Below are 123015 nucleotides of genomic sequence, written 5' to 3' on the forward strand. Positions count from 1 at the left end.
GTGTTAATGGTAATTGTAATGATAATGGTAACATGTAGTATTGGAAATGGTAATAGTAATCGTAACGTTAATGATAATGGTAAGAATGACTATGTTTTTAACAAAAACATATATGCAGCCAAAGCTTAATTGCAGAATTTGGTACTAAGTAAATTCAATTAAATTCATTTCATTTATTTAATTCCGATAAAACATACATATATCATACACTTGCATGAACACCTATTTTAAACTTGAGCAATGAAAAAAATAAAATATGATATACAATATAAGATTTTAAAAAGGTCACATCAGTATTGGAATAGGGTGGTCATAAAAACCAAATGGAATTGTCCACAGCAAAAACTGTGGTGTTAACCGGTGTACATAGAGGACCACACCAGTTATTTTACACCGGTGTTAAATTGACAGTATTAGTTTAACACCTACAGGTGTTATTACAACACCTTTCGTTGTCACATCAACACCCTTTGGTATTATGTTCAATCCCTAGGGTGTAATTTTAACACCTCAGGGTGTGGTCCTCTATTAACACCGACTGGTGTCAGTTTTAACACCTCAGTTTTTACAGTGTATAATTTGAATTTGAATGATAAGAACATGGATAAATCCTTAGGTAATACATAAATTTAAACGAGTCATTGGGCAAATATAGTATGGAATGACAATGACGTTTGTAATGCGTTGTATTATAATAATAATAATAGGCATTGTGACTGATGGAAGGAATTATCATCGTTGTCAACAATAGGTTTTTAATCGACTGCAATGACGTCAACTACTAATAGTGCAAATGCGCTAAAAGAGCAAGAGACAATGTAAAAGGGTAAACGATACAAATGGCATTTTTTAACCCATCCCACTGCAGTTCCGTCTTAAAACATCTTTCGTTTCCATGCATTTTCTTCTTACGCTGAATCTCGAGAGCCTTGAGTGCCCATTATAAGAATTAAAGATTCTTAGACAAGTTCCTCTTAAAGGATTCTTTAGTTTCCCAAATTCGGCCTTTTCGCGAAAAGGCAAACACGGGGAGAGTGTTGGTTGTAAAACACTCCACTTTGCATTGATAAAATGAAGGTTGTCTGCTCGGTGAAGACGTGACAATAAAGAAAACTGCACTCATACAAGATACATGTATTTCGCTTGGGGTAGGAAGATTGAAATTATAGTCAATGTGATCTTATCAAATGAAGATTATAGTTATGACACTAATGAGAATGACTTTAGCAACGATAACATTAATTGATTATCAAAATGACAATTATCATTGTAAATATCATCATAATTCATATCGTAATCATTATTTTTGTTGTTGATGTTGTTAATATCGTCATTTTATCATACATTATGTAATTATCATTATTGTTATTATTGATAGTGGTAGTAAAATTAATGATAAAATCAGCAGAGCAGTAACAGTAGTAGTAGTAGAAGAAGAAGTAGTAGTAGTAGTAGTAGTAGTAGTAGTAGTAGTAGTAGTAGTAATATTAGTAGTAGTAGTAGCAGTAGTAGAAGTGATAGTAGTAGAAGTAGTAGTAATAGTAGTAGTAGTAGTAGTATTAGTAGTAGTAGTAGTAGTAGTAGTAGTAGTAGTAGTAGTAGTAGTAGTAGTAGTAGTAGTAGTAGTAGTAGTAGTATGTTGTTGTTGTTGTTTTAGCTTATACGGCGCGTATCATTCAGTAGTGAATATTTGCGCCAAAATCACAATCCATAAAGTAATGTAATTTCGTAGGATTGGTTCAAATATTAATGAACATTTTACAAACCTTCATTCTGAAACCGTGTATTACATAACAACGGAAAGTGGGGATGTGACATCATCAGCCCACCTAATGATTATTCATGACGACTGTTTCACAAAATATTGCTAACTTTAAAATTCAATAACTTTGTTATTTGTTATCCGATTTTGATGAAATTTTCGGCATTTTGCTCAGTGAATTCTACTCTATTTATTAAGCTATTAATACTTTAAGCCCGGAACATCCATTTAACTACTGCGTGGACAAAATGCATGCGCCAGACTCGTCTGTCACCATCCCCCCCCCCCCAAAAAAAAAATTATCCCATGTAACATCCCTACTTCGTGATCTGCACTGGCTTTCAGTACGTCAGCGAATTAAATTCAAAATACTGTTGTTCACATTTCAGATAAAGCATGGCTCCCATCTCACTCCTAGCATTGAAATCACCCACCCACTACTACCAGGGAAGTGGAAGGAGGTTTCTGGTACTTGGGCTGGTACTAGACTTCGAAGTTATCATGACACCATGCTCCTCAGTCACCCACCTTTTAAAGGTCAAGTCCACCCCAGAAAAAAATAGAGAAAAATCAAACAAGCATTATGCTGAAAATTTCATCAAAATCGGATGTAAAATAAGAAAGTTATGACATTTTAAAGTTTCGCTTATTTTTCACAAAACAGTGAGATGCAAAACTCAGTGACATGCAAATGAGACAGTCGATGATGTCCCTCACTCACTATTTCTTTTGTTTTATATTGTTTGAACTATACAATATATCATTTTTTTACAGATTTGACAATAAGGACCAACTTGATTGAACCATATAGTATTAAACAATGCTAATTGCACATGTTCAGGGAGGAATTAATCGTTGTTTCACACGACAACAGGGAGAAAATGGGAATATTTCATATTTCACATAATAAAATACGAAAGAAATAGTGAGTGATGTCATCAGTCTCCTCATTTGCATACCGACAAGGATGTGAATATAACTGTTTTGTGAAACTATAAAATGTCATAACTTTCTTATTTTACATCCGATTTTGATGAACTTTTCAGTGTTATGCTTGTTGGATTTTTCTCTTTTTATTCGAATCAACTTTTTGTTGGGGTGGACTTGTCCTTTAACGAGGTGATCGTGCCTTTGTTAGTGCGGCCCCCAAACTTTATCTTTAGCATTATCTGTTAACTTGTTCAAAACTTAACTAAATACCTACTTTTTCAAGATAGTTTGAATGAATAAGTCACTTTTTGTTATATAATTTGTAGAGACAGTAGGCTTCCCTTTTCACGTAATTATAATTTTTGTTATAATTTTTGTTTACTTATCTTGTTAACTATTTCACCTTTGGTGTGTTGGCTCAGTTGGTAGAGCGTCCGTCTTACAACCTGGAGAGCATTTCATGAAAGGACTTGTCAGACGTTTTATCCGACAGTTGTTATGGTAACAGTGCCTCTCAGCCACTCATTAATAAGGAAAGTTGTCAGACCTGACAACTTGTCGGACGAAAATGTTCATGAAACGTCCCCGGGAGGTTGGGAGTTCAAACCCCGTCAGTCCAAAAGACGTTAAAAGATGGGAGTTGCTACTACACTACAAAAACTCCGGTGTTGTTAAACAACACCAGTTGGGTTTTGGTCTAACACCAGATATGTGTTTATACAACACCAATTAGTATTAAAACAGAATCGGTTTGATTCCAAACTGCTGTTATTTCAATACTTTTCTGGTGTGGACAGATATAGATTCCGGGCTGGTGTCAACGCCGGAGTTTTTGCAGTGTACACTGTTTGGCGGTCGACGATTAAAGGGATAGAGCCTCGTCGATCTGGCGCCGCACAGCGCCTGTCGGGCCCTCGATCAATTGGGCAAAGCAAATTTTCGGAGTTTTTCATTCATGTATGTTTCAAACAATAAAATATGGATTTTCATGGATTTTTCTTGAAGTATTGTAATGCGCAGTTGAGTATATACATATAGAAATTGCGCAATATAGATGTTCAATTATTATCATTAATATTATGAGTGTCCGACAAAGAGGTTACCATTCTATTCTACTATCGTGAATGAAATACAGATCTACTTTTATTTTTATTTTATTTATTTATTTATTCATTTATTTATTTATTTATTTATTCATTCATTCATTTATTTATTTATTCATGTTAAGAATGGGTCGTTGTAATGTAGAGTAAATGTGGAGTTATATAGGTATCCATTGTAACAAAGTCATAAATGCGTGTAGCTGAAGGCATCAAATCTCACATCTCATTTCTTACTTATAATGGGATAAAGGCAAGTGACATCAAGATTCTTGTCCCCGTCTTTGAGATCGATAAACAATTTCCTTTTACCGCTTCTACCGCCCAAAGGGCGACTAGTTTTGCACCTGGTATTCTCTCACCGTCTGAATAAAAACCCTCACTAAAGTAAGCTGATTAAATAATGATACTCTCACCAGGTGATAGTCATAATAACGTCTGAGATTTGTTGGGCTGTTTCATATTTTGAAAAATGAAGAGAAAGGGTATTTTTCCCACTATGATACATAAAGACGTTTAAAATATACCAACGGGAACAGAAAGCAACAATTACTAGTCCTCCTATACATGTACTACTTTTTAAATATGTTCACGTACAATTTTTGTGTATGTCGACTTGGCGAGATATCGTTTCTCACCATGCTGACATACAACTTTTCATATGTCAACTTGCGAGATAACGTATCTCGCCACTATGTCGACTTGGTGAGATAAATTATCTCGTTCTATTCCATTTTCTTATTATATAATACTACTACTACTACTACTACTACTACTACTACTACTACTACTACTACTACTAGTAGTAGTAGTAGTAGTAGTACTACTACTACTTCTACTACTACTACTACTACTACTACTACTACTACTACTACTACTACTACTACTACTAGTACTACTACTACTTCTACTACTACTACTACTACTACTACTACTACTACTACTACTACTACTACTACTACTACTACTTCTACTACTACTACTACTACTACTACTGCTACAACTACCATGTATGTTTTGCTTTGATATTATGAATCATAAGTGTATATGAGTGTAATATTTTAACTTGCTTTTCAGTCGACCGATGAAGAATCAATCCGAAACAGCCAAGGCGCAATATCAGTTTCTAATTTCGATTTACTTTCGAAGTGACATAGCGTGATCAGTTATGTTTGTTTCGGCGCTCTTTTATTTGCTCATAAGAATAGAGGATTTCAAGACACTGTTTTCTCTTATCTGCTCGAAACTTTGGAAGCGTACGTTTACAAAATAATTAAGATATTAGGTTTCACGGGCCTAATTACAACTGGCAGGCAAAAGATATTAATTCGAGCCAACCCATTCTCAATATTTAAATTTGATATTGCTGATTGACAAAAATGAATGAATATGACTGACAATCTAACACTGATTCTATAGGGAGGGTACCTACTGAAGTTCCTTTTTCCAAATTTGAAAGATATATCACCACTTTGGAACTATTTTTTTTTACTAGCGGAAGAATTAGGGCCATTTTACTCTCTCAGGTGATGAATTTGTGTTGTTGTTGTTGTTTTTATTTTGGGTTTTAAGGCGCGTATCATGCAGATATGAATATTTACGATGAATTTGATCTTGCCAGGAGTAGTCTTCATAAATGCCGATTTATTTTTAAAATGAGCCTGTCGAGGTACCCTATTATGATCAGATATGGAATCGCTGATGTGGTTTACGGTACACCATGTGAAGTGTTGTAGAAACAGTGGATAGGAGAAGAGAAGAAATTGATAGGCGAGAAAGTGGAGATTTGAGAGTAGAGTATTCTTTCTTGAAAGTAGTCCTGAAAAGGACTGTAAACCAAGAAAGATTGATGAGTTGAGAACAGCTTGAGTAGTAGAGCTAGTGAGGAGATACTGGCTTGAGTCGGCGAGTAGAGATGATGAGTAGTAGAGAGACTCGACGTTTCGGGCAGGTTGACTGTCCGTCTTCAGGAGACTGTCTTCGGGCAGGTTGACTGTCCGTCTTCAGGAGACTGTCCGTCTCCTGAAGACGGACAGTCAACCTGCCCGAAACGTCGAGTCTCTCTACTACTCATCATCTCTACTCGCCGACTCTACTCTCAAATCTCCACTTTCTCGCCTATCAATTTCTTCTCTTCTCCTATCCACTGTTTCTACAACACTTCACATGGTGTACCGTAAACCACATCAGCGATTGTACATACCACCATGCAAACCTTCAAACAACATCAGATATGGAATGTCAGACATATATCCTATCCACTGGTAGTAAACATTCAACCATCGAATTTCCTCCTTATTTTTTATGAATTTTTTTAAGTGCCACTTTAACACACGAGTCTATTATTTAGGCCTGTGATACCATTATCTCTGTGGCTCGAAATAGCGAGAGCGCCATCTGCCATGTAGTTTTAGAGAATTAGACTCGAATGCTGATTTTTGTTTTCAATGGGAACCCCTGCCTTCTTGCTATATAGGCGCTCAGCATTATAGAATGGAGAATGGTAACACATATTATGATATGCAGGGCCCGCTGGAAGAACAGCTTACAGCTGAAGCGGCTATCCAGGTTAAATGATAGATATCATCATCATTATTATTGTCATAGTTAGTACTTATATAGCTGGATTTTTAGTACGCTTTTGCCCGAGGATACAAAGCATGCTATTATTACACCGACTACAGACGTGCTGTCTACATGCGCTCTGGCAGGAATTTCTTCCTACCGGGTACCCATTCACCTCACCTGGGTTGAGTGCAGCACGATGTGGGGATATTTCTTGCTTGAAGGAAACACGCCATCGAAGACGAGAGTCATAACCATTAGACCACGATGCCCCCACCAAATTATCATTAGTAGTAGTAGTAGAAGTAGTAGTAGTATAGTAGTAGTAGTAGTAGTAGTAGTAGTAGTAGTAGTAGGAGTAGTAGTAGGAGTAGTAGTGGTAGTAGTAGTATAGTAGTCAGTAGTATAGTAGTAGTAGTAGTAGTAGTAGTAGTAGTAGTAGTAGTAGAAGAAGAAGTAGTAGTAGTAGTAGTAGTAGTAGTAGTAGTAGTAGTAGTAGTAGTAGTAGTAGTAGTAGTAGTAGTAGTAGTAGTAGTAGTAGTAGTAGTAGTGTAGTAGTAGTAGTAGTAGTAGTAGTAGTAGTAGTAGTGGTAGTAGTAGTAGTGGTAGTAGTAGTAGTAGTAGTAGTGTAGTAGTAGTAGTAGTAGTAGTATAGTAGTAGTAGTAGTTGTAGTAGTAGTATAGTAGTAGTAGTAGTAGTAGTAGTAGTAGTATATAGTAGTAGAATAACAAGCCCCCCACCCCCCCCCCCCCCCCGGGTCCAGAAATAACATAATCAACATCATAAAGCGTTCGTTTGGATTTGAAATTCACGAAAGAGCATTGCGAGCGAGAAGAATCTCGAATTTTGTATACAAATTTGACGTTTTTATAGTTACTTTTAATGATCTTAAATCCCGACAGATCAAATTCTATTAGGCTTATAGCAAAGATACATAGCATCGTCACTTTTGTCATATTTTATTGGAGGTTCAGACAATTTTCATCAAATGTCCTTGTAAAATATTTTGGCTGATTTTACCAACAAAAATATAATGTCAACGTAAAAATTATCGAGTTTGGATAGCTCGCTTTACTCATTCGTATATTATATACTGTATCCCAAATTAAGCCCATTCATTTGGTTTGCATCATGATGTTACCGAACTGTAAAGGAAAAAATTGTTTTTACCTCATGATTCTTTGCTTCTTTCAATCTAATTAAGTATTCCAATGAACTATTCTATCATACTTATTTATCGCAATATTGTGTGATTTAAAGATTTCAGTATCGATTGATTTTTTTTTCTTCACGCTTTCCTACCAATGGAAAAAAATCGCCCTTGATGACATACATCATTCCAGACCGGTATTCAGTTTAATGCTACAAGTCAGAAAAAATAGTACTTCTTTAAGATATTTTCTTGGATAAAATAGGAATTACATTTTGGAAATTTCTTAGCTAGCAAATTTTGCTTCATTCAAATCTTAAATTACATTACGGCCCTAGATTAAATGAATGTTCCTCTAAAAGAGGAGATACACAAATGCGTGGAATGAATAATACTCATGTAGTAGATTAATTCAGTGCACAGTTGTATTCACGAGTATCAATCTTTGTTCCGTCAGCAGTTTGCAAACGACACAATATGAAAACAAGAAAAGTTCGTTTGTCTGCAAATATCGACATTATCAATGATATTAGCGAAAAGGAATCTTCTTCGATAATGGTTGTTGGCTTAAACTATTGACCCTTGACTCAGAGATCGATTAACAGCATTTGATTCTTATGCAGGTTCACATGTCATGAAGTTCAACATGAAGCGCTCTTGAAATGTATAACAATCATACTAACAACACATTTCCTTCTCTTTTCTTCTTCTTCCTCTTCTTCTTTTTCTTTGTTTTTTTTTCTTCTTCTTCTTCTATTCCTTCTGGATTCGCTTATGTATAGAAAGGATTTTTTAAGAAAAGAAGAGCTATGGAAGAGAAAAGAAGAAAGAATGAAGAAGAAGAGCGAAGAAAATTGAAAGAATAAAAGACACGAAGAGGAGAGGAGATTCAGATTCTCTCCAAACAGTGATATCATACCGATCTACATTATACGTGGAAATATACGGAAATTGCAAAAATATATATGAACCAAAATATCAATTTTGCATTTGTTAGTCTGCAAAGTTGAAATCTCTTTATTATTGGAACTGCCCGTTCAATTTTATTGTAATGATCGGTGTTGCATAGGCGGATTCAGGGGGCGAGGGGCCCGGGCACCCCCCCCCCCCCCCCGGTGGAGCAAAAAATAAGAGGGAAAAAGAAAAAAAAGGAGGGGAAAGAGAAAAGGGAAAATAAGAGGAAGACGAGTGAATAAAATAAGAAGAGGGGAAGACTTGGAAAGTAATTTTTAAAATCTTTCATGTCACTATATACAATTTTCGCTCGCGCTTCACGCTCGCATTGCCTGTCCGATGAGATTCATATTTCGCTCAATATGATGATATGGAGCCTAAAATATCAAGTTTTGAAAATCAATATACATAACATATTTTAGCTCGGACATCGAGCTTTCATTATTTTGTTTGATTTGCAAATTGATTTTTTACGTGCTCTGTAAATGTCCGTTTTACAAAATATCAATATTTTATGAAAAATGGAAGTGGTATAATGGCTGAAACATAATCTCTCTATATACTGTTCGCTATACGGCGTGAATTTGGGCTTTCATTATCCTGCTTCTCACAATCTACCAAAGTCTAGAGCCGTAAAATAAACATGGATTGACCTTCAATCTCCCCATTGTAAGGAAATAATGAAAGAACAAATTAATTATGTAACCCATTCATAGAGCTATGTTATCGTTGTCATTTAAATGATAATCAATGGGAGTTGAGATCAATCAGTGGAAAAGCATCAGTAAGCCATTTTGTATTCGTATAATTTCATTGGAATGGAATTTTTAATTGTAATGAATTATTGATTACTAGTTATTTCTATACTTGTACTCTTTTTTTCAAGTATTGTCATCTTTTGTCAAATCTAGGCTATATGTATATTATTTGTTTGTAGCCTTTATGTAAACGGATATTCACTTTCACTGTATAATTTTATTAATGTAATAATGGCTTTATAATTATGCTTAATATGGTAGTTGGATGTTTATTGACGTGAAGTTGTAAACAAAACTAATTTCCAATATGGATAAATAAAGACGAACTTCAACTTGAAGGAGTACGGTTTACTGTATAGGAGTGGAATCACTTTGTTGCCATTTTGGGTTTGTTTTCTTTGTTTTGTATGAAAATGAAAAATGAAAATCCATATTTTATTGTTCGAAATAGACATGAAATGAAATACTCCGAAAATTTGCTTTGCCCAATTGATTGTGGGCCCGGCAGCCGCTGCGCGGCGCCAGATCGACGAGGCTCTGTCCCTTTAATCGTTGAACGCCAAACAGGGTAGCAGCAACTCCCATCTTTTAACGTCTTTTGGTCTGAACCCCCGACCTCCCGGTTGTGAGACAGACGCTCTACCAACTGAGCCGACACACCGGTTATCAAGGAAAGTGTTGCTGCAACATGTTATTTGTTGTAGGTTTATAGTTGTAAGGTTTATAGTTGTAAACAGAAATTGTAGTATTAGACTGTGATTGTCAACTGGTATTCATGAAGTATCAACTTATAGACTGTTTCCAAATTATATAACCTATTCTCTTATTTTTAAACTAATTTTTATTTTATATTTCAAACACGGCTACTGTAAGGTTCATATAAACAGCATTGTGTAACATTATGAGTAACAATCTTTGCTCTGTCAGCAGTTGGCACACGACACAATGTGAAAACAAGAAATATTCGTTTGTCAGTAAATATTTACATTATTAATAATACATGTACACCCTTATAGCGAAAAGGATATATTTGTTGATAATGGTTGTTAGCGTAAAGTATTGACCCTTGACTAGAGATCGATTAACAGCAATTGATTCGTATGCAGGTTTATATTGATATATATCACATGTCATGAAGTTCAACATGAAGCGCTCTTGATTTACTTCTTTTCTTCTTCTTCCTCTTCTTCTTCTTCTTCTTCTTCTCCTCCTTCTTCTTTTGGGGTCGTCAATGGGAGGGGGGGGGGGATCTATTCCTCGCTGGATTCGCTTATGTATAGACATTATTTTTTTAAGAAAAGAAGAGCTCTGGAAGAGAAAAGAAGAAAGATGGAAGAAAAAGAGCGAAGAAAATTGAAAGAATAAAAGACACGAAGAGAGAGGAGATTCAGATTCTCTCCAAACAGTGATATCATACCGATCTACGTTGCGTTGAAGTATTAAATTACAAAAATATATATGAACCAAAATCATCAATACTGCATTTTGCCCCGGCATTTTGTTAGTCTGCAAAGTTTGAATCTCTTTATTTTTGGAATCGCTCATTCAATTTTATTTTAATGATCGGTGATGCTCTTATTTAATTGTTATCATCTCAATAATCTTAAATTGAACCATCAATTCCAGTGGATTATCATCTAATAATGATAACAATACTCTATCATACCACAATTATTCCAACCAAACCAACTCCGAACAGGTCAAACATTATGAACAAAACAAAGTGAAAATGAAACCTTTTTTTAGGAATTTAAATTGATAAGTGAAGATCTGTAACCTTTCCCAAATTTGTCTCGGTACATTGATTGATTCATTCATTCATTATCATGCCCATCAGCAAAGTAAATACACACTAAGAAAAATAGGTTCCACTTTGCACCTTTAATGATATAGACCAAATGTCACACTGGGAGCACCTTTAAAGTGCAACTTTGTACCTTTTAAGAAAGGTGCAACTTTGCACCTCTCTGAAAGGTGCAAATTAGCACCATTAAGGTGCTTATTTGCACCTCAGGAGAAATGCGAAGTTGTACCTGTCCAAAAAGGTACAAAGTTTCACCTTTAAGGTGGTCCCAATGTGACAACTGGTCTGCACCGTTAAAAGGTGCAAATTAACTGACGGCCACGGATCCATTGCGGTTTTCCTATCGGGATGCCACCGTGCCTGGCCGTCCGCTTGGCCAATTTTTTTAGGTCGTCACGGAATTCTTCTGCTATGTATAATTATAATCAGAGTCGGTGATTTCTAATTCTACCTTTATATCCGCAATAATCAATCGGCACAAGCAGGAAAGAAATGTTGGATCGTGTATAATGGGGTAAAGCCTTAAAACACACATCTATAATTGCAATATTAGGTTCCCCATATATAAGGATTTACAAAAAGTTTATTGAAACAGTTATTAAAATGACTATCTCTTCCCAGAACAATCATGGCAACCGTATCATGTTCATAAAATATACGAATTACGCATTTTTGTTTGATAATTCATAGACCCCTCAACATAATATACGATTTCTACATAGTATATGTTCCCAGACCCTAGAAGCTCTCTACGACATTATTTAGGTGCAATTTCGCAAGCAATTTAAGTAGAGTTTTATTGCCATCACACGGGACGCAACTCATATACGCATACACAAATAAGAAAATGTATTTTCCATTGTCGAGTAGGTTGAACCTTGCGAGCATTTTGATAAGGATGAAGTATACATGACAAGAACCTAGACTATTCGTGAGGATCAAACTTGCACCCCCATCACTTTTTTTATCAACCTGTGCACGAGTCTAAAATATGAAATAAAAATTAGTTTAAAAATAAGTGGATAGGCTATATAATTTGGAAGCCATCTATAAGTTGATACTTCAGGAATACCAGTTGACAATCACCATGTAATACTGCAATTTTTGTTTACATCTATAAACCTACAACAAATAACACGTGGCAGCGACACTTTCCTTGGTACAAAACAAATAAAACAAACCCCAAATGGCAACAAAGTGATTGCACGCCTATACGGTAAACTGTAATTCGTATTCGAATACAAAATGACTTACTGATACTTTACCATTGATTGATCTCAACTCCGATTGATTATCATTTAAATGGCAACGATAACATAGCTCTATGAATGTGTTATATAATTAATTTGTTCTTTCTTTATTGAAGGTCAATCCATGTTTATTTTACGGCCCTATATTCTTTGGTAGATTGTTATAAGAGGGATAATGGAAGAACGGTAGAGAGATTGTGTTTCAGCCTTTATACCACTTCCATTTTTCATAAAATAAGCTTTTCACAGAACTTTTGTGACTTCTTTAACTTTATTGATTGCATTTCATTTTCATCACAAATATTGCATCAAATCTAATAACGTCGAAGATCACTGACGTTTCTAAATCAGACCATTACTCATACACAGTAAAATCACTATTTGCATTTTTATGCAACGCTGTTTACTATATGAACTTTTTTTTTTCTTTCAATCTTTATTGATCAAAAAATAAATCACAGTACAAATCAAACAAATCAACAAGCTATTTACATGATTAAACAGAGCAGCACTTACGTACATAGGTATATACTTGTCAAGACAGATACATAAAACAAATTAGATATCAAATCTCCACTTTTTAAAATGTACAGTTTACTATATGAACTTTACAACTGTCGTTTAAAAGTTTAAACAACCATGCTTATTTCATTGAAGATTATATATCAAACATTAAACTTTGTCGTTTAACATTCGAACACTTGTTTTAAATGTTAGACGACTCTGTAAAGTTCATATATTAACCAGAGTTGTAAAAAAGTTTGAACAGCAGTAATGCAGTATACACTGTAAGACTGAAATTAATGATTCACATGGAACTAAAGGCCTGGTCACACCGCCCGAGCGTTGTTGGAGCGGTCGTGGAGCGGTATAGGAGAGAGGGTCGAATTTCGACAACGCTCGTCACCGCTCACAAAATCGAAAACATGGGCGTTGCCTTAGCGGTGCACCGCTGAAGCCAGCGTAGCTTTAGCGTTGGTTTAACGGTGGCGAGCGGTCGCGAGCGTTGGTTTAGTGGTGACTCGAGCGTTGATAGAGCGGAGTTCTGCGCATGCGGGCGTCGCACAGTGGACCAGAATGAGTTGAAAGTGCGCCAAAATTATTTTCCGTGTTATATTTTTACTTTAACATGTAGAATAAAGGTAATTTTGGGCGTAGAATCGGCTGAACATAATTTAAAGCCCATATGACGTCACGTTGATACCAAATTTTGATTGGCTGCTTAAAACCTATCTGTGAAAAGAAAAATTACGCTAAACAATGTGAAGTATATAAACTTTGTGTTATGTGTTACTTTAAGATTGATCAGAGTGAATGTTGGTTTATGCTTCTCACATGCCTAAAAAGTGTGTATGAGATCCTGAAAATAATTTTATGGCATCAAAATGATCATTAGATTAAAAAAATACTTTAAAATCTGAAAAATATTAACCGTGCTTTATCAAGCTGTGTAGACTTGGTTAAAACGCAGAGTATATAACACAACGAATGTTTTACTATGATGAGGGTTTTTGGCTGAAATTATTCTACGAGTAACTTTTATCTCTGGAAGAGGGCTGGGTAGCCCTTATATGCGTTATCAACCTTCATTTGTTTACATTATGCCCGGAATTTCATGGAATGGAAGGGGAATCTTCCCCGCCGTGCAAAATTGCACGAATGAACGGCAATGTGCACCCCACACAGTGCGCTGCGATGACTGCACGGTATAAAAATGACCGTTTTTGAACAGGTTTTTGGGGGTGATGTCTCAAGTAAAATCGGCTCTGACATAAAAACGGGCAGCTAAATTTGGTATCGACTTAAAGCTTATAGACACTGAGGGAAATGATGATGATAGAATTTAAACGGAAATCCACGGAAATCAAAACGTTTATCATGTAAATGCAAAAAACATGGATTATCAGCCCATTTCGATTCCAAATGAGCTCCTTATTCATTTCTACCCGTATTTATAGCCAAATTCTGGTACCGCTCCGATGGTTCTAGGACAACTACCCCCTGGACAATCACCCCCCGGACAACTACCCCCCGGACAATTACCCCCCGAGGACAATTACCCCCCGGACAATTACCCCCCGGACAATTACCCCCCGAGGACAACTACCCCCCGAGGACAATTACCCCCCGGACAACTACCCCCCGGACAACTACCCCCCGGACAACTACCCCCCGGACAACTACCCCCCGGACAATTACCCCCCGGACAATTACCCCCCGGACAATTACCCCCCGAGGACAACTACCCCCCGGACAACTACCCCCCGGACAATTACCCCCCAGACAATTACCTTCAGAAAATCCCCCCTTCTCTCCAGCATCAATGTTAGAATTAAGCGGGACCCATTGTAAGTTTTGGTCGGTGGCGCAGCTTTCCGAAATATTTTCTACTTCATCTTACGTGTATAACTTTTTCTTTCTCTTTTATCTATTGCTCTTTCTCCTGTTCTCTCACTTTCTTCTTTTTTCCTTTTTTGTTTAGCGGCGCCTTCTGCATCATGAAAAATGGGAGGGGGGGGGGGCTTGCACCCGAAACCTCCCGTTTGGCTATGCATATATACATCAGAAAATTTGTAAACTGGCCCTCATTCTAAGTTTTCATAGAACAATTGAACACGATGAGTCATAATAATCACAAATGCTGAATATTTTTGATTCGAACTGATCTGATCTTTTTGAATATTTATTTTGGGTTTAATTTCAGGTGAGAAATCAGGCAAATAGATAAATCGTTAAAAAAACACCTTTATAGGTAGAAATATTGAAAGTCGATAACGCAACTATGAACACTAACACTGTCAAGTAGACCTATTAATCTGTTTTTTTTAACAGTTCAACTAACAAGAAGCTAAGAATTATGAAACAATTGGACTTTGGTGCACATTCCAGATTAAGATGTGGCTTTATAACTTAATACAGTAAGCTAAAAAACTTAAAGCAAAGATAATACACACAAGAACACCTTGTAAATTACAAGGTGTTTTTGTGTGTAGTATTCTTGGGTGAAAGCAATTAAACATTAAAGAAGGAAATTAAGTACCAAATTTACTAAATTGTAAACAATATGACATATTCAAATACAGTGTTTTTTGTATACAAATTGACAATCATGATGGTAAACAATTCGTTTAAGGTGCATTTTAAGGACGGTTTGTAAGAATTTATAAAGAAGTAGGCCTATGCAAATCAAATAATGCGACCGCGCACCGTGAGCTGAAAATATTAATATTTAGACCATAAAACGGACATTTTACAGAGCACTTGAAAAATCAATTTGCAAATTTTCAAATAATGAAAGCTCGATATCCGAGATGAAATATGTTTTGTATATTGGCTTCGAAACTTGATATTTTAAGCTCCATATCAGCCTATATTGAGCAAGATATTAATCTCATCGAAAAAGCAATGCGAGCGCGAAGCGTGAACGGAAAATACTTGATATGCCGGTATGAAAATGGTGAATTTGAGCACTATCTAAAGCATTGTGTAGGGAAATTGTGAAGTAGATTTGGAAAGCACTTAATAAATGATGCGAGTGTGAAGCGCGAGCTGATATCTTCATTATTATTTTGACCTAGGACCTGGACATTCTATAGGTCTAAGGACATTTTGTCATCATATGAAAATGATGACAACTTTCTTATTCCTCTTCCTGAGTGCGATATGAAACATATGAAACTGTGATATTGTCGATATTCTTTCCTGAAAAGGGACAATTTAGTCATTAAGAATTCATGAAAATTTTATTATCATATTTATTAATGTATAAGCCTAAATGAGTGAGTAAAATGTGTTGATACTGAGGCCTGAAAACTTGATATTTTAAGCACTTTTGTAATCATGAATAGGATTTGTGAGTTGATATATTTTTAACAAAAATGCGAGCGCAAATCGTATGTCGAAATTTTTGGTAAACTGTCATAAAAGGGGGGTTTTAAGTAGTTTGTTATATAATTTGGCAAATCAAATAATGCGAGCGCACAGCGCAATTTGCAAGTTATATTCACACCATAAAACGAACATGAAACAGAGCACTTAAAAATCAGTTTGTAAATCAAACTAAATTATGAATAATGTCCGAGCTGAAATATGCTTTGTAATATCAACTTCAAAACTTGACATTTTAAGCTACATATCAGCCTATTTAGCAAAATGTGTATCTCATCGAACAGGCTATGCGAGCCCGAAGCGCGAGCGAAAAAAATAATAAAGTGACATGAAATATATTTTTAAATCATTTTCCAAGTCATCCCCTGACCTTTTTTTTCACTCGTCTCCCTCTTATTTTAACTCTTATTTTTCCTCCTTTCTTTCCCCTTCTTTTTCTTTTTTTCTTTCCCCCTTTTTTTTCTTCATTTTTTTGCTCTGCCGATAGGGGGGGGGGGCGGGCCCCTCAACCCCTGGATCTGCCTATGGATGGAGCTCAATTTTACAGCTTTCTTACGGCGTACGTTTGATTCCAAGATACTCGAGAATGCCTTGAGTACTTCTTACATCAAACGTATGGCCGACGTATGACTCTGTGCACTCCCTTTGTCTAGGGGTAATTGTCCGGGGGGTAGTTGTCCGGGGAGTAGTTGTCCGGGGGGTAGTTGTCCGGGGGGTAGTTGTCCGGGGGGTAGTTGTCCGGGGGGTAATTGTCCGGGGGGTAATTGTCCGGGGGGTAGTTGTCCGGGGGGTAGTTGTCCGGGGAGTAATTGTCCGGGGGGTAATTGTCCGGGGGGTAGTTGTCCGGGGGGTAGTTGTCCGGGGGGTAATTGTCCGGGGGGTAATTGTCCTCGGGGGGTAGTTGTCCTCAGGGGGTAATTGTCCGGGGGGTAATTGTCCGGGGGGTAATTGTCCTCGGGGGGTAATTGTCCGGGGGGTAGTTGTCCGGGGGGTGATTGTCCAGGGGGTAGTTGTCCTGATACCCGCTCCGATACCTCCATACCAACGCTAAACCAAGGTTCATCACCGCAATGGATCGCTACTTTAACGCCCAGCACCGTTCCAGCAATCCCGTGTCCGCTCGGAAAACGCTTACAACCGCTCCACCAAAGTTTGTGAACCGTTTAATCACCGGCCGGGCAACGCTGGCGAAGCAGCGGTTGTCCAGCGTTCAAGATTTCTGCGTTGGCCTAGCGGACCCAAGCGTTCACGAACTTTCGTCTAGCGGTGCCAAACTTTGACTGGGCGTTGTTAGAGCGGTAGTCGACTTTGCTCCAACAACGCTCGGGCAGTGTGACCAGGCCTTTAGCATCTTTGCCGGTCATCGTCTTGTGTTTCCATATTATTATTTTTTTACTATTCTTCTCTTTAAAAGTTTATTTCTATACCCCTTTTTTTCCATAGTATATGAGTATGAGATCAGTTCGATTCTGGACATGTAGGTCGTAGACAACGTCATCACGAGCATGCCAATGATTGCTCAACTTTAAACTTTAAAATGGGCGGAGTCATTTCGCGAGCATTATCTGTGTGATTGAAATCAAAATTGATTGCAGACATTCTAATTTATTTCGAATATACAAAGAATATGAAGGAAAATTATCATTATTACTGGCATGACTGGATTCTTTTTTTCCTTTTGCGCAATGGCATGATCTCAATGGTACAACTCAATGTTCGTTGTGATAGACCTTTTCAAGAAAAAATAAATAAAATCAGAATTATACCACTATTACAAATCACATTTTCCTTTTTCAAAGTAACATTAAAATTTTTCATGGGTTGATATGGTTGCATTTATCGCATACATTCGTAATTCCGAAGCTTCGTTATTCCGAAGGTTCGGATATTCCGAAGGTTCGTTATTCCGAAGGTTCATATTTCCGAAGGTTCGTAATTCCGAAGGTTCGTAAGTCCGAAAACGAAGTGAGGTTCGTAATTCCGAAGGTTCGTTAATCCGAAAACGAAACGAGGTTCGAAATTCCGAAGGTTCGTTAGTCCGAAAAACGAAATGATTAACGAACCTTTTTTCGTTTTCGGACTAACGAACCTTCGGAATAACGCCACAAATGTTCGGATTAACGAACCCTTTTACGTTTTCGGATTAACGAACATCGAGGTATAGGCAATTTACGTGTTTCGGAATTACGAACCTTCGGAATTACGAAGTGTAACCGCATTTATTACTTTTAGTCCCATTATTGGAAAATGTTTAAATGACTAAACAAGAAACTTGTGTGTTTCGGCTTTATATTGGGTTAGCAAACATACCCCATAAACAAATTGAATTCTCAATATTAATCTAATTAATTTTGGGCTAATTGTTTTATATTCTAAATGTTATAATTTAAAAATATGATTCATGAGACCTGTTATTGAAGAAGTGAGTGAACTTGCATAAGAATGTGCTATATAGAAGACCGATTATCATCTTTTGAGGCGTTATGATTATATTTACTTTATCGTCAATTATCTTTGATATTTGTGTACAAAGTCTAAATAATTCAGAAATCAGTGACTATTATCTACTGGCCATAAACCGGGTAGAACATTGACTTCTGGATTATACTTTTAACCTCCTCCTTGCATAACAAGATTTAAAAAAAAAAGACAATTAAGGGGTAAAAGTGATTCATGTATAGCAAATGGAGAGAAGGGTTAAAATTCCTAATTATTGGCAAAATATACCAAATAAATTGATATTGGGCTCAAAAAGGAAAATGAATTAATACCCCTTCCCGCCCCTATTATATCAGAAAAAAATATGTGTCATGCACAGTAAAAACGTTGTTGAAAATGTATACGAAGCTGTTTACTATCAACATGTACAGTAGTTGTTTTGCAGGTTAAACAACCATGCTGAATTTATTGGGAATGGAATATAAAAAAAATAAACGTAGCTGTTAAAGATTTTAAACACTTGTTTAAACTGTCAAAACAGCTACCGTAAGGTTCATATAAACAGCATTGTATAACATTATGAGTAATAATCTTTGCTCTGTCAGCAGTTTGCACGCGACACAATGTGAAAACAAGAAATATTCGTTTGTCAGCAAATATTGGCATTATTAATGATACATGTACACCCTTATAGCGAAAAAGATATCTTCATTGATAATGGTTGTTAGCGTATGGTACTGACCCTTGACTCAGAGATCGATTAGCAGCAATTGATCCTTATGCAGGTTTATTGATAAATATCTCATGGCATGAAGATGAACATGGAGCGCTCTTGAAATATTGATAATTTTACTAACAACGTGAATTTATATTCACATTTCCTTTTCCTTTCTCTTTTTTTTCTTCTTCTTCTACTCCTTCTTTTTTGGGGTCGTCAATGGCGAAGGCCCTATTCCTCCTCGATTTGGCTATGTATATAGAGGATAAAAAGGAGCTATGGTGAGGGAAAGAAGAAAGATGGAAGAAGAGGAGCGAAGAAAAGTGAAAGAATAAAATACAGGAAGAGGAGAAAAGAGGAGATTCAGATTCTCTCCAAACAGTGATATCATACCGATTTTACGTTGCATTGAAGTATTAAAGGGATGGTCCAGGCTGGAAATATTTATATCTCAATAAAAAAGGGTAAAATTCACAGAGCAAAATGCTGAAAATTTCATCAAAATCGGATAACATAACGAAGTTGTTGAATTTTAAAGACTTGCATTATTCCGGTGGAACAGTTCTAGGCATGTCTTTATGAATATTCATTAGGTGGGCTGATGATGTCATATCCCCACTTGTTCTTTTGTATTTTATCATATGAAATTACGTTTATTCAAAATTGTTATACCAAGAACTAAAACAATTGAATTGATAACTGATTAAGGGCATTAGTTATTAATTGCCGCAACTTATTTCATCATAATGGAGACACATCATTTACACATGTATGAAAAAATGAAACATTTATGATTTCATGTAATAGCATAAGAAAAAGGAAAGTGGGGATGTGATATCATCAGCCCACCTAATGAATATTCATGACGATGTGCATATAACTGTTTTCACAAAATATTGATAAATATTGAAATTCAATATTATTTGTTATCCGATTTTTATGAAATTTTCAGCATTTTACTTTGGTGAATTTTACTCTTATATATTTAGATATAAGTATTTTCAGCCCGGACCATCCCTTTGAATTACAAAAATATATATGAACCAAAATATCATTACTGCATTTTGTTAGTCTACAAAGTTGGAATCTCTTTATTTATGGGATCGCAGATTCAATTTTCTTTTAATGATCGGTGATACTCTTTATTTTATTGTTATCATCTCAATAATCTTAAATTGAACCGTCAATTTCAATGGCTATAGAAATAATAATGATAGCATTCCAACCAAACCAACTCTGAACAGGTAAAACATTATGAAAAAAAAAAGAAAACCTTTTTAGGAATTTAAATTGATGAGTGAATATAATGTAACCTTTCTCAAATTCGTCTCGGTACATTGATTGATAGATTGATTTATTCATGCATTATCATGCCCATCAGCAAAGTAAATACTGTCACGTTTTAAGAGTAAAAAAGAGAGCTGTTTAAGTGATTGGTTAACATTGGTTTGACTTTTAAAAAATCTGAGCGAGAAGGTCACACTTGTCACCTGTGTCTGTGATATGTTACAAAAATGAAGCCCAGAAAAAATTGCGTTCGAAAATAATTTTTTTATTTAGTGCTTCAAAAATTGAAATATAAAGTGACCGTAAACACCATCTTAATTTCATCCCATACACATATGTGTACTATTTTAGGCGTCTATAAGAGCCTATTTACAAAATCGGTGTTTGCCTTGTAGTTTTAGCTTTTCATTCTCAATAATGGTTGTTTTCAGGGTTTATTAGTTCTAATACATGCACTTGTACACATGTTTCATCTTGGTTTGATAATTTTTTTTAATCGGCTGCTCACAAAGTTAAACAATACCTTTAAGCTTTGCCTTGGGTTCGGAAATCTTAATAATGCTGATCCTTTTAAAGTCGTTGTCTTGGTGGCATGGGCAATTAAAACGCGGAAGAAATTGCGTTTTACGAATGTAATTTTTATTTGAATTTCCACGCTTTGCCACTTTGCCCTTAGTCTAATTCTAGACGATTTCAATTTTCTATTATCCGTCGTATCGACTATCCCGCGCAAATCTGAGAACCTGTACATTTTTTTTAGTACAGGTTATCGGATTTGCTCGCTCACTCAGCTTGGGCGTACGCACGGGATAGTAGGCCTACGACCAGCCTACGACCCGGGGGCGGACCCGGGGGGGGGGGCAGTCAAATATATTGCTGTACACACGCGTGACCACAAAACGCGTTTGAAGGGGTGTTTTTTTTTTCAGTTTTGGACGCGGGCCAAAAAAAGGGGTAGTTAAACAAAAAATGGTCAAAGGTCAATCGCAGAGTCAAACGTATTTAGGGTATGTTTTTTTTCAAAGCTTTTTTTTTTAGACTAGCCAAACGTGTTTAGGGTATGTTTTTCCCCCAAGCTTTTATCCCTGGGGTCATAATCTGGCGACAACTTGTTTAGGGGCCAAAATGTGTAAATAATTTAAGGCCGCGAAAAACTTGTTTAGGGGGTTATTTTGCACACAGAGAAAAACTCGTTTAGGGGGTGTTTGGAAATAATTTGGCCACGCGTGTGTACAGCAATACATTTGACTGCCCCCCCCCCCCCCCCGGGCCTACGATACGACGGAGAATATAAAACATGAAATCGTTTAGAACTAGACTACTTTGCCCCATGCCTAATACCCTAATGGAGATAGGTTTGTACAGCTGTCCGGGAAGGGGTGTGATCGATCATCGTTGGTGGACAGCCAATAGATTAAATAAATGTCATGATACCCGACATTTTCTTGTATTAAAACTGCAATCTTGAGGATTCCGCAAGGCCGGAATTCAAAACCTGTGGGAATTTCCCAAAAAAATCTCCCCCCCCCCCCCGCACCAGAGAGGAATAATCATGATAATGGTAGCCCTTATAAAACCATCCACCCCCTTCTGGATGGGGTTTTTCGATTCTGTGCCTTCGTGTGCTGTCGGTTACACCAAAGTCGAGAACGTAAGGTGGTGCTGTAACCCCCCTCCCCTTCGTACTCGACAAGTATGAATGTATATATTTGAACATAATAAAAGAAAAATAAGTGACTGTGTTTTTGATGCGTTGAAAGGGGATCATGCTTCCATGGACGGTATGAATTTGACGGTTACACTTCGTAATTCCGAAGGTTCGTAATTCCGAAGGTTCTTTATTCCGAAGGTTCGTAATTCCGAAACACGTAAATTGCCTATACCTCGATGTTCGTTAATCCGAAAACGTAAAAGGGTTCGTTAATCCGAACATTTGTGGCGTTATTCCGAAGGTTCGTTATTCCGAAGGTTCGATAATCCGAAAACGAATAAGGTACGTTGTTCCGAAGGTTCGTTAATCCGAAAACAAAATAAGGTTAGTTAATCATTTAGTTTTCGGACTAGCGAACCTTCGGAATTACGAACCTCATTTCTATTTCGGATTAACGAACCTTCGGACTTACGAACCTCACTTCGTTTTCGGACTAACGAACCTTCGGAATTACGAACCTCATTTCGTTTTCGGACTAACTAACCTTCGGAATTACGAACCTTCGGAATCATAACGAACCTTCGGAATATCCGAACCTTCGGAATAACGAAGCTTCGGAATTACGAATGTATGCGGAATTTGACATCAGAGCATGCAATCTACCTTTTGGCCACCAAAATTACTTCAAATTGTCTGAAGCGTAGACTACCGATTCCAAGGCTCTGCTCGCACGTTTATATTCACATTGACAAACTATCATATAGGCCTACTATATACGCACCACTTAATTGAATTAATAAAAGTCATTTAGGACTGGTAAAACCACCAACGTTTATCTAGCGGAGCAGTTGATGGTGAAGTCACAGACTACATGCGTTTGCCTTGCATTTTAGTTGTGGGAATATTAGACGGATTTTCCACCGTATTTCTGGCAGCTCTCATGTAACTCATTTTCAACATATACTATGTGCATTCTCTCAGGTAAATATAAAAGTTTATATTGATTTTTTTTAAGCATTACACCGTCATGACTGCTGAATGATCGTGAGAATTGTAGCTCCATGGTTGGATGAACCGTTCAGGTTCATTGTCCCATGACAAAAAGCTCACCGACAGCATATGCTGCAGTGTTGATATTTGTATAGAAAAACACGAATAAAAATCATTTTTGTCCTGTAGGTTGAACTTACTGGCAGATACTACAGCCATGGATATTCTATTAGGACACGAGTCATTATACTCTGGTCCCAAGTTGACGAGATTTCCAAGACGTCGGAGTTGCAGTCACAATTGTCAATGCATTTTTTTTTACTATTGCTGACTCATGTACAAAAAATATATATATAGTCCATATATCGTGGTTGTTCGAGTAATTATTATACTTCACTCCGCATGCTACTACATCTGCAGATTGGAACCAGTTGAATGAAAAAGTTTATGTTCTTTAAAATTGCTTTTAAAGGCATTTTGATAATTTAAACGGAAATAAACGTGCGCTGACGTATATAACATCATAAACTTCAATGCAGCGTGTCCCACAAGCAGGGGCGGAAATCTCTCGCAAAGGGTAGGGGGGACACAGGGGTGGATTCAGCCTTCGCCAATAGGGCGGACGGAAATTTGTTTCAGCCATATTTTCCCCGATCGGCAGCTCGAAGATTATTTTTGTTTGTTTCTTTGAAGGGATAGTCCTCATTAGTCACTTCTGAGCTTCATTCTTATGAATTAATATACAATATCATAATCCTTATTTATATGGTGTGAGCGCGAAGCGCGAGCAAAATTTTTGGAAATTTTATGTATTTTTTCCTAAAATTTGAACTGATTCTGGGAAATGTTTCTTATCCTGAAAAAGATGTGTATCCAACTTAATAATTACCACGAACGCAAAGCGCGAGCAGAAATGAACTGATGGAAAAGATACCTGTTAAAGTAGCATTTAACAATCAAATAATGCGAGCGCGAAGCGCGAGCTGATTTTTTTTTACATTTTCACCTAAAGAATGGAAATTCTAAGCAATTTTTGTAACTCAAGCAGAAAAGGTATATAAATAAGCAATTAATGCGAGCGCGAAGCGCGAGCAGAAAATTTCGAGATTTAGTCCAATAATATTTACTGAACGAGACACTCTATTCATGTTTTGTAAATCCTGAAAAGGATGAGTATCAATAATGCGAGCGCAAAGTGCGAGCAGAAAATGTTTATATACGTTTTGAACTGGTACCTGTTGAAAAGGTACGTGGTAAGTACTGCTTGCACTTAGCCATGAAGGCGTTACATATTTCAACAATCTAAAAATGCGAACGCGAAGCGCGAGCTGAAAAATTTTGAACTTTCTAAAGAAAGAATGGAAAATTTTAATCAGTTTTTGTAATCGTGAACAGGATAGCTATATAATTTAACGATTGATGCGAGCGCGAAGCGCGAGCAGAAAAAAAAATTCGAGATTTAGACCTAAAAGTTCATGTTTTGTAAATCATCAAAAGGATGAGTAATATGGGGTCTTCCTACATTAATAATTCGAGCACAAAGCGCGAGCAGAAATTTTTTGATATTGTGATCGGAAACTGGATAATGATTTAAATTAGAGAACAAGTTGAGTATCTGAATAAACATGCGCGAGCGTGTTTCATATTTAGACCTAGAATCTAGGCATTTTAAATACAACTTTAATGATGAAAATCATGAAACTTTGATATTCCGATCTGAAAAAAAGAGTCAATTTCAGCTTTATATTTCACGCACTTTGTAGAAAAATTATAAGGTGGATATGGATCGCACTTAAAAATTATTATTACTTTGAGTTTTGACATAGGACCGGGACATCCTGACGACATGTCATCACATGAAAATGATGACTATCTTCCTATTCCTCTTGTTAAGCGCGAGATGAAACAAAAGGGACAATTTGATTATTAAATTAATATATTTATTAAAATTGCTTTTAAAGGCATTTTGATAATTTAAACGGAAATAAACGTGCGCTGACGTATATAACATCATAAACTTCAATGCAGCGTGTCCCACAAGCAGGGGCGGAAATCTCTCGCAAAGGGTAGGGGGGACACAGGGGTGGATTCAGCCTTCGCCAATAGGGCGGACGGAAATTTGTTTCAGCCATATTTTCCCCGATCGGCAGCTCGAAGATTATTTTTGTTTGTTTCTTTGAAGGGATAGTCCTCATTAGTCACTTCTGAGCTTCATTCTTATGAATTAATATACAATATCATAATCCTTATTTATATGGTGTGAGCGCGAAGCGCGAGCAAAATTTTTGGAAATTTTATGTATTTTTTCCTAAAATTTGAACTGATTCTGGGAAATGTTTCTTATCCTGAAAAAGATGTGTATCCAACTTAATAATTACCACGAACGCAAAGCGCGAGCAGAAATGAACTGATGGAAAAGATACCTGTTAAAGTAGCATTTAACAATCAAATAATGCGAGCGCGAAGCGCGAGCTGATTTTTTTTTACATTTTCACCTAAAGAATGGAAATTCTAAGCAATTTTTGTAACTCAAGCAGAAAAGGTATATAAATAAGCAATTAATGCGAGCGCGAAGCGCGAGCAGAAAATTTCGAGATTTAGTCCAATAATATTTACTGAACGAGACACTCTATTCATGTTTTGTAAATCCTGAAAAGGATGAGTATCAATAATGCGAGCGCAAAGTGCGAGCAGAAAATGTTTATATACGTTTTGAACTGGTACCTGTTGAAAAGGTACGTGGTAAGTACTGCTTGCACTTAGCCATGAAGGCGTTACATATTTCAACAATCTAAAAATGCGAACGCGAAGCGCGAGCTGAAAAATTTTGAACTTTCTAAAGAAAGAATGGAAAATTTTAATCAGTTTTTGTAATCGTGAACAGGATAGCTATATAATTTAACGATTGATGCGAGCGCGAAGCGCGAGCAGAAAAAAAAAATCGAGATTTAGACCTAAAAGTTCATGTTTTGTAAATCATCAAAAGGATGAGTAATATGGGGTCTTCCTACATTAATAATTCGAGCACAAAGCGCGAGCAGAAATTTTTTGATATTGTGATCGGAAACTGGATAATGATTTAAATTAGAGAACAAGTTGAGTATCTGAATAAACATGCGCGAGCGTGTTTCATATTTAGACCTAGAATCTAGGCATTTTAAATACAACTTTAATGATGAAAATCATGAAACTTTGATATTCCGATCTGAAAAAAGAGTCAATTTCAGCTTTATATTTCACGCACTTTGTAGAAAAATTATAAGGTGGATATGGATCGCACTTAAAAATTATTATTACTTTGAGTTTTGACATAGGACCGGGACATCCTGACGACATGTCATCACATGAAAATGATGACTATCTTCCTATTCCTCTTGTTAAGCGCGAGATGAAACAAAAGGGACAATTTGATTATTAAATTAATATATTTATTAATGCCTAATGAGGGCGCGAAATCTGATGATATCATGGCATAAAAACTGGACATTTCACTTTTGAGATTATGAATAGGATGCATCAGTTAATATATTTTTAACCATTAATGCGAGCGCAAATCGCGAGCTAAAATTTTTGATAAACTGTCATGAAAGGGGATTTTAAGTATTTTGTTGTATAATCAATATTGAAACATTCATATCACTCGCCAATCAGAATGCGGGCGTGCAGCGCGCTAGCTGATACGTCTTGACAATCAGACCTGAAGAGGGATATTTTGACAACTTTATGGAATACACGAAAATAATAGGTACCTGGTAAATCAAAATTTGCGAGCGCGCAGCGCAAGCAGCAAATGTTAACATTCAGACCATAAAACTGACATTTTACAGAGCACTTTTTAAAAACCAATTTGTAAATTGCACAAAATAATGAAAGTTTGATTTCCGAGGTGAAATATGTTTTGTATGTTGACTTCCAAACTTGATATTCGAACTCCATATTGAACAAGATATGTAAATCACCTAACAGGCAATGCGAGCGCGAAGCGCGATCGAAAATTTTATATAGTGGCACGAAAGATTCTTTTTATTTTCCAAGTCTTCCCCTCATCTGATTTTATGCACTCGTCGTCCTTCTCTTCTGTTTCTCCTTTCCCCTCCTTTTTTCCTTCCTTCTTTCTTTCCCTTTTTTCTTTTTTTGCTCCGCCAAGAGGGGGGGGGGGGCGGGCCCCTCGGCCCCCTGGATCCGCCTATGGGGACAAGGGGCGGGAAAAATTGACAAGCAAAAAAAAGGTTATCATCGCCAAAGTAAGGTCATCTCGTCCCAAAATACATGTTTTATTTCGATTTAGAATGATGTATTTCTTACCATCATATAAAAAGACCAAAATAGTAGGGGGGACATTTGATATTGTGTCCCCCCTACTATTTTGAGTAGGGGGGACACGTCCCTCCTGTCCCCCCTGGGATTTCCGCCCATGCCCACAAGATATGCTGATGGAACTCTAAATAAGTATAATGTGAAATTTCCATATCACGTTGTATATAATTTTATTATCGTAAACAAGCATTTATTATACAACAGGCTTCACTTTTTATGCGATATGATCCATTGAATACATAGCTACGATCCTTCTTTTAGTACTCATCACAAAACCTTTTAATCCAAGTGCCGAATAAATAAAGTACGTAGTCCATTTACCATGTTTACGTCTTCCCTTGTTTTTTAATATCTATTTTAGATATTGGGCCGAAAACTTACGGGCTCATACTTAGATTTTGAAAATGGAAGGTTTAAGAGATTGGCATGATATAACATAAAAATTATATCTAACGACATATATACATTTTTTAAAGCCATGATCTCATCTATTTGTCAGAGGGGATGAATGAAAAGGTCATCCCATGTCATGAATGAAAGAAAATCCTCGCAGATTTACGTCCGTGGCTATGAGGCGCCGAATGTACCAATATTATATAGAACAATTATTTGTTATATAATCATTATTTGTTAAATAATAACTATTATTTATATATAATTTACATTTTATTTGTAAATAACTACTATTATATAAAATATCATTTCTAATTATTTATATATAATTCCAAGTAATACTTCATTATTTGTAAATAATAATAGTTCGACATTCCATTATTTATAAATAATGATTATTTGTTTTTCATTATTTATAAATAATGATTATTTGTTTTTCATTATTTATAAATAGTGATTATTTGTTTTTCATTATTTATAAATAATGATTATTTGTTTTTCATTATTTATATATAATGATTATTTGTTTTTCATTATTTACAAATAATGATTATTTGTTTTTCATTATTTATAAATAATGATTATTTGTTTTTCATTATTTATAAATAATGATTATTTGTTTTTCATTATTTATAAATAATGATTATTTGTTTTTCATTATTTACAAATAATGATTATTTGTTTTTCATTATTTATAAATAATGATTATTTGTTTTTCATTATTTATAAATAATTTGTTGAGTTTTCCATTATTTATAAATAATGATTATTTGTTAAATAATGAAAACGTCTACTTCATTATTTATAAATAATTTTTTCGAGTGCACCATTATTCTCATTATTTATAAATAATCATTATTTAATGTTCGAGTTTTCCATTATTTATAAATAAAGATTATTTGTTAAATAATGCCATTATTTATTAAATAATGCCATTATTTATTAAATAATGCCATTATTTATTAAATAATGCCATTATTTATTAAATAATGCCATTATTTATTAAATAATGGAAAACTCGCTATAACATGCAAATGTGGGACCGCCCATGATATGAATATTCATGATGCGATTTCCTTTTTCGTGATTTTTCTTCACAAATTTTTGTCCATTTCCTCTTCATAATGACATTTCTTGGAGCAATTTTCTAGGGATATGGTCTGATTGTAATATTCTTCATTTTCTATATAACTTCGTCTTCGTAGAAATATCAAAAAGTGTAATTTTATACGATTTTTCCTACAGTTCACAATCCCCATAGGCGCGCGTGTACGGTAGGGACAACCGGTGAATCGACGGAGTGCTCTTCATCGAAATACTACGTTGGTTGGTCCCCGGAAGTGGCGGGCGGAATTTAGCCCGAATCCTCGATGGAAGTCGATCAAGTGCATATGAGCTGAGAGAGTGAAATATCAGTGTACTTGTACAGGCCCTTCTACTTTTTATAAATATTTCTTGTTGCTTTTTTGGTTAAGTTAATTTTCCTGGTGTAGAGATAAGTTTCAGTTCTAATAATGCACTTCAAATACATTTTGGAGTGTCTGTTTGAGGCGTTTGGGGCGATTTCACCCTGGCCCCAAAATGCTCGCAACGACAATACGGGGGCATGATGACCCCTAAATTTTTAAAAACTTATTTTTCTATTGAAAATTATCACAAAATTCACCAAAAGTGTGCACGAAAGCCTTCGTATTTCACTTTTAAAACTCCGAAAAGTGCCCAAATGACAAGCTTGGTCGCTTCGCTGTGTCGCTTTCAACTTGAGAACGTTTACGCGTCTGCTCCCCCCCGGCCCCCCTCCTCCGAAAGAAATTCTGTATACGGCCATGCTCTAAAGAGCCTGGCACATTGATTTATGTATACTTTCATTTTCATTATTTTTATCTCATTATCAACATGGCCTTACGCAGAATTTTTTCCAGGGGGGCCGGGGCCGGAGCATGACGCGCGTAAACTTTCTCAAAAAAATCTTGAAAGCGAGACAGCCACGGGAACAAGCCCAAATGACAAGCTTTGTCGCTTCGCTGTCTCGCTTTCAACTTGAGAACGTTTACACGCGTCTGCCCCCACCCCCCGAAAGAAATTATGTGAACGGCCATGCTCAAAAGAGCATATGGCACATTGATTTATATGTACTTTTCATTTTCATTATTTTTATCACATTATCATCATGGCCTTACACAGAATTTTTACCGGGGGGGGGGGGGGCAGCTAGGACGTGCGTAAAGTTTCTCAAATAAATCTTGAAAGCGAGACAGCGACGCGACCAAGCTCAAATGACAAGCTTGGTCGCTTCGCTTTCTCAAGATTTTTATGAGAAAGTTTACGCGCGTCCTGCTCCCCCCACCCCCCCCCCCCCCCCCCCCGAAAAAATTCTGCGTAAGGCCATGATGATAATGAGATAAAAATAATGAAAATGAAGTATACATAAATCAATGTGCCAGGCTCTTTAGAGCATGGCCGTATACAGAATTTCTTTCGGAGGAGGGGGGGGGGGGGAAGCAGACGCGTAAACGTTCTCAAGTTGAAAGCGACACAGCGAAGCGACCAAGCTTGTCATTTGGGCACTTTTTGGAGTTTTAAAAGTGAAATACGAAGGCTTTCGTGCACACTTTTGGTGAATTTTGTGATAATTTTCAATAGAAAAATAAGTTTTTAAAAAATTAGGAGTCATCATGCCCCCGTATTGTCGTTGCGAGCATTTTGGGGCCAGGCCCAGGGTGAAATCGCCCCAAACGCCTCAAACAGACACTCCAAAATGTATTTGAAGTGCATTATTAGAACTGAAACTTATCTCTACACCAGGAAAAATTAACTTAACCAAAAAAGCAACAAGAAATATTTATAAAAAGTAGAAGGGCCTGTACAAGTACACTGATATTTCACTCTCTCAGCTCATATGCACTTGATCGACTTCCATCGAGGATTCGGGCTAAATTCCGCCCGCCACTTCCGGGGACCAACCAACGTAGTATTTCGATGAAGAGCACTCCGTCGATTCACCGGTTGTCCCTACCGTACACGCGCGCCTATGGGGATTGTGAACTGTAGGAAAAATCGTATAAAATTACACTTTTTGATATTTCTACGAAGACGAAGTTATATAGAAAATGAAGAATATTACAATCAGACCATATCCCTAGAAAATTGCTTCAAGAAATGTCATTATGAAGAGGAAATGGACAAAAATTTGTGAAGAAAAATCACGAAAAAGGAAATCGCATCATGAATATTCATATCATGGGCGGTCCCACATTTGCATGTTATAGCGAGTTTTCCATTATTTAATAAATAATGGCATTATTTAATAAATAATGGCATTATTTAATAAATAATGGCATTATTTAACAAATAATCTTTATTTATAAATAATGGAAAACTCGAACATTAAATAATGATTATTTATAAATAATGAGAATAATGGTGCACTCGAAAAAAATTATTTATAAATAATGAAGTAGACGTTTTCATTATTTAACAAATAATCATTATTTATAAATAATGGAAAACTCAACAAATTATTTATAAATAATGAAAAACAAATAATCATTATTTATAAATAATGGAAAACTCAACAAATTATTTATAAATAATGAAAAACAAATAATCATTATTTATAAATAATGAAAAACAAATAATCATTATTTGTAAATAATGAAAAACAAATAATCATTATTTATAAATAATGAAAAACAAATAATCATTATTTATAAATAATGAAAAACAAATAATCATTATTTATAAATAATGAAAAACAAATAATCATTATTTGTAAATAATGAAAAACAAATAATCATTATTTGTAAATAATGAAAAACAAATAATCATTATTTATAAATAATGAAAAACAAATAATCATTATTTATAAATAATGAAAAACAAATAATCATTATTTATAAATAATGGAATGTCGAACTATTATTATTTACAAATAATGAAGTATTACTTGGAATTATATATAAATAATTAGAAATGATATTTTATATAATAGTAGTTATTTACAAATAAAATGTAAATTATATATAAATAATAGTTATTATTTAACAAATAATGATTATATAACAAATAATTGTTCTATATAATATTGGTACATTCGGCGCCTCGTACGTGGCTGAACGTGAAAAGATATAATTTGCACAGAATCAACAAATAACAAGTCGTGTTAGCTGAGCCCGACTACATAATATGTACACATATTACTTAATACAAAACTTGTCGGATGGAGAGGTTTCCTGGTGTGAAATGAAAAAAAAAAAATCATATTCTTGTGATTATTGGACAACATCACATAAAGTTTCAGCAAGTTATTGAAAATTAATTGTAGATCATGTAGATTATACGGGTGTAAGATTTAAACAATATATTATGATTTCAATATTGTACCCATCTATAGATGGTCATTAGCGTTTTTGGACACGCTGTATTTACGTGGTTCTCCTGTATAAGCGGGGGTGGGGGCTACTGTACGTATAGGGAGAGGTGGGATGGGGGAGGAGGCTTCATGACAAATGGTCAGTTGAATATTTAAAATTCCAAGCGGGATGATATAGGCCCTCTACCCGAAGAATGCTATTGATGTAAGGAATTTCATTATTTCATCTTCATATCATTTTCATTTAAGTTATTCTCCCTAAATCAATCAAAATACAAAACATATAACTTATTCTAAATGATTACAATAAATGTAGACAAAAAAGAAATACAATCATGAGCGTTATACCCCGCATTATACATTCAAAGTGGAGAGACCTAAAGTACAGCAAAAGCATGTTTTGAATTGCCCATTGACAGATAAGAATTTAACTGCACAATCATTGACAACTGAAAAAAAATAGAGCAGAGCTCGGAGAAAGCATGGAGGTAGAAAGAAACAGTAATGCACAAGGACGAAAATAAAAAGAGTGGTACAAAACAGAAGGACACACAGGTTTCTAGAGGGAGAGGGTGGGAGGGAGGGAGGGAGGAGGGGAGGGAGGGGTGGTGCAAATTAAAGCTGAAAGTAAAAAGAGGAATACCGCATGATGATGGAATCATCAAGGCCCTGTATCACTCATTATAGTAGTTCGATTAGGCATAGAGTTGTAAGTCTAAAAGCCTAAAAAGTCAATCTTAGATAATTATCAATATAAGCATAGGCTTATGTCACATCATACGGTTAACATTTATGAAGTGAAACATGCTCTTAAAAAAATATATGAATCTTTTAATCCACAGCCCAAATGAATCTTAATCGTATTAATTCTTGGAATGAAGATATATCTTTCAGATCGACTATTAGTATTGGATGTATTCATATGGTATTAAAAAGGATTTCGACATTCTTTTTTCAATACTTTGAATTTTTCTATCCTCATTTTGCCATCCCCATTTACACGATTTACCCCCTCCTTCTCCTTTCTTCCCCCCCCCCCCGCTCTTCCCCTGTCCCTCACTCTCTCTTTAAACATGCACGGTAAAGAAACATAAAAGCAGTCTTCATCAACCCACTTACCATAATCGACCGATCCTGAACGTGTCCGTTCATATAAGTCACTCTTTGCTAACACCTTACAATGTTATGCTATCTTTAGATTACCATGACAACAACCTTCGTCATACTTTTCAACCTGTAAGATGACGACATTCACATTGTGGTCATGTGCAAGGTTCCGAATTGTTTTATTAGCCATCATGTCTCCTCTGTTTATATCTTGCTCAATGTCATTTGCTTGATTGGGACAGTCTTTTTTTATCGAAAGAATACAGGTTTAGGGCCTAAAGCCTGTAAGATGAATATACAATGTACAGGGGGCACTATATATTTTGATAGGGGCAAGACGACCCAAACAAGACACCATTTGTTTTGTTTTTTTGTGTTTTTATTTATTTCATTATCGAATATAAGGGGTAGAATACAGTGCGTATAACTAGTTGATACTTGGGCTTAGGTCTTATCAATCAGATTAAAGTATAAATTGTTGACAGAGTTTCACACTTTATTGGAAAGCTCGCGGAGACCTGTTTCTGTTATTTTCACGTTGCATGTGTAAGGGAAAAGGTGAAAAAAAAACCGAACTTATCTTGCTGTACATTTTTCAATTTATTTCACATTCCTTTTGGCATGTTTAGTTAATGGAAACGAAAAAAGGAAACATTTCAACCTTTATAATAATAATAATTATATTAATAATGTATTTATGAGGCACCGACACTAGCGTACCTACGGGGGGGAGGGGCAGGGGGGAGGGGGCACTCTGCCCCCCCTGACGAGCCACAACCCATACAAAATACATACATATCACTGCCCCCCTGACGAACTTGAAAGGCCTTTTATGCCCCCCCCTGACGAGCTTGAAGACCTTTATTGCCCCCCCTGACGAGCTTGAAGACCTTTTTTTTTTTTTTTTTTTTTTTTTTTGCTTGTCAATTTTTTTTCTGGAACAATAACCTTTATTTTTGATTGAAGACCTTTTTTTTTTTTTTTGCTTGTCGATTTTTTTTCTGGAACAATAACCTTTATTTTTGATTGAAGACCTTTTTTTTTTTTTTTTTTGCTTGTCAATTTCTTTGGCGGCCGATTTTGCCCCCCCTGTGGAAAATCCTAGGTACGCCACCGCACCGATAATCTATAGTTGCCAATTCAATGGCGCACTATACAGTTTATAAGCCAGTTCGTAGTTCCACTCTGCGCATGATCAGACGAAGGTCATTTGCACAAAAATGACATGGTGGTTTAGAATTTAATGAGATAAGCACCAAACACCATCTCGCAAAGTCGTCAAGTCGATGGCACTTTAAAGACTCCGTATATGTCCTCCCTTGTTGAACTCAGTCACACGATAGAGATCGGTCACAAAACCTACAAAAATATATGGCAATCGATGTAAAGAAAGAATGCACGGAGTTTATCGGTATAGTAATGAATTGAATTGAATTGAATTTATTTTCATACTTCACAAAATAGCAAAATAATAACATAATACAAGAAATACATTTGATTACATACAAAATACAAAATATAACATTATAATGGCAGTAAATAAAGTGAAATATGAAGGAACCTGCATAAAAAGCAGTATGGCTGCTGGGTGTGAGTTAATCAGTCTACACCTACGAATGATTTCCTGAGGGATAGGTAATCCCACGTACATCTTGAGACCCCATTCTTACAATTGACAGACACACGGGATCCAGATACTCACCACCTTCTTCTTCATCAAGATTCTTTCATTACCGAGATACCCTCCCCTTTACTGCATTTCTTCATGTTTCTTCGTAGCGGCTCTGCATCTCACAGACATGCATGCTTTAATCTTGCGCTTATTTGTCTCTTCTTCAAAATCGGATGTAAAATAGGAAAGTTATGACATTTCAAAGTTTTGCCTAATTTCACAAAACAGTAATATGCACAACCTGTCGGTATGCAAATGAGGGAACTGATGACTTCACTCACTCACTATTTCTTTTGTATTTTATTATATGAAATGTGTGAAATATTCTAATTTTCTCCTCATTGGAAGGTGAAACACGCTTTCTACCTCCATGAACATCGACAATTGCAATTGTTTTAACCTGTTATGGTTTAGTCAAGCTGGTTCATATTGTAAAACTGTTTAAAAAAAATAGATATCTTAGAATTCAAACAATAAAAATCAAAAGAAATAGTGAGTGATGGACATCATCGACTTTCTCATTTGCATGCTGCCGAGTTTCTTATTTTACATCCGATTTTGATGAAATTTTCAGCGTTCTTCTTGTTTGATTTTTCTCTATTGATTCAAATCAACATTTTTCTGGGGTGGACTTGACCTTTAAGTTTCACTTAATTTCACCAAATAGTTATATGCACATTCCGGTCGGTATGCAAATGAGGGAACTGATGACACTCACTCACTATTTCTTTTGTATTTTATTACATGAAATATTCTTATTTTCTCCTCATTATCCTGTGAAACAAAGTTTAATTTCTCCCTGAACATGTGGAATTACCATTGTTTAACATTAATTATGGTTCAGTACAAGTTGATCCCTATTGTCAAATCTATACAAATTGAAATATTGTATAATTCAAACAATAATAAAAAAAAATAGTGAGTGAAGGACATCATCAATTCTCTCACTTGCATGTGACTAAATTGTGCATATAACTATTTTGTGAAAAATAAGCGAAACTTTAAAATGTCATATCTTTCTTATTTTACATCCGATTTTGATGAAATTTTCAGTATCACGCTTGTCTGTTTTTTCTCTATTGATTTAAATCAACAATTTCCTGAGGTGGACTTGACCTTTAAGTAACTTGAAATCATATCAAGCTACATAATAGCCTAAGGAAATAAAGATTTATTTTCATGCTCGTGTCCGAGGGGATTATCATGAATATTATTTTATTTAAGAGTTCAAAGTATTATTTTTTTGCATTTATGTTTTATTAAAGGACAAATCCACCCCAACAAAAAGTTGATTTGAATCAAAAGAGAAAAATCAAACTAGCATAACACTGAAAACTTCATCAAAATCGGATGTAAAATAAGAAAGTTATGACATTTTAAAGTTTCGCTTAATTTCACAAAACAGTTATATGCACACCCTGGCTGGTATGCAAATGAGGAGACTATGATGTCATCCACTCACTATTTCTTTTGTATTTCATTATATGAAATATGAAATATTCTAATTTTCTCCTCATTGTCAAGTGATACAAAGATTAATTCCTCCCTGAACATGTGGAATTAGCATCGTTTAATACTATATGGTTCAGTCAAGTTGGTCCTTACTGTCAAATCTATAAAACATGAAATATTGTATAATTCAAACAATAAAAAACAAAAGAAATAGTGAGTGATGGACATCATCGACTGACTCACCTAGTTATGCATATCATTGTTTTGTGTAAAATAAGCGAAACTTTAAAATGTCATAACTTTCTTATTTTACATCCGATTTTAATGAAATTTTCAGCACTATGCTAGTTTGATTTTTCTCTATTTATTCAAGTCAGCATTTTCCTGGGGTGGACTTGACCTTTAAGAATCAGATCAAATCACAACATTTAGTTATTCAAGGAGATCAAAGAAAACACAAATGATTTATGGATCACTGGACATAAACTTATAAATAAAAATAATGATTTTTTAAAACTATGTATGTTTGCCGTGTCACTCTCCACCCCCCCCCCCTTCCTCCTCCCTTGTACCTCTGTTCTGAGAGAGCGAGCTCTTGTCAGTGAACCATCGAGATGAACTGTGCTCGAGATACATACGCATGCGCAGTGCACTAAGCGGATGAACACATCGAACATGCAAGTGAACATCTTGCGGCAGCTTCTCCCTATGCGGCGAGCAATATGCGTATAACACTCTTTTCACCTGTTAAAATGTGCATAGTGGGTGACATTGTACTTGAACTGCTTGGCACGTTTTGCATCTAACCCCCTGCAGCCCCCCTTTTTCATCAGTTTCTTGGAGAGCCATTGTACCGACCACCCTAATACTATTTACTTTGTTTTATATTCTGAGTACGACTGTATGACACTCGCGGCGACAGGATGCATGGTGGTATACGGCTAATTAATATATTTATATTTGGATCAAATTGATAGGCACAACTCACAAGGAAGGATTGACTGAATATACACACGGACACATCTTGTGTTTTGCCGAAAACGAGCACAGCTTTCTTCCCCGGCTGGCTGGCATCCTGGCATTCTTTTCGAGAGCAAATGGCACTTTGGCTGTTGCTGTGAGCATTCTTTGTTGCATTGATGAATTGGCTTTGTTCGTGGAATCTGCACGGCTGCACGTTTCTATGTGGAATAGTGAGTAGAGTATTCTCAAATCATTTATATTTCTTTAACTATATAGGATTCAAAGGTTATAAAAGCACAATTATTTTGCAAATGTGTTCAATTCGCTCATTTATTATCAAGAGCTTATGATGGGTGGAAGAAAAGGTCTACTTCGCTCATTTTCAGACTCAATGATGGATAAAGCTATTCAACTATAACTGCTATTTTGATACATAAATCATGATCATCATATAATTCGCACTTCCCTTGTAAGAATACGATCAACTTCAGATTCATCTTCGGTTTGTTTGATCGACCCTGTAATCGGAATGTTAATACGGTATCTCTTATCTTTCCAATAAAGGCGTATCCAGGGAGCGAATTAAGTCCCCCCCCCCCCGCTGCTTCTATGGCGGCGCAAAAACTTGAAAGAAAAGAAAATGAAGAAGAAAAAAAGAAAGAGAGGATGAAGAAGACAGAGGAGAAAAAAGATTAAGAAGAAAGTGAAAAAAGAAGAAAAATGAAAGAAAAGAAAAGGAAGAAGAAGAAGCGAGAAGGAAAGAATTGGCAAATTTATATGATTCTGTGGGTCCGTCGTGGTCTATAGTGATTCTGACTCTCGCCTTTCAAACAGAGGGTCGTGGGTTCGAATCCTAGCCATGGCGTGTTTTCCTTCAGCAAGAAATTTATCCACACTGTGCTGCACTCGACCCAGGTGAGGTAAATGGGTACCGGCAGGAAGTAATTCCTCAAAAAGCTGTGCGCACCAGAGTCGGTAGACTAGCTTAGCCGGGGTAATATAGGAGCGCCTTGAGCCTAGCAAGGTGGATACGTCCCGGGGGGGGGGCACTCAGTATATAATGCATAGTGGGTATGTGCCGCGGAGGGGACCCCCATTTTTTACACTCAAATTTCCGTTCCGAGGCATAGCATTTTTGTCTTATTGAGAAAAAGAACAAAGAAAGCCGCTTCAAAGCATACCATTTTCTTCTTCACGAGAAAACAGAAGAAAAAAAATCCGCTCCAGGGCTTCGCATATTTTCCGTTACGCCGTTCCGGTCGCAATTTTGCGGCTGCAGCTCGCTGTCTGACCATCGCCTCTGCGCTAGCGCGCCCGGCAGTAGTGCCGCAGCCCAGCTGCATGCATGTTCCATAGGGATGCATACGCACTCGCACGCAGGCGACCCGTTCCAAGGGCCCCCGTTTTCACAAACATTTGTAGTTCCGAAGCCCGTTCCGAGGACCCTCCTTTTTCCAATAAGCCCGCTCCAAGGCCCCCGTTTTTTTGTCTCGCCCGCGGCACACCCCCACCACTTTTTTGGTCGAGTGCCCCCCCCCCGGGGGATACGTGCTCGTATTGTGGTGGTAGGCGTTTCTTCGCACATTCTCTTGTTTTTAGCATGTTTAGGGAGTTGCGCCTTCTCCTTTTATATTATTTCATGACTAACCAATGGTTTTGTTTAATCTATGTTGAAAAATGATATTTTGTGAAAATGGAAGATATTATGTTTATTTAATATGAATGTGAATAGGTGAATTAATGAATAAATAATGAGATCTGTATTCTTTTTTTACGGTCAGGCATACGAAATGTGCTTAAAATGTCATTTTTTTCTGGTCAGTCCTTTTATCAACTTAAATTTCATCTCGCGCTTCGCGCTAAAAAAATTAAGTGAGTTACGTATCATATATATGCTAACCATGCTTACAATATAAATATTTTGTTTTAAAGTTCAATACATCAATTTTCTAGGTCAAGTATACAAAAAAGTCACCTCGCGCTCGCATCATATCTTTTGCGAGATATACACTTATTTGTATAATGACATCATTCAAACCCTCAGCTATCACACCGCGTGGATTTGAATAAAAAGATAAAAGAAAATCAAACAAGCGTAATGCTGACATCTTCATCAAATTCTGAGGTAATTAAAGTAAGTTATGAGATTTTAAAGTTTCGTTTATTTTTCACATGACAGTTTTTATTATGCACCGCACTGTGATATGCCCACTCGCTATTTACTTCATGCAGTATACAGGAGATATAGTATATCTCTATTTTTTTCAAATTTTGACAAAAACAGGCATCTTTACGAATCAAAATATAGGTTGCAAAATGGCAATACCACATATTCGAGATGGAATGAAACCTTGCTTAACATGATATTGATGAAAATACAATACGATGTTTCATATATCATGTTATGCAAAAAGAAATAGTTAGTGACGTCATAAATACTCCATTTGCCTGCTCCCCCCCCCCTGGCCTAGATAGGGTTAAAATGATAAACGTATTGTTCCTTGAAAATCGTTCATAATTTGATGATGGCGCTATACACAGATAAACTATGGATGGGACTAAAATAAATTTTTGTCATCTGCCATTAATTGGAGCTCATGTTTCCTTCACTGCTGCAAGCCTGCAACCAGTAGGGGGGGTCCTTGGTTTTCTTGATATGGGCGGGGGAGGTCAAATATTCTTCTAAATTGAATTGCAGTGGTAATATACAGCTACACATTAATTGATCAAGATGAATATGATGCATGAAAAGCTTACATATCATACATCCTTCTCTTGGAACAAGGATTTCCAATAGTAACGCTAAACGCGCTGCTGCCAAGTTGAACATAGGCAAATAAAAAGACAATCGAGCACAATGCGACAAATCAATGAAAATTATGCACGATTAAGTACCAAAAAAGTTCATTGGATTGTAAATTTAACCTAAAAGTGACGGAGGGTTTTTTTTTTCAAGCAAGGGCATGATTTTACATGGTATGGAACGGAAATGTTCCCTTCTTCTTAAATCTAGAACGTGGATCTTTTTTTAATTTTTAATGGTAGAGGAAAGTTTAAAAAGATGTCGAGAATTTTACCATTATGTCATGTAATGTGAAAATGCGCGCAGCTGCATAATCTCCGAAAAGGGGCACTTATTATGAATTGATATGTTCCTCTCCCCCCCCCTCTTATTCCATTTCTTGAAGAATCAAAGGGGATGGTCACCCCCCCCCCCCGTAGCACCGCCCCTGTGATCAGACAATGATGAATGGCGTTTATCCATTGAAAGACTCAAGATGATTCCTTCTCAATTCCATAGCGAGGAGGGAGGGGGAGGCAACTAGTACGGGGAAGGGTTTTGGAGGATATACGACTTCAAATATACAGAGCTAGCGAATCCGTGTTTAGAAGGAACACTCACTATAGTACCGCTCATGATGCTCTATGTATGAGTCTAATATTTTACACCATCCCTATTAAAGTAGTTAAATATTAATGAAGGGGTATATAGAATCAAGAAAAATCAAAATATTGAGCTAAAGCTCGTAGCAGCTGACAAAAGCAAGCATCATATTTAATAAATTTGGGCAAGGTTTTTAAAGGCATGCATACATATTACTTCAAGGAGGGAAAATGATGGGAAAAGACTGAGGTATAGTTGCCTGCGTGTTTTCGTCTCCTTTGACGCAATCATTTCAACATGTTCAAGGGGGCAAAGTTTTTGATTAAGTCCAATGTTACGGGAAATAGGAAAGCGAGCGAAGCAAACCAGCCAATCACATGAATAATTTATTTTGTATTAAGGTCTGCACGTGATACGTTAAAACGATTTTTCTAGTTATGTTTTGTTGTTTTTCATTTTCATTTTTATAGGGGAATGGTGAGCGTGCACTTTTAGAAAGAATGTTATGATTTTTGTTTAGCCAGCTGTAAAGCAGCTGCCGGGACCCACACCAGTTCAATAGCTTGTGTTCGCTTTTTACTACCTATGCCATGATACAATATCTACCTCTTTTTTTTTTTTTTAACTTTTATTCGTACTTTAAGAGAATTGCCCCGTTCCTGCCATGCCCTTAATAAAACCATTTAAACCACAGGGGCAGATCCAGCTTTCGCCAATAGGGGGGCCCTACAAAAAAAATTACCCATATTTTCCCCGAATGGCTGCTCAAAGTTGATTAATGAAGGGGTAAGTCTTAACACTTAACAGTCACTTCTTATCTTTGTTCTTGTAAAACAACAATCTCATAAGCCCTATTTAAATAGTGCGAACGCGAAGCGAGTGCTTTTTTTCATGTATTATATCCTGAAAATAGAACGTTCTGCATGGGTAATGTTTGTGATCCTGAACAAGATGTGTATGTAACTAGATAAATAAGATAATCACTGCGAGCGCGAGTGGAAATTTGTAATATATGATATGGCCTGATCGAAAAGGGATCTGATAAGGACAGTTTGCTTATAGCCATTAAGATAATACATATTTCAACAATTAAACAATGCGAGCGCGAAGCGCGAGCTGAACACTTTTAACATTCCGACTTAGAAAATGGACATTTTAAGCAATTTTGTAATCATGGACGGGAAATAGAACTAAACAATAATGCGAGTAGAAAAAATTGAGATATCAGACCTGAAAATGGGACACTTTATTCATGTTTTGTAAATCATGAAAAGGGTGGGTAATTGGGTATCTTCCTATATTAATTAATGCGAGCACGAAGCGCGAGCAGAATTTTTTTGATATTCTGATCTGAAACTGGATAATTTAAGCACGTTTTAAATAAAGAACAAGCTGCGTATCTCGATAAGCATGCGTGCGCGTGTTTAGAATTAGACAGAATCTGGGCATTCTGAATCCCTTTTCTGAATACAGTTTTTTATCATGAAAATCATTAATGCGAGCGCGAAGCGCGAGCTGAAAATATTTGGTATTCAGATTTTTACCATGATTCACAATTTCCAATCAGGCAATTCAAGACGGAAACATTATTTTTCCATCACCATGACACGGTATCACATATCTTTTAAACCATGTTGTAAGTCCATGTTTACACCGGGCACTTTCTTTAAAAAAATGTTTCACATTGCGGATGGTACTAAAACAGATATCCATTGTAACTTTTTTGGCTATTATTGTGTCATATCTGCTATTCCTGTCAAATGGAAATATGTTTGTAAGAAAAAAATCATTACCAAGAGGAACTTGGCATGAACAAGCTAACGAAAGGATGTGAATTTATTTATAAAATATGTGTTGGGATAACCCCTATTTCACAAAACAAATGGAGGAACATTGTTTCAAAACCGATTGTTACTTGGGACAAAATTCATATGATTCCTTTTAAATGTTCTTTATAAAGCACAGATATTTACAATCAAAACATTTATTATCTTATTAAAAAACACCCCAGATGATAATAATATAATAAAGAAATGAATGATAGTGAAGTTTGTATCTATTATTTTAGGTCATAAGTTATAAGATAACCAGGTAGCGTGCATATAACCTCTCCCACCAAGAAATAACTCCTTGAAATTGTCATGAACCATGGTTGTTGATTAAACATCTTTTCCGCGCATTTTCAATCAGGGAGCAGATTATGCCGATTCAAAGCGTAAGGTTTTCCATTGAGTTGAGTTTGGCGCTAGTTCCTCTGAAATGAATACTCTCTTTCCATCGTCGTCTTCCTCGTCCTCGTCAGTACTGTATAGTCCCCCTCTATGAGTCACTCTACCCACTTAAAAAAGAATAGATTACTGCACAAGAGGCATATCCCTTACTTTCAATTTCAAAGTGTGAAACCAGGTACATGTATGTGGTCGAGTAGGTGCAGAATACCACTCCTCTTTATAATTTGAATATTATGCCTTATGCCTGCGTTTTTTTTGGTGTTTTTTTTTGGGGGGAGGGGGATGTCCCTCCCATGGAGATGAATATGCAAGACTATAGACGTCCGTCGGTTCGTCCGTCCGTTCACCTACCAATGTAGCCTTGAATCATAACTCTGAAAGCAACTGCATCTTTTTCTGCGCTATAGATTAGACACCCCACTTTTCCATTTCTCCAGAAAATAAATAGATAAATGAAAATAAAAATGTTATCAATTCAAATTGTTTTACACCGTTTTCAATTCTCTTTTCCCAAAGGGATATACATCATTTTATTTTGGGGTTGGAGGCCTGGCTCCTGCACAGAAAAACACTTGCACGTGTCGTCATTCTAAGGGACACCATTAAATATCCAAGGGGGGGGGGGCTGGAAGCCCCCCCCCCCCCCAATAAAAAAATCAAACTCGACTTGCTATACGGGCAAAAATACTTCGACTAACCATCAGAGTAAAAAAAAAACTTTGTCCACTGACAAATCATCTGAAAGGGGCCAAAAAAATATGAAACTTGTCTCAATGAAATAAGGAAAACAAAACTTTACTCAAAGAAGAAAGGATTTTTTTTGCATCAACCCAAACTTCCAGCACCCCTGGGTATCTAATGGTGCGTTGTTTAAACTTTTTTTGAAATTGTTTACAATTTTTTTAACAACTTTTTTTAACAAAAGTTGTTTTATAGAATGACGGGCTTAAGCAACGTGCTTCGAATATTAAACAGAGTTTTTACGTTGTGGATCCACCACTGTGTGTGTGAGGGTGTGTGTATGTGTGTGTGAGGGTGGGGGCGTGAGAGAGAGAGAGAGAGAGAGGGGGGGGTGTGTGCGCGCGCGCCTTGCAACGCTTTAGATTTTTCTTTTCCAAATGTTATTCTCATTGCCCCAACCTTTAAATAAGATTTCCGAACTTCAACTTAAATTGTTAAAATAATGAATTATGGACTCCTAATCTTCTACATTTACTTTTTAAACTAATCACGCTAATCTAAACCCACGCTAATCTCAACCCAACACGACAATCCCTCCGTTTCCACTTATTTCTTTTCACTCTCCATCCATCATTTCCGTACTCCATTCATCACAATAACATAAGACGTTTTCTTTTTTAGGAAATTTTTTCTCGTTCTTGCATTTATATTTATACCTACGAATCTGTCTTTTTAACTTATATTTTGAGGAATCTACACTCAACAAGCCCTGCTTTTTAGTGGATTCCTCCATTTCCTCAACTTATATTTAAATAGTAAATATGAATAAAAGAAGTTATATGCAAAATGCTTTATCATAAATATTCTACAGTAATTATTATCATGATTATCTAGTTCATTGTAAATATCATTATTAATATGATTATCATATTGTTTATTGTCTATTGTAAATATCTATTTATCTATGTCATATTGTCGTACTGTATATATTTGTATATTCATTTATATCTTTGTAATGATTTCTTTTATTGTTAAATTGACTTGATTTGAAATTAAAATAAACCAACTGAACTGAACAACTGAACTGAACTAAACAAGTAAAACTCCACGAAAGGTAGCTGCTTTCGCCATTTCTTTGCTGAATAATTGGTTCAGTTTATTTCAACCTGACATTGTAATGATACAACTTTTATAATGTGACTTAATGTCATCTATTTCACGATATAATTTTAAGAGCATTTACAATAGTTTATTTTTGGATATTGCATTCAGATGCATTTGTACATTGATTATCTTCCTATGCAGACTGATGATATATAAAAGTTAACGAGATCAAAAGACGACTGAAAGCAGAAGAGATGACAGTGTTCTCACAGGATTCCGGCTGGTCACCAGTCCCCGTGAGTATTATCCATTTTATTCAATAAAGAAGCAAGAAAATTAAATTAAAAAGTAGAGCATAAACCATACAAGCCTCAACCCTTGCTCACCCTTTCCAATTTTTATGTTAAGTCTAAACTATTTTCTTTCTTTCTTATGCTCTATATGTATTTTGATGTTCATGTTCTATACTCGTGCTACTGTTGCTGTTTTATATATGTAGGTTTTTTTAATGTAAATGTAAACTATGTTTGAAATTGGAAATAAAGATTGAAAATATTGATATTGGAAATAAAGATTGAAAGTTGAAATTGAAACCCCCTTTAAATGGAAAGAACAAACAATCTGGTTAGAAGCGAGATATATAAGCGCCACTTTTCCAGTGGCAATGGTCTTTAAACACAAAAAGTTAATTGCGAAAAACTAGGATTCGATTTGGTTAATGCAGGAACAGTAGATTTTCCGGTGATGCCGGGGCGCGATTTCTTTCATCAGTACTTGTGCACCCGACGCGAGAGGGCAGTGGGAATGACGATATAGGGTTTATTTAGTCAGGCTACGCCTCATGAATATCCATGGAAGACGAAACGTTAGGATATGTCGTAATTTCCGACCCATCGACCAGCTCAATTGATGTTGCCCTATCAGTAAGCCAATCCTGCAGTCGAGTCCATATGGATGCAGGTTCGAGTCTCGCCTTGAACGATATTCCAATGCTTTATATTTATGAAAAAGTGAGGCAAAACTATGAAAAAACACACAAGTCCAGGATTTATAATTGGATTCGAAGCCTCCAAAACAGCCCATTATATCGTCATTCCCACTGCCCCCTCGGGTGCACAAGTTGGCGACTGAAAAAAAAAAAGTTGCTCCCGGGGCACCGTCATCAAATTGCCTGGGTACCGACGCGTCAGGGCGCCGGACCGGACGGGTGATCATTTCATCAACATTGTCCGAAAAGTTGTCAGATCTGACATCTTTCCTGGATTTTGATTGGCTGAGAGGGACTTTTACTATGGTAACTCTCGGATAAAACAGGAATTTTCGAATAAAACGTTTTGAGAAGACCTTTCATGAAACGCTCCCAGGGTGTATCTTTAAATGGTAAACTTTTTGGTTTTGCTGATGAACAAGACACGTTAGGATACCCTACAGGGTTCGCCGGGAGTCCTCACGGGTGACGTTCGGCGAAATCTTAACGTCCACGATTCTCCCAACGGCCACCGGCCTATTTTTTAAGTAATCGCCCGGCGTCTGCCCGTTATCAGCGGGGCATCTGAAGGTCTCCAATATGCCTACGAGCGGCGACCGTCCGGGCTCCGCCACGGATAATTTTTCACGACCTACCTGGGAATACATTGGGTGCTGCCGATCTTGAATTCGCCGCCAGATCATTGACCGATCTCTCAGCGGCCGGCTGGTGACCACTCGACAACCTTTGATCCAACGAGTTCAATGTTTTACCTAAATCGTTCGACGGCGACCGCTCGATTACGTCGGCGCTCGGACGGCGACCACCCGGGCACCGAGCGTATTTAGGTCGGCGAGTGAAAAGTGAGCAGGCGCCGCCAGAATTTAACTCCGCGCTAAGCGACCGAGTGATGCCCCCAATAACCAGTGGTGCCCGACGGCCTCCGCTCGATGCCCGGGCAAAATTGACTAATAACTCGCCGCCCGGGTCGCTGAGCAGGCTAATTTTAGCGGTTGTGACCTTGGCCTTGTAGGACGCCGGGTAGGACGTCGTCGGCAACGGATAGCCCATGTAATGTGATGTCAATATTGATTAGTCACCCATCCACCTATTAGATCCCACAACATTTCATAATATTTTCGCCAAATAACAACAAATAATCCAGCTCTCGTAAATAAGGATGTAGTATTTATAGGTGATTTTAACATTGATTTATTGAAACACAGCAATATATCTCAAGATTTTCTTGAAACTTTTTTTTCGGCCTCCTTGCCACTGATTTCTAAACCTACTCGTGTAGTTAATGAAACTGCTACACATATTGACAATATTTTCTGTAACATTCTCCCTCCTCCCAATTCTTCTATAATACTTTCTGACATAACGGACCATTTCCCGATTCTTACTAATTTTTCATTAAGACGACCAACTAGACCGATACACTCCCAACAACGAAGACGCAGACCTACGCACGAAAATACAGCCAGATTAGGTGCTTTTTTGGATAATGTCGACTGGTCAGTTATATACAATTCTGTAGGTGTTAATGCGTCCTTTAATTTTTTTATGAATATAATTAATGGAAATTAGACCTGCATATACCTTTAAAAAAGGACAAGCGTAGTACATATAAAACGATTTCTAAGTATATGGATATCGCCATCTATATCTTACGTTCGACTTATAGAAAAAATAACTTATTTTCTAAATTCAAAATGAAAGGTACACAACAATCAAAAATAAAATACACATCTTATAAGAATACACTCACTAAAATATTACGCATTGAAAAGAAAAATTACTTTAGGCAGTTGGCTTTATATAAACACGACATGCAAAACACATGGAAGGTTCTAAAACAGACCATGAACTTATCCAATAATAAATCAAATATTTCCAAAATTAGATTTAATAATGCTATTGTTGATGATGGTGACAACCTTTCAAATATTTTTTATAACCATTTCTCTTCTATTGGCGCAAATCTGGCTAAAGATATTCCTCCCGCGACAAAAAGTTTTTCGGACTATCTCGGCCCGCCTAACCCAAATTCAATATATTTGGCTCCAACATATAATCAAGAAGTTATTGATATTGTATCTGGTTTGAAAAATAAAAAAAGCCCTGGCTTTGATGAAATTAATAATTTTATTTTAAAATCCGTAATAAATTATATTTCCCCGTTGGTGCATATATTCAATCTTTCCTTAGAAAATGGTACAGTTCCAAATCAAATGAAGATAGCCAAGGTAATTCCTTTATTTAAAAAAGGTGATAAGTTGGATGACGGTAATTACCGACCTATTTCTCTTTTGTCCACATTTTCTAAGATCCTTGAAAGAATAGTATACGTTAGAACCGAATTTTTTTTGTCAATGCATAATATTTTATCTGATGTTCAGTTTGGGTTTCGCGAAAAGCACAACACCACTCATGCCCTGATGAATTTTGTCAACAAAGTAGTCAATGCTCTCGACAGATCTAGTCACCTTGTGGGTATTTTTCTGGACTACTCTAAGGCCTTTGATACCATCAATCATGAAATCCTACTTAAAAAAATATCTCACTATGGTGTGCGAGGGAAGGCCTTGGAGTGGTTCAGGAGCTACTTATTCAACAGACAACAAAAAGTGTTTGTTAAAGATCACAACTCCAATTTGAAATATGTTAAATGTGGTGTCCCTCAGGGCAGCTTATTGGGCCCGCTTCTTTTCACAATTTATATAGATGATTTCTGTAGATCTTCCAAAATCTTGTCCCTTATCTTGTCTGCAGATGATTCGACCTTATATTTTTCTCATCGGAATCCACAAACTTTAGTTGATGTTATCAATTCTGAACTTATTAATGTTACTGAATGGATAAGAGCCAATCGATTATCTTTGAACCTTAACAAAACAAAATACATGTTATTTAGTAATTCCATAGACAAGTTACCGATGAACATTATGTTTGATAATACCCCATTAGAAATGGTAACGTACACCAAATTTCTAGGAATAACAGTTGACAGTAAACTTTCTTGGAAAAATCATATTGAAAATATATCCAAAATAATTTCACGAAATATAGGTATTATTAATAGGCTAAAATTTTGCATTTCCTCCACATCATTAATCATGCTTTACTCATCCTTAATTTTGCCTTGTTTAAACTAGGGGATTCTTATTTGGGGTAATACCCATCAATATTTATTAGATAAATTGTTACTTTTGCAAAAGAAAGCACTTCGTATTATTTATAGTACAGCTTTCCGTTCTCATACGGACCCACTTTTTCTAGAAAGTAAGCTGTTAAAAGTCAAAGACCTGTATTTACTAAGGTTAGGGCACTTCATGTATATAGTTATAATAATAATGCACTTCCCCATATTTTTGATGCCATGTTCCCTAAAAATCAGCCCTTCCCCATTCTGACTTTTTCCTCCTTTTATTAATTTATTTTTACTTATTATGTTATCATGTCTTGTACTGTCCTGTCTCTTGTTTTGTCTTGTCTTCTATATCTTGTCATTCCCTCTCTCTTTCTGCTTTTTCTTCTGTCTATTGCGCAACATATCCTTCACAGCGAAGACCTCTTTGTGTGAATAACTTTGCACTTGTTCTGTAATTATAAATGCTTACATCAATATGAGTTCGACCTTTTTGTTCCTTCTCTTTCTTCTTTCCTGTATATAAACGCATATATGAATAAGTCGATTATATTTTCTTCATTTCCGTGGGGATCCACACTTTACAAGCTTTGCTTTTTAGTGGACCCCCTCATTTCCATTTATGCTCAATATTATACTGTGTTTTTTTTTACGAAGTAAGAATGCTCGTCTGTAAAATTGTATTTGATTTGTATTACTTTATATTACTTTGTATTATGTTTTGAATGGAAATAGAATAAAGAATTGAATTGAATTGAATGGAAATATAATTATACAAATACATATATTTGACAAAGTAAATAACGCGCGTGATACATGATTGCTCGTATAGGGGCATGGTTGGTGGATGGTTGGTCTTCTATGGCTTGTGGCGGGATACGCCGGTAGACATAAATACAATACAGTAAACAATACAAAGAAAGACGAAGGGCTAGAAAAGGGCAGAGAAAAGAAGAGAAGGAAAGAGAACAAGAGAGGGAGACGTGAGCGGGGAGGCGGACATGAATTACGCGTGGAGCGTTGTGGCCCAGTGGATAAGTCTTCTGACTTTGTAACAGATAAGAGGGTCGTGGGTTGGAATCCCAGCCATGGCGTAATTTCCTTCAGCAAGAAATTTATCCACATTGTGCTGCACTCAACCCAGGTGAGGTGAATGGGTAACCGGCAGGATTAATTCCTTGAATGCATGATCGCTGAAAGGCAGCTCGAGCTAAAGCCGGGGTAATAATAACAACGCGCCTCGGAATAGAATATTTCTAGATAGATGGCGCTATATAATAATTTTCTCTTGATATAAACATTAAAGAAGAAATGAATTATAAAGAAATACTGAGTAAGATAAAACGAATGTTAGGATGGCGAAAGCAACGGGATTTAACCCTATTTGGGAAAATCCAGTTGATTAAAGCCTTTGGAATATCAAAATTGTTACATGTATCTTCCATAATGTCTGTACCACAATGGGTGTTCAAAGAAGTAGAAAAGATCTGTTTTAATTTCCTTTGGAATGGTCATGATAAGATGAAAAGGAACATCCTTTACATCAATTATGATGCAGGAGGTTTGAAAATGTTAAATTTTAAATATATGGTATGTGCTCAGCGTGTTATGTAGATAAAAAGACTTCTTGGTGGAAATAAGGAAACGAAATGGAAACAATATTTCCAACAGGTATTCAGATCTATAGGAGGGAGTTTAATATTTCTTTGTAATTACAATCGCAGAGCTTTCAACATCAATGCACCTAACTTCTACTTGGAAGTTTTGGATATTTAGAATTATTTAAAAGAAAGAAAATTTATTATCAGAGAAATGCATAGTGAAAACCAAATAATTTATAACAATACCTTTATCAAAGGTAGGACCTTTCCTTTTAATGAAAAATTATTTAAGGCTAACATTTTTCAATTTAAACACATAGTTGGCACAGATGTTGGAAGATTATTTTTCTATATATGTTTGGGAATAAATATTTGATTATTTGAGCGGGTATCAAAATGATATATATTTGAAACATGCGTAAACGAATCACCAAATTTTTGTGGAATTTGAGAATTTAAACACCTGGAGAGAAAATTACATTGTTGAAGTTTGTTGATATTGCCTAGTTTCAACAATTTTAGGGAATGAAACAAAAAATTGTATTTGCTTGTATCTTTTCGTCTGGAGAAATAATACGTACAATTTTATTTTGAAGGGAACATATTTTTAAAGATGTGTTTGGTATGTGTTGGCCCAGACCAAATTACAGTAATAAAAATATGGCAAGATTAAAGAGCAATATAATGTATATACGCAATAAAGTTTTAGGCAAGTAAAACTAAGGCGATATATTGTTCCAATGTTTTTTTGCAACTTTGTTCTCAATTTCATTTATGTGATGTATTCATGTTAAATTTCTACCGATGATAACGCCAATAAACCTTAGTTATATGGAAAATAGTAGTGAAGCCATAAAGTTAATATTATATACCATACCTCTAATACTAATATACCTGTTTTTTAGTTGCCATTAATTTTGAAAAAGCTTTCGATTCAGTTTCGCAAATATTTTTACAAAATGTGTTGTATTAATTCGGTTTTGGTCCACCCTTTCGTAAATGGATTGATATTGTACACTAACACCCTTAGTTGTGTTATGAATGGAGGGTATTCAACTGGCAACTGCAATGTCGACATGGGAGTACACTGTAAAAAATGAAGTGCTAATTTAGCACTTACGGTGCTTGTATAGTGACTGCACTACGAGTGTTGTTTTTCTAGTTCAAATTTTATCTAGAAAATCAGCACTCGTAGTGCAGTCACTATACAAGCACCGTAAGTGCTAGCACTTCATTTTTTACAGTGTAAGACAAGGAGATTAATTATCTCCCTTTTTGTTTTTTCTTTGTATTGAAACACTCATGTGATTCGAAATGATAATTTGGTTTTGGGTTTCCAATTTATTTGGAGACACAGAAGTGAAACAAGTTCTTTAAGCAGATGACATTACCCTTTTTGTTAAAAATCTTAGTTCAATGGACAATTTAGAAATAAGTGTATCTGGATCGAAAATGAATAAAGAAAAGACTTATGTACACTGTAAAAAAAATGAAGTGCTAATTCAGCACTCGTAGTGCAGTCACTATACAAGCACTGTAAGTGCTAAATTAGCACTTCATTTTTTTACAGTGTAATGTTACTAGGCAATGCTAATCAAGAAGAACCGGGGACATCCCTTTTCGGAAAAGTAGTACCATTTGTAAAAATATTAGGGATATATTTTAGCTTAGACATTCATGTAAAAGGGAGTATGAACTAAAACAAATTTCGAGCAAAATCAAAAACTCCCTCTCGTGGTGGAAACAAAGAGATTTAACTTTAGTGGGTAAAATACTATTGTTAAAAACTTTCATACAAGGAGAAATTTATAACGTCACTCAATCCAATTCCGCATTCAATGTTTCAGAAACTTGATAAATTGATCTGTGATTTTTTTATGGAGAGTAAAAGACAAAGTAAAGCGAACTACGATGTTTCTTGATTATAATTATGGGGAGACCGTGTGTAAAAGGCAAATGCATTTCACAGAAGAAAATAAAAAGGAAATAGATCTGGAAGAAATTTTATTCATTGTTTCGGACAAAATTGTCCATGTAAGTGAACTCGTCTCAAAAAGATTATATAGGACTATTCTCAATACCAAATTACTCAGAAGTCACTCCTGTAGTTAATCGGTTAAAATAATCATTTAGTTTATCTATTAGAGATATTGAAAACATTTTTCTTAGGCCAAGAGAATGTACTTTGAAGCGTAAGCTGAGGGAATTTCCGTTCAAATTGTTACACGGGATTATTTACACGAATCGGGATTTATATTGTTTTGGCATCATTTTCACGGATCTATGCTCTTTTTGTCAAAAAGAAGTAAAAACATACCGTCACTTATTTTATGATTGTGTACACAATCGTTCGCTAGGGCATGTATTGACGCTCTTAACTTACCATGTTTAAAGGAATAAAATGGGAAGGAATATTGTTCATGTTTTTGGTACACCCTCGGCTGATATAGGGAAGTTTTCGAATTCGGGGTCCGCATGTCAAAGGTCACAGCTCATTAAATATGCGAGTTGGTTTCCACATGACAACTTAAGAAATATTCAACAGATTTTTAAAAAAAATTGGGTGTGTTGGTAGATGACACCAAAATACAGGCTTAAGTTTGAATTCGAGTCCGCAGGTCAAAGGTCACAGCTCATTAAATATGCGAGTTGGTTTCCGCATGAAATATTCAACGGATTTAAAAAAAATTTGGGTGTGTAGGTAGATGACACCAAAATACAGGCTAAGTTTGAATTTGAGTCCGCAGGTCAAAGGTCACAGCTCATTAAATATGCGAGTTGGTTTCAGCAGGATAACTTTGGAAATATTCACCAGATATCAAAAAATCATCAAATGACCTGACTGTCATATCTTCTGTCAGAGATTATTATGGAAAGGGTGAGTCTTTAGGTCAAAAGTCTAAATTTGTTCATTACATAAATGCATTTGGTTTCTGCACGATATTAAGTTCAATCATCCGATCATATTGAATTAATTTCTGATCGCGTTAAGCATGTTAAGCGGAGGCATCTGTGTCTTTTGGACGCATCAAATTTCTAGTCTTATATATTGTTTAATTTTCTCACAAGTATAGGTATGATCTTTTTCACACGAGCAGAGTATACTTGTTGTTTCGTCCAATTTATTAAACAATTAAAAGCATCGTTTCTTTTTTCTATGAAACCAAACAAAACATGAACAAGAGAAAGATTTATTCTAAAGCTTGTTAAATTGTATAACCAGTCTGTAAATCGTTCCCAGATAAGATTTACCACATGACATTGATTAAAAAAAATGTACAGCGTTTTCTTCTTCCCTTCCACAAAAGAGCGTTTTGCATCTACAGTTATTTTCATCGTTACAAGATATCCTTATTCAAATATAATATCATATTTTAATAGTAGTCGATACTGAAAGTACCTCATTGTAGTATACGTTGTACATCGAAACATCATTTTAGAATTATTGTTTATATCTCTGGTGTCCATCGAAATGCCATTAACAAGCCATCTATTACACAATTTAATCAAGTTATCATTTTCTTTTAACGTGATATAATATACATGTCTACATCCTTTTTGTCCTTCAACAAATGTGTGATAAGCAGGGTATAATGATTAGATTTCATATTACACGTATTCAACTGAGCATTATACTTACAATGATCTGACATAGGGCATAATAATGAAGAAACTGAATTTTAATTGAAAATCTTTTTTATTACTCCGTTCTCTTTCCAAAATTTTTCCATTTTCATCTAATAAATCGTTGATAAATCTAATGTTTTGTCCCAAAGAATATACCTTTCCATCAATGTTTACATCAGAATTGAACCATAAAGGAATAGCCGGCCTAAAAAAATAAAAGAAAAGTACACTGAACATTTCGAATAAAGGATGAAACTATAATAAAGATTTCCTTCCAAAAACTGTTTTGGACCATGAGTGATAGTTTAGTAAAATATATATCCCCTTTAACACATTCTAATGTTACTAACGGTTTCAAAAAGGCATACATTAAATGAGAAACTGCTTCACATGAATTTGACAGTATTCTTCATATCCAAGACAGCTTCAAAGCCCTAGAAAAGTGTCCAACATCGATCATTTTAAGTCAACCATTTTCATATCTGTTTCCTGCTTATTTTGTCGGGTTTTCCCTTCCATGTAAATTTGTAGAAAGACACTTTTTTTTTTAAAGGATGTTCAGACGGATTTGGAATAGACATGAATAAATGATTGAATTGTGAAACAAGCAATGATTTGACAACGATACACGACCAAATACAGAAATATTACGCTTTGACCAAGTCTTAAGATATAATTAATTTTGTCTTTAGTTTATCAAATACTCTATCATAATTGAAATCAGGGAGATTTTACAGATCAATACAGAAATCGATTCCTAAATATCTAATTAATCTCATGTTAATCAACGTTATATCGGGCCCAGGCAAATCAATCTGAATATTTTTTTTCAGAGACCCAATACACAATATTTGCGTTCTAGTCATGTTAACCTTAAAACCAGAATATTTCGAGAACATAATTCGTCTAGTGCATTTTGCAAACTTTCCTTACTATCGAGGAACAAAATTGTGTCATCTGCATATTGCAATAATTTGTATTCTTTCTTTTTTTTACACAATATTTGCGTTTTGGTCATGTTAACCTTTAATCCAGAATATTTTGAGAACAGAATTTGTTCAGTGCATTTTGCAAACTTTCCTTACTATCGAGGAACAAAACGGTATCATCTGCATATTGCAATAATTTGTATTCTTTTTTGTCAATAACTATGCCTTTAAATTTATGCATACCTTTAAATTACATAAATTTGAATATAAGTTATGAAAACCGACTGGAGTTTTACAGGATTGCAATCAAAACCGGTTGTAAACATGCTTCAGCAGCTTGTGTGATGCGATGGAACTGCCATAACCCATCCAGTATCAATACATTTGAATGAATGCAGTCTTTGTATATGATTTTCTTTCAAATCTGAGAGCTACCCCACACAATGGAGAATGAATTGTGAATTCGAACACTTCAAGAATGGGTCAGAATATCATGCATTCATTCTGTAATCAGTACAGTAATTCTGATACATTGCCCTGAGCGTAATTTAATTCATGTGTTATATTGGAGGTCACACGGTTTCACTACCAGTGGCGTAACTATGGGGGGGGGGGTGCATGGGGGCACGTGCCTTCCCCCCTCCATTGGCTGGCAAAAGACGGGAGAAAGGGAGAAAATAGAGGAATGAAGAAAAAGAAACATAGTGGGAGAAGAAGAAATTATTGGATATTATATTATGTTTTATATATTATACTATATTATATCAGATTTTTTTTCATAACTTTGTGAAACATTATTGCTTAGGCCTATATGTGTTCATCATTCCTGCATGGTATTCGCATTGTCTGTTCAATGAGATATATAATCCTGTTGTACTACAAAACATCCTGTTTTCTCGTCCATATTCACCAAATATATATATTCTCGCACTTTATTGATTTTTGTCGTGACATATCCTTCTTTTTCATGACTACTAAGAGTGAATGCCCCTCTGAATATAAAACATTTCCTGTCTGCTTAGGTTCGCATCAGTGGATTGGTGAGATATGTCTGCTCTTTATGAATTCCTAAAAACAGTCCTTAAATGCCACCTTCTCTGGTCTGAATAATAAAAAAATTTCAGCTCGCGCTTCGCGCTCGCATCATTTGGTTAATGAAATACGTACGTTCTTAATAAATTCTTAAAAACAAGCCTTAGAATGCCCCTCTTCAGGTCTGACTTTCAAAAATTTCCATTGACGAGTGGATACCATGCGCGACCATGAGATCTCAAAAATCACCCTAAACACGTATTTTCCATATTCTGAAAATGCACCCCTGAACAAGTATTGGCGTGTGAAACCCTACCCTTAAGGGACAAGTGCACCCCAACAAAAAGCTGAATTGAATAATAAGAGAAAAATCCAACAAGCAAAACACTGAAAATGTCATCAAAATCGGATGTAAAATAAGAAAGTTATGGCATTTTAAAGTTTCGCGTTATTTCACAAAACAGTTATATTATGCACATCCTGGTCGGTATGCAAATGAGGAGATTGATGACGTCATCCACTCACTATTTCTTTTGAATTTTATTACATGAAATATGAAATATTCTAATTTTCTCTTAATTCTTAAGTGAAACAACGATTAATTCCTCTCCGAACATGTGGAACTAGTATTGTTTGACAATATATGGTTCAGTCAAGTTGGTCCTAATTGCCGAATCTTTAAAAAATTAAATATTGTATAATAATTCAAACAATACACAACAAAAGATATAGTGAGTGAGGGATTGTGCATATCACTGTTTTATGAAAAATAAGCGAAACTTTAAAAAGTCATTTCTTTCTTATTTTACATCCGATTTTGATGACATTTTCAGCATTATGCTAGAACGATTTTTCTCCATTTATTCACAGAAACATTTTCTGGGGTGGATTTGATCTGTAAAAAGTATTGGAAACAAAACGATACTATCGGCAAGTATTCCCTGAATTGAACCCCTTAACAAGTACAGCGATATTTCAATTGTTATGTCACGGACGTCGGTCGTCGGTTTTACCTTTACCTAGTATACATCATACAGCCCCACTCGCGCAAATCTAAACACGTATAATGTTGACTCTTGGGGCAAAAAGTACATCCTTTATAAAACATTTTAGTCTTGATTTTTTATACCCTCGCAAATTTGACCCTAAACACGTAGCTTTCCTATCGAAAATGGATACACTTTAGTGTTTTAGTGTTTTTGACACCCTTATTACGTTACGTACGTAACGTGCCCTATCTTGAAAAAGACCTCCTTTTTACGTGTTTTTTGGGTCGCGCATGGTATCCACTCGTCAATGTAAGTGCCCCCCCCCCCCGGGATCGAATCAGATCGTAACAAATCAGTCGTGACAATCGTATTTATCGTAGAAAATTTTGTACGATTCATTTTGTTTGCGATCAGCCCGAAGACTAGAGCTAATCGTGGCCGGCGTTCGTAACAAATCGTACGACAGTGGGAACGATGTATAACAAAGTCCCAAAGACCATAACTTTTGTGATAAGTTTTGTAAAGTCCCCTCTGGGAGGTGCATGTGATGAAAGGGAAGGGGGGAGGGGGTGATCCAAAGTCAGAAAGTTTCTGTGCTCTTAAGGTGTTTCTGTATCTAACTCATAGATAAGCAACGAATTGATAGTGCTGCAAACACAAATTAAGGTATTCACGGTTTGTTTAGCTGAAATATATGAGTTTGCAATATACATGGGTTAAGTTCGTAAAAAAAATAAAACAGAAGAAAATGAAAATACATCAGATTCATTAAAGTATATAGGTACAAAGTATGACCTTAGTAAGTTGCCCGGTCAAAATATGAATAAGAAAAGCAAGACGCCAATGGTAAGATTGCTAACATAGGTATATACATTTGAGTGATTTTGAAACTGAATTGGTGGAATTCTTGTTTAATTTGTCACGAGATCAGTTTCGTCAACAAATAACAAGTTAGATTAATTTTAAATTCTATCTTTCTTTTTGTATGTAATGTGGGTGCGTCGTGGTCTAGTGGTTCTGACTCTCGCATTTGAAAATTTATCCACACTGTGCTGCACTCGACCCAGGTGAGGTGAATGGGTACCCGGCAGGAGTAATTCCTTGCATGCACCGAGCGCCGGTGATATAGCTCGAGCTAAAGCCGGGGTAATAGCAGCGCTTTGTATCCTCAGGCAAAAAGCGCTTTACAAATCCAGCTATTATTATTATTATTATTAAACAAAGAAACAAAATTTCCATTAGTGGGTTGAAGAAACGTCAGTTCTGTTATATTAAGATTACACTGTATATCCAAATGGGCTGGTAAAACATAATAGTCTGGGCTCTGAATTCTGAGTTCTGATCCCATCAAAGGATTTCCCGCCCTTTTATATCAATTTCCAATCTTCCAAAAAGTCCCAAATTAATCTTTAAAAAAATCACTAGCCTACATCAGAATATGAAGTGGTGCTTATTATAGATTGACTGATATAAAGGGTCACTGTACTATATAAGAACAAAAAGATATAATAATAAATGACACTTTTCATATTAAATAAGAAAAACAGTTTGGTGGACCTGATAGGGGGGGGGGCAACATGCCCCTTCCCGCCTGTCCGCTGCCCTGATGCACCCATTTTTAAGAAGCTAGTGATAAAAAGATAACAATTCATACGGTGACACAAATATTAGTCTTTTCGGGGATACGCCCCTCAGATTTATCCCTTATAGATAATAGTTTTTCGAAAAGGCAAAGGTTTGGCATGACTGAAGAGTATTGGATATATCTTGAGGCGACCGCCCACCTTGCGATTGGTCTGCGACTCAATTTAGGAATAAAACGTAGTAGAATTTGATGCTAATATTGAGACTTGGAATATCTTACTGTGTAATGTTCGAGATCATCGTACGAATACCTATATGTTCAAATCTGTGACTATGCTATCATCCTTCTTAGAACATGTATAGAATAAAAGCACGTTTAATATCTAGTCGTAATGATCGCAGTCGTACGATTGGCTACGATCTACGATTTGAAACTAATTTGGCCTTTACTCCAAAATAAAGGCTTACAATCTTACAAGATGGTTATATTAGTATTCTTTCAATTTTAACCTCAAATAAAATGACATGTTCCATTCACATTTTTAGGAAATGAGCAAAATGCGATTTGTTCCAAAATCGGATCGCGTCGTAAGGTGTGCGGTGGCCTGTACATATAGGTCCAGGATTTCATAAATGAAGGAAAGGGCAAAAGATATTCAGACAATAATTCTGACGAAATTTTTATTTCAAGCAAAAGGAAACCAATCGAAAAAAAGTAAGCAAAAAAGAGCAAGAATTTAATCAGCGAGATAGAATCTCACTCTTCAGAAGATAATATTCTGCCTAAAAGGACAAGTGCCCCCCGGAAATTTTTTCAAACAAAGCCTGCACAAGTCAGAAAAACACAATGTAACTTTTTGAGCACGAAAGTGTACATTTCATGCCCATCCTAGTTAAAATTAAAAGGGTACTCCTGGCTGAAAATAATATATGATATGAACAGATTAAGAAAAATCAGAAAAACAAAACTCTGAAAATTAGATCAAAATCGGACAAGGAGTAAAAAATGTTATGACATTATTTTTACAGATTTGCATTATTTCGATGAAACAGTTATGTGCATGTCTTCATGAACATTCGATGAGCAAACTGATGGAGTCATATCCCCACTTGTTCTTTTGTATTGTATTGTATATGAAATTATGTTTATTCATTTTTTTTTCCTCCAAGAACTAAAGAAGAAATGGACAAGGTGTATCGTATATTTGTTGAAACTTATATTTTATCATAACTTAGAGCTCATTCACACTTCTAGTAAAGATTAGTTTCATACATGTATAATTATATTATGACAATTTCCTTTTAGTCTTTCATAATCTTCTTTTCGCCCCCGGTTTTATTATCTCGACTAGACACGCCCCATGCATAGCTAGCCCTTATGGTGGGCGTGGCGTACCATGTAAGAAGAGCCCAGAGAACAGCGTGTGATGATCGGTGTGAGCTAGAGCGTGAAAAGTTCACTTTTTTGTCGCGCTAGCTAGCTGGCGCTAGCGATCACATGCACAAGACACAAGTACAAGTAACTGTCGGAAGGGCCGCGAGGGAAGTTAGATTTGGCTCGGAACTTTAACATTCATCGAAGATCTAGTATATGTACCTTGCTGCTGCTGATTACTTCTTACGTTCTCATTCCACATTTCCCCGATCTGATAACCAAATGATCGCAGCAGTTTCTTTTACAAGTATTCAAGATGGATAATACTCGCGATAAAATGGATGAATCTAACGTTGTTTCTCCTCCTCAGAAACAAGACCCGTCAGCCAACGGGGATGCGGTCCAGGCCAAAGTTGGAGAGACCTCGAAGACGAAGAAGTTGAAAAGTCGAGGCACGTGGACTGGGAGACTGGATTTTGTGCTTGCTCTGATTGGTTTCTCTGTCGGATTAGGAAACGTTTGGAGATTCCCCTACCTCTGTTATAAAAATGGAGGAGGTAAGTAGATCCCGCTTTCATTTTTTTCCTTGGGTTGTAACTTTTTTTGTCTATTAGAGGGTCTAATTGTTTGGCGATGTCGGACCTTCCTAAATTAAACTAGGATTTGTTTTTGTTTTCTATCAGGTTTATAATAGGATCCAGCGGCCAGATGTCCTTCATACTGGCTGGTCTTGGGCCTGGTCTATTGTATAATTATTGTAGCCTTAGATCTATTTGGGGTTTTATAACTAGTAATGCCAGAGCAAAGGCTGATCCAATGAACACATAAACAGACCATTCACTCTGCATTGGTTTCAAGTGGAGATACCTTCTTCTGATTGTGAAAATGTAGCACTAATAATAGCAGGTCTAACATTGACTGTTAGCACCTGCCTGGGTATGATGGCAAAAACAAAGTACAGGCAGTCTGTCCCTTATATCCGGGAGAATATATTAATGGTAAAATGTATGGTAAGTAGATCTACCATAAAAAAATACTGACCCAGTTATTAAAAATTGAAAAGTTGTCTTTTCACTTGTGAATAGCTGAACTAAAAGGAAATGACATTTGTTATGACAGGAACATATCTTCAGGGATTTTGGAGTGGAGATAATTCTGACTTCCTTTGGATTAATCAGTTCATCAACTTTGTTGTAAATTGAATGGTAGACCTTCAACGGAAATGTTCCATGTTAACAATAACTTTTACATTTGACTGAGATCAAATCAGTTCAATTAAGTTATCTGTTTTTTTTTAAATTCAGTAATCTGATTGTTCTGATGACTCAAAGAATTACCAGTCATGATTATTGATTAATATCTTTTCACTATACTCAATGCAAGTTGGTATTCCTACCGCCCAAAGTGTTTTAGCTTTGAAATTATATACATGCATTAGTTATTTAATGTTGATGATTTAATGCTAAAAGGAACAATTTCAAGAGAGAAAAAAGGAAACCCACAAAATTGGAGAGATGATTGACAAAAATCAAATTTAAACAAATATACATAAACTTCATGAGGCCCAATAAGCTCAAAACTTCAAATTTTAGCCCAAAGAATATGAGAACAGATATACTCAAATATCGTTTCACAATAAAAGTGAATTATAAGCTTTGATTTAGGTAGCCTACTGTCTGCGATAGAGGTATTTTTTTCAGTTGGGTCTTTGTTAAACATATGAAACCATTTTCAATGCAAGAAGCACACATACCTTTACAAAGCATTTGCTGCTATTTGTTGAAAGACTTCACAATACACAGACTTTTAGACCTATTTGTCAAAGGAGTTGGCAAACTTGCATTTTATATATCATGAGTGCTGAACCACACTTCGGCACAATACACATCAATCCAGTCAGGATATTCTCAGTTATTTTCTCTTAATCCTGAATATATATTTGATTTGGGGTGAATACTTTAAAAGGAGATGAAACAAAGCCTTGAATAGTGTCAAAATAACGAGATGGATATGGTGCCTAATAAGTTGCATTTATTATTATTATTAATTTCACCCTCATAACTGCCCAAATCACCCCCTGAAATTCCACCCAAATGCATGCATTTCAGAGTAGCCCCAAGATCTGTCACAGGCAAGAATATTTAGAGAATCAATATTCTGACTATGGCGGAATTAATCATATTTACATGTACTGCATATTTGCTTTTGCCCCTAAAAAGTAGCCCTAAAAATGAAAGAAGTATCTCCCAAAGTTGTGCAATTATCCCAATGTGGAAAAAAGATAGCCCCTAAAAATCCAACTTAATTCCTACCCTGCATCTGACCCGTTTGACTTTTTATAAGCTAAAATTGGGTGATTTTGGCTCCCTTGCTTCTTTCACTTACAAATAAAAAATTGTTTGTGTTAAATTATCATACCGGTATCCAAAAAAAATCTTTCAAATGAAAACTTTTTTGAACATTTTTTTGTCCTTTAAAAGTATGTTTAATGAGGAAATAATTTCTGAAAGATTAGAAATCTGAGTCCCTTTCACCAAATAAGCATAACACATTGTAAGTTCCCCCTAAAAGAAAAATAATTAATAGCATACATTTTCTTTCTATAGGATTTTAACCAAATAACTTGGCTGTAGTGTTTGTGGAGGGTTACAATGTTCAGTCAAGCCATGCATGAGTGGTCATTTTCAAAATTCATTTTTTTTTTCTTCAAATCCCTCTTAATGTAAATGTTCAAGTTCTGTATTTGTTTATCATTCATTGCTAGACCAAGAACATTACCAATGTTTTGAACAGTTTGATGAATAATTTTGGTTGAAATTTTCAAGTGTCAGTCCTTTTGACTATGGAACAGCAAAATCTGTCCCAAATTATTATTATTATTTTTTATTATTTTTTTTTTTGCCTCCGACGAAGATTCTGCTAGGATCGAAAGCTTAGGCCCCTTTTGACTTTCTAATTTACTCCATTGGCTCTCTTTTTTTAGATAAGCAGTTTTCAGCAGCTTCTTTTTGCCAAATTATTCGGAGAAAAAAATGAAACGATTTTGGTTTCTTTGCTACCCAAGGTATTGTTATATAGTCCTGATATTAACACAAGAAATTATTTAAATATCATAGTTTAGTGAGTATATGTTTGAATAAATAGCAAGAAAATGAAGAGGCACTAAAGTTAGTTCTCAATAGGGTATTTAAAAATAATGAAAAATGATAAGTGATAAGTAGCCTATGCTTTCAATGTGTTCCTACCCATGCATAACTTGACTAATGAAAGTTGCTCAATCAAATTATAATTTTGTTCGGTGCCTTTTTGTTGAATTGTTTCGGGAACCTCCTTTGTGGGGAACATATTTAGATGAAATAAAGAAAATAAAAATTGAATACAGACATAAAATCTTGATTATTAGAATGAACGATTCCAGTCTGATTTCATGATTGTGTGGAAGATCAAACAAAGGAACCAATATTTCAATTGAATTTTTCTCATGCTTTTTTTACCATTGTCTATCATAAATTGTTTTAATATTGTCTTTGGTACAGGTGCTTTCTTGATCCCATATTTCATTTGTCTATTCATTGGAGGGATCCCTCTTCTGATTCTTGAAATTGGTCTTGGTCAGTATACCAACCAAGGTGGTATAACAGCATGGAATATCAGTCCAATATTCAAAGGTAAGAAACGTTTCCATCGTCTGTCCTTTGTGAGGCGCAATCAATCTGAGTTATTGCAATTTTATCAATGTCCCCCTGTTTTTCTCTTCCATTTCTGCAGTGGTGGACCGTGACCCGGAGGAGACAAAGGATTGGAGGGGTACAGCATTGTTCACAAACAATACAGTGCCCCTCCAATGCTTTGTCTTCTCCGGGTCACGGTCCAGCCACTGCATTTCTGTATGTGTGTAGAGAAAGAGAGAGAAAGTTCAATAATGTACAGTACATAATCCCCAGACCCTTTTTTTTCTCCAGTAGTTTGAAAGTCCTGGAATTTGAAAATGCTCTTTTCAAAGTTCCAGGATATTAACATAGGTGTACATCAAGGGCCTGATCTGGGCCCATTCCTTTTTGCTTTTGCATACTTCACAAAAAGGTTAAGATAAATGAGGGAATATTCTTTCACATTCAGAAAATTATGGAATGGTTTTTTTTTTTCAAGATCTATTTAATGGCAAGAAAGTCCAGGCTGGGGTGGCTCTTCATCCAGACAACTTGGAATTTTGAAAAGTTATATTAAGGTAAACAAAGCATGAACAATTTATTTAGAAAAAAATTAAGAAAATTTTCCATCTTTGAATACAAGAGTATAAAAGAAAAAATATATTGACCCAGTTTATTACACTTTGCTATATCCAGACTGCCACATAATTTCAAGTTTCAAGGTTCATGTTTCTGGTTTTAGTAGTATATTTTGTATGAATTTCTGAATTGTTATTGTTACATTTTTTAGGTGACTCATGGTGAATTAGGGTTCTAAAATGAGAAATGAATGTTTATTTATTCTTAGGAGAAAACACTTCTCCAAAAATGGGAAACTTAAAAAAATTTCCTGAGTATTTTGTTCGAGAAAAAACCCCCAGCATATTGCCTTGAAAAATGATAGAAATTGCAAACTGTTTTTATCTTCCGTCGTTCACAGGCATTGGTCTAGCCAGTGTGGTGATACTGCTATTCCTGAACACCTACTATATCATCATCATGGCTTGGTCATTCTACTATATGTTCATGTCATTTACTTCTGTACTGCCATGGTCTCATTGTGACAATGTTTGGAATACACCATGTTGCTATGTTCCTGGAGCCATCAATGAAACCAATGAGATGACCACTCAATTAATGACCACTGTTGATGGAATGACCACACAGAATGTGACACAGTGTGCCAATGAAACTCTTAAGACAACTGCTACTGTGGAGTTTTGGGAGTAAGTAACCACCCATTTTTAGTTGTCTTCATCACTCTACAGTGTGTCCCACAAAAATGGAAATTAATTTCCAGGGATATACATGTTTGCCATCATGCATTAGAAACTGAGACCTGACAGAAACAATTTGTACAGAAATTCATGTTTGAATTTGCAACCTCTCTCATTTACAGTGCCAGTGAAAGAAACATAACAACCAAGACATTGGAAATGCTAATAAGCCCTCTTTATTTTTTTTCCACACAAGATTGAGTATCTTGAATAAATCTTTACCAAATATATCTCTGCAACCTTATTTTGACATTGAAATTAGATTGGATAAACTGAAGACATCATTCATGTATCAGCTATCAAAACTAAGGAGAAGTATCTTTGATTGTGTTATAAGATATTGAAAATCAGTGTCTCTACTGGAACAAATTATCTTTTTTTTCTGGGATTGTAAACAAATTTGTGCATTTTGCATGACAAAATATTTGAATAATAAGAAGGCTTATTGATTAAGAAATCTAATTGTTTCACATGATATTTCTTGATATTAGACATTATTCTACAGAGAGAAGAATGATAGATAGAAAAGTTTTTCTGGTTCTGAATTATTGTACCATTGAAACATCTTGATTTCTGTTTGGTATTTCAATTTTATTTTATTTTTTTATCCAGCTCAACATAATATGTTCAAGTTTGATGAATAGTAATAAGGATTTAGGATATTTACAACAGCAAATAATAAATAGTAGAAGTATGGTATGATTATCATCAAAATGAGCTAAGGGGAACTTTTTTATGAACATAAAAAAGTTAAATGTCTCTTCATCACAAAAACTAGTGATATCTATAGTCATCATACACCTAGTCAATTTAAAGTTTTATAAATGAATATCCTTACTTTGTGTAAAATGCCTATTTATTTTACATGCAGTTTTAATGAAAATAGTATGTTTGGTATGACAATACTGTAAAGGGTGATAGTAAACTTGTGAGTTTGTACAGGGTTGTGAAGAAATAGTATGTTTGGTATGACAATACTGTAAAGGGTGATAGTAAACTTGTAAGTTTGTACAGGGTTGTGAAGCTCCCTGGAATACTTGTGACCTTTGAGCATTTTATTCACAAGTGATCATCAAACAAATTTGAAGAATAATCTCATGATTAGTGTTGGTAGATTTCCATTCAATATGTTTGACCTTCAGACTATTACATTAAAGGGCAAACTTAATTTGGTTTTGATAAATGCTGAAAAATGAGAAAAGTATGTTTAATAGAAGGAAATGAAACCCTTAAAACAAGTCAACAGAACAACTGACAAATCAGAGAACAATTAGATCAATAAAATTTTGAGGAAACATTGGACAAACAAGAAAATTATAAGCATTTGGATATTGAAAACGGATAGCAATCAATGCAATCAAAGTGTGATGTGACACATGAAAATCTTTACCCTTTGGACAAAAAATGTCTTTTTGCTCATTCCATATAGTAAAAACTCTTCATTTATTAAGTATTTTTTGAAACTTGTAAGCCCAATGCATGTGCTCCCATAAATCATACACTGGATCTACCAATGTATGCTTGATAAAGATACAATTTAAGTGAACTATTACCATAGATGTGGGCACATTGCAGATTGAAGGATCTCCATTAGCATTCTGAACATTTCTTATTAACTTTCTTATTATTCTGTTTTATAGAATTAAACAGGTTTCAAGGATTTCATTGACCCTTTAATACAGGGTTGGTGAAAATCCGTCAAAGAATAATAAAGGGAGCAGCTTGCCCGTAAGCTTATCATTAATTCCATATTTCCATTTTTCAATTGATCAAGATTACTTAAAATCTAATTCTCATACAGTCTGTTAGAAAAAAATGTGGCTGATACATTTGATCCGGGGACAGTTGCTCCAATGGAAAATCTGCACGTTAAGCCAGACACTGAATAAACCTAATTGACATTATTCTGAACCAAAAACTAAGACCGAAGCAAATGTGTCAGGAGCAAGTGTCGTGTGACTCATGTCACCTGATAATCACAGGTGAAATCATTCTACAGTGCTACTGTGTATCAATAAAAACGAGAAAGTTGTGAAAAAAGTTATCTATAAAAATTTTGTTAGAAATTAATATGTCTATTTTTTATGTTAATAGATGCTCTTAAGTATTACCTTTCAAATGCCGTTAGAAAAACACATTTTGTTCATGCTTGGGCGAACACAAAAATTTTTTGTCAGGGGTTAAAAAAAAGGCTGGTGCCAAATGGAAGAAAATTAGAATATATTGATGATCAGACTTCTAGCTAATGAGCCTCCTCTTAACATATTCATTATCTTTGCCATGATTTTTTAATTATGCTGTCAAAATTCATTTAAAAAGCTACAAGTATTGATTTACTTGAGCCAGGGAAGGAATAGATCATTATTCTTCGGGGCTATTTTTGCCATATTGGGGCGATGGCTGAATTTTGGGTGTTATTTATTAATTATGCCCTGAAAGCATATCTCATTATTCTGATGTATTTAGAATATTGATTTTCTTCATTTTCTTGAATATTGATGGGGCAGATATTGCGGCAACTTTAGAAAAGATGGTCACCTCAAAACATTCCGTTTTGCACATTTTAGGGCGATTTCGGCTGTCATGAGGGCGAAATTGCCCATCGCCCTCATGTTTTCCCTACACTGAACAGAATTGTTTTGTGTTTTCATTTAAATAGGTTATCTTTTAGCATTGAATATTCCTTCATAAGTAAGAAAAAACATTTTTGTCATCCAAAGCTAGGAGATCTGAATTGTTAATGGGGTAGCTTGTAAATTATTTAAAAATCATTTCATTATGTGCAATAAAGATTAGGATGCCATTGAAAGACATGAATCCTTTTGTCAAGGGGACATTGATTCCTTGAACAAGTTAAATATTAATTAACAGGAAAGGATTCATGTTTTTCAAAGGCACCATAACATTTGTAGCACAAACGAAATGATTTTAATAAATTACAAGCTCTCCCATTAACAAAGCTAATCCCCTTACCTGGGTTAACAATATTATGAAGGAATGTTCAGTATTAAAACAATATAATATTAAGAAAAATAATAATTCAAGTAAATCAATAGTTTTGTAAATGAGTTTTGACCGAACAGTTTAAAAATTATGACAAAGATAATGAAAAGGTTAAGAGGAGTCTGCTGATTAGCAAGAAGTCTGATAATCTATATTTTCTGCCATTTTTGTACAAGCCTTTTTGAACCCCTGACAAAAACGTTCCATGTTCGCTCAAGCATGTACAAAACTTATTTTTCTAATGGCATTTGAAAGATAATACTTACGAGCATTTATTAACATCAAAATAGAAACATCATGATTTCAAATAAAATTTTGATAGACTTTTCAAAACTGTTGAGTCCCGTTTTTATTGATACGCAATTGTAGTTCAAACCAACTTTATGACAGACCAGATTGAACATCCCACAAGTTAAAGTTACAGTCTTAGTATTGATATTTGATAGTGCCAATATAACACTGTTTAAATAGAAATAATACTTTTATGACTTGTATGAAGACATAAATCATAAGATTTCTTATAAGAGGCAGATGGTAGTATATGCTTTTATTCTATGTGAAGTTTTCTCTTTTTTTTCTTGGATTATAGTAAGGAATTGATTGATTGATTGATTGAAGAAAATTGAAATCAAAGTGTTATAGTTTTCATCAATTTGTCTATTTATCATTCTATCAAGAAAATGGTTCAGAAGATTTCCTTATTTTCAATAACAATAAAAAGAAAAATAAGTCAATGTCTTTCTTTTTTTAGCATTCATTTTTTTCCTGTTTTTTAGAACCTGTTTTTTTATTTGTAGTAACATGAGATAATCAGTCTTTAATTATTGATAAAATTGGGATCAACCTGTACCCAGTTGGTAAATGAAGCAATCCAATCTTTTCCCATGATTATATTTAGATGAAGGTTAATTGGTTCTTCCTGTCGATACATAGGCAAATATGTTTGCTTTGAATTCGAGATCAATGGCAACTCATGTTTAGGGTAATGTTATTTTTTGTCATTGTTTTAAAGGGGAATCCAGCCTTGTCCAATGTTGTGTTGGGAAGGAGAAAAATAAATTAAACAGAATGGTGAAAGTTTGAAAGAAATCGAACAAGCAATAAGAAAGTTATAGCTGCTTTAAAATTGAGATCACTAATACTATGTAGATTTCAAATTGGCAACTGGGTAAGTAAATTATGACAAAGGGCAAGGACAACTTTCCCATAGGCCATGTACTTTATTATCAGGGATTTGTGGTTTTCTCCTAAGTACCAATTCCCCTGGGGCAGTAATCTAAATTATAACCCAGGTAGTATATCGTTTTATGTCCTCATGAAAGAAAAATATAATTTGAAATAAAACTTTTGGGAAAAATGACATTTTAGCCATAATATGTATTGGAGTGCATGGAAGAGTAGTCCTTGCCTTACATCACTATGACATCCCATATGCGGCCAATTTGAAGTCTCCATGGGAATAGTGATTACCAATATTTACAACTTTTAAAAATTCATAACTTTCTTAGTGTAGTAGGTTTCACGGTACACCATGTATCTTTCTTGGGCATATGTTGGTCCTGAAAAGGACCACCCAATCTCTTTCTTGTTCTTTGTCCAATATTGTTCAAACTTTTACCTATCAACTTGTCTGATTTTTCTTTTCCTTATAAAAACAAATTTTTATTTGGTTTGGATTCCCCTTTAACATCAGTCTGCTCTTATATAGTTGATCAGTGGTGCAATGGCTTTGTGCAATTTCAATATTACCCCCTTAATTTACTTACAGATAAACTATTAAGATAATTCTGGTTTGAAATCCCCCTGTTTTCTTGCTTTGAAATGTTTTGTGGGCATTTGGCATACCGACCAAGGAAGGCAGTTAGAAAAAAATACAGTTTTACTTATTAAGTTCTTGTTTGATATCATCATTCATCAGTTAACCATCACATTGGTCAAATCGATAACTCCTTGGTCAAATCCTGCAAGGGGGTTTGGACTATTGTCCCCCCTTTCCAATCTAGACTAAGGATTTTGCCTGATCAATGAAGTCACACTACCCAGAGCTTGACAGACCAAAAGCATGTTGTTTAGTTTTTACTCGCGCTTTCATTAAAAATATGTATGCGCCAATCAAAATAATCTTTTCATTTGAAAATAATGTTTTTATTTTATGATTTTCAGCAGATAAGGCCTTATCTCAACCCAGGTGAGGTAAATGGGTACCGGTAGGAAGTAATTCCTTAAAAAGCTGTGTGCGCTATGAACGCCTAGCTTAGCCGGGTAATATAGGAGCGCCTTGAGCACCTAACAAGGTGGATATGTGCGCAATATAAATACCCTATATTATTATTATTATTATTATTATGTTTTAAAAGATTTTGAGAACATTCTGTGTAAGCCTACAGTATGGATTCAAAGTAAATCAGCAGTGGGACCAACCTAATATTGAATATAGATTTGAACTCAAATCATTTGAGATGAAAAAAAAATCTTAAAGATTCAAACTACATCATGAGTGTAACTGGCCACTAATCATAGCCGAGCTGGATTCTTTTCAAAACCTGCTAGAGCTGATATTTTACATCTTGAGTAACGTCAGTCTTGGTTAGAATTGAACCCCCTTTTTGCCGACCAGACAGAAGTTTCGGCTGGCCAAAACTATTTCATATCTAAACTATGGCTGGATTGGCTGACCAAACAGCCGTGAGAAACAACCCTTTCCATTCTTTTGTAAATGGCATGGTGTCCACATAATGGTAGTGGTCAGGCGTATACCCATTTAACATTTAAATTCAATCTCCATAGACTTGTTCTTTGCACATCCAGTTTGGTAAGCAATGGATTAATACCTGTGTTTTTTTTTTCTGTTTTTTTGTTTGTCTTAACAGGCGCAAAGTGCTTCAGATCCATTTATCAGATGGTATTCATGATCTAGGTGGAATGAATTGGCAGCTCCTCCTGTGCTTAATTCTCTCATGGGTTCTCATCTATCTATGTATTTGTAAAGGAGTCAAAAGTTCTGGAAAGGTAAACTATCGAAACCTTCCTATACTGTCTGATAAAACCTTCCACCTGGTCTACTTTGGTTTAGTCTCATCCCACATGGTCTAACCTCAGATCATCTAAAACCAGTTCATCTTGTAACACTTTGGTCATATTGCCATTCAGCTCATTTACACAGTAAAAAAAAATAGTACGTTGTTTAAGCCTGTCGCTCTAACAACAAGTTGTTTAAACTTTTTTTTATTGTTTAAACTTTTAAACAACTTGTTTAAACTTTTTAAGCAACTTGTTTAAAATGCTTAAACAGTTGTTTAAAAGTTTAAACAGTAGTTGTTAGAGTGACGGGCTTAAACAACGTGTTTAAAATTTTAAACAGCGTTTTTACAGTGTACTTATTTGTTTAATTTTCAGTTAGCGTCTACCAATTTCATCTAATATCTACTTGGTCTATTTATTAGATAATCTGTTATGAACCAAGTCTTCATTTGACCAAGTGCAAAATGATTAGTAGATGAAATAGATCATCCAGGCATTAGAGTATATGGGTGTTAGACCAAGTGTGGTGTAGACCTAATAGTATTTGGGCCAGATTGATAGTAGACCAAATGGGTTGAGCCCAAGTGGTATAAGACTATCTGAGAAGTGGACCAATTGCTTGTATACCAATCTTTGTTACTGCCATTTTTGGGATGGTTTCTTTGTGTGTATTTTGTCACGGTCTCAATCATCCGACTATGGTCATATAGTCCTAAGATCCTTATCTGCTTTTGCTGAGGCCTGCTCTAATTCATTCTGCAAATTTGTTACTTGATCTACTTTACTGTATAGAACTGTTTTTCAATCATTCTCTTGGCACAACTAATACCAGCAGCCCAGCATATGACTTTATTCATCTTTTGTGCAGTTGCACTAGACTCGATCCTCTATTCACAGCCTTTAGGCAATGTTTAAAGGACAAGTCCACCCCACCAAAAAATTGATTTGAATAAAAGAGAAAAAGTCAAACAAGCTTAACACTGACAATTTCATCAAAATCGGATGTAAAATAAGAAAGTTATGACATTTTAAAGTTTCGCTTATTTTTCACTAAACAGTTATATGCACATCCTGGTCTGTATAAGTGAGGGGACTGATGACATCACCCACTCGCTATTTTTTTTGGTATTTTATTATATGAAATATGAAATATTTCAAATTTCTCCCAATTGTCATGAGAACATATGGATTACCATTGTTTTAATATTTTGTGGTTCAACCAAGAGGGTCCTTATTGTCAAATCTGTGAAAATTGAAATATTGTATAATTCAAACAATAAAAAACAAAAGAAATAGTGAGTGACATTATCAACTCTTTCATTTACATATCACTGAGTTGTGCATGTAACTGTTGTGAAAAATAATCAAAATATTATAATATCATAACTTTCTTATTTTACATCCGATTTTGATTTTTTTTGGGGGGGGGTTGGACTTGCCCCTTAATTTGCACAATTGGAATTTTATTATGAGAATTTTCTGTAGTTTTACAATAGATCATCATCACTGAAATGAATGATTGTCCTAACTATTTCTGCCTGAAATTGAATATTTTTTTTTGTTTTGTCTTTTTTTTCTTAAAAAGGGAGTTGTCTTTGACCCCTAAGTTTTGTTTATTAATCTTTAATAGCATAGATCATTGGGTGATTTCAACAGATGAACAGTAACTTTTGAATAGTTCCAATATTTGTTCCACATTTGTTGTGAGAAAGGGATATAGAAATATGAATATTACACCAGGAACCTTGAAGAAATCAGTTATGTCATTACCTGTCTGAAATTTCTTTGGATAATATTCCTTAAAGGTCAAGTCCACCCCAGAAAATTGTTGATTTGAATAAATAGAGAAAAATTAAACTCGCATAGTGCTGAAAATTTCATCAAAATCGGATGTAAAATAAGAAAGTTATGACATTTAAAGTTTCGCTTATTTTTCACAAAACAGTAATATGCACAACTAGGTGATTTAGTCAATGATGTCCATCACTCACTATTTCTTTTGTTTTTTTTATTGTTTGGATTATACAATATTTCATTTTTTTATATAGATTTGACAATAATGACCAACTTGACTGAACCATATAGTATTAAACAATGCCAACTCCACATGTTTAGAGAGGAATTGATCGTTGTATCACTTGACAATGAGGAGAAAATTCGAATATTTCATATTTGATATAATACAAAAGAAATAGTTAGTGGATGACGGCATCAGTCCCCTCATTTGCATATCGACCAGGACATTCATATAACTTTCTGTGAAATTAAGCGAAAGTTTAAAATGCCATAACTTTCTCATTTTACATCCAATTTTGATGAAATGTTCATTGTTATGCTTGTTGGATTTTTCTCTTTTTATTCAAACCAACTTTTTGAGGGGGTGGACTTGTCCTTTAAGTGATTGAATAGTGTACAAATTATTTGAAGAAAAAAAAACCATAATAAATACATGTATTTATCCTTCTGAGGCAAGTCAAAATTATCAAATATTGATATTTCCCACAAAATTTGTGGATTTAGATTAATTTTGAAATTGTCCCACCTCACTGTAATTCATCCGAAATTATGTTAAGATTTGAAAATCACTTTCTTACAAGAGATTAAATTAGTTGTACACACTCAGCTTGGTTCAGGTGTGTAAATTACATAGAACTTACTTATTTTACTTTAAAGCCTGATCTATCTCATCACAATGTTTTCAGTAGATTTTGAACATTGATATAGTATGGGGGTCAAAGAGGAAAGATCCTTTAATATACTTGGTAAAAAATGGATATATGAAAGTCGTGTTTAATCTGGAAAGATTACCTGAAATAGTTTGCTGTAAGAAAGAAATGGATTATATTACATTATTAGTTTGATTGTTACATTTTACAATTAATTTTGAAGTTCATTTCACCTAAGAATTTTGACAGATATATGTTTTTATAGTGATTTTTAAAACTTGATTGTTCACTTTATTTTTTCCCATTGCATGATTTATTTGATATTTTATCCTTATATTACCAGTACATCTATTTTAAGAACAAAACATTTAAAAATTAAACATAACATTTGAAAGATTTATATATGGTATCTTACAGGTAACTAATTGATTAATAATTACTCCCAAATATTAATGAACTAGAACTATCAATAATTCCTTTTAAATAATAAACAAATTTAAGGAAAAAATATGATTTGTTCTTTGACAGAATTTGACTTATATCCATATGCACCTCTGGAAGTACTTAGTTTATTTTGCTATAATCTAGATAAGTAGTGCCAATATCAAATTCAAGTAGGTATATATTTGAACATTGTTAATACCTGATTGTAGATAAGATATTCCTGAATTCATATCATAAATTACATATTTATGGCTGGATTTATAATAAAACACCATGTGTGTGATAAAATCAGCATCATGTGATGATTATACATAACCCCCCCTCTCCTTTTAAAGTTACTTTATGCGTACATGCATCTACATGTACTCTCTTTCTCTGTCTCCTCTACCCACATGTACATGTATGTACATGAATTTAATATATCATATATGTATATCATCATTTTACTGTTTTTAAACATAATTTACAGCTACAGTTGCAATTTAAAAGGTATACTTTTACGTACGGTATTACTGAAAAGATAAAGAATAGCCATCTAGATACATTATAGTGCTGGGCAATATTTTTGTATTGACGTATATATATATACTGGTAAAAGAAATTTCTGAGTATTCTTATGGTGTTATCGGATAGTTTGCTGGTGATAATCAACTAACATTAAAATATCAACTAGCACTAATTGTACTGACATCCAGAGAGCATGCAGCCAATACGGCTTGCTGCATCTCAAGAATGAAATGTTATCACACGAACCATGGTACATCTATCAATAGTTGAACTTTCCATAAACAACATATCAAATGTTATAGTGATGGGTAGATTCTAGAGGGATGTCATTCCTTGCAAGGAATATATGTTACAAACGTGCTTCTTGAAGGTAACTCATGTTGAGTTACAAACGTACATGCTTCTTGAAGGCAACTCATGGGAAAGACTTGGATTAAGGGTTACGTGCAGTGTTCGTAGGTCAGAGAGGTGTAAATTCCATAACCTTATCCATTCATATCAAAGACGATACTGCAATAAATCAAGCCAGCAAAAAAATTGTTTAGGGGGTTATTTTGCACACAGAAGGTGGTGCTGCACCATCCCGAGTTTGCTCAATCTCGAGATTTTAGCCCGATCGGCCCTGTTCGCGATTAATCTCGAGATTCAAGAAACCCCGTCTCCACCATCGCAAGAAGAGCGATTCCTCTCGAGCGAGGCATCGATGCATTATGGTCTGACGCCGTGAATAAATAATCCCGAGTGCGTCTGCACCGACGAATAATAATCCCAAGTTTACTTGCGATTGCAATCTCGAGATTAATCCTACGAACTAGCGCGATAATTGCGTCTCCATTGCAAATAATCTCGAGATTGTTCAGATCGGGATAATTTGCCGGATCAGAAATAGCGCGCTAATTTGAAAACTTGGGATGGTGCAGACGGCCCTAATGAAAAAAATAGTTGTATGTTAATAATCCAATTATAGCAATTATTGTTCATTTTGGTATACCTCATAGCAGCTAGTCTAAAGGGGATGTTACTGGTTCCCAAACTTGTTTTTGGTGAGCTGACTGTTGCCAAGTATATGGTAATGGTTATCGCCTGTACAGTATGTGGAAATGGGGAGGCTTAGCGAATCAGGAACTCAAATTTACTGTGTAAGTTTCTTTCCTTGGGACACATTGCATTGACCTGTTTTAAGGGGGGGTGTCACCCTGACAAAAAGTTTTTTTTATATATACAGCAGAAATGAAATACGTTGAAGGTTTGAAGAAAATTATTAGAATTTTAATTTTTTATTTGTGACGTCATTGGCTATACGAGCAGCTGCCCCATATGTGTCCGACTGACACAAATTGTCAATATCCTGAGAAAGAAAAAATATATATTTTACATGTATGTTCATTGGAGAATTATGCTTCTCATGCTAATTACATAAATGTCACTGCATTAAAAGGAAAACCATTGTCATGAATGTATTTCTCGTCATAGAAAACCATAGAAGAGATGTATGATTTAGTGTTTTCTGTATATACATTCACAAAAGGGTCTATATATTACACTTATGCTAATAAGCTCATTATGCTAATTATGCCAATAACAATGGATGCTTTAATTTATACTTAAAAATAAAAAACTATGATAATGATTGAATTCCTCGTCACTGGAACCCTTAGAAAAATTGTATCATTTATATTTTCAATCTTTCTGGTTTAAGATTTGATAGCATACTACATTAAAGAAAAATTATACTAATTCAAATAATTGCCCAAGATTGGCAAGGTGGCAACCAAGCTAAATTTACTTCAAAACCCATCTAGAACACAAATCAACCAAAACACCTTGCGCTCAACAACTTTTCTAGGTCATGTTCATGGGCTATGGGGCTGTCTACTGACTATATCGGTTAAACTGGCAATTAAAGCTTTGGATCAAAAGAACCAGCCAGACAGAAAGGAATATTATCGTATAAAACATGAATGAGATTAAGGGTGCAGTTTTATTTTGCTTCTGATAAATGGAATGAAAAAACTCTGTCAGTAACGGTTTCTCTAATGTTGATGTCTATCTAAAGAATAACTTTATCAGGGTTCATGATTCCTTTGATGGTTCAACAACATCTCTTGAGAGTATGATAACTTAGTAATTGTTCCTCTAATGATATAGATGGGATTGGTTTACGGCACACCATATCTGAAAGTATTTCTCAAAGGGTATCTGAGATTCTGATAACTTTGTCAGGAATGGTTCCTTTGATAGCATGCTATATTTGAGTGTGTGATTATTCAACCAGGAAGGGTTCCTCTGATGGTTCAACCACAATTCTGAGGGTTTGATGATGGTTCACCTGCATCTCTTACATGTAGAACTCAATCAGGAAGAGTTCCTATAATGGTACACCATTCCTGAGAGTGTTAGAAAATTGGCATTAATGCTTCCTGGAAGGTTTCAGCTACATACCTTTAAGAATAAAATAGGAATGATTTCTTTAGTCATACACCTGCATCTTTAAGAGCATGATAACCCATCTGGGAATGACGTCTCTGATATTTTCATGTGATTACAGTAAATAATTGTTATACTGCAAATCAGAGGTTATAAACTCAGAAAAATAATTATTCCTCATACACTTGCTCAGTTGCTAATGGGTTAACTTTGATAATGGAGTCCTGACCTGAGCATAGATCTAAGATTGTGATAAACACCAAACAGAAAATTACACAACTAGGCATATTCTTGCACATTTATCAGAGTATCTTATGGTTTTAAATACAAATCAGATAGCTGCAAGTCAATCTGTTGTCTCTTTGTATTTATCTTTTTAGACCTTTGGCAAATATTAGAATTGAATAGGCATTGAGTCTATTGGCCAGGTCTGTATTGGCTATACAAGGTATTTCACAAATGGGCCCAAGTAAAAAAAAAAAAAACTGTTCTTAATACCAATATCCATATGCTTTAACTTGCAAATTGTATGATGATTATCATTTGACTGTATGGATGCAAATGATTCCACTTGTTTGTCTGTACTCATGTAGAATTCATTTGAAAAGTCATGTATTTTTAATCCTTACTTATAAACTATTGAAATATATTTTGCAGAACATTATTCTTCCAGTGTTATCAATTGCCATGCAGATATACATTTTTTTTTGCATTTGTTATTGCTATGCAACAGCTTCATGGGGGGGGGGGGGAACTTGAAGAAATATACCACCCTTTCACACGGTACCAAAATCGTTATTTGAATGATTCCAGTGAAAAATAATTCTAATGATGATTTTTAGCACGTGTGAAACAATCTCGAATCACGAACGCTAATCACAATCACAAATTCAAATTCCACTCCAGAGGTGAATTCCAGATAAGTTTCACTCAAATTACGGTACAAATGTTTCGTCTGAAAAAGGTTGACCTTCAAAACATCTTTTGGGGGCGGAGCTTACGTGACCTTTCAAGCACTTCCGTATTATTGTCATGTACTCATTGTAGTTTGTATTGGTGTTGCAGTGCTTTGATTGACAAGGATGCAATACCGCCTTCGTTCAGGAATTTAAATTCAAATTTTCAAGTGAACGTGTGAATGGTACGATGATTCTAAAGATGAATTGCAATCGTCAGATTCTCGTGTGAAAAGGCCAATAGTCTGATGTAAAACATTTGACTGAACTTGAGCTTTTACGACCAAACATATTTTTTATATTTCTCTGACATAGGAATAAATTTGCAAAATATCTTTGCTTAACTTCATAGATTACTGAATATGCTAGTATAATCAAATGCGATATGAACATAATAAATAATCAATGTTTAACTTTCTTTCAGGTTGTGTACTTCACAGCTACCTTCCCATATGTTCTTCTCACCATTCTACTGATACGAGCCGTCACATTAGAGGATGCCATTGATGGTATTTACTTCTACTTAAAGCCAGATATTAAGAGGCTTGGAGATAGTCAGGTACCAATTTCTTACATTTCCAAAAGTTAATGTTTAGCAGAAAAATCAGTTGTGAATATCTTGGAATTAACAAAAGAATATATTTTATATGTTTATGATACCTGAAAGGTCTTTGATAGATATACATTTATCTTGAAAATGAGTTCATGTGCTTAAAAGTATACATTTACTATGATCTCAAGCAGGTATATACCATGAAATATGTTTATTCTTATAAATTATTATAGTCTAGATTTAAGACAGTTGAACTGGATGAGTACTTCTCTCCTTTCACAGATTGTTGTGTAATAATCTTCCAATATACCAACATAAATATTTTAAAATGATTTAGTGAATGTTGCGTTTTGTTTCCTGAACTGTATATGCAGCACTTTTTATTTCACAAGGAAGTTCACCTGGTGATAGATATTTATCAGGAAGTTCATTTTTAGAACATAGCATGATCCAATGGCTCACTAATCTATTTCCTTTCACTGCTAAACAGTTGATATCATTTTTCTCTAATTCTTGAATTTTTAAAATATTTTTTTTCCTAATTATAATCAAATTATTATTGTTTATTTATTTATTTTTGGAGGGAGGGGGAGGGCCGGGGCAGAGGTTTAGATTGTTTTTGTAATTTAAAGGACAAGTCCACCTGAACTAAAAGTTGATTTGAATAAAAAGAGAAAAAGCAACAAGCATAACACTGAAAATTCATTAAAATTGAATATGAAATAGGGAATTTTAAATTTTCGCTTTCATTATATGTATGAAATACAAAATATTTTTATTTTCTCCCCATTGTCATGTGAAACAAAGTTTAATTCCTCCCTGAACATGTGGGATTACTTGTTTTAACATTTTGTGCTTCAGTCAAATTGGTCATTGTTGTCAAATCTTTCACATTGAAATATAGTATAATTCAAACAATAAAAAATATATGAATAGTGAGCGAGGGGCATCATTGACTTTCTCATAATTTGCATATCACAGAGCTGTACATATCACTGTTTTGTGAAAAATAACTTTCTGAGTGTACATCAATTTTTTTTCATGATGAAATGTTCAACGTTATGCTTGTTTGAGTTTTCTTTATTGATTCATATCAACATTTTTCTGGGGTGGAATTTGATAAAGATAATGTAAAAAGAAATTAACTCTGAACCGCAAATCTCTCATCGGATTTATGCAAGATATTTTATTCTCACATATTATTGTACAGTGAGTCACAATCTATACTACTGCTAATGAATAGTATTCCCCCTAAAACAGAATTCCTTTGCGCATATTGAATCTTATGTGACCCTTTACATGGGAAGAGTCCTACATATAGATCTTGAATTGTTCTCTTTAATTCATTCTCTTTAATTCATATTATGAGAGTAGAGTGTCATAAATCTTCAGGCTGAAAAGAATGTGGACGATGCTGAGAAAAACACGAGTGGAATCTTAATTTAAACTTTGATCTTGCAGTTGGCAATGATGGTTCAGCTACTTTCAGTATCTCAAGAAATTTTTGTTTTCAAACTCAAATCAAATCAATTGAACTTCATTAATAAATGGTTGTTTTAATTTAAATCTCAAATCAAAGTAAATCAAATCATTAATATTGAGTAAAGAATTGATTTTTTGACTTAATATGTTGATCAAATATATCATCCTATCATATTGTATATGCTTTGCAATTATGCATACAAAATTTGTAAAAACACTTCACTGAACACCTTTAACACTGATTCTTACAGCTAATACAGCCTATGCAGCTTTGTACTATTAAACCCCTCAAAAAAGTTTGGAAATCTGAGTTTGGCCATTAATTTCTCCCGGGGGGGGGGGGGGGCACTCAAATATATTGCTGTACACACGCGTGACCAAAAAAACACGGTTAAAGGGGTGTTTTTTAAGTTTTGGACGATGTCCGTGCGCGGAATCGTTCAGGGTATCAAAATCACCAATTTACAAAAAAAGGTGGTTTTGAAAGACTGGTCAATGGTAAATCGCGGGGTGAAACGTATTTAGGGTATGTTTTTCCCTCAAAGCTTTTTTTTAGACTAGCCAAACATGTTTAGGGTATGCTTTTTCCCCGAGGTCAACTTGTTAGGGGCCAAAATGCGTAAATAACGCCCGCTAAAAACTTGTTTAGGGGGTGTTTGGAAATTACGTGGTCACGCGTGTGTACAGCAATATATTTGACTGCCCCCCCCCCCCGGAATTTTTCCCAACTCCCAATTTTACACAATGCATATTTGATATCATTCAAAAGATCATTTAATTCTCTTTAAAATGATACCATGCTTGTTATGATCATGCCATCATGAAAAGAGCAGGATTCAAAAGAGTTGAATGAGGTCTGAATTGAAAAGCTGCAAAACGAGCAGAAATAGTCATGAAGGATCAATACAGAACGTGATTCTTTTGTCTGTGTAAATAGAGATGAAAATCCATTCAAATCAAGCCCCTGCTTCTTCATTTTTGATGTTTTGTTATGTAGTGATGGTTCTGTGAGATAACATGGTTTGAGTCTGGTTTGAAATGTTTGTTTGTTATGTGTTTGCTTGTGCAGAGGTGTGTTTGATTCCATGTTAATGTTGATGTTAAGGTGCATGAAAACAATTTAAAGAAACCGCTCAGAAACTCATCACCACGGAAAAAAGAACAGTGACTTTCAATATTGTGTCATTTTGCAACTTTTGGATTTTGACCTTGCCCCACATTTCAAGGCACTGCACCTCCATGTGAACCATAATCATATCATGTAGGGTTTCATTTTAAAGAGAATTAAATGATCTATTCATTGATATTAATTGCACATTGATATTTACTACAACCAAGGAGGGATTATCGATCAAAGTCAGATTTCCAAACTTTTTGTTAGGAGTTTATATTTCACCTTAGTTTTTACCTGTATTTACAATGTACAGTATATCACTCATTCTGTTTTATGGTAGTTTTGCTTAGAGACTTCCAGAGACTCAACTCTTATACTAGGTGTTAGTCAATTAAAGCTTCACCACTTTGATGTTTATTGTGATTGATGTATATTTATGATATACCATAATCAAATAGTTAGTTTTGGTTTCTGGTTTATTATTAATGTTGTGCCATATTAGATGTAAATGCAGACACTTTATGAATGTCATGTATTATCATTTCGTGAATGATTTCATAAATGGTAGGATCGAAAGTAATATTTTAAAAAAGAATGTGATAAAATCACACTGCCCCCAACGAGGGTTTAAGGCTAATGAGAGATTATATGAGATTGTTACATTGCCTCAACAAGGCAGGGTACTGGGATCAAAACCTGGTCAGGGTAGTGTAATTTTTTCACATTTTTTTTCTTTCAGATTTAAACCCAGATTCATTTTGATTATTGATCCATCTGTGAATAATTAGTTTCAATAAAATATTAATGCCTCATTTCCTTGTCTTTGTTTTGTTTTGTTTCTTTGATCTTATTTCATTTAGGTTTGGATGGATGCTGCAACACAGATCTTCTTCTCCTATTCTATTGGTCTTGGCACCATGGCTGCTCTTGGCAGTTATAATAAATTTAATGTCAATTTCGTCAGGTAAATCAGTCAAAAAATCATTATTGGCTCAGTGGATAGGTTAGGATAGGAAATTAACATAAGGAACTTGTTTGTGTTATGTTTTCTCCATTTTTTTTTTCTTTATTTAATTATTTTTTATTGGGCCCTTTTTCCTCTCCAAAGCCTCTTTAAGTTACATTTAGGGCTTTATGTATCAATTGGGATGTAATACCTCTATAATTATTTTGGGAAGTTCACACACTCGACTCACATGGGTGAAGGAATGTTCTGCTGAAATTTCTTTTTAATTCTTTTGGTGTTCCCTGGTAATTCTTTGATAGTTACCCACAAATTGTTTAATTTTACCGGAAAAAATGTGAATTTGTCTTCCTAATCAAAGAATCTGATATATCCAATTATGGTTCTTGTTTTATTTGAGATAAATGTAAGAATCATGAGCAGAAGGACCAATCACAAGGGTTTGTGAACTTCCATCTCATTACCATTTGACACAATCTGATGTTTTACTCCCAATCGTCTTTGAATATAGGGATGCAGTCATTTTCGCCTGTACAAACAGTGGCACAAGTCTGTACTCTGGTTTTGTGATTTTCTCCGTTTTGGGCTTCATGGCTGGCAGGCAGGGGGTTGAAGTTGAGGACGTTGCAACGTCAGGTAATTCTTAAAGCAGAACCAAGCTAAAAAAAAACACACAAAAAACAGTGAGTATCTCTCAGTCATCGCAGACCTGGACACCCTGGACGAGAAGCAGAGAGAGAGATCTCACTGTCAGGTATTTGTGTAGAGCCACCAAGCTACTTCTTCTGCTCGGTTTTCTGCTTATTAGCTAATGGGCGTGAACTTCTTGCATTTTTCTTGGCATTTTTTTCATTAAGGTATATACATTACTTATTCATACATGAAACACATTTATACATGTATATGAATTAACACGATTCTAATCACTTACCAGGCCAAAATATTTAATTGAGAAAAAGTTGTGTTTATACACTACCCAATTACACAACTTTTATTCTAGTGGGTTTTCACAAAAAAAGGACTTCTGCCAATTAAAATATCTTGGTTGAAAGCCGATAACATCAGTTTACAAGAGTAGTTATTATATTACAATCAGATGTGACATTAATAAGACATGGAAGATAAACAAATTTCTTTGATTATGGAATCATTTTAAAGCATAAATCAACTATGCATCATCATGATAACAATATCTATTTTTTTTACATTTACCATCATCCTTATCAAAGATGAAAATATTAAATATATAATTAGTTATTATTATTGTTTCAAAGTAAAATCAATAATTTTTGTTTCATTTTCAAAATATGGCTTATCCTTTTAAAGAGATGTACTTTTAAGCAATGATTTTGTTTACTCTGTTACATTATTTGATTCTTTAACTGGAATACCAATCCTAAAACTAAACCATCAAGATTTATTTTATTCTACATGAAACTTTCAAAGTATCAGTTGAAATCGGTTTCCTATCTTATATTAAAGCATTATCCATAGCAGAAAAGGATTTTAGCCACACAATTATCACCCTTTTCTATTTCATATTATTTATAATAGGCATTTAAAGAACACGAATGAATTCAATTTTCAGCAATTTTTCTTACATTATAATTCATTTCATAGGCAGCCATTACATAACTCAGTATCTCATGTACACATCAGTATATGCACGTCTCATATTCATACAATTACCATGGTAACATTTCCTTCTTGTTTTTGCAAAGTTTTGGATCCCCTTTTTGGGGGTTGTTGATCAGTACATATTTTGCTGACGAGATTATTCTGGTTTAAACCTTACAAACCTCTGTTTGTAAGCCTTGCATTTTGGTGGCTGAAGTGAATTTTGACTGCACTTTTTACAGTGCTTTGTTAGACGATTGAGAACTTTTGGTTGACAATTTTCACCGGGGAAGGAATTTTGGTACAATGAATGGGTTCCTATGGAACTCAAACTTAGGCAGAGATTTTTGGGATTTTGAATATATTACAGTTGAGAAATTGAACTTTTGGTCATTGGATGGGGCTTATCCATTCAGTTTTTAATTAGCTAGGCATGAGTTTTGATTCCTGCCATGCCATGGATTTTCACTTTTGTCTGTAACGAATCTTAATACCCATTTTTTTTATTTTGTTCATACTTTTTGAGAAGCAATTTATTTCTCTTTTGGAAGAAATGTATACCCATTCTGAAATGTTTTTTTTTTTATTGTGGGGGCGTCGTGGTCTAGTGGTTATGACTCAAGTCTTTCAATCTAAAGGGACGTGGGTTCGGTTCCCAGCCATGGTGTGTTTTCCTTCAGCAAGAAATTTACCCACATTGTGCTGCACTCAACCCAGGTGAGGTGAATGGATACCTGGAAGGAAGAAATTCCTTGAATGCCAGAGCGCCTATATGGGCAGGGCAGATAAAGCTGGGGGTAATGACAGCAGCACCTTTTTCATCCTCAGGCCAAAAGGGCTTGATAAATCCAACTTGCTATTATTATTATTATTATTATGATAAATCAAATCATGAACAAACATACAAGCACACCTAATATACATGAAACACACATTTTTCAAATCTATACGTCATGGGAATGTGCAAGTATTTTCACAATTGAATTGATATTTTAGAATTTTGCTTTTTATTATTTTATTTTTATCGATAGAATGATAAATTTAGATATTTCATATGAAGGCATACTCAACTGAAGGTAGTTGAAGACTGCCATTGATAATGAGTATTAGATATATTACTTTTTTTATAGACAAACTTTTAAAAATCAGTTAAACCAATTATAGATTGGAAAGTTGTATTTTGTGATTGCTGTGTTTTCTTGCATTGTTAGCTGTTAAAAAAGGTTACTTTTAGTTTGGATAGATGAAGCCTGTATGTATGATGACTGAATTTTTAAATGAAGCTGACAGTTAATAAAAAAAGAAGATATTCTACAAATATTCATCTTGTCAAAGATGGTAGAAACATTCAAAATAAAAAAGAAAACCAGTTGTGTATTTATCGTAATCATCAATATTATTTTTTTTACAAAAAAAATGGAAGCTATGGTATTTGACAGTGAAGTGGACAAAGGTCTACCTTTAACCCATCAAAACCCAGAAGCAGTAAATTATGCATTAAGTAAAAAAAATACTTTTGCACACCCCCCCCTTTGGTTCCAAGGCTAACCATTCCAAGTTTTCGGTATAATCTATCACATTTACACATATATCAACTTACATTTCTCCCTATATGCAGGCTAGACTAGAATTCTGGTGGATTGCTAACTAATCTTATAAAACTCGTGAGAGCTTATATATCTTGAAATAAAATTGAGTCATCAGAGGATACAGAATTGTCCTTAAATTAAAATTTTATGTGCTTGGATCTATTGATTTTTGAAAAATTTGAAGGATATTGAAAAGAAATTTTGAGGACCAATTGCTATATTTTCTTTCTGTCATCACATTACTTCTTTACCAGCAATTTACATTTAAATATGATATATTATTGCTGTGATTGTGCTTCATGCATCATCTTAGCTTCGTCAGAAACTTATTCAATTTTTTCTTCAAACTCACCCATTTCGATAAAGAGACTGCTTTTCATCTTGATAAAAATTAATATCTTAAGGGGGAACTGAATTTGGACGGCTTCCATTCCAAAACTGTTATAGGTCTATGTTGCATGCCCTCCGTGGCATATTTTTTATGCATTCATTCATTTTGTGTGTATCATATAGTTTAAAGTCTCTATCGCGGCTCTCTGCCCGCCATTCTTTGGTAAGTATGTGGTGAGTACGTAGCCACACTTAATGGAAGCTGATTCAACCTCATCAAATTGACTGACAAAATCTCGAAAGACCCAGACAACTTCAGTATATCAATTAAGAATGTACAATATGTTTTATTCAGTGTTTGGTTAAAACTTTGTTTGTACCGATCTACATACTCATTACTAATGAGAAGCTGAAAATACTGTTTCATTCTACAATACAACATTTTCTGAATTTTTTTCATGTGTAGCTACATCAACTTGCATTTATGGAAGTTTGTATTTTTGTTATTTTTCATCAATGGGAATTCACTTGATTCATTGAATATTATATCCTTAACCATGTATCAAGACTTATCAGATGTTTAGATTTATTTATTTTTTATATTTTGAGAGTTGATGTTTTTGAAACAATATTGCGAATAGGTTGAATTTACCTTTTGTATATATTGCAATTTCAAAATCAGTTTTTAGCCCTTCAACAATGAACAGATATATTTCTACTTTGAATACTGTTATTTGATCCATCTCATTCATTCTGTATAAATGGCGGTATCAATGTTCATCTTTCATGAAGTAGTGTCCTAATTTACTGTTACGCTAATATTGAATTACTCTGAAAATTTGTAAAGTTTACGTGCTGAGTGACAAGTTTTTACTTACTATTCTACTATATTTATATTTACCAAAAAGAAAATGCTTTCAAGTGTGACCCCCCCCCCCCCCTCCTATTTGCTGTAAGACTCTCTGTGACCCCCGAGGGCTAAGATTTTTCTTTTGATCCCAATTTGGATAGACCGTAATCAAACTTTGTGCACTTTGTGTAAACCTTTTCACCATTTTTTTTCTGTTCTAGCTCTGTATCAAGAAGCATGTATGTGTGAATCATTCAGCTTTATATTTAGTTGATCAACATGCTTTTGGTCTTAGGGGCATTTAAAATTTTCAATTTTTTTCTGGAATGGGTTACGGTACAAATAGTGATCAAATTCTAGACTAGACTTGAATATCTCAGGGATGTGTCGCCATGGAACATTTCGAGCGAATAAAGTTTTGAAAGATGGTTCATGTGAGTGAATGGGATATAGGGTTGGGATCAAATTTTATTCAAGATTTTCTGAAACTGGTTATGGTACAAGTAATATCAAACTTCTCTCTAGTGATCTTGCAATGCGGACCCCGCTTTTGGAGAAAAAAAAGTTTTGACATATGTATTCTCAATCAAGTAAATAGACAAAATAGAGGGTACCTGTTTTGGAATGACCAGTGATTGAAAACGTCCTTGATTTAGATTCATTAACATTTTCCTTCTACATGTATGATAGAAACTACTATTACATTGTTAAAATACGGAGGTTTTTTTTCCAAGAGTTTATAAATTCCTTAATGTGAAGGGTGTTCATGATTCTACTGTAACTATTGATACTATCGTAGCCTTCATTCACTTAGATCATTTCTATTTATTCCCAGAACTATGAAAGGGTCTGGTAAGCTTATATTCTCTTTGGGTATGAATTTTTAGGACCCTAATTGAGAATTTGTCAGTTAGAAAATGTGTGGGAGAGATGAAATCGATTCAGTATTATTTTGATGCATTCCAAAATGATATGAAGCTGGGCCTTGTTTAAAGAGAAATACAAATGAGAAATGAGAAAGATATAAGGCAACAATTATGATTAGGGTTCTAATTTGTTGTTTTGTTTTGCTTCATTAGTTGCAATCCTGCATGAACCTCTCAGAGTCATTGTAAAAATGGCAGAGATAAACATGGCAATTATCCATTACCCCCCCCCATCCTTTCTGTCTCATTCATCCCCCCCCCCCTCCCCCACCCTTATCACTCAACCCTAATCATAATTTAACACTGGATGAATATAACTCGCATTGCTCATTTGTTCACACCTCTGGATCCTTCCTACATATTAACTTCCCTTACTTCACTTAATCTTCTAATTCTCTTCTTAACCCCATTAGAAGGATACAAATAATATTCTTGGGATACTGTTTGCATGAGCTCTTTCTTCATAAAAAGGGGATATAGACCTAGCTATATATGGACACTTAAATATCCAGGGTAACTTTTGCTTAACACCAATTCCCGAGATAGCATTTGTTTTAATATAATTTGCCACATTTATTTCTGCCATTTATACTTCCTTATACAAGGTATTTCCTTTGAAGCGTGTGTTCATCTTCATCCACAATAGGAAATAATATTACTTGATTAAAAATGTAGTCTATTGATTTTTGTCATGATGCCACCACAACGGAGATACTGACGGTATATATGCTTTTCTTTCTTTGTTCTCCCCTGGGTTTACCATTAGGTCCTGGTCTGGTGTTTATAGCCTATCCTGAGGGGATATCTCAGATGCCAATCGCTCCACTTTGGGCCATTCTCTTCTTCTTCATGCTCATTATCCTTGGTATTGACAGTCAGGTGAGTGTTTGATGGTAAATTGATCAGCACTTGGTCTTCACCAACTTTGTACGTCTACTCTCTGGCCGTTTGGTCTTATCACACATGGTCTAACCCTATAGTTCATCTACAACTTGTTCATCTACTAACCATTTAGTCTTATTGCCTCTTAGTCCATTAACCATTTGGTCCAAGTTCCAATAAAGGCTTTCATGGTCTGAAGTCATAGTCTGCAGTGAACTGTATCCTAACAAAATTTTTATTTGGCAAAGTGCATGTCAGACCATCTGCCTCTATCAATATTATACTAAGTTATAGTTGGACCAAGTGGCGATTGGACCAAATTGATTTTAGACTGAGTGGTTTTAGCCATTATAGTGTTGTACGTACTTATATATTTGACCTAGGTTGACTGCAGCACATGTCTGAGAGGGAAAAAAATAATTGTGAGGAGTGAGTTCCAAAATCAAGATCCTTAAAATTCGAAATCACAATTCTTTTTTCTCTTTCCCCCATAATAATTCCATTGATGTATGTTGATTTCATTATACCTTCCATTTGGTCTCATCCTACATGGTCTAATCCTAGTTCATCTACAACCAATATTTTCACTGATTTGGTTTACGGTACACCATGTGGAGTGTTATAGAAACAGTGGATAGAAGAAGAGAAGAATTGGATAGGCGAGAAAGTGGAGATTTGAGAGTAGAGTATTCTTTCTTGAAAGTAGTCCTGAAAAGGACTGTAAACCAGGAAAGATTGATGAGTTGAGAACAGCTTGAGTAGTAGAGCTGATGAGGAGATGCTGGCTTGAGTCGGCGAGTAGAGATGATGAGTAGTAGAGAGACTCAATGTTTCGGACAGGTTGACTGTCCGTCTTCAGGAGTGAGTGTTTTGCTAACCATTTGGTCTAATCGTCATTTAGCCCATCCATCATTTGGTCTAATTTACCGTTGAGATAAACCCATTTCATCTTATATCCACTTGATCCAACACACTCTCTACGGTATGATGGAACAGTGTTACGAATCAAATTTTCATTGGACAAAGTAAAAAAATAAGTAAACAAAGTGGAAATTAGAAGAAAAAAAAGAAAATACAAGATGATAGGACGCTGCTGAAAACCACACATTTATTCAGCTACCGTATAAAGCTTTCGGCTTTTATCCCTCTTCATGGGACCTGGATCTTCCCCCGGTGTATATATTATGTGTCATGTGTTAATTATAGAGTGTCTTGTGTGTGATATATTCTCCCAGGGGGGCACTTACATTGACGAGTGGATACCATGCGCGACCAAAAAAACACGTAAAAAGGATGTCTTTTTCAAGGTAGGGCTCGTTACGTATGTAACGTAATAAGGGTGTCAAAAAGACTAAAATACTGATAAAGGGGTATCTATTTCGCTAGGAGAGCTACGTTATTAAAGTCAAATTTGCGAGGGTATAAAAAAGACTAAAATGTTTTTATAAAGGATGTACTTTTTGCCCCAACAGTCATCACTACGTGTTTAGAGTCCGATTTGTGCAAGGTGTGGGAGGTGGGGCCATACCAATGATGTACATGTAGGTAAAGGTAAAACCGACGTCCATGACATATAACAGTTAAAATATCACTGTACTTGTTAAGGGGTTCAATTCAGGGAACACTTGCCAAGGGTATCGTTTTGTTTCCAATACTTGTTAAGGGTAGGGTTTCACACGCCAATACAATAGGGGTGCAGTTTCAGAATATAGAAAATACTTGTTTAGGGTGCTTTTCGAGATCCCATGGTCGCGTATGGTATCCACCCGTCAAAGGAAGTAGCCCCCCCCCCCCCCCCCCCCCCCGGGAGAGGAATGGGTGCTGAGGTCAACAAAACAGAGCATCCACAACAATGGACTTTGGTGCCTCGAAGCCCCATCAATAGTATTTACAACTTCATATTCTACCCAAAGCCCCCAAACAACAAATGATAACGATAATATTGCTGAATAAGAAATATCTGTCTCCAAACAAGTGAATATAAGCAATCCATCACGGTACTTGTGAAGCGTATTATTCATTCAGCCAATCACTATCTGAGTACCACATAATATTACCACTGAATAATCTCATTTTCAATTTTGCTTTGCAGATAAAAGTTACCCCCCAATGTTATGACCTTAGTTTTGTTGCAATGTGAGACTATTTGCAGAGAGCAAAGTCCATTTTATTAATTTTAAAGGATTGTAAACGCAAATGAACAATGTTGATACTGGAATAGACCCAAAATGCACTTGCTGTAAATATCAATCTTGAACATTTGAGCAAGTAAAGTAGAAATTGATTATGGATGGCTCAAAGAACTTCATTATCAGTGTAAATTTGCTTTGAATAGTATCTATTGATGTTTGCTCTTTCTTTCCGTACTTCGATATTGATAAAATATATCTGTTTGTCAAATATAAACCCGGATTCCTGAACCTATAGAACTGTAAGATGAAATGACACATATGAATGATTTGCAAGTCACATCTTTCTTTCAATTGACAGTAAATTCACTTTTTTCAGTACAAATTTAATTTTCATCATTAGTTTTACTTCATTTTCATTAAATTTGTATAAAGGATTTTATTGATAATGAGGTAATGGTATTAACTAAAGTAATTTTTTGTAATCGTATCAGCGATGCACTTTATTACAATTTGGAAGAAAGTTTATACTACTACATTTGACTAAAAATGAAAATACAGTGTACATCAATCTTGTAGAGCACACATTTTGATTAGATGTTCAAGGTGCTTCAGAATATTAGAGACAGGGAAAAAACCCAATTCATCTAATACATTATCAAACTTTAGCAATAGAAAGCAATAAGTTGATTTCTGTCAAAAAGCACTCTTATGCAGGTATGTTTTCAGGTTGCCTTGGAAGGTCACGGTGGTGATCACTGATATCTTGATTCCCCCATGATTTCTTAGAAACTGGAACTTGTGAAAGATTAGATGCTGACCGGTAAATAAAGGTTCTCGAGGGTTAGAAGTTGTGTATCAAAGAGTTATTGTAACTGGAGTAAGTTCCATTGATCAATATGAAAGATCAAAAGAAGGATTTTGAAGGAGTATGGATCCTTCAGAGGCAACTAGAGAGGACTTTCATGTAATTAGCATCAAATTTATCTGTAGAATTGATTTTAAAGCCATTTGAAGTACAGATTGACCCTTTCGAAGGCTTGTATTTCTTTGAAACGCCACATTGTCTAGGTAATTAGAATGCACTTGTTTTCATAAGCTATCTACATCTGCTTGTTTTATGTGATTACTTCAGGAACATGAGATTGATAAGTACTGAGGTCAAGTTAAGATAATGTCCTTACAATCTGTGGTGTAGCCCCATTGCCCAAATCCAGGAAATTGCTTTCAACATTGTGCACTTGGTTTACACATAATTTAACATATAGGGGATATAAACTCTACTGGGTATTTATTTTCTTTCCTTTTTTTCTAATGCAATTTGTTTGAGTATATTCCTGTGGTAATATTCTCGCATCCAAAGAAAATAACTCAAACTTTTAACAATTCCTGAATAATGATAATCAATTTTTCTTATCATAAAGTACATTTCTGCATCACACAATGTAGTTTTGACCAATCACTAATCAGGATCTTAGTATAATGCATATAAAATACAAATGAAATACAAACCGAGATTCAACTGAAGTAATAATTTTGATCTATTTAGTTGCATATAATTATCAGGGTAAAATGAGGTTGTGGAGAATCAATGGATTCAAAATGTTAGTATATGTTTAGAATAAATTTTCTGTCTTAAAGTCAGCTTCCCACTTCTGCTGAATGTTTTGCAAAAAAATTGCCTGAAGTAGGAATTATGCATATATAGATGTGTGTGTGTCAAGTTTCAGGTCACATAACCAAAGTCAAAGATCATTGAACTTTGGCCATTTTGGAGGTAATTATTAGATTGCTGTGTTAACTTTCAAAGTTTATAGATATAATTCATAAAATGTGGATATAGGGGTACATGTAATTGAGTATCACTGACAAGTCTTGGGTCGCATGATCAAGGTCAAATGTCATTTATTGTCAATGAATGTAGTATTGTATCATTATATGAATGGTGTTTTTTGTGAATAATTATTTTATAGTAGTTTTCAAATTCAGCACTGCTGCTATATTGAATTGCGCGATGCAGGTGAGACTGCCAGAGGCGCTCCACTTGTTTGAAACGGAAAATCACTGTCTCTATTGTTGTTATTACCCATTATGATGTTCTTTCCTGTCATCTGGCCATTGTTTTTCTACTTTATATCAGTATTTGTAATTTCAAGTTGTGTTCTATTTCTGCTTTGTTTCTATAGTTTGTTGGTGTTGAAGGCTTGGTGACAGCATTCATCGATCTCTTCCCTAACTACTTGCTCAAAGGAAGTAGACGCGAATACTTTGCTTTCTTCACATGCCTGTTTTACTGCATAGCAGGTTTACCCATGGTTACATATGTAAGTATTTATTTATTTATTATCAATTCCGCAATCACAATACATACCACAATGATTTAGCAATATATGAATTAAAACATTACTTTATCACCCATTGCAAATAACAACAGGATTTCCCACACACGCATCTTCAAATATACTAACCAATTATGTTGAAAGAAATGATGGGACACATATGTTGCAAACTGTGATATTTGTGATTATTTCTACTAGTTCACTGCTCCTAATCAAGATCATTGATGTGAAAACTGGAAATTTCCTGTTTCCATGGATTGTAAGGAAACCTTAAGTCATTCACACAACATTACATTGCCGAACTTTTAGATTAGTTATCGGTACTTTGACACCATCCTGGAGGTTGACTGTCATCATTACATGGTGGTCACCGTGCTCATGCGTGAACTTTCAAAATGGAAGCTAAATAAAGTATTTTGTCATGTTTCGATCCCCACCCTAAAAATGTCTTGAATATTCTATTTTCATGAACTAGGGTGAAATTTGTATACCCTTTACACAGACTAGGCAGTTGATGTACATTTCTGTTTGCACACTGCACCCATCCCCCCCCCCCCTATAGCATATTCCTGCTAACAAGTGTATTTCCATGAAAAAAAAAAGGGTATATAGTATGTTCTGTAAGAAGTTCAATGGTAAACTGAAAGGTTTGACCATATTGGAGTTTACTGTTTCATTATCGTTAAAATTTTGAAAGAGAAATGGAAAACAAATAAATTGTGGTATATTAATCAAATATTCCATCAAAATAAGTTCATTTCAATTTTGGGACTTCAAGTATCAGAATACATTAATGTGTGTATATAGTCATACAGTGCTTTTACATTATTCTATACTTGACATTATAGCCTTGTAAAGTCCGAAACCCTATTTTTATGCGGTCTCTATTATTGGATTGTTTTGACATGTATTGCGGTCTGCCATATTGGTCTTTCCGGTACATTTATCTGCTAAAACTATCTAGTCTTGTAATCGATGAAGTGAAAAAATATTTGTGTTTACCTTGGAAACCTGTCATTTCCTTTGAACAGGGTGGAATGTATGTATTCCAGCTGTTTGATAACTATTCAGCCAGTGGCACTGCTCTTCTCTTTGTATCATTCTTTGAGAGTGTTGCAATAGGATGGGTGTATGGTGAGTATACATGATCCATGAAAAAACTTCCTACTTCCATTTAGAATATATCCCGTCATTTGGGATCATACTTTGGCATGGTATCCTATCTGGCACACACGCAACAAAGAAAAGTGCACGTGGGATAAGGGCAGTTTGCCCCCAAAATAACCCATGACCTAATAGCTTCTTGATTCAATACGACACAAGGAACTTTAGTAGGAATGCATTCCCTGAACCTCATCCTAAACAGGTTTGTTAAAGACGATGTAAAACCATGCATAACCTATATGAACTTTAATTAACCGTTTCATGGAATGGAATGGTATCAGTTCCTTATAACATAGGAAACAATCTTTCTATTCAGTTTGTATTTGAGCTTTATCTTCATTCTATCCATGAGAATTTCAGGACAGTCGTAATTAATTGGGCTACCCTACTATTTTACAATGGTTATTTCACCGGGGGGGGGGGGGGGGGGCAGTCAAATATATTGCTGTACATACGCGTGACCGAGGAATTTTACAATGGTTATTTTCATGTTGCGGTGCCACATCCCCTCTCCCCATACTCCTGTTTGTTGCTTCCAAGTGGATTAGTCTCCAGACTTTGAAATGGAAGGCTGTGAGTTTGAATCCCAGCAATCGCTAATAATTTCGTACAGCAAGATATTGTTCCACTCGAGCAAGGTGAGATGAATGGGTACCTGGTGGGATTTATTCCTTTGAATGCTTAGAGCCTATATGGCGGCTCAGCTACGTACAGCCAGGGTAATAATATAATACCAAGTATCAGAGCATCGGTGGTTGAATATATGCATATAGTAACTGTGCTAGATAAATGGAAATAATATTCTACCAATTTTTAATCATTGAATAATCTGCATTTATACAGTGCTTTGTACATAAGAATACTATTGAATACTCTACTCTTTATATTTCTATGGTTAGAAAAACTACAATGATAATGCACCAGACTTTTAATATTCATAAGGAAAATAAAGTAAAGCACTCTTTCCAGTTTATTTGATATACCATCCATATCCTACCCCTGCATATTCTTTGAATGATTGATGCAATCTATTTTCTCTCTCTTAATTTGTATGTATCTAGGTGCGGATAGGTTTATAGGCAATTTCCGCACAATGAATGACTTCAAAGGGCTATTTTGTTGTGGCCAATATCTGAAGATAACATGGCTAATAACCACTCCATGCTTTGCTATGGTAAGTTTATGATCGTCATTGTGTCTTCGAAAGATTTATAATTGTACCCTCCACCCCCCCCCCTCAAAAAAGGAAAAATTATGATAGAGAGAGGAGTGAGAAAAATAGTACTGCAATGTGTAGCTTTACTAGTACATAGTTTATCTACTAAATTGTATTCACCATTAAATGTCTAAATTTTATTTATTTTGTAAGTCAAGTGACCTATCTTTCCAGGAGTCCATACTATTTTCCTTGAATAAAAGGAAAAATCTAATAAGTAGGAGATAATACACATATTCAGTCATTCGTTTAAATTTTATTAAAAACATCTTCAGTGTGATGAAACATTGATTAGCACACTCACAGATTGAGGTAAAATGGTAATGGTAAAAATGACAAATGGTAGTGATTTTTTTTATCTGACTGCTATTAAAGAAAGCATGAATGCTTGTAAGCAAGCAACCAGAGGACCAAGGGCTTAAGGTCCTCTCAGAGGAACCTGGTAATGAAGATAAATGCCATACCAAAGGACACCAGTGCACCTAGTGGGAATCGAACCCGGGTCACGGGAATCCGAAACCCGCGCTTTACCGACTGAGCTGCATAAGGAAGGAATACAATTTTTAAAATGAAGAGAGTATGATTACAAAAAATATTCTAGTTATTTACAAATAATAAGAAATGAAAACAAGTGGCAAAATTAAACCATTAAAGGTCAAGTCCACCCCAGAAAAATGTTGATTTGAAAAAACAGAGAAAAATCAAAAAAGCATTATGCTGAAAATTTCATCAAAATCGGATGTAAAATAAGAAAGTTATGACATTTTAAAGTTTCGCTTATTTTTCACAAAACAGTGATATGCACAACTCAGTGCATGCAAATATGACAGTCGATGATGTCACTCACTCACTATTTCTTTTGTTTTTTATTGTTTGAATTATACAATATTTCATTTTTACAGATTTAACAATAAGGACCAACTTGATTGAATCATATACATGTACTATTAAACAATGCTAATTGCACATGTTCAGGGAGGAATTAATTGTTGTTTCACACGACAACAGGGAGAAAATTTGAATATTTCATATAATAAAATATAAAAGAAATAGTGAGTGAGTGATGTCATCAGTCTCCTCATTTGCATACCGACAAGGATGTGAATATCACTGTTTTGTAAAATTAAGGGAAACTTTGAAATGTCACAACTTTCTTATTCTACATCCGATTTTAATGAAATTTTCAGTGCTTTGCTTGTGGGATTTTTCTCATTTTATTCGAATCAACTTTTTGTTGGGGTGGACTTGTCCTTTAAGATACAGTATTCACAACCAAAAAACATGATACTGTAGTTATCTACAATATTAATATCTGATTTTCAATTTTTTTTTTTTGAGAATTGTATTCACAAACTTTTATCACTTACTATGCATTTAAAAATAAAAAATCCAGATCTCCCATCATATTTATTTATGACCTTGTTTTTCAATTTTAGGCAATTTTCATCTTCAGTCTTGTGAAATACACACCTGTGACGTACAATGATGTATACGTGTATCCATGGTGGGGATATATGCTAGGATGGATGATGGCTGTATCATCTATGATCTGCCCTCCAAGTTACTTCTGCTACCAACTTATCTTTAACAGCAAAGGCTCACTCAAAGAGGTATGAATAGTTTGACAATTAGTACGTGGATCCCCCCCCCTTTTTTTTTTATGTACCTCATTGTAATGCCTCCTGCTAAACTTAAAATTTTTTGATAAAGATGATAGGAATTCCACTTAAGTTCAGCATAAATTCTTTTACTTGTTTGGATGGAGATTTCATTCCGCTTGGGTATTTGTTAAAAAGAGTTTTCAATGTATTGTCGAGTACTGCTATCTTCAAAAGGAGTACATACAGACCCAGTATAAATACGTCCTAAATCTTTGATATGTATTTCAAAACTTGGAAAATTTGATGAAATTGACAGTGGTTTTGATGGAGTAACGGGAGTTTAGACTTACTTTGTAATTCAATAATGTATATCAGAAGCCCTAGTTTATTGGCTGTCTTATTCTACCCGACTTCCAATATGGTAAACTTCAAAGACACATGAACATAAACTACATAAACTTACATTATATATATATATATATATATATATATATGTATATATATATAATGTGATGACAAGTTTACTTGTATAATGTATAAGTTTGTATAATGTATAAGTTTACTTGTATAATGTTTACTTATATAATATATTTATATATATATAAATTTATTATATTTGGCATATACAGGCACCGTAATAACTCTTTGCAGAGTTTTGTGGAAATTAAATGGAACTTCATTTTGAATGTGCAACGTTCATAATCATCATTCATAATTAGGTTAAAATGGTTGACCCTTTCATTGATAAAGTTGGGCAAAATTGAATTGATAATAATAAATCTACAGAAATATGATTTATTTTAAAATAGTAACATGACAAGTTACATACCTACATAGAAGCAATGTTGAAGTATTGATCCACTTTAAACATAGCTACCTCATCTCAAGTCACTAGTACATGAGGATTCTATCAGCATACCGATCTAACTCTAGATAGTATCACTTACAAGTCATTAATACTTCAATGTTGTTCGATGTCATGTTCTATGTTGGTACCACCCAGCATACTTCATCGGCCATCATCCCATGATCAACGTCATCTATCATTTATTCCTCGGGACAAGAAAGCATTCCCACAAAACACATTGCAACTCAAATGTCAATTATGACGTTGACCTTGTCTAGCTGTGCTTTTGTTCACAAATAGCTACAAATGGATACTTCGACACTACATGAGAGGCTCTGAGAAATATGATTGTATTAATCACTTACCCTTGATCCCCTTTTATATATTTTACTTTTTTAACTCTTTGCACGCTGAATGAATTTTGGGGGATGAAAATGACAATTGTTCCATGTTATTTTCTTTAATTCAAGATATCCATATTGCACCATTGATACTTATTATTATTATATAGATGTTATCCAAGTACTAGTGCCTTTTATTAGGTTATCTAATTTGAAGGTAGGGGAGAAAACTAATTATTACAATTGTTGAATTCAATTGTACGAATGTGCAAAATTGCAACATCAGCGCGCAAAGGTTCAGATTAATATCAGTTGCTTGTTGATACATCGATCTTGGAAACCGACCATACTAAAAAGCTAATATCAACAAGTGCATATGTCTTGACTTTTGGGATATATCTATCACCTTGTGCCAATCTTGAGTAACGGTAAATAGGCCTATCAAAGTCTCAGTTGGCTTGTTTAGGCTGTATTACAGACCACTATACTAGTGAGGGTAGTGGCCCTAGGTACGTCTGATCAGATATGATGAGGAAGCTATGTAGGATGGTACTGCGCTGTTGATTTGAAGGCCAAAGCTTTTCAAATGCATGACTGATGACCCCCGCCTTGTGCTTAAATTCGATTCTCAATAACTTGTATTTTATCAGCTAGAGTTAAATTCTGATATTGTCTGGCTTCTAATGCAAAGGTTGTCAAGATTTGATTATACTAATAGCAATATAATGTTCCCTGCCATCATATTAAACAGGGAACGTATTGGGTATCTCAAGCAGAGGAAGGATCACTGGTCGCTTGTAATGTTGTGTATAACTTTTTTTTATGAAATCTTACCCCATGTTCATCTCCGATGTTTGCTATGTTTGTTATACTGTATGTGATAGACACTTGATACATTTATTATTTACAGCGCTGGGCTTTATTGACTACTCCGAGGCTGACCCATCTGAGAAGTAATAATGCCATAGAGGAAGTCCCTGATCTGGAGTTGACCAAGGTCGATGCTCATGGTGAGAACGGAACCAATCTTCCACCTTCCTACGAGGAAGTGGCAGAGATGAATGGTGATACCAACCTCCAAGATGTAGACCTTAATGTATAAGATTCTATAGGTCTCAAGATGGTGGAGTCCGGGATCTGTGGGAGCAGGGGCATCCACTTCAATGAATACAAATCTGGGAAACAATAAGAGACAAGTCTTAAAAAATATGCCAAAGTCGGAAGGCATGTACAAAATGTGAATCAAGTTGCTCCCGTACAGGGAGTTTCCGACATGACAAAAGAAAAATGTATTTTTCTCTCTTTCAGAACAAGATATTGCAAATCAACGACCAACATTATCTTTCTTTCTTTAGCACTAAAGCATGATATATGTGTGCTTGACACCATGTATTTATTTCCCAACAAAAAGAAAAGAATTATTGGGAAATAATAGTCAACATAAACAATTTACAAGTTGTACATGATGATATAGAACACCCCTGATGAACTCCCAATCCACTGTCTTCAGTGTATGACTTTTGGAATAATGCAGGGGTCTTAGAAAGTATAGTGCGGTGCTATGTAGAGCTGATCATATAAATGCTTCTAAATGTGAAGAAAGAACCAAGAAAGTGACAAGAAGATGTGATTTAATTATGTGGATCAGAAATGTTTGATAAATACTCATTCTGCTCATGCCTATTCATATGTAAACATATTATGCAATTCAGTGCTCTACTTAATATAAGCCACTGCGAGATAACAATTCTATAAACTTACTGACTTTTCATTTTGTCAATGTAAGGGATTCTCTTTTTAAATTGTACTTAAGAAAATTTCAAGAATCTGCAATAAAAATTCTTATGCATTTTCTTGTTTGTTTTTTAATCGACGGTTTAAAGGTATGCATTTACAATTATTGGAAAGCGAGACCTTTAATATCTCAGTGTGTCATTTTGAAATAAGTGGACCAAAGTTCATTTAAAATAATGCAAAATAAACTAGTTGTTAATGATATGTATACTAATAAATTGTCTCCTGAATTAACTTTAAACTACAGGGTATTCTGTAAATCTTCTTTGAAAAAATGTTTAACAGACTATTTCAATCTTTATATTGAAATTTCCTATACACTAAAGAATGGGACTAATCACAACTGAATTCTTATATATTTAGGATATTTTGAATTCAGTTAATTAATATGATGAGAATGAGATTGTTCTAAGCATCAACAAAAATCATGATGAAAATATCACAGTAGTAATTAGGCAAATTATTAAGAAACATCTTAAGAACAAGATCAAACAGAAAGGCAATTGAAGAGATTTTTAAAAACTTTGGAGGAATGAGTCGGGTGTTCTTTTTTATTCATGAAACTGATCAACTGAACTTTGACTGACAATGATATGCCCATGAATGATAATCTTATGATAGTAGAGATTGTTTTGCCAAAGAGGACAATTATCTACTAATACTATTTAAACATCTGATTACATTGACAATTGGCTTTTAGTGGGTATTGCATCCAAAGAAGCAGAATGTCTGATGAATATGTGAAATCAAAATTGTATCCTTCTTATTTGTATATTTTGACAGTGTTTTTTCAAACATTTCTACACTACAAGATAATATTGCTGCAAAAAATGGAATAGAATATGAATGTGAAACAATGCATGAAAAATCAGGGGGCAGGGCCAGTGTATTGTAAGGGGGGGGGGGGACTACTTTAAAGTAGCCTTCTTCTCAATTGGATGTGGGAAACGAGATGTCTCTCTTTGATTCTCTTCTTTCTTCATTTTTCTTAACATCTTTTTACCCCTTTGGATTTTTAATATCCTCACTTGAAAAAAAACTCATAAAAGGTGGCTGCCCCGCCCCTTGTACGGCCAACCTTGGAATAAAGATGAGGCTATGAAATATATGAAGACTATTTTCGATTTGGGAAATGTTCAGGTCACAATATGACCAATGTATATGATATCTCTGTATAAAGGTTATATAGAAATGTGTATGATTGTTTGTGATAATTACTGAAATAGCAAATAATTTGTGTAATTTTTGTATATGTTTGGTGGATGTGCACTCTATATATTTTTAATACAAGAAATATGGTTTTATAATGGTTTCTCTTCTATCCTATGAAATCATATTTTAGGTCAGCTCATGGTCTTAATTCAGGATGGAAGAATTATTAATACAATTTTGTTTATTCATATAATTTTTTTTTTACATTTCTCTTTTGTTAGTTACAGAGTCCAATTTAAAGCTTTTAAATATAAACATACATTTATTTGAAATTATGTTCACAAGATAACTATTTCTCACTAATTGAAGATTGATTGGAATGTATTTAAACTGAAGTGTGTTCAATGAGACTAACCATTTATAAATACGTACATGCTTCCAAACATAAGGAGCATACATCAGAGATGTGTTCTAAGTATATTTTCATACCATATTTACTTTCAGAGGCTGTGAAAAAAAAGTACAGGTTATTACCTCATGCGAGAATAATTTAACAATCTGAAAGCAGTTCTCTTTTTCAAAACTTCATTTTCTTTCCTCTCTTGTCAAAGAAACAACCAAAGAAATGTGATGACATTCAATGTTTAAACAATGTTTGTTTTGTGACTAGGTGAAAGAGAGAGTATATATTTGGTGACCTGTGGAATGTGTGCTCTGTGTTCTGTACAGACATCTTATCAGTATATACCTCCACAAGATCAACTATTCCAACCAATCTCACTGCCTTAAGATGTAGGTTCCCATTCATTATCGTCCCTTTCTTCATTGCACAAACCTGCTTCAAAGTAAAGAAATCAAATCATTTCTTGGCCAATGCTTGGCATAAATCACTCTTCACACTACGTATAAACAGGCTTTTTTTATGTCATGAAATCACATGATTTTAAAATCCGCGTTCAAAGCAAATTTATTTCAAGTTACCCCCTCCTTCGAAGAATGGACATGAACAAAATCAATAAAAAGCCATAAAGCCATTTTGAATCTCTCTTTATGGCTACTAGAATCCAATATTTGACACTTACTTGATTGGTAACTTTCAAGAGTGAGACATGTATCCTTTCTTCCAAGCTGCTGAGATCATTTCTAACAAGAAAGATTTTACAAGCTGCTGAGATCGTTTCTAATAAGAAAGATTCACATTGTAATATGAATTCATGATACAATACCACCATACTCATTGTTGCCAGTTTGCTTCACTTAAGTCCATCTTATATCTGATCAATATTTATCCCCATCACCCTCATAGTGTCAGTAGTCTGTATTTGCCCAAAGTAAATATAAATTAATTCTCACATGTGATTTCATACTTTCAAATGGTAAATTTAAGATAGCAACCATTTTTAAGTCATTAATAATGTCTTTCTTATGCTGTGTGCAATGGAACATGAATGCTGTTTGAAACGTCTTGACTCATTCATTGATTGCAATAGCATCTTATTATCTTGTGGATCTTTATTAATTGTAGGTTGATAGATACCATAAATCAAAGTCTTTTTAACGAGGAATACATGTAGAATTGCATTGCTAACAATCAGAACAGTAAGCTTGATCGTCTGCATGGCTCTAATGTGATACACTTTGAAACAAAGGAATACATTTGTCATATATTGACACCTGTGGTGTTGTGTTTATTCTAGAATGTGCTTTCTAATAAGCGTTCATAAAGTATGTGTAAATAATAATGATAACAATTGGAATAATATGAAAATTATTCATCGTGCTTATGCAAATTGCATAGAGTTAGGTGTGAGTATAAATGTCTTTATGTGAATGTAGAAGTTTAATTGAAAACGGCGTGTAGATCTTTGTGATTGTGTAAAGTGCATGTCTCGTACAGTGAACTGTGTGAAGATGTCGTCTTAGCAGTTCCGTCCAGATCAAATAAAGCAATAAACACTTGATGTTTCCTCCTTGAAAGCAAACCAAAGTATTTAGAAGAAATGAAATATCCAATTTTACAGAGTATATTTTTCATTATAGCAATTGTCTAATGGTACTACAAACTACCCTGAAGAAAATTGAAAGTAAAATATGAATGATAAATCTCAATAAATGAACTCTAGAGCTTTGTATCAGTCAATGTTTTTATTTGTTCAAACAGCAAAAGATTGAATGTTATTTTTTTTAATATTGGCTCTACAGAGTCTCACGTAGGTTAAGACTTACGTCAATACATGTACCTTATGAACATTAGCAAAGTGCTTTCCATTAAACCTCCATTAAATAATTACTGCCAATTTTGTAATTTATTATGTCAGGTCTGGGTAAGGATTTTGTCTGCAAACTTAAATGGCTACATTTTCATTCATTTTCAAATTTGCCAAAGTGAATTTCAATTTACATTTATAGTGTGCTGGAATCGGTCACTTGCTGGAAATGATCTTGTGAAAATAAATAGAGGGCTTTCAAGCGATCAGTTTGATTCTTTATAATTAGAGTCAACTGAAGGATACCAATCGAAATGAAATCATGGCAATTCATAAATGATATTTTTATTGTATCAAAGTATTGACTTTTATTCAGAGCTTTTTATTCATATTTAGTGCAGTGTCATTTACTGACTATATATATGTGGATAATAAAGTTTTATTGATGTAAATATATAAATAAGCTTTATAATAGTCTTTTCCTCTTGCAACCCAAGTCATACATTATTACGAACAAAAAAAAACCTACCAGAATAGATAAATTCAATTTCTCAAAACCTTCAACAATTTGTGAGTATCTCAACACACAATCATGGCTTTTAAAATTGTAATTACTGTTGGCCAATATTCATCTAAAATAAATGAGCAAACTGTACATATGTCACTAGATAATACTATTAAAGAGTCAGTTGATTGGTACTAACGCTTTATTGGAAGTTAAAAGCGACAGTTTCTCTTGATACATTTATGTCATATAAGAACTGTTTATTATGAATAAATTCATATGCAAGTTCACTTTTGCTTGGCCTTTATTTATTGCTGTGTGTTTTTTAGCATCTGCTAGTCAGCTACATTTATTCACATGATACAGGATTGCAAATAACATGAATGTAATGTACCTTATAGGACAAGTCCATCCCAGCAAAAAGTTCATTTGAACAAATAAAGAAAAATTAAACATCACACTTAAATTTTAGCTAGATTAGATGTGAGAAAAACAATAAAAGTTATACAGTTTTAAAGTTTCGCTTATTTTCAGAAAACTGATATTCAATTCAAATTTAATTTCATTTTATTATCCAGTGTGGAAATTTGTATAAACTGTGTATTATCATAAAGAATGACTTAGAGACAGTGACAAAAGAAATTTTCCACGATGATGTTAATAATAAAAATATAAGAATAAAAATATAGACTTGTAAATGTGTATGTGTAGATGATTGCCAGGTAGAAAAGACAACAAAAAAAATTATGATAGTAAGATTGTTGTATGTGTGTATAGAGAGGAAAGCAGGAATTTAGGAAACATTGAGTGCGAAAAGTCCTCGACCTGAACAAATTATCAACGATCTAGCCTAAATGCAAATTGAATTTCAATAAATTGAATCCAATATTTATTCAGATGAAGGGTCAGATCATTCGGGGGGGGGGGGGGTCACTGCTTTTAAAAATGGGACATCTGCAAATATTTTCCAAGAAAGTACTCTAAACATTGCAAGGATTCAAGGGCATGCCTTAAGACACTAAACACAGATTTTGTGCATATATCCCAGATTTGCACTCTCAACGGGGATTTCATTTAATATTTTTCCCCTTTTTACACTCCATTCGCGTTCCGCACCTACGGGAAAACACTGATAAAACAGTCTATGCAAGAATCGATTATGCGATCAAGCGCTCGTCAACATATTCATCGGATAAAAAGTTTTTCTGTGTTAGCTGTCCAGTCTCAATCACTCTCATTCAATTATTTTTCTCATCTTTTGGCGTTTTTGACACTTCGCATTCTACGCCTACCCACAAAAAAATCTGTGTTTTCTTTGTCGCGGATGTTGTCCATTGTCAGTGACCTCTCCTCCCCCAAGATGTCATGCAATCACTATTTCTTATGTATTTAATTATTTATTTTTGGTTTAATGAATTAAATATTGAGATTACACATGATCCATGAATAATCAGTCGTTACATTATAATCATTGGAGGAAAAATTGAAATATTTTACAGTGTAATACAATTTAAGAAATAGTGATTATATGCCATCATTTCCATGTTGTGTATATCTATGCCTAAGCTAAAACTGAAAATGTCATAACTTTCATATGGAAATTGAATTTAGATGAACATTCAAGCCTTATGTTTATATTTCTCCATTTACGATTTGTCGGGTTGGACTTGACCATTACCAATAGTGTCTAAGCCATCTTTGGTACATATTTCATTGGGGGAGTGTTGCATAGAGCATTATGTCATGATTTGCACCGATCAATTCTTTCTCAGCCATTCAGATGCAAGGATTTTTTCCAGTAGCTTATAACAACTGCCGGTGATAATCACTGACCAAAAACTAAACAAAATGCTCCCCTCGGCATCATTTCCCTTCTATTCCCATTTTGGTTACAATGGGGTTCATAAAAGCTTACATTCAGCCAAGCTACCAAAAGCCAATAAATACAACTTTTGCTAAACTTCCACAGAATGCAATTTCAAAATACAAATTGTGGGGTTTTTTTCAAAACCATTTTAATGCCTTTCAGACTATAAACATAAATGGATCATACTGTTTAAGTGTAAAATACAAGTAATAAAAGTGTAAAATGCACTTAAAGGGGAAGTTCACCCTGAAGAAAACTTTGTTGTAAAAATAGCAGAAAAAAATAGTAAAAAATATTGGTGAAGGTTTGAGGAAAATCTGTTAAAGAGTAAGAAAGTTATTAGAGTTCAAAGTTTTGGATTTGTGACGTCATAAACAAGCAGCTGCCCCATGTGTTATGTAATATAAAATGCATGAATTTCAAATTTTGTATGGTTCCTAATGACTTAATTTTGTTTTCTATTCATGATCGGGCGTGAAATGATTTGTCTGTTGATATACAAAAGGTACAGTGAAAACCATTTTCAATTTTCTGAGAAAATGACATTTCATTGATTTTTTACCATTCGCTATGTAGGAATGCTGCTCGCATATGACGTCAGGGTGAACAGGTTTTGTCAGGGTGAACTTCCACTTTAATAGAATATTGTCATTACTCTTTCATAAAAAGCACAATATTTTACCCAAATGCATTTTCAAAATACATATTGTGGTTTTTTTTCAAAACCATTTTAATGCCTTTCAGACTCCAAACATAAATGGATCATACTGTTTAAGTGTAAAATACACTTAATAAAAGTGTAAAATACACTTAATAGAATATTGTCATTACTCTTTCATAAAAAGCACAATATTTTACCCAAATCAACATAATAATTGCGATATAAAATGTGATATAATCACTACTGTCTATTTTTGCCACAATTGTTTTTAAGCAGATTAATTGCAGATTAAAGCATACATGTACATCATCCCTTCATGTGCTATCATTTTGATCACTCTTCTCCACATATATTTATTACAAATCAACTTGTATAGTAAACTCTTTATATTGCATAACAACTTATATTCCTATACCTGTCAGTCTGTAATATGTCTTTTTAATCAGTTATAAGTAAAAATTATGTTATATATTTCATCAGTTAAAACAATAGAAGAAAAATGCAAATTAACTTTGCTCATCCATTTGATCATATATTTGTTTACCTTGATTTATTAATATTTAATACCTTTTAGAGATTTTAAAATGTATTTTCATTTTTGAAATCCTCTTCATTTTATCCCACATTTTAAAGTAAATAATAGCAAATTAAAAAAAATCTTTCGAAAAATGATTGGTGGTATAAAATATGAAAATTAAGACAGATATATTGAAGCTTTGTGAAAGAGAAAAGAACAAGTCATTTGAAAAGCGGTAATAAAAGTGTGGTATCAGTAAAAAATAAAAATAAACAGTAATTGGCAGATGGATAGGCAAATTAGAATTGATTATCAGGACCAATTTTCTACAATGTGTTTTCTTTATAGCTGATTTTGTCTGCACAAAACAAGGATTATAAGTCTATTGCACTTAGATTCAATATATCATCTATAGACACATTGCTTTTTATCCTTCCTTCAAACAACTGATGACTGGACATCGCCAAGCTCAAGACATATCATTTGAACAGTTTAGAAAGTTATGTTTGATTCTTACTTTCTCATTGATAAATGACTAGTAAGCTGAAAATGTCTTCTGCTCGAAAATGTTGTAATTATTTTTAATGCAATCATATTTTACTCGCTGGATACCAAAAATGATCATACCCCAATCCCCCCTCCCCCGGCACCAAAAAAAAAATTATTGAAGAAAGCAATGATTCCAAGCAATTATAATGTAGATTCAAATTAACCAAGTATTCAACTATATCTTTGAACACATGACAATTGAATTAGATCATCATAAATATCGGTCTGATGTAGAAAAAAAAAACCTGATGTTTGAAAATATAATCTAAACTGGGTTCCAAAAGAATCTTAACAAACTTCACAAGCGCACTACAAAAATTTTACTCAGTCAAAATGAAAAAAAAATTGTCTCAAGCTAGCTTCAATAATCTTTACTAAGCACATGTCAATAATCAAAAGATTGTTTTCATAACAAAGAGGCTCGAGCCCCGCAAATCAATTGGTGCTGGAATCCAAAGTCACAATATGGCAAAAGAAAGACCAATAAAAATGAGATGGGATTAAACCAAATGGTCATGACTGCTATCGAGTCCATTCATACATTATGCTTCTTTGACCTCAATAGGTGTGTTTAAAATGTTAATTTTAACTTCCTGTAACTTCTTATTTATTGAGGCAATCAATTTAACATGCCGATGGTCATACTGTGAACATTAATAAACTGGTAAGCTTGTTTCATCCCATCTAATTTTCATTGTATCCCCCGAACAGAGTTCGGAAGATACTATGGATTTGGCCTCTTCCCGCCGCCGCCACAGAAATTTCCTTGTGAGCGCTCATGTTCTCCGATCATCTTCAAATTTAACATGAAGGTCCATTATAGTAAAGCAAAGCCATCTATTGATTTGGTGTGGGCAAAGACATCGTTGCCATGGTAATTGTATTTATTTGTCAAATTTCTGTGCGAGCTCTATATATCGCAATGATGCGGTGGGTTCGGGGGATACATGTGCTCGGCCGCGCGACCCGCCGAGCATTTCTAGTTTGTCTTTCTTTTGCCATTTTGTGACTTTTGATTCCGGAACCAATTGATTTGAGGGGCAACAGCCTCTTTGTGATTAAACCAATCTCTTAATTATTGACACGTGCTTAGTAAAGATTATTGAAGCTAGCCTGTACCAAAATTGTGTTCATTTTGACTGAATGGAATTTGTGTAGTGCACTTGTGAAGTTTGATAAGTTTCTATTGGAACCCAGTTTATATATTGAAATAGGTTTTCACTTAAAAAATGAAAGAAAACAAATTATCTGATTTCATGATGATGATGTAAATGTCTCGTCAAACCATGCTTGTAGTTTATCAAGTTCATCTTTATTCATCTCATGATAGAGTCTTGGATAACTATGGAACTGACATGTGACTCCAGCCTTTGTTAACAAGTCTTTGGTAGTTTCACCCCATTTATAGAGGACCAACGGATCAACCTTTCCATGGCATTGGAATAGGGGAGGTCTACGGCAATTTGATGATGCAAGATCCTAAAATAAAACCAAATATTATTATTCTCATCTCAAAACAAGTTTGCAGTGATATTTTTTATATATTAAAAAGAGAAATCATAACTCCTATGAGTACAGTTCATTAACCTTTCATATTAATTCCCTTTCATTAACTTTTCCAATACAAATGATTAAAGGCCATGTCAAAGTTGTGTTGAATTGTGCTTGACACTGTGGTTTGTTTTCAAAGTATATAACAAGCTATTTTTCCAGAACATTCAAGTTTCAAAATTCTGCTATTATCTCTTCTTTGAACCTTATAGGCAAAGTCCATCCCAACAACAATTTAATTTGAACATACAGAGAAAAATCTGACAAAATAAGGAAGTTTAGACTGTTTAAAAACAATAGTGATATTAAAACATGTAACTTTGCTACAAACATGAATGTGCGTATCTAAAAAGTATGCAACTGTAGTCACTGGTGTTAAATACAAGAATTATATAAATTCAAAGGAGAAATGAAACCCTTAAAACCAGTCAAAAAATATAAAAGAGGGAAATCAAAGAAACAGATCAATTAAAGTTTGAGGTGGATTAACTGAATACTAACAAAGTTATGAGCATTTAAATAATGACATCACTAAAGCTATACCCTCCTAGGCAATGTGGACAAATTTTGTGATGTCAAACATGTAACTTCCCCATTAGTACATATTTCACTTAAATATTCAATTTCGTCTAGTGGGTCTATCAAGGATACAGATCTGTTCTTTTTTTATAAGAGGACATATAATATATATAGGTTTCACATATAATCATGAATGAATAGTTTGTCATATCAGAAGAATGAGCAAAGAGGAGGTTTTGGGGTATATTTGCAGTATCCAAAGTGGAGAGTTGTACACATAGCCATACACATAATTTTTTTACTGGGGGGGGGGGGGGTAGGCAGGAAGCGTAAACTTTTCAGAAAAAGCAAGGAAGCAAAGCGACCCAGCTCGTCATTTGGGCTCTTTTGCATTTTTTTCAAGTGAAATTGAAAGATTTTGTGCGTACTTTTGGTGAATTTTGTGAAAATTTTCAGTTAAAAAATATCAAAAAATATATATTTTTTGAATTTCTGGGGGGCAACTCCCCCTGCCCAACCGCTGCGTACAGCCATGGTTGTGCATGTGTGACATCACAGATCTTGTTTGTGTTGCCAATGGGAGGATCTCCATAGCATTAGTGGTATTTACATTCATTTTTAGTGTTTGTCCAATTTACTCAAAGTTTGTTGTTATTTTGTCATTTTTTCTACTTGCACCCTTGTTGTACATGTTACATTCTCCCAAACTAATGAATAGAGAGAGTAAATTTGATGAAACAAAACAGTCAAAAAGTAGTTCATTAAAATGTATTGAGATATTAAATACTTGATGTACATATTTTTTTTCTTTCTGACATATATTAAATAAAGTTTACATTCTGATTCAAAATGATGTCATGGATTGAATAAACTTGTTTGCCTTTATTATGTCTTGATAATCAATTGCAAGAAATGGTTTCCACAATTTACAAAACTTCAAACTACAGGATTCCAGGAATAATTTTTTGAATAATTATGAAAGATAATAATCACTTTCTTTGTGACAACCTTCAACCAATTTGTGTAAAGTGTCAAGAATATCAGATCGGGGAGAATAAGTTTGAGAGCAATAAAGAAGATATAAAACTAGATTTCAGATATATGAGTTATAGAACAAAATAGTGTCATTAATGAAAATGGGGATATGATAGTCAACATTTCAAGAAAGCAACGTACGTATATGTCCTAGTAAAGGTGTGGATATCATATTCATGATAAAAATATTTTAAAAATAACAAATTTCCTTAATATAAAATGTATGGTGCATACCTGGTAAACTTTAGAATTGTCATTCAAAAAAGATGAGAGAGCAAAAACCCCTGCAATTTCTTGTTGGAACCGATATGCCACATGCAAGGCCAGGCATCCTCCCATTGAAAATCCACCTGTAAAAAAGATAAGGATAGAATAGTCGAATAACTTTCATTCTATAACTTGTGAAAGTTACAAATACTTTGGCCTGATAAGTCATCACACGGCACTGAAAACAAAATAAATTTTCATTTAAGTGATAACAATTTTATAATTGTACACAAACGAAATTAAAAATTAGCAAACTTGCTGTCAAAATTTTTGCCTTGTAATTGTAGGAAGTTGAAAACTAGATAAACTTTAATAGAGAAACTTGTTTAATTGGATAGGTACCTTCTATCTCAAAAGAAAATTATTCTATCAATGTATACATACCTAGCCTTAGGGGTCACCTCCCTTCTTCGGGACAATTCCATTTAAAACAATAAACGTTTGGTATGTTCAACCATTTACTGTCAACCCCCATTTTCCTCCATTCTTATTTTACTTCATGAGCTGAGAGAATCACAATTCAAGAGCCTAATAACTTATCATATGTCCTACAGAACTAGAAAACAACAAAAATTATTATGCTAAAAAGGTTTTATTTCTTAAGTTCTCACAAGCAACAAATTTATTCAAGCAGCTATTCCTTTCTAAGAAAAAAAGAGAGTACGGTCACAGTAATGGTGCCTTTGATGTCCGCCGTTCTAAGCCACCGGTTTCATGGGGAAATCTGAGGACTGGTTTTTTGAAATAATCAATCATATTGATTTTTCCATTTTTTATATCAATAAACAAACTGGAATTAGAACTCATGATAAAACACTAATTCCAAATCCACATTGTGCTAAGATATTTGACCAGATTGCATCAAGTAACCTTTTATTAGTGAAGAAATTGACCCTTATAGAAACTAGAATTTAGCAATGTTCCAATTGCTCCCAACAAATTAAAAATTAAAATGTGGTTGTTAGAATATGGCTGTTCATGATTTTATCTGCCAGATTAGTGCCCCATACATGCCCAGTCAAGCAAACTTGAGTCATATTTCAGTAAATATTGCATCACATCTTTTTGCATGCCCCCCAAAAAATAACCAGACCAAGATGCAGCAAAACAGTAATTTTAATCACAAAATCATACTTCCCTATAGATGACCTTTGGGTATGGAGTCATGCGGGGAATATTTTGTCTACCTATTGCTCGGAAGATTAAGCATAGTGCCTGACATACTTTCTGCTGGCGGCTTCGGACGTGGTTCAAAGGGATTTTGTTTGCTGTTACTCTATCTCAATTTAAACCTCCTTGATTATAATAATGATAATAGGCATTCTGTAGAGTGCCATCTATTCCGAGGTGTATTTTTATTATTATTCTTACCTCGGCTTTAGCTCGAGCTGCCTTTCAGCGCTCATGCATTCAAGGAATTCATCCTGCCGGGTACCCATTCACCTTACCTGGGTCGAGTGCAGCACAGTGTGGATAAATTTCTTGCTGAAGGAAAACACGCCATGGCTAGGATTTGAACCCACGACCCTCTGTTTGAAGGTGAGAGTCAGAAACACTAGACCACGACGCACCCACATTATACCAATCATTGTTTTCATACTGACCAACTATGATTTTATTCCTTGGAATTCCTTGGTCCACCTCGAGCTGTATAACCTTGCCAATCTCTTCACACATGGGATCAATGCTTTCCAAGTCTTCAGGTTCGATTGGTGCTATACGCTTACGGTCAAACCATACCGTACTAGGAGCCCCATTCATCGGCGTGTAAGGTCTTTGGAAAGGAAATTATTTTTATTGTTATTGTATATTGATATTCTGATTTTTTTCTGAGGCCCTTTTTTATACAGAGTTTAAGCTTGTGGTAACTTTGTCATGAGGGCAACTTCCATGGAAACAAGCAGCCAATCACAATCAAGGTTTCCATAGAAGTTAATATGATGAAAAGTTAATATATATAGTCAACTGTTAATAGTTACATTTAATAGATAAATATGTAAATATTTAAATACTTTCAGCTCTTTAAGACTCTTTAAAACATAGCAAACTGAAAGTCTTCATGAAACAGGTACCTGGCTGTTTCATAAAGCTGTTCGTAAGTTAAGAGCGACTTTAAGAGTGACAGGTGATCTTTTCTTGTGTTCAATGATATTCACCATTAAATGTTCATTGGTGATTATTCAGCGCGGAAGGGTCGATCACCAGTCGATCTTAAAGTCCCTCTTAAATTATGAACAGCTTTATTAAACAGTACATCACCTGGTCTTATACTAAGATACAGTAAAGCTCTATGCCTACTGACGAATGAGCTGTGATTTTTTCTGACATAGGGTAAGTAACAAAACCGAAATTAAATCATATATGCTCAACAGAAATTTTAAGATTTCCTTTCCAGCCTACCCAGGTTTTAGAGTCAAGCTATTGATCACAAGTTAAACAAATGAAAACTCGAAAGAATTTAACGATTCTTACCGCGACGGAGCAGAAGGGAAGATGATCTTTGAATGTGGTAAACAAAACCTTTTCCTGAGTATACTGAAAAGCCATTCCCGCAATCCTTCTGACGTGTCTCCTATATGTTCAATTCCAAGGATGAAAAAGAAAACAAGCCATAAGCGATGTTGTGTCTCGCCCATTTGTGAAAGTAACCAGAAATATTGTGATTTGCGAGGGAACGCAACAGAATTGCATCAAAAGTTCATTGTAAAATAACTGGGATGGAATAACGTTTGTCATAAGTCTTGCACCGTTGCACGTAAACTTTAATGTTGACCTCAAAATGACCTTTGACCTTACCATGTGACCTCTGACTGCGCCATGATATGCAGGTCTCCTAAGTATATATACAACCCAAGTTTGGGTGAAAAATGAATTACGGTTGCTGAGTTATGTGTCATAAGAGAGCCTTGCATGTAAACTTTAACGTTGACTGACCTTTGACCTTACCATGTGACCTCTGACTGCACCATGACAGGCAGCTAGCTAGGTCTCCTAAGTACATCTACAACCCAAGTTTGGGTGAAAAGTGACTTACGGTTGCAGAGTTATATGTGTCATAATAAGAGAGACTTGCACATAAACTTTAACGTTGACCTTAAAATGACCTTTGACCTTAGCATGTGACCAGCTCCAACTGCAGCATTACATGCAGACCCCCTAAGTACCCCTAAGTACATTTACCATCCAAGTTTGGTTGAAAAGTGACGGTTGCAGAGTTATGTGTCATAATGTTTGTGACAGACGGACGACGGATGGACGGACGACATTTGCCTTTGGATCCATTTATACTTAGTCTCGCGCCTTCACCTCTGGTGGGCGAGACAATAAAATTAAAGACAAAATTATTCAGATCAGATACAGGCCCCATATAGATTTCCTCATAAGACATAACTGGATCATCATTAAATATGAATTCACAAAAAATCTCCCGTCCTTTTGTTTCAGAAAATGGTTCCTTTTTATTTTTCTTTCTGCCAATTATTCAGGTCAAATGGCAAGGGGCCAAAAGTTTGGAACCACCCTCAGATTTAAAACAAAACACTGCATTCTGCATTCATTCAAATGCATTTTGTTTGGGCTATGAGTATGAGTTCCATCACATCACACAAGCATGTTTCCAACACTCTAGGCGACACCCCAATACTTACCCGTGCTAATAAACTGGGACTCCACTCACGCGCGTTTGGGCCTCCCTAGCTTAGAACTAAGCACTAATATCACCTTAAAAACTAAATCTACAAGGTATGTATAATCTATTTATAACTTTAATAATGTTTAATCGGTACTCACCGGTTCTTTTGTTGCATTTTCAGACCATTTCTCACAATTCTTCGTAAATATTTGCGGCAAATTTTGTCGCCATAGACAGCTTAGCGTCCATCTTTATTGATAAATGGAGCGCCCTTTACGATAGTTGTTAATGCCGCGGATAAATCGTTAGGCATTTTGGCCTGTGTTCAAGGCGTTCTTTCTGTTTTATTTTTTATATTGAAGATTGTGCATTTGTTGAATAGCGCCGTCTACGTCAGGTATGAGATCGAGTGTATAAATACACTCTTCCAAAATAATTATGATTCCGACCTGGCGCTGTTTAACTTCAATCTCTTTCACCTAAATTAGCGATGAATGCTAGCATTATAAAATATATATTATTAACGTCTGACGAAAAGAATAACCAACCGATCAGCTGACGAGAACGCGAATCACGTGATCTTCATATCAGCTTCGATCGCGAGTCAGAAGAGAAGAGCAGCTGCCCAGAAAATCAGGAAAAAGCCGTGAAAATGTAAGTTCCCCTTCATTTCTTTCATTTTTTGTTGTTGCTAACGATGCATTTACACTATAAAATTATAATTTAAATAAGAGAAAGGAATAGAGCTTGTACTTGTGATATAATTGCCTAAATATCCTGTTCTCAGAGATTTCTAACCAAAAATACTACTGATGTCGCCTATGAGGTCCATACATGTAATGTTGGACCTCATTGGTACTAGGAGTGGTTTCCAACTGGTTTTGTGACAAACCATACCTGATAATACGGTTCTGCATCACATTGCAAGAATATAAATGATGTGGGACCACTATCTCAGTTCTCACTCACTCCACTGGCACTGCCATAACGTACCACTCCTAGTACCAATGTTAAACTAAAACTTTACAATAGTCTGTTTTTCAGTCACTAGCCTCAAATACATACCAGATCCATGAAGAAAAACTATGGTAGATACATGTGAACATGAAGCTGGGAAAATATCTAATTTCATTCTTGATAAAGTTGCCATTTGAAATTGTGTAGCAGCCGCCAATATGCTGAGCAAATATGGTGTTGCAAAACGTGCAAAAAACACAAATGAAGAGCTTTAATATTTCCAAAAAGGGTTGCTTCATATTTCATCAAATTTTAGTAATTTTCCTAATCTGTATACTTTCAGGAGCTCTAGAAGACACCAAGGAAACATTGAAATTCCCATGAAAACCTATTCTACATGTATACATAAAAATCCAAAACTTAACATAATATCCCATTATGTAAAATCACCGTCCGGGGGGTCTCGAGTGCCCCAATTTGGGGCACCTAATCCCTGGGCTTAATCCAATATGAAAATAAACTGGACCTAACCCCTTTTAGAAATTAACTATTGAAACTCGGGCAATGTTGGTGCCATGTGTGCCGCCTTGTAATAAGCATTTTTGAAAGTCAGAACTTGCTAGAAAATCCTAACAAAAAAATAGGCATGTGCGGTTACACACACAAACACTTGCACACGGTTAAGTAAACAAAAGATAAAAATTAAAAAGAATAAAAGAAAAATTAAAGAATAATAATAAAGAATTGCAGAGTATTTTATAAGTGACTTTACAGTCTCATGGTGCGGGTTAATTGGAATTAAAGGACAAGTCCACCCCAACAAAAAGTTGTTTTGAATAAAAAGAAAGAAGTAACACTGAAAATTTCATCAAAATCGGATGTAAAATAAAAAAGTTAAGACATTTTAAAGTTTCGCTTAATTTCACAAAACATTTTTGTGCACATCCTGGTCGGTATGCAAATGAGGAGACTGATGACGCCATCCACTCACTATTTCTTTGGTATTTTATTATATGAAATATTCTAATTTTCTCCTCATTGTCAATTGAAACAACGATGAAATGAAATATTGTATAATTCAAACAATAAAAAACAAAAGAAATATAGTGAGTGATGGACATCATCGACTAACTCATTCGCATGAGTTGTGCATATAACTATTTTTTAGTGTGAAAAACTTTTTTATTTTACATCCGATTTTGATGAAATTTTCAGCGTTATGCTGGATTGATTTTTTTCTGATACTTATTAAAATCAACATTTTTCTGGGATGGACTTGGCCTTGTAGTCACGGTGCCGATTGGTTTTCAGGCACCGTTGTATATAGGTGCCGATTAATTTTCACCGGTTCTGGTGTCAGAAAATGGAAAAATTACAATTAAAGGAAACCAAAACCCAAGAAGAGATGCAATCTTATTGGAAAGAGTAAAATGAGAGGAACAATTTAAAAAAAGTTTCATCAAAATCGGTTATGAAATAAGCAAGTTATGGACGATTAAAAAGTATTGTTGTACTTACTATGTGGATCCTCAAATTGGCAAACGTGCTTCAAAATGGCTGATTTTGTGGACAACTCTCCATTTGTTTTGTACACATATTTTCAGATTTCCCCCTTTATTTTACATATTTCACATTATCTCCTCCTGACCTTGACATATATGGTGTGGATTATATTTTCCCATTACATATGTTGTGCTCAGAAGGAGGCAAGATGCAATTTGAAAGATAATGAGGAAAATCTAAAAATTTGTGCATGTACAAAACAAATGGAGAGTTGTCCACAAAATGAGCCATTTTGAAGCACGTTTGCCAATTTGAGGATGCCCATAGAAAGTAAAACAAGAGTTTTCAAACTCCCATAACTTGCTTATTTCATAACCGATTTTGATGAAACTTTTTTTAAATTGTTCCTCTCATTTTACTCTTTCCAATAAGATTACTTACAATCATGGGCGGAAATCCCAGGGGGGACAGGGGGGACGTGTCCCCCCTACCAAAAATAGTAGGGGGGACACAATATCAAATGTCCCCCCTACTATTTTTGGTCTTTTATGATGGATAAAATTGCATCATTCACATTCAAAATAATACGTGTATTTTGGACTAAATGACCTTACATTTTGAGTGAAAACCTTTGGTTTTTTTTGCTTGTCAAGTGTTCCAGAGTGAATAAAATAGGATTAGAGGAAGACTTGGAAAATAAAAGAATCTTTCATGTCACTATATAAAATTTTCGCTCACACTTCGCGCTCGCATTGCCTGTTAGATGATTTTTCAATATGGAGCTTAAATATCAAGTTTGGAAGTCAATATACATTAGACAGTTTACCTCGGAAATCGAACTTTCATTATTTTGTGTGATTTACAAACTGATTTTTCAAAGTGCTCTGTAAAAGAGACAGCTTTATGGTCTGATTATTGACATTTTCTACTCGCACTGAGCGCTTGCAAAATTCGATTTATTCAGAACCTATTATTTTTGTGTATTCCATTTAGTTTTGAAAAATATCCCTTTTCAAGTCTGATTGTCAAAACGTAGCAGATAGCGCTACTCGCATTTTGATTGGCGATTTATGTACGTCTCAATATTGATTTTCATGAGATTTGCGCTCGCATTAATGGTTAAAAAATATTCCAACTGATGCATTCTATTCATAATTACTAAAGTGCTTGAAATGTCCAGTTTTCAGGCCATAATATCATCAGATTTCTCGCCCTCATTAGGCATTAATAAATAAGATATTAATTTAATGATCCATATCCACCTCACAATTTTCCTACAAAGTGCTTGAAATATATAGCTGAAATTGACTCTTTTTTCAGATCGGAATATCAAATAGTTTAAGCTCGCGCTTCGCGCTCGCTGATAAATGTGTAGAATGCCGAGATTCTAGGTCTAAATCTGAAACACGCGCATGTTTATTCAGATATTCAACTTGTTCTTTATTTAGATCAAAATCCAGTTTCAGATCACAATATCACAAATTTTCTGCTCGCATTATTAATGTAGAAAGATCCCCTATTACTCACCCTTTTCATGATTTACAAAACATGAGTAGAGTGTCCCGTTTTTAGGTCTAAATCTCGAATTTTTCTGCTCCCGCTTCGCTTGCATCAATTGTTTAGTTATATAGCTACCCTGTTCACGATTACAAAAATTGATTAAAATTTTTTATTCTTTTTGTAGAAATGTCAAAAATGTTCAGCTCGCAATTTGTGCTAGCATTATTTGATTGTTGAAATATGTAACGTCTTCATGGCTAAGTGCAAGCAGTCCTTAACAAGTACCTTTTCGATCGATTCAAATTAAACGTATATGAATGTTTTCTGGCTGCATTTTGCACTCGCATTATTAATGTAAGGACCGGGTGTAAGGAAGACCCCCAATTACTCATCCTTTTCATGATTTACAAAACATGAATAGAGTGTCTCGTTCTTAGGTCTATAAATCTCAAAATTTTCCGCTCGCGCTTCGCAACAATTGTTTAGTTATGTACCTATTATATGTTTAAGTTACAAAAAGTGCTTAGAATTTCCAGTCTTTGGGTAAAATTTCAAAAAATTTCAGCTCGCGCTTCGCGCTCGCATTATTTTATTGTTGAAATATGGAACGTCTTCATGGCTAATTGCAAGCAGTCTTTAACAGGTACCTTTTCCATCAGTTAACCTCTGCTCGCACTTTGCGTTCGTAGTAAATATTTAGTTGTATATACATCTTTTTCAGGATAACAAACATTGCCCAGAATGTTCAAATTTTAGGAAAAAATACATAAATTTGCCCAAAAAATTTTGCTCGCGCTTCGCGCTCGCATTATATAAATAAGGACGATGATATTATATATTTATGTTGATTTATAAGAATAAAGCTAAAAAGTGACAATGAGGACTACTCCTTCAATGAAACAGACAAAAATTACCTTTAAGCGGCCGATCGGGGATTAACATATGGCTGAAAACATTTTTCGCCCCCCCCCCCCCCTATTGGCGAAGGCTGGATCAGCCCCTGTTGTCCCCCCTACCTTTCAGGACAGATTTCCGCCCATGCTTACAATGAAAGAAAATGCGAGCGCGAAGCTCCTGCATGAAAACATCATGATGATCGATACTCATTCGCGGTAGTAATGAAGAATGACTGGCTCCGGTGAAACATGAGGCGCTGCATCACATGCGCCACTTTTGAAGAAAAAAAAAAGAGAAAAGAAAAAGGAAGTCAGCGATGTGATAGTTTACGTTTTCACATGCGCCGCTGCTGGGGAAAAGGGAGGCGCCGATTTGGTTTGACCACGGATCTATATGGTTTGACCGGCGCCGGTGTTGAAATCATAACCACATCGCTGACTTCCTTTTTTTTTTTTTTTTTTTTTTTTTTTTTCAAAAGTGGCGCATGTGATGCAGCGCCTCATGTTTCACCGGAGCCAGTCATTCTTCATTACTGATTGCCACTTCAGTGACTGCAACAAAGAAATTTGTGATATATAATCTTTTTTCAAAAGCATTCTGGCATATTTATTTTGAAGTTTTTGTATCTTATCTAAATGTATTTTTGCACTGCTTCCCCATGATGTAATACAGTAATCAATGTAAGGTAAAATCATAGAAAAGTACGGCTTCTTCATGATATCAAAGGACAGTAAGTGCTTAATCCGCTTTACACAACCTATTGCCCGAGATATTTTACAAACGATATTAGTAATATGTTCGCACCAAGTCAAGCCCGGATCGAGCATGACACCTAAGTATTTAATCTTTTTTACATTTTCTAATTGTATGTTCCTGAATTTCACTGACAAATGAGCACCCCTCAACTTTTTCTTTTGACCAAATACCATGGCTTTTGTTTTTTGCGGGTGTAAATGCATATTATTTAAGTCTAGCCATTTACTTATTGAATCAAAATCATCTTGCAAATACTTTTGTACCTCCTTAATTGATTCACCGTGATTAAAAATGGCGGTATCATCAGCATAAAGAGACATTTTAGAATGTACATGCAATTTCAAATTACACATGTCATTAATAAAAATACAAAATATCAATGGACCCAGTATAGATCCTTGTGGGACACCTGATTTTATCTTCAAAAATTCACTGCGACAACTGTTAATCATTACAAATTGCCTTCTGTCTGTTAAATACGATTCCATCCAGTTGTATTCATTGCCAGTAATACCATAGTACTTAAGTTTTGCAAGTATACAATTGTGAGGAATAACATCAAAAGCTTTGCGTAAGTCCAAGAAAATACCACCAGTAACATGTTTTCGGTCTGTTTTATCATACAAAAAGTCTGTAATCTCAGTTAGACAAGTGGCAGTAGAATAAGACGGTCTGAAGCCAGACTGACAATTTGCAAGTAGATCATTTACATTTAAGTACTTATACAATTGATCATGTATTGTTCTCTCTAGTATTTTGGACAGGACTGGAAGCACAGAAATTGGTCTATAATTGTCAATATCAAATGATCCTCCCTTATGTACAGGAGGAATTCTTGCTGTTTTGAAATCTTCTGGAATAACACTAGTTTGTAAAGTTGCATTTAATAAATGGGTTAAAGGGCCAGCTATACTCTCTGCTGCCAGCTTAAGAAACTTAAGGTGAATGCCATCTACTCCGACCGCTTTTGAACAATCAATATGTAATAGTTCTTTCAAAACATACTCCTTTTTGATTGCATAAAATTTAAATTCACAATCTGGAATAAACAGAGTTTGCAAATTGTTTAATAAATCTTTCGAGAAATTACCCGAAGCGGCTTGCAACCTTGAGCCGACTTCATTAAAGGCTTTGGGGGCTTTGTTTAGAACGTGAGCTATTTCATTGTTAGGTATTTGATCATTATCAATTGTTAATTTAACATCATGACTCGTGGTTTTATTTTTCTTATATAGGTATAAGCTTCGATAAAATGTTCCAGTTCTTTTTTATGTCATTTTCGCAGTCCTTAAATTTGTCCTGATAATACTCTGTAAAAATTTATGTTTTATGATCTGAATATCAACATTTTCTGCTCGGACTGCGCGCTCGCAAAATTTGATTTGTCAGGTACCTTATTACTTTCCTGTATTCCGTAAAGTTCTAAAAATATCCCTATTGCATGTCTAAACGTATCAGATTGTCAAAACGTATCAGCTAGCCGCGCTGTACGCTCGCATTTTGATTGGTGCGGTATGTATATCTCAATATAAATTATATTTACAAACAACTTAAAATCCCCATTTCATGACAGTTTATCAAAATTTCGGCTTGCGATTTGTGCTCGCATTGATTGTTGAAAATAAATTAACTCATGCGTCTTATTCATAATTAAAAGTACCTCAAATGTCCAGTTTTCAGGCCATGTAACAGATTTTGTGCTCTCATTGCTTATTAGATTGATAATTAAGATATTAATTTAATAATCAAATTGTCCCTTTTTCAGAACAAGTTTCATCTCGCGCTTAGAAAGAGAAATATAGGAAGATAGTCATCATGTTCATAATAATGACATGATTTTTTATAAATGTCCCGGTCCTATGTCAAAATTCAAAGCAATAATAATAAAACATATCAGCTCTTTTTTAACACCTTAATCCATATCTACCTCACAATTTTCCTACAGAGCCTAAATTGACCTTTTTTTGGCGCTCGCTTTATTAATTTTCATGATAAAAAGGTATTTAGAATGCTCAGATTTTAAGTCGGAATCTCGAACACGCGCGCGCATGTTTATTCAGATACTCAGCTTGTTCTCTAATCATTATCCAGTTTCAGATCACAATATTAAAAAATTTCCGGTCGCGCTTTGCGCTCGTATTATTATAGAAATATTTCCATTTACTCATCCTTTTCATGATATACAAGACATGAATAGAGTGTCCCATTTTTAGGTGTAAATCTCGAATTTTTCCGCTCGTGCTTCGCGCTCGCATCAATTGTTTAGTTATGTACTTATCCTTTTTTACGATTACAAAAGTGCTTAGAATTTTCATTCTTTAGGTAGAAATGTCAAAAATTTTAAGCAGCCGTTAACAGATCCTTTTTTATCAAATCAAAACGTAAATTAAAAATTTATGCTCGAGCTTCGCGCTCGCACTAATTATTTAGTTGAATACACATCTCGTTTAAAATCACAAACATTGCCCAGAATGTTTAAATTTTAGGAAAAATGCATGAAATTAAAAAAATAGCTCGCGCTTTGCGCTCGTAATATTTGAATAAGGCTTAAGAGGTTATTGTATATTTTTGGTATGTTGATTTATAACAACAAAGCTTAGAAGGTCCATATGGGACTACCCCTTCAAAGAAATAAACAAATATCAACTTCGAGCGGCCGATCGGGGAAAATGTGGTAAAAAAAATTCTCACCCCTTCCTATTGGCGAAGGCTGGATCCGCCCCTGTTGGTCCACTTCCTGGTCCACCTATGTAACTATATGTGGCACCTCTTCCTTTTTTTTTACGTTTTAGCTTCGTTGACCCCCCCCCCCTTTTTTTTTTGTTTATCCCTAGCCCCCGATGATCTGTTTGCACTTTCATCATCATTCGATCGCGATTAATAAAATCACGACATTGGACCTGACTGGCCACAATCTCTTCTCCACTCATGCTGCCGTCACATCTCTCCTGATCATGCATGGCCCTGGGAAGAGGGGGTGCTGCCCACTAGCGTACCTACGGGGGGGGGGGGGGCAGAGGGGGCAGACTGCCCC

The 123015-nt window shown here is 34.9% G+C and overlaps 2 protein-coding genes across 4 annotated transcripts; one reads left to right on the top strand and one right to left on the bottom strand.

Moving 5' to 3' along the window:
• Positions 1–37206: 37206 nt before the first annotated feature.
• LOC129264416 (sodium- and chloride-dependent GABA transporter 2-like) lies at positions 37207–110287 on the top strand. 3 transcript variants are annotated; one of them, XM_064102683.1, is made up of 17 exons: positions 37298–37753; positions 45126–45220; positions 60550–60736; positions 63716–63847; positions 64809–65094; positions 71019–71157; positions 78594–78728; positions 82179–82282; positions 82794–82918; positions 88361–88473; positions 92792–92929; positions 93976–94078; positions 95170–95282; positions 96761–96934; positions 99024–99123; positions 101730–101851; positions 108696–110287. In XM_064102683.1, exons 2-16 carry the CDS (start codon positions 45179–45181, stop codon positions 101846–101848), a joined length of 2010 nt encoding a protein of 669 aa, XP_063958753.1. In that variant the 5' UTR covers positions 37298–37753; positions 45126–45178; the 3' UTR covers positions 101849–101851; positions 108696–110287. The 3 variants fall into 3 exon arrangements, with proteins under 3 accessions (XP_063958754.1, XP_063958753.1, XP_063958752.1); XM_064102684.1 differs by lacking the exons at positions 101730–101851; positions 108696–110287 and having other exon boundaries at positions 37207–37753; positions 99024–101705; XM_064102682.1 differs by lacking the exons at positions 37298–37753; positions 45126–45220 and having other exon boundaries at positions 60301–60736.
• LOC129264218 (lysophospholipase-like protein 1) lies at positions 105762–115552 on the bottom strand. The gene is made up of 5 exons (XM_054902073.2): positions 115434–115552; positions 113210–113309; positions 112342–112511; positions 110705–110820; positions 105762–108844 (listed from the first exon to the last, which is right to left on the bottom strand). Exons 1-5 carry the CDS (start codon positions 115516–115518, stop codon positions 108620–108622), a joined length of 696 nt encoding a protein of 231 aa, XP_054758048.2. The 5' UTR covers positions 115519–115552; the 3' UTR covers positions 105762–108619.
• Positions 115553–123015: the final 7463 nt, after the last annotated feature.

Source organism: Lytechinus pictus, chromosome 7, assembly GCF_037042905.1.
Source record: "Lytechinus pictus isolate F3 Inbred chromosome 7, Lp3.0, whole genome shotgun sequence".
Lineage (NCBI taxonomy): Eukaryota > Metazoa > Echinodermata > Echinoidea > Temnopleuroida > Toxopneustidae > Lytechinus > Lytechinus pictus.

Coding starts and splice junctions, on each gene's coding strand:
- LOC129264416 (XM_064102682.1), top strand. CDS start 60,496: ATGGATAATACTCGCGATAAAATGGATGAATCTAACGTTGTTTCTCCT. Junction 88,474..92,791: donor TCCTTGGTATTGACAGTCAG/GTGAGTGTTTGA, acceptor TTGTTTCTATAG/TTTGTTGGTGTTGAAGGCTT. Junction 99,124..101,729: donor GACCAAGGTCGATGCTCATG/GTGAGAACGGAA, acceptor TTTTGTGACTAG/GTGAAAGAGAGAGTATATAT.
- LOC129264218 (XM_054902073.2), bottom strand. CDS start 115,518: ATGGCAACTTTATCAAGAATGAAATTAGATATTTTCCCAGCTTCATGT. Junction 112,512..113,209: donor TTCCCTTCTGCTCCGTCGCG/GTAAGAATCGTT, acceptor TCCTTTCCAAAG/ACCTTACACGCCGATGAATG. Junction 108,845..110,704: donor ACAATTCTAAAGTTTACCAG/GTATGCACCATA, acceptor GTTTTATTTTAG/GATCTTGCATCATCAAATTG.